Here is a 144,179-nt window from a genome sequence, read left to right on the forward strand (position 1 = left end):
AATCTTGCACAAATTCCCACACTCAACATAATATCCGGTCTAGATGCACAAAGGTAAAGCAAAGAGCCAATCATAGAGCGATATACCTTTTGATCAATAGCTTTACCATTGCGATCTATGTCAAGTTGTCATTGGAGTGGCATGGTAGTGTTTGCCTTGGCCGGTTTGAGTTCATCCATCTTGAACCTCTTGAGCATGTCTTAAGTGTATTTTGCTTGGTTGATGAAGGTTCCTTGACTTCGTTTCTCGACTTTGAATCCAAGGAAGAAATTCAAGTCTCCCATCATAGACATCTCAAATTATTTGGTCATTAGCGCGACAAAATTTTCATTAAAAGATTTTTAGGAGAACCAAAGATAATATCGTCAACATATAATTGGCATATGAACAAGTTCCCTTTGACCTTCTTCGTGAAAAGAGTGGGAACAATTTTCCCAATTTCAAATCCACGATCTTGAAATATCTCGGTAGGGTGCTCACACAACACACGTGGGGCTTGTTTAAGGCCATAGAGTGTTTTATCGAGATCATGTGCATGATTAGGGAACTTGGGATCCTTGAACCCCGGGGGTTGCTTGACATATACCAACTCCTTAAGAGGACCATTAAGAAATGCACTCTTCACATCCATTTGATAAAGTTTGTAACTATGATGAGATGCATATGCAAGAAACATGTGAATAGATTCAAGGCAAGCAACGGGAGCAAAGGTTTCACCATAGCCGATACTCTCGACTTGGGAGTATCCTTGTGATACCAATCTTGCCTTGTTGTGGATGATGACTCCATTTGCATCTTGCTTTTTCTTAAAGATTCATTTGGTCCCAATGACATTATGGTTCTCCTTTGGTCTTGGAAGCAAACACCACACTTTGTTGCACTCGAAGTTGTTGAGTTCATCATGCATGGCTTCAAGCCAATCCATGTCCTCGAGCGCTTCTTGTACCTTTAGGGGTTCAATGCAAGAAACAAACGCATGATGTGCACAAAAGTTTGTTAACTGATGAAGAATGGTTACCCCTATCTTCAAGCTACCGTAGACATTCTCCAACACATGTTGTTTCTTTTGAAGCTTGGTAGTGCTACTTCTCAAACAACAACGCTAGAAATTGACACGTTGACGGAGACTTGCTTGCGTTGGTTTTTCCCTTGAAGAGGAAAGGGTGATGCAGCACAGGAGCAGTAAGTATTTTCCTCAGTTTGAGAACCAAGGTATCAATCCAGTAGGAGAATCTCGTCAAGTCTAGAGTACCTGCGCAAACAGAAAAGAGCTTGCACCCAACGCTATAAAGGGGTTGTCAATCCCTTCAAGATTGATTGCAAAGTGAGATCTGAAGGCGGAAAGTGCAACGAAGTAAAAGAGTAAGGCTGAAAATATGGTGTGAAGTAGACCCCGGGGCCATAGTGTTCACTAGAGGCTTCTCTCAAAATAGCAAATATTACGGTGGGTGAACAAATTACTGTCGAGCAATTGATAGAACCACACAAAGTCATGACGATATCTAAGGCAATGATCATACATATAGGCATCACGTCCGAGACAAGTAGACCGATACTTTCTGCATCTACTACTATTACTCCACACATCGACCCCTATCCAGCATGCATCTAGTGTATTGAGTTCATGACGAACAGAGTAACGCCTTAAGCAAGATGACATGATATAGAGGGATAAACTCAAACCAATGATGAAACCCCCATCTTTTTACCCTTGATGCCAACAACATGATGCGTGCCTCGCTACCCCTTCTGTCACTGGATGAGGTCATCGCACGGTATGAACCCAAAACCAAGGACTTCTCCCATTGCAAGAATCATAGATCAAGTTGGTCAAACAAAACCCACAACTCGAAGAGAATTACAAGGATATGAAATCATGTTGTCGTCCCGCTGCCACGCGCCGCGTGCCGTCGTCCCGCTGCCCCGCGCCACGTGTCGTCGTTCCGCTGCCCCGCACCGCACCCCTCCTGCTCTACGGTTGTCCTCTCTGCGTCGTCCTCATCGCCCAGCCGCCCCCCTCCCATGAGTCCCTATTTTTTTTTCCTTTTTCATATAATTTGTTAATTAGGTTAGTTAGGTTAGTTGTTAATTACCTATTGTTAATTAGGTTAGTTAGGTTAGTTGTTAGTGGTAATGCCCATTCCAATTTTGGATCTTGTTCGTGTTAGTTGTTAGTTTGTAGGTTAGTTAATTAGTAGATTTAGTGGTAGTTTAGTTAGTTGGTATATTCTGTTTAGTTAGTTGGTAGTTTAGTTAGTTGTTATATTTATTAGTTAATTAGTAGATTTTTTGTACCCAAGGCCACACAGCAGACAAGTTTCACTACGAAGCTCCCCTACACTTACCCTAGCTAGCTTATGCGCGGCCATATTACCCGAATGACAAATCCAACTAACCTTGAACTCATCGGAAGAATTAAGCATTGTCTTGATATCTTGTACCCAAGGCCCGATAGCAGACAAGTTCCTATCTGGATGATTAATCTTCACCACCAGTGCCTTGCTATCCAGTTCCAAATGTCCTTGTTGGATGTTAGGACCAACAGCCACCTATAGTGCCCTTCTGCACGCCAATGCTTCTACCGCTTCGGGATCAACAATGCTTGGGAAGAAATGGCTAACTACGGACAAGAACATCGCATTATGATCCCGGAATACTGCCCTACCACCACCGTTTGTTCCTTGCTTCGAGACCGCACCATCGGAGTTTATTTTTACCCATCCATTGACAGGGGGCTCCCATTTCTAGATGGTTTTTGGCTCCGGCTATAACACCCTTGTCTCGTTCGCTTGCTTTCCAATCTGACAGTTGCACCTTCAGATAATCTATTATTTCATGTGGCTGCTGCAGCTTCCGCCCCTCCCTTGTGTTGTTTCTCGTGAGCCATAGCCCGTAAGTAGCCTGTAGCATGAGCTCCTTCTCATGGTCAGCAGCGGCAGCGACCATTCAAGCAACCAAGATGAGTGAGCCTTCTGGGAGGTCAAATTAACCGGTGGACTAGCCACCATCACGCCCAACTCCTCTTTCATCAGTTGCCAGAATTTGACCGAGTGTTGACTAGTGGTAGATTCTGTTAATTAGTAGATTTAGTAGGTAGTTTAGTGGTAGATTATGTTTTGTTAATTAGTGGTAGCTAGATTCTTTTTTAGTTACTTAGTGGTAGATTCTGTAGGTTAGTTAATTAGTGGGAGGTCAAATTAACCGGTGCACTATGTTGTGGTGTGTGTGTGCTTCCACCGGACAAAACAATGAAATTTTGAAACATCTCTATCAACCATAATATTCTCAACAACCCCCGACGCCACTCACCCTCGACCCCCGACCCCCTACCCTGACCCCCGACGCCACTGACCCCCAACTCCCGAGCCCCGACACCTCTTCGGCCTCTTGTTGACTGAAAAGACCCCAACCCCCGACGCCAGTGACCCTCGACCCCCGATGACACTGACCCACATTGTTATGAGTTAGGTCACATAGTTATGTTAATTATAAAAACATCGTATTTGTGTTGATCGTGTGAATTTCAATGTGCAGTTGTTTGACGACCTCCACCTGCGTTGGACGAGCTCTGCCCTTGCGTTTGTTGGTGAGCACAAATGACTTATCCTCCTACCCGCTTAAGTTGCTCTGTCCCGGTCTTCATGCCGATGAAACTTGCTAGCTATAGATTTCTTCAATCATGAGTATGCGTGACCAGTATGCGTCTCCCGTTCGAAAGGGTGACATCTATAAATATGCATTTCTTTGCATATTTATAACCGCCATGCTTTCGAATTGTCCAAGATTATCCATGGACAGACCAAGTATGTGTAGATTGGGTTCATTTTCCCGTATGCTGTGCTCTGGATCCGATGCAGAATTTCGTCAGTGCCTCCCTGTTGTTCTCCGGGTACACATCCTCTCTGCTTATTGCCGAGACGTGTATCAGGAGAACATCGGGGAGGTGCTGCCGAAATTCTGCGTCGCATCTGCAGCAGAGCATGGGAAAACGAACCCAATCTACACATACTCGGGTGGGATTAGGACCTATCTTTACCTATTAGCGTGTAGGTTGCATGGACATAATAAAACTGACAAACTTGATTAGAGTATGAATATAGATGATGAATTATATATTTATTTCTTGTGCCCCCATAGGTAGCTAGGCAACATGATTGATCGTGCTTGGATGTACACTGGTCACCCTAGTCAGAAAGACATGACCCATGAATGGTTAACAAAAACTAGGGGGTTTGTGAGAGCCGCATTTGCAAATGGCCAGCAAAAAACATGGTGCCCCTGTCCCAACTGCGACAACTGGAAAAAGCAGACAGAGTTTGAAATGGGTAAACACCTGCAGAAGTGGGGTTTTACGCCTAATTATACGGTGTGGACTTTTCATGGTGAGTCTGACCAACGTGCCAGAGCTGAGGTGATTTGTCGTCGCACCGACGAGCATGGTACCGGGATTGAAGACATGGTGGAAGACTTTGATGATGCTCGGGATTCGGACGATGAGATGGAGGAATCTGCAAAGGCCTTCTATGAAATGTTGGAGTCTTCAAAATGTCCTCTCCACGAGCAGACTGAGCTTTGTCAATTGGATGCCATCGCGCAAGTAATGGCTCTGAAGGCTCAATTCAACCTAGGCAGAGAATGCTACGATGCGATGATGACGATATTTGGACGCTTTCTACCCAAAGGCCATGTACTTCCTGCAAACCTGTACCAGTCAGAGAAAATCCTCCGTGTACTTAAGATGCCCTATGAGAAGATACATGCCTGTGAGAATGGATGTGCCTTATTTAGGCTTGAGTATGCGGCCTTGAACTATTGCCCCATTTGCAATTCTTCTAGGTATATTGTGGTAGACAACGGTATGGGTGAGAAGAATCAGACCAAAATCCCCATTAGTGTTCTTTGGTAGCTGCCAATCGAACCAAGACTTCAACGTCTTTTCATGGTCGAAGAGACGGCCAGACAGATGACATGGCACAAATTGGGAAAAAGAACCGAACTAGATGCGGATGGGAACAAGATGCTGGTACACACTTCAGATGGTTTTCCGTGGAGGCACTTTGATGCATTACATAAGGATAAATCGGAAGATCCAAGGCAACCTAGAGTTGCCATCAGCACGGATGGGTTCCATGTGTATGGTATGATGGCAGCACAATACAGTTGTTGGCCTATATTTGTCATTCCACTAAATTTGCCACCCGGAGAGATTTTGAAAAGAAAGAACATTTTCCTGATGTTGATAATTCTAGGGCCCAACTATCCGGGGAAGAATATGAATGTGTACATGCAGCCGCTTAAGGATGAGTTGCAAGAAGCCTGGGATAATGGGATCAAGAGCTACAACGCGACTACCAAAACAAATTTCAAAATGCATGTGTGGTACATGTACTCGACGCATGATTATCCGGCGTTTGCGCTATTCACTGGCTGGTGTGTGCATGGAAGGTTCCCGTGCACCACATGCAAGGCAGCTCTTCAGTTCCGTTGGCTACAGGCTGGTCGCAAGTATTCTTGCTTCGACATGCATAGACAATTCCTGGATCCTGACCATAAGTTCAGAAAAGACAAGAAGAATTTCATCAAAGGTAGAGTTGTCAAAAACACTGCACCAGCTGCGTTGACAGGCCAAAAGACCCTTGATCAGTTAAACGCTCTCGAGCCTGATCCTTTGCGTCCATGATACTTCAAAGGGTATAATACGGAACACGCCTGGACTCACAAGTCATGCTTATGGGATCTGCCTTACTTCAAAGACCTCCTTTGCTCACACAACATCGACGTGATACACACTGAAAAGAATATTGCGGAGGCCATTTTTGGTACATTGTTCGGCATAGAGGGGAAGTCAAAAGATAATCCTAAGGCTAGAATTGACCTGGAGGCTCTATGTGATAGACCGTTGCAAAACTTGCGACAACGGAAAGGAAAGCAAAGCATAGCGAAGCCAAAGGCATGGTTCAATCTTGAAAGGCCAGCTATGAGGGAAATGCTATTGTTGGTGAAAATGCGGTTGATGTTCCCTGATGGGTATGCTGCGAATCTAAAGAGGGGAGCGAGTCTTGAGAAATTGAAAATATTTGGTCTCAAGAGTCATGATTGGCACATATGGATTGAGCGGGTAATGTCAGTGATGTTGCGTGGCTTTATCCCTGAGGATGAATGGCTAGTACTGGCAGAGCTGAGCTATTTCTTCTGTTCTCTTTGTGCGAAATAACTATCGCCTGGCATGCTAGATGAAATGGAAGAGTTGGCGCCGGAGTTGATCTGCAAATTAGAAAAGATCTTTGCACCGGGCTTCTTTAATCCAATGCAACATTTGATTTTGCATCTCCCGACCGAGGCAAGAATGGGGGGGGCGTTCAAAATCGATGGTGCTACTCAACTGAGAGGATGCAGAAGACGCTTCGAGCTAAGTGTAAAAATAAACGTAGAATTGAAGCATCGATGGCCGAGGCATTCATTACTCAGGAGGCGGCAAACTTCGTGACAGCACACTATGAAGCAAAAAATCATCATTTGCATAACCCGAAGCCTCGGTACAATGATGGCGATCCAAAAAAAGTTCGATCCAACCTCAGCCTATTCAAAGGTAAGCTCGCACCATCCGGTGCTTCGAAAGGGAAATCGTTGGATGTCGAAGAATGGCGGACCTTTTCATTGTATATCTTCACCAACCTAACAGAAGTGCGGCCGTACATCGAGTAAGTTCTCGGTAAATTATTGTTCCACAACTTCTAATTGCTTTGAACTACTCTTATTCCCGGATATTTGATATAGTCGATACGTCGCCGAATTCTCGGATGGAGCGGTCATCGAAAAGGATTCCGTCGAAGAATATGAGCTTCTCGCAAAGCATGGAGGCGACTATCCCGGTTTCATCTCTTGGTTCAAACAAAGGGTAATTAATTACCATTAAAGGCCCATTTGATTTCTTGGTCTAATTTGCGGCTAATGCATCCATTCTTTCGTATTAAACTTGTAGGCTGATGCAGAGTCTATGGACGCCGAGTTGAGATAAGTCGCTAATGGTTTTGACAATAAGGTCCGTTCATTTGACAAATACAACATCAACGGGTATCACTTTCGTACCTTTGGCAAAGAGCTATCTATGCCCGACCTAAAGACTACAAATTGTTCTGTCTCTGCTATCGGCGAAGGAGGCACCGAGTATTATGGAAGAGTTGAAGCAATTTATGAACTTCTATTCTATGGTGAAAACCCACCGACCGTCGTAGTCTTCAAATGTTATTGGTTTGAGCCGAGGGAGACTAGAAGGACTCATGAACATACAGGACTAGTCGAAATCAACCAAAGCACCCACTTAGATGTTCCCGATCTCTATATTACGGCTCAACAGGCGACACAAGTTTTCTATCTACCGTGGGCCTGCCAAACTGATCCAAATCTCAAAGGTTGGGATGTCGTTTATGAAGTGCCACCACATTTTGGACCACCTACCCTCAATGAAGAGGATTACGAACCTCACATTAACCCACATATGAAGGAGAATTCTTCCAAGAAACACGTATGTCCAAGAAACGTTTCAAGAACGTCTATACTTCACCCCAGAACATTGAAGTAGACAACGACAGTGAATCCGTCTTAACCCCTGAGCCGGAACAGGAAGAGTTGGAAGAAGAAGAGGTTACTGTTGCGGATGACCTGTCACTTCTTGACCGATTACATAATGGTGGCCTTCCACATGTTCTTCGTAATAGTGATGATGATGATGCATTTATTGATGATAGTGATGATCATGATGCATTTATTGACCCCGAAGCATATATAGACGAGCACGATTGTTATTAGTTCATGTCAGGTATTCAACTATTATACTATATATAAATTTTGAGTTCATGTTAGGTATTCAATTTTTATTAGTCATGTTGGTATTTATGACGATGATACACTTAAATTATATACATTTTATTACTCATGTTGGTATTTATGGTGTACTAATTTCATTTACTCTTTGTCATGACAGGTGTTGAAAGATGATGGGAAAGGGTCAAAAGCACTCCGCAGCTCCTTCTTCGTCGGCGGGTGATGGGATGGGTACTTCCATTCCTGCCTCGCCTCTTCGGAGAGTGTTGCTCTCTACTATGCAAGGAGCGCCCCCGTGAGAGGAGGTCGACCCCCCGTGAAGCCGAGAGGTACTAAAGGTACACATTGTATTCATGTTGGTATTTATGTTGTACTCATGTTGTACACATATTGGTATTTATATACATTTTACTACTCATGTTGGTATTTATGTTGTACTAAAGGTACAGGTGGCTGCGGGAGAGGTAGGGCGGTGGCTGCCATGCCTTCTGAGGTGGAGGCTACACGGTCTCCGCCACCACCCCAAGCTGATTCACCTGAGCACATGACTTCTAGGGTGGATTCGTCTGAGGTGGAGGCTACATGGTCTCCGGTTCACGAGCCTCGGGTCGACGAGCCTCAGGTCGACGGGCCTTCGACCCACGAGACTCGTGTCCCAGAGACTTCGTTCCAGTCGACTCCGGAGCAAAGCGGGGATGAGGGTACGTCCCTAGAGACCCAGTGGGATACCTGGGCTGAGCCAAGTGGCCATGCTGGTAGCGACGAGGAGCTCGGTGAGGGGGCTACCGTCTACCAGCGTGGTAGTTCGGGGCTCCCGCTCGTGCCGGCGACCCCCGAGGAGAGGTGGTCGATTAGGCCAAATGGGGACAAGTAAGTTAATTTACTCTTATTTAACCTTTTGCCTTCATGTTTTCTCAAATATCTAATGTTTTGGCTTTAATTTGTCATACCGTAGGGGTTGGATTGTTGCCAAGGGTGTCCGCAAGCCCAACAGCGTCCTTGGTGTGCTTTGCCGTAAAAACTTCCTAGGGTTTGTTTACGTTACCCGGTCGGGAGCGAGAGGTAGGAATGACCTGGGAGCACTACTTGGGTGCCCCGGCCCCGCTGGAGGTGGAGATCGACGGTGTTTTGTGCCACACGAGGGCCGACATGGTGATCCGATAGTTCTGGGTAATTTCTCCTTCACACAATTATAAATCAACCATAGCTAGTTATTGTACTAATCGGTGTTGTCTCGTTTGCAGACCTACTACAGGTGTGAGGAGGGATACGAGGAGGACGCGACAAAGGTTATCAAAACCGAATGTCGCCGCCTACTTCAAAACTTTTGGCACGAGGCTCGGGTGCAGGTTGTTCGAGACTACTATGCCGCGCGGCGTATTAGGAAGGACAAGGCGAAGTGCCGTGATTCTAAGATGGAGAAGGAGCATTACATGAAGGTAATTACATATTATTAAGGCTTTGTAGTTAGTTTCCTTGATTTGGTTCTAACGCGCTCAAATTTCTCTTTATTAACTTAGGTGCCCCCGAGATGGTGTGTGGATAAGATGGATTGTTGGGAGCCCTTGGTGGATCAGTGGTGCTCCGAAACATGGGAGGCCAGCCACAACAACGCCAAGGAGAGGCGTGGCAAAATGGTTGGTGTGCCACACCATCAAGGGAGCGTCAACTTAATCCAATTTGGCGAGAACTGGGTATGTGGTTTGCTTCATGTCTCATGCAATTCATTCTTAATGCTATCTTGAGCCCTTCACCAATACAATTTTCCTCTCTCTCTTTTAGGCGCGTCACAATAAGACGGAGGTGCCACAGATGTACGACCTGTATGCGATGGCCCATACTGCCTCGTCCAAGAAGGTCAAGGCATTCTCTGAGTCTGACCTCGAGCATCTAGAAAACTTCACCAACATCTCCTCCCACCACAAGCTCGTGAAGTACAGAGATCACGGGAAGGCGAGGAAAGGGGAGGACTTTAACCCGAGCGAGGGGCCTATTGATCCAGAGCTGGTGATGATAGCTGGCGACGGGAGGCCCCATGGCTCGATCGCCATTGGAGACGGCCTTATACGTTGTCCTAGCACTCTCTGGCAGATAAAGACACGCCAAACGAGCTCCTGTCCAGAGATAACACCTCGTCCACGGCCAGCCGAGCTCGCCATCGAGGTTAGTTTAATGGACTAAACTATCTTTCCGCATTATGTTGTGCGTTGGAACCAATATGATTACAATGCTAACAATGAGTTGTGTTGCAGGCTGCTATTTAGAAAGAGAGAGAGGCAATGCAGGCGGCTATGGCGGAGAAGGATAAGGAGATGAGGGAGCTGGAGGAGAGGATGACTGCATTGGTGGAGGCGGAGAGGGCACGGAATGATGCGTCTAGCAGGGCCATATACGAGATCTTCGTGGTAAGTTTCTTCTTCATGTTATTTCAAATCTTGCATTTTAATGTCCGTTTCATTAATAAATAAAAAGTTTGCCTTGTCGAAACCAAATGTACAGTCTATGTGCGAGAAGAGCGGCCAAGTCCCTCCGCCGATGCTAGTCATTAACACGGCGGGGACGGTGAGTTTCATTTCAGTGCAGTGATCTTAAGAGTGTCCTCATGCTAATGACACATTGCAAACGATGTTTGGTGCAGAATATCTCCTAAAACGCATCGCACGACCCTTCTACAGTGGAGCCTTCTCCAGGGCAGCCTTCTCCAGGTGAAACAAGCTAGAGCCACCGTGCTTCACCGCCGTGATGACGATAATGGTATGTTATTTCTAGTGTTTTAATAAAAAATGCATATACTTAGCTAAGTTCTCTCCTAAATGACATAATAAGGCTTAGGTAGCTCGAAGATGACCTATTCCCCCTAACTTAGGTATTAAATGGCCTATAATTAGCTTAGCTAGATCCAAAATGGCTAAATAAGCATAGTTTGCTCCGGAATGACCTATTTTACCCAAGTTAGCTTCGAAATGACCTGTAGTTAGCTAGGCTTCCACCTAAATGACATATTTTGCTCCAAAAAGGCATTCTTAGCTAATTTAGCCCGAAGAAGGGGACAAGAGGAGAAGAAAGAGGAAAAATGAAAGGAAGGAAGGAACAAGAAGAAGAGAAGAAGAAGAAGAGAAGAAGAAGGATAAGAAGAAGAAGAAGAAGAAGAAGAAGGAGGAGAAGAAGGAGAAGGAGCTCCTCCTTCTCCTTCTTCCTCCTTCTGCTCCTTCTCCTTCTTCTTCTTCCTCCTTCTTCCTCCTTCTCCTCTCCTTCTTCTTTTCTTCTTCTTCTCCTCTTCCTTTTCCTTCTCCTCCTCCTCCTCCTTCTTCTTCTTTTACTTCTTCTTCTCTTCTTGCTTCTTCTCTTTCTCTTCTTCTACGTAGCTTAGACTCATCCAAGAAAGACTAAATTTGCTAATTATCCTACAAAATGATGTAATTAGCTTAGTTAGGTGAAAACATCATAAGAACCTTGCTTAGCTCATTAAAATGACCAATTGAGGTAAAAATGCAACAATAAGCTCAAAATGGCATAAGAACCTTGGTTAGCTCATGAATACTATATACTTAGCTTGGCTTCCACCTAAATGATATAATTAACCAATTTAGCTCCAATATGGCTTAATAAGCATAGTTAGCTCCAAAATGACATATTTAACCCAAGTGAGCTCCGAAACGACCTATAGTTAGCTAGGCTTCCACCTAAATGACATAATTAGCTTAGTTAGCTCCAAAATGACCTATTTAATAAAAAATGACCTATAGTTAGCTAAGTTCTCTCCTAAATGACATAATAAGGCTTACGTAGATGCAAGATGACCTATTCCCCCTAACTTAGGTAATAAATGGCCTATAATTAGCCTAGCTAGATCCAAAATGGCTTAATAAGCATAGTTTGCTCCGGAGTGACACATTTTACCCAAGTTAGATCCGAAACGACCTATAGTTAGCTAGGCTTCCACCTAAATGACATAATTAGCTTAGTTAGCTCCAAAATGGTCTATTTAATAAAACATGACCTATACTTAGCTAATTATCCTCGAAATGACATAATTAGCTCCAAAAAGGCATTCTTAGCTAATTTAGCCCGAAGAAGGGTACAAGAGTAGAAGAAAGAGGAAAAATGAAAGGAAGGAAGAAGAAGAAGAGAAGAAGAAGAAGAGAAGAAGGATAAGAAGAAGGAGAAGAAGGAGGAGGAGAAGGAGAAGGAGCTCCTCCTTCTCCTTCTTCTTCCTCCTTCTCCTTCTCCTTCTTCTTTTCTTCTTCTTCTCCTCTTCCTTCTCCTTCTCCTCCTCCTCCTCCTTCTTCTTCTTTTACTTCTTCTTCTCTTCTTGCTTCTTCTCTTTCTCTTCTTCTACGTTGCTTAGGCTCATCCAAGAAAGACTAAATTGGCTAATTATCCTACAAAATGACATAATTAGCTTAGTTAGGTGAAAACATCATAAGAACCTTGGTTAGCTCATTAAAATGACCAATTTAGCTAAAAATGAAATAATAAGCTCAAAATGGCATAAGAACCTTGGTTAGCTAATGAATATTATATACTTAGCTTGGCTTCTACCTAAATGATATAATTAGCCAATTTAGCTCCAATACGGCTTAATAAGCATAGTTAGCTCCAAAATGACATATTTAACCCAAGCAAGCTTCGAAACGACCTATAGTTAGCTAGGCTTCCACCTAAATGACATAATTAGCTTAGTTAGCTCCAAAATGACCTATTTAATAAAAATGACCTATAGTTAGCTAAGTTCTCTCCTAAATGACATAATAAGGCTTACGTAGCTGCAACATGACCTATCCCCCCTAACTTAGGTATTAAATGGCCTATAATTAGGCTAGCTAGATCTAAAATGGCTTAATAAGGATAGTTTGCTCCGGAATGACACATTTTACCTAAGTTAGCTCCGAAATGACCTATAGTTAGCTAGGCTTCCACCTAAATGACATAATTAGCTTAGTTAGCTCCAAAATGGTCTATTTAATAAAACATGATCTATACTTAGCTAATTATCCCCGAAATGACATAATTAGCTCCAAAAAGGCATTCTTAGCTAATTTAGCCCGAAGAAGGGTACAAGAGGAGAAGAAAGAGGAAAAATGAAAGGAATGAAGAAGAAGAAGAAGAGACGAAGAAGGAGATGGAGGAAGAAGAAGGAGAAGGAGAAGGAGGAGAGAAGCTCCTTCTCCTCCTTCTTCTCCTTCTTCTTGTCCTTCTTCTTTTCTTCTTCTTCTGCTCTTCCTTCTCCTTCTCCTGCTCCTCCTCCTCCTTCTTCTTCTTCTTTTTCTTCTCCTTTTTCTTCTCTTCTTGCTTCTTATCTTCTTGCTTCTTCTCTTTCTTCTTCTACGGAGGTTATTTTCACCAACAAAGACATACTTGGCTAATTATCCTCCAAAATGACATAATTAGCATAGTTAGGTAAAAACATCATAAGAACCTTGGTTAGCTCATTAAACTGACTAATTTAGCTCCAAAATGACATAATAAGGTCAAAATGGATTAATAATCATAGTTGGCTACAAAATGACATATTTTATCCAAGTTAGCTCTAGAATGACCTATACTTAGCTAAGTTCTCTCCTAAATGACATAATAAGGCTATGTAGCTCCAAGATGACCTATTCCACCTAACTTAGCTATTAAATGGCCTATACTTAGCTAATTTCTCTCCGAAATAACCTATATAGTTCTTCATCTAGTATTATTCTTCTAACTTTCTTATTTGTCATTTTGCAGATTACATTCACTTCACGGGAAGTTTGGATTATATTGATGGAATGCTTGAAGATGATTTCTTGTACCATGGCTTCACAGAAGCTTGTATTGAAACTATTGTAGTATATGGATATATATGAAACCTTGTATGCATGTGGATGAAACTGGTGTAATATATGGTTTGGTACGGATGGAACTTGCATAATATGTATGTACTATGGATGAAAGTTATTTTAATATGGTTATGAGTACGGAAACAAATTTATTTTTGTCAAATATATATATATATATATATATATCCTGATTATTGTGAAAAATGCTGGATATAATAAGAAATAAAATAAAAAGGGGCCGGTTCCCCCCTTTGTCGTCTGCCCCCGCATGGCAAAGGGGGGATGGCAGATGGCAAAGAGGGGAGGGAGAGGGGCTTGGTTCCCCCCTTTGCCGTTTGCCCCCACATGGCAAAGGGGGGATGGAAGACGGAAAAGAGGGGAGGGAGAGGGGCTTGGTTCCCCCCTTTGCCGTCTTCCCCCACATGGCAAAGGGGGGATGGCAAACGGCAAAGAGGGGAGAGAGAGGGGCTTTGTTCCCCCCTTTGTCGTCTGCCCCCACATGGAAAAGGGGGGATGGCAGACGACAAAGAGGGGAGGGAGAGGGGCTTGGTTCCCTCCTTTGCCGTCTGCACCCACATGGCAAAGGGGGGATAGCAGACGGCAAAGAGAGGAGGCCTGCCGTTAACACTTAACGGGACCGTTGGTGTATTTGCCGTCCCATTTAATTTGCCGTCTACCCCCTCATTGCAAATATTCTTTGCCGTCCCCTTTAAAAAAGCAGACGGCAAAGAACCTCTTCACCGGATTTTTTTTGTCGTCTGCTGACCGACGGCAAAGCCTTTGCCGTCCGTGGTTCCCCCCTTTGCCGTCACCGAATTTCTGAATGGTTCCCCCCTTTGCCGTCTGCCATGACCGTCTGCATGGTGTTGATGAAGAAGCCCTCCGTATCCGAATCCCCCTCCGGCAGGGCACCAGAACGTGCCCAGATGGGATCTTGCGGAGACAGAAGCTTGCGGCGGCGGAAAAGTACTTTCGATGATCTCCTGATTTTTTCTGGAATTTTTGGGAATATATAGGTGAAAGACCTAGGGCAGAGGAGGCCCAGGGAGCCCACAATCCTAGGAGGCGCGGCCCCCCTGGCCGCGGCTAGGGGGCTTGTGGGGTCCCTGGTGGCCCCCTGCCTTGGTTCTCAAGTTCCCCGATCGTCTTCTGTTTCAGAAAAATCTTTTCGGAAGTTTTGTTCCGTTTGGACTCCGTTTAAAATCCTCCTCTGAAAAGGGTCAAAAACACAGAAAAAACAGGAACTGGCACTTGGCACTGAGTTAATAAGTTAGTCCCAAAAAAGATATAAAAGGCATACAAAACATCCAAAGTTTGACAAGAGAATAGCATGAAACCATCAAAAATTATAGATACGTTGGAGACGTATCAAGCATCCCCAAGCTTAACTCCTGCTCGTCCTCGAGTAGGGAAGTGATAAAGACTGAATTTTTGATGTGGAATGCTACCTAGCATAGTTGTCCTTTGTAACTTCTTTCATGTGACATGAATGTTCAGATCCGTAAGATTCAAAGCAATAGTTTGCTATTGACATGAAAACAATAATACTTCAAGCAAACTAGCAAGGTAATCATGAACTTTCAAAATAACAAGGCCAAGGAAGTTATCCCTACAAAATCATATAGTCTGGCTATGCTCCGTCATCCTCATACAACTAATTTAAATCATGCACAACCCCGGTATTGGCCAAGTAATTGTTTTCGCACTCTTACTTTCTCAAACTTTTTATAACTATCACGCAATACATGTGTGTGAGCCATGGATATTGCACCGTAGGTGGAATAGAGTGTGGTGGTGGTTGTGAGACAAAAAAGGAGGAGATGGTCACATTGACTCGACGTATCAAAGGGCTATGGAGATGCCCATTAATAGATATCAATGTGAATGAGTAGGGATTGCCATATAAAGGATGCACTAGAGCTATAAGTATGTGAAAGCTCAAAAGGAAAACTAATGGGTGTGCATCCAACTTGTTGCTCACGAAGACCTAGGGCAATTTGAGGAAGCCCATCATTGGAATATACAAGCTAAGTTATATAATAAAGATTCCCACTAGCATATGGTGGTGACGAAACGAGAGGCTCTCAATTATGAAGAACATGGTGCTATTATGAAGCACAAGTGTGGAAAAAGATAGTAGCATTGTCCCTTCTCTCTTTTTCTCTTTTTTTTAATTTGGGCTCTTGGGCCTCTCTTTATTCTCTTTTTTTTATTTGGGCTCTTTGGCCTCTTTTTTTTAATTTCCTCACATGGGACAATGCTCTAATAATGATGATCATCACACTTTTATAAGAGAGTGCAATGGCGTATGACGTTGAAACATCTCGCTAGCTATCTTACGATCATGCAATGACAATATTTGAGTGACGGCAGAAGTCATGAGACGGAACGGTGGGAGTTGTATGGCAATATATCTCGGAATGGCTATGAAAAAGCCATAGTAGGTAGGTATGGTGGCTGTTTTGAGGAAGGCATATGGTGGGTTTGTGTACCGGCAAAAGTTGTGCGGTACTCAATAGGCTAGCAATGGTGGAAGGTGAAAGTGCATCTATACCATGGACTCACATTAGTCATGAAGAACTCACATACTTGTTGCGAAAGTTTTTATTAGTAATCGAAACAAAGTGCTAAACGCATACTCCTAGGGGAAGGGTTGGTAGGTGTTAACCATCGCGCGATCCCGACCTCAACACAAAGGATGACAATCAATAGATCAATTATGCTCTGAGTTCCTAACATAGCGGTTCACCATACGTGCATGCTACTGGAATCACTAACTTCAACACAAGTATTTCTAGGTTCACAACACCCTACTAACATAACTCTTAATATTACCAAATCCACGTCTCAAAACTAATTGAGAGGAATCAAAACTTCTCTTTCTACTCAATGCACATGAAGATGGAGGTTTTTGTATACTCTTTGGGTACCTATCACCTTTGGGACTACTTTCATAGCACAAGCCAACTACCAAATCATGCACCACCATGCTCTGAAAGATCTAAGTGAAGCACATAGAGAAAAATTATCTAGCTCAAAATATATAAGTGAAGCACGATGAGCATTCTAGCAAAATCACGATCAGTGCATGTCTCTCTCAAAAGGTGTGCAGCAAGGATGATTGTGACACAACAAAAAGAAAAGACTCCTACGATACATGACGCTCTAAGCAAAACACATATCATGTGGTGAATAAAAATATAGCTCCAAGTAATGTTACCGATGGATTGAAGACGAAAGAGGGGATGCCTTCCCGGGGCATCCCCAAGCTTAGGCTTTTTTGTGTCCTTGAATTTGGCTTGGGATGCCTTGGGCATCCCCAAGCTTGAGCTCTTTCCACTCCTTATTTCTTTGTCCATGAGAACATCACCCAAAACTTGAAAACTTCACAACACAAAACGTAAACAGAAACTTGTGATAACATTAGCACAAGAAAACAAACTACCACCTCTTTAGGTACTGTAGTAATCTTGATTTCTATTTATATTGGTGTTAGATTACTGTATTCTCACTTTTCCATGGCTAGTACCCCCGATAATATCCATAGTTTCATCAAAACAAGCAACCAGCTCAACAAAAACAGAATCTATCAAAAACAGACCAGTCTGTAGCAATCTGTATACTTCGTATACTTCTGGTACCTCAAAAATTCTGAACAATTACGAATGCATGGAAAAAAGGCATATCAACCAGCAGTAAAAAGAATCAACTCAAAATCTCTTTCTGAATAAAAATGAAAAATAATCTCGTGAGCGAAAAGTTTCTGTCTTTTTCCAACAGGATCAAACAACCATCACCAAGACTAGCCATAAAGGTTTTACTTGGCTCAAACACAAAAAGAAACACAAAAGACACTACCATAACAGAATTATGATGGTGTGGACGCAACAAAAGAGAAAGAAAAATATAAATTCATTGGGTTGCCTCCCAACAAGCGCTATTGTTTAACGCCCTTAGCTAGGCATAAAGCGATAGAATCACGTATCGTCGTCTTTGGTGCTCAAACCATAAGTAGCCCTCATCATGGATTCATAAGGCAATCTTATTTTATTTATAGGAAAATGTTCCATGCCCTTATTTAAAGGAAATTGAAATCTAGTATTCCCTTCCTTCATATCGATGATAGCACCGATAGTCCTTAGGAAAGGTCTACCAAGAATAATAGGACATGTAGGATTGCAATCAATGTCAAGCACAATGAAATCCACGGGTAAGTAGTTCCTATTTGCAATAATAAGAACATCATTGATCCTTCCCATGGGTTTCTTGACAGTAGAATCCGCAAGATGCAAATTAAGAGAACACTCCTCAATCTCATTAAAACCCAGAACATCACATAAAGACTTTGGAATCGCGGAAACACTAGCACCCAATTCATAGTTTTTGATTTTCATTTTGATAGTAGGTTCCCACTCATCATGAAGCTTTCTAGGGATAGAGATTTTCGATTCAAGTTTCTCTTCAAGAGATTTTATCATAGCTTTGACGATATGATCGGTAAAGGCCTTGTTTTGGCTATAAGCGTGTGGAGAGTTTAGCATGGATTGCATCAAGGAAATGCATTCAATCAAGGAGCAACTATCATAATTGAATTCCTTGAAATCCAAAGTAGTAATTTCATTACTACTCAAAGTTTTAGTATCTTATACTCCACTTTCAATGCTTTTAGCATCAAGATAGATGGACTCCGAATCATTGGGGCGTTTTTCAACCAAAGTGGATTCATATCCAGCCCCATCATCATTTGGTTTGACACAAGAAAACAAAGATTCAATGGGAGTCACACCAAGCACTTTAAGATCTTCGTGATTCTTATCACGAGAACACACCTTTTTAAGCCATTCATGTCTAGCACGAATTTGGGCGGTTCTTTCTTTGCTCTCACTCATGGAAACACGCATAGCTTTAAAAGTTTCATCCATATTGATCTTGGGACGAGCACATCTAATTTTCAAAGCATCAATATCACTAGACATTCTATCAACGCTCCTAGCCAAATCGTCAATTTTGAGTAGTTTTTCCTCTATGGACGCATTGAAAATCTTTGCGAGTTGAGAAACTCTTTGATATTATTCTATAGATCAGAGGGTAATCTATTGTAATTTCCATGAGTATTGTTGTAGGAGTTGCCAAAGTTATTAGAGGAGTTACTAGGAAAAGGCCTAGTAATATAGTTTCCTCTAAAAGCATTGTTGTTGCCAAAATTATTCCTACCAACAAAATTAACGTCCAGGCTAGCGTTGCTACTCTCAATCAAGGAAGACAAGGGCATATCATTAGGATCTAAAGGAGCATTTCTACTAGCAACCAAATTCATTAACTCATCCATCTTAGCACTTAACGAGTTAATTTCTTCTATAGTGTGTACCTTCTTACTAGTAGGTGACCTTTTAGTGTGCCACTGAGAGTAGTCGTCATGATATTGTCTAGGAGTTTTGTGGCTTCTCCTAACGTGATTTCCATGAACGTTCCACCTGAGGCGAAGTCTAAGATATTTCTAGAAGTGAAATTGAAGCCAGCGTAGAAGATTAGTATAATCATCCAAAGACTCAAGCCGTGAGCGGGACAATTTCTAATGATCAATTTCATTCTCTCCCAAGATTGTGCAACATGTTCATGATCAAGTTGCTTAAAATTCATGACATCATTACGGAGAGAGATAACCTTAGTGGGCCAAAAATACTTGGATATGTAAGCATCTTTGCACTTATTCCAAGAATCAATACTATTTTTGGACAAAGATGAAAACCAAGTTTTTGCTCGATCTCGCAACAAGAAAGGAAAAAGCTTCAATTTAATCACATAATTATCCACATCTTTCTTGTTTTGCATATCGCAAAGCTCAATGAAGTTATTAAGATGGGATGCAGCATCTTCACTAGGAAGGCCGGAGAATTGCTCTTTCATAACAAGATTCAGCAAAGCAACATTGATTTCGTATGATTTTGCACTAGTGGTGGGAGCAATCAGAGTACTAATAAAATCATTATTATTAGTATTCGAGAAGTCACAAAGTTTGGTGTTTTCAGTCATGGTGACTTCAGCAAGCAAGCAAGCACACAAGCGAACAAAGAGCAAGCGAGAGAAAAGGGCGAACGAAAAAGGCAAATGAAGAAAAGGGAAAATATTTTTGTAAATTTTTGTTTTTCAGAAGTGGGGGAGAGGAAGAGGCAAAAAAGGTACATGCAAGAGATGAGTTTGCGACACTTACTTGGATGAGTTCTTGGCTTGATCCTCCCCGGCAACGGCACCAGAAATCCTTCTGCTACTTCTCAAACAACAGCACCAGAAATTGACACGTTGACGGAGACTTGCTTGCGTTGGTTTTTCCCTTGAAGAGGAAAGGGTGATGCAGCACAGGAGAAGTAAGTATTTCCCTCAGTTTGAGAACCAAGGTATCAATCCAGTAGGAGTATCTCGTCAAGTCCAGAGTACCTGCGCAAACACAAAAGAGCTTGCACCCAACGCTATAAAGGGGTTGTCAATCCCTTCAATATTGATTGCAAAGTGAGATCTGAAGGCGGAAGATGCAACGAAGTAAAAGAGTAAGGCTGAAAATATGGTGTGAAGTAGACCCGGGGGCCATAGTATTCACTAGAGGCTTCTCTCAAAATAGAAAATATTACGGTGGGTGAACAAATTACTGTCGAGCAATTGATAGAACCGTGCAAAGTCATGACGATATCTATGGCAATGATCATACATATAGGCATCACGTCCGAGACAAGTAGACCGATACTTTATGCATCTACTTCTATTACTCCACACATCGACCGCTATCCAGTATGCATCTAGTGCATTGATTCATGACGAACAGAGTAACGCCTTAAGCAAGATGACATGATGTAGAGGGATAAACTCAAACCAATGATGAAAACCCCATATTTTTACCGTTGATGGCAACAACATGATGCGTGCCTCGCTACCCCTTCTATCACTGGGTGAGCTCACCGCGCGGTATGAACCCAAAACCAAGCACTTCTCCCATTGCAAGAATCATAGATCAAGTTGGCCAAACAAAACCCACAACTCGAAGAGAATTACAAGGATATGAAATCATGCATATAAGAGTTCAGAAGAAACCCAAATAATATTCATAGATAATATGATCACAAATCCACAATTCATCGGATCTCGACAAACACACCGCAAAAGAAGATTACATCGGATAGATCTCCATGAAGATCATGGAGAACTTTGTATTGACAATCCAAGAGAGAGAAGAAGCCATCTAGCTACTAGCTATGGACCCGTAGGTCTATGGTGAACTACTCACGCATCATCGGAGAGGTCATGGCGTTGATGAAGAAGCCCTCCGTATCCGAATCCCCCCTCCGGCACGGCACCAGAACGTGCCCCAGATGGGATCTTGCGGAGACAGAAGCTTCCGGCGGCGGAAAAGTACTTTCGATGATCTCCTGATATTTTCTAGAATTTTTGGGAATATATAGGCGAAAGACCTAGGGTAGAGGAGGCCCAGGGAGCCCACAAGCCTGGGAGGCGCCGCCCCCCTGGCCGCGGCTAGGGGGCTTGTGGGGTCCCTGGTGACCCCGTGCCTTGGTTCTCAAGTTCCCCGATCGTCTTCTGTTTCGAAAAAAACTTTTTGGTAAGTTTCGTTCCGTTTGGACTCCGTTTAAAATCCTCCTCTGAAAAGGGTCAAAAAACAGAAAAAACAGGAACTGGCACTTGGCACTGAGTTAATAAGTTAGTCCCAAAAAAGATATAAAAGGCATACAAAACATCCAAAGTTTGACAAGATAATAGCATGAAACCATCAAAACTTATAGATATGTTGGAGACGTATCAGGTAGCAATCTTGGTGGCTCGTCCTTCTAGAATCTCCTCCATGGAAAGTTGAGTAGGAGCATTTTTTGACCATGTACGCCATCGTGATCTTTCTCTCGATCTTGAGGTTGGTCTTGATGTTGAGCTTCATCTTGATCTTGAGCTTGTTCGAAGGTGAGTTTGATCTAGGACATCACTTGGTGAACCACCATCATGAGGTTGATCTTGTCCTTGATCTTGATCACAAGGTTGAGGGCCTTCACTTTTTTCTTCGGATGCGTGTGGGTCTTGCATCGGTGATTTTTCCTCTTGCGTGGAACATTGTCCTTCTCCTTCGACCACAAGGGGTTCCTCAACGGGTAGGAAGTGTCCCACACCCATTCTTCTTATGGCATGGGGAGGAATTTCATCACCTACATCACAAAGACCACTTTTCTCCACTTGGGAGCCATTATTTTCATCAAACTACACGTTACACGTCTCCTCAATGAGTCCATTGAACTTGTTGAGGACACAACAAGCATGAGAGGTTGCAGCATAACCAACAAATATGCCCTCTTGAGCTCTAGGTTCAAATTTAGACAAACGATCACCTTTATTGAGAATGAAACACTTACAAGCGAACATCTGGAAGTACTTGAGGTTTGGCTTGTTACCGGTAATAATTTCATAAGGAGTCTTGTTCAAGCCTTTGCGGAGGTAGAGCCTATTAGATGTGTGACATGCGGTATTGATGGCTTCAGCCCAAAAGGTGTACGGAGATTTGAATTCCACCATCATTGTCCTTTCCACGTCCATCAACGTCCCGTTATTCCTCTCCGCAACACCATTTTGTTGAGGGTTATATGGTGTAGAGTATTGGTGCTTGATCCCCTCATCACTAAGAAACTCATCCAAGGTTTAGTTCTTGAGCTCGGTGCCATTGTCACTTTTAACCATCAATATCTTTGCCTCATGTTGATGAGGGTTTTGCCATTTCGATTGGTATCCCTCCTCTTGACAAGGTTCTTATTTCCTATCTTCACCATGGGTTGTGACAAGCGTTGGTTCTTATTTTGTTTATTATTAAGCTTGTGAACCCATTTTCTAGTATGTGTGTGTGGGAATGATATGTCTTGCACTTTGTTTCTCATTTCATCAAGACTATGTTGATGAGTAATGCTTATCCTTATCTTAGTCTTCTTAGGTGCTTTGCCATGACTCACAGACATTATTTTGGTTGAGCCTATTCTTAAGTTGCTTCTTTTACATGTTGCCCAACCATTTGTTTTGTCCAAAGTGATATGCTTATTGTCTCATCTATCTTCTTGCACTCATTGTGTGTTTTTACTAATTTTGGGAGAGAAACGACCCTATTTTGTGCACTTGTATCAAATACAAAAATCTCTTATTAGTGCACAAATCATGAGGAGCTTCTCTAGTTTTGATAAAACACTCTGTTGCCTTTATCATAATATATTTTATTCATGTGGTTCGAAGGACCATATGGTTGTTTGTTCCATCTGGTATCTTTTGATTGCTTGCCTCTATTTTTGTATGTCTTTGTGACATACGATCCTTTTATTTGCAATCTTTAGGTCCTCGATATAGTTTGTTTTCCTCCAACTTCTTGTCATTGTATATGTGTATTTTTGTGCACTCATTTGTTGAGAAGTACACACATTTTGGAGGACCACCTACTATAGTGGCTTTCGAAACTTTTTGTCCATTTTGGCAATCGATGCCAATGGAGGAGAAGTTTAGAGAGTTTAGTTTGGTTATGCTTTTATTGCATAAGCATTTACATCTTGTACGCATGCATTACTGCTTTGCATGTGTGTGCTTGGTTATGCTTATTTCCTTATATGAACTCTCTTTAAGTGGTTGTCATCAATTACCAAAACGAGGGAGATTTTAGAGCATATTTCTCCATATGTGGTTTTGGTAATTGATGAAAATTACTATGGACTAATGGTTGCCTTAAGTTATATTTATAGGATTTTTCCATAGGCACTTCTTGAAGTCCATCTGTTGGGTTCAAAGAGTTTATATGATGACCAAGGAGGTATTCAAGATATTATCCAAAGAATGGTCATAGAGACACAAGGTTGATCAAGATCTCGGACAAAGAGTAAATCAAGATGATCAACACACAAAGCGTACAAGATGTACCGAGAGGGATCAAGTGATCCCATGGTATGGTAAGCATTGTCCATTACATGTTTGTGTACTAACCCATGGTCTTCGTGAGAGTTCTATGTGGGGTTAGGTGTGTCTCGATGGGCTTGCGTCTAGAGGAAGATCTCATACAACCCATGAAGGATGACGTCAAGTGGTGATCGTCATCAAGATTGCGGTGTGCAGGTTCAAGTGGATCAACACGAAGATATCATGCTTGAAGCTTGCTGTCCATTGTGGTGGCAATGGACTTGTGCAGATATATTGAAGAGCGGCTCACCCATGTTGTGTATGGGGGAGCAATCAACTAGTCTTCATCAAGCCAACGCAATCAAGAAGGTGTTCCATCTTGAGGAAGCCAAGATCATCGTCATCTAGCTTAATAGGACGAGGTGCAAGGTATAGGTTTGCCCTTGATAGGTTTTCTCTTTTAGGGTAGATTGTCATTCTGTCAAGGGGGGCTCTCAAGTGAGTAGCTCGATCGTATCGTTCGTTGAGAGCTCAAACCATTTCCATCCTTGCATCATACTTCTTGATTCTTATTTGGTGTTTCTCTTTGTGAGTTTTAGAGCTTATGGTCATCTTCATGACAAGCTCGAGTTCATCGAAAAGGAGTCCATATGCATCTACTATGATGTTTTCGATGTTGGAGTTTTTGCCGGTTCTTCATTCATACAGGTCTCACATCTCTATATCATTGGCATTTTCATATCTCCATGGTCTTAAGATTTCCAACAAGCTTGGGTTTGCTCGATTCGGAGCTCGTATGTGAAAGTTATGGTTGTTTTAGTGGCGAGCGGTAGTACCGCCACGGGCCTAGCGGTAGTACCGCCAGGGGCAGCGGTAGTACCGCTCCGGGTGGGCGGTAGTACCTCTTCGGGACGGTAGTACCTCTCTCTGAGCGATTGTTCTCTGTCGGACTTTTTGCAAAGACTTTGTCTAGCGGTAGTACCGCCAGGGCTAGCAGTAGTACCGCCAGGTCTAGCGGTAGTACCGCCAGGGCTAACGGTAGTACCTCTCCTCCCTGAGCGGTAGTACCACTGTGCGCGGGCTGTAAGTCGGGGTAACGGTCTGATTCCTTCCCCCACTATATAAAGGGGGTCTTCTTCCCCCTTGGCCTTATCTATCCGTTGAGCTTGTGTTCTTCCCCCATTGTTGACCTTCTTAGAGCTTGCTAACTCTCAATCCCTCCAATGATTCTTGCTAGTTCTTGAGGGAAAAGAGAGAGGAGATCTAGATCCACATCTCCACCAATCACTTTCTCCACTATGTGAGGGGAACCCCTTGGATCTAGATCTTGGAGTTCTTTTTGAGCTCCTTGTTCTTCCTCTCATATCTCTCCATAGCTTTTGTTGTTGTGGAGGGATTTGAGTGTGAGGGACTTGACCACTTCGTGTGTTCTTGCCATTGCATTAGTTGCATCAGTTTGAGTTCTCCACGGTGATACGTGGAAGTGAGAAGTTGAGAAGCTTATTACCCTTTGGTACTTAGTACCCTAGAGATTGTTCTTCGTGGATGCTTTGGCGTCCTAGAAGCTTGGTGGTGTCTCGGAGCTCAATCATTGTGGTGTAAAGCTCCGGGCAAGCGTCGGGGTCTCCAATTAGGTTGTGGAGATTACCCCGAGCAATTTGTACGGGTACCGTTGACCGCCCCCAAGGGTTGCCATTTGTACGGGTTTGGGACCGCCCTCAAGGGTCCCTTAGTGGAATCACGACATCTTGCATTGTGCGAAGGCGTGAGGAGATTACGGTGGCCTTAGTGGCATCTTGGGGAGCATTGTGCCTCCACACCGCTCCAACGGAGGTTAGCATCCACAAGGGTGTGAACTTCGGGATACATCATCGTCTTCGCGTGCCTCGGTTATCTCTTACCCGAATCCTTTACTTATGCAATTTACTTTGTGATAGCCATATTGTTTATTGTCATATATCTTGCTATCACTTAGTTGTTTATCTTGCTTAGCATAAGTTGTTGGTGCACATAGGTGAGCCTAGTTGTTTTAGGTTTTGTGCTTGACAAATTAAACGCTAGTTTTATTCCGCATTTGTTTAGCCTAAACCTAATTATTTTAAAGCGCCTATTCACCCCCCTCTAGGCAACATCCACGTCCTTTCACGCTACAAGCATGATCTTTGGCAAAACTTACATTTGTTAGTCCAAGAACATGATCCCCTTTGAGGAGACTTTGCAAAGATCTCATATTGACATGGGCTAGCCGGCGATGCCAAATCCATCCCACATCAACTTTGCCATTAGGAAAGTCGCGGTTTTAGTGGGTCACTCCTAGAAGTTAACCACATAAAGACCATTCTCGACATGCCCAACTGAAGCTACTTTAATTGTCTTGCTTCACAAAAGGGCCACGGTGTCAACAACGAAGAAAGTACAAAAGCCCATGAGTGCAAGTTGATGAACGGAAAGTAAATCGTATGCAAGGGTCTCAACAAGCAGGACATTCTCAATGGAAAGTTCTGGTGAGATTACCACCTTGCCAAGACCCAGTACCTTTGAAATTGCGTCATCACCAAAGGAGACTTGAGTGGCCACAGATGGGTCGGGTCGAACGTCCACCACCAAGTCCTCGCTTTCGTTCATATGATTTGTTGCTCCACTATCAAGCAACCATGACACTCCTCCGGAAGCAAACTCCTACATGAGATCAATGCTTAGATTTAGGTAACATTCTTTAATGGGTCCTTTCAAGTTAGTAACAAAGATATTAGGTACCAAATAGACCATCCAATGTACTCATAATATGAACCAACAAATTTAACAAAGACATTTCCATCACTAGCACGACATAAAACATAAGAGAGGTTAAAGTCGTCAACATTGTTGGATGAGATGGTTTTGCCCTTCTTGGCATTACCACCCTTAACCTTGTCCTTCTTCTTCTCATGAGTACCCTCCGTGGCTTTAACAAAGGTTTCCTTGAGTGGGGGAGGTTTCTTGGTCTTGACCTTCTTGTTCTTCTTGTACTTGGGTGCAAACCCAACTCCTTCCTTTGCAACCACTTACTTTTGATTGCTCAAAAGGTCATTAAGGTTCTTTGCACCTTGGATGCATGTCACAAGGCCTTTCTCAAGTTTCTATTTTAACTTTGCATTCTCCTCCACAAGATGCACATGCTCACAACAAGGGTTAGTAGCATGGGCATTATCAATTAATAAAAAAGGAGGACATGTGGCTATTTCCTTAGTAAGTTTTAGTTGGAGTTGAACATGAGACTCTTTTAGAGAAGCATGAACACTCTTAAAAGCCTTGTGAGCCTTGTAAAGTGTGGGAAACTCTTTCTTGAGTCTATCATGGTCAACCCCAAGTGTAACCTTTTTGGATTGGAACATACAAGTAAGAACAAGAGCAGGATCGTGATCTTTTTGTAATTTTGCAAGGTCATCGTTGTGTGACTCCTCAAGAGTCAAACAAAGACCTCACTCTTCCTCATGAGCAATGGAAAGATCCGCAATCTCATCGGCATAGTCACGACTATGTCCCTCTAATCGAGAGATGGTTTCCTCATGAGTCTCAATACGATCACTAGCCTCACTTAGTTGTTCCAAGAGAGAAACAAAATGCTTCTTGGTCTCACCCAAGATTTTTCTCATGAATTTATCAAAGGGATTTTCCTCAACTTTTACCTCCTCATTTTCATCTCCACTATCCATAGAAGAAGGGGTAGTGGAAATGGTAGTTTTGATGTTGGAGGTTACCTTGTTGGATGCCTAGGTCATAAGGCACTTGGCAATGCAGTTCTCGTTGGGGGAGCCGAAGAGGGACACCTTTCTTGGATAAGAGGACGCAATGGCCACCATGCCATTGCCATTACTTCACCACTTGCATCATCATCCTCATCCTCACCAGAGAGGTACTCTTCTTGAGCCACCAACACTTTTTGGTGCATCTTCTTGGAGAAGTTGTTCTTGTTGTGGAAGGACTTGTCCTTGTATTTTCGAATGAGCTTGACACAGTTATCTTCCTTTTTCTCATACGAACAATCTGCCACAAAGTGACTAACATCACCACAAGTGTGGCAAGTCCGCATGTGTTGCTTGACCTTGGACCCACTTGATTTGTTCTTGGAAAATTTGGGTCTTGAGTTTCTCTTATTGCCCCAAAATTGCCTTAACGCAAGAGCCATGTGCTCGTGGTAAGCATATTTGGTGTCGTCGGACAACCTTCCTCTTCTTCTTGTTCTTCCTCCGAAACAGCCTTGGCCTTTAATGCTAGGTTGGGAGAGCCTTTTCTTGACCGTTGGACGCGAGCTAGAGCGTTGTCGGAGGTCTTGTTCAATATGTTCATGTCAATGAACTCATCCAACACATCGCTCGGGGACAAAGAGTGAAAGTCCGGTCTTTGATGGATGACAGGGGATATGGCCTTGTTGAATGACATGATGGCCATGAGAAACTTCTGCTTGATCCAATTGTCATCCACATCCTTGCTTCCATGATCTTGAAGAGCAACGGCAAGAGTTGTCACTCTCTGGTAAAGCTCATGAGGGTCCTCATCATCATGCATTGCAAACTAATCGGCCTCATCAAGAAGCACTTCAAAGTTGGACCGTTGAATACTCGAGCTACCCTTGTACATGGAAATAATATGTTTCCAACAATCCTTAGAACGGTTGAAAGGACGCAAGTGAGCAAGATCTTCAATGGGGATAGCCGTTTGAAGGATGAACAAGGCGGAATGATTGAGTTGATTGTCGACCTCTTCTCTTGGGGTGAGGTTGCTTGGATCATGTGGGTAGTACCCTTGCTCAATGATTTTCCAAAGTTGTGTTGAGTTGTGATTCAAATGAGCCTTGATACTAAAAACCCAATTAGCAAAATCATTATTAACAAGTTTAGGAGGATGATGAAGGTAAATAATATGCGGAGGGTGAACTGGTCCTCCATAGACCACATGAGGAGGAACCGAGGCATAGGTATCCGTCCCGCTCATTCCTTGAGGCAACTTGTTCTTATCATGACTAGCCCTCTCCTTATCAGAGTTGACATCCGATTCTGAAGTAGTGGGGTTAACCACTCGAAATGGATCGGTAGGGAGTTTGAGCCATTCAAGGAAAGTTTAAGCATGGATCTGACCTCGGTCGCCATAGAGGATTTTAGCAGGAAATTTCCTCATTTAAATCCTCTTGGGAGACCGTGCTCACCCTCCGCCTCGGGTAAGTCCACAACCAGTTCCCCATTGTTAACCGTACTCTTCGAATGGTGAAACCCTTAACAAAAAGACGTAGCTCTGATACCAATTGAAAGGATCGATATGGTTGACTAGAGGGGGGTGAATAGGTGTTTGAGCATATTTCTCCATATGTGGTTTTGGTAATTGATGACCATCCCTATGGACTAATGGTTCCCTTGAGTTATATTCGAAGGATTTGTCCATATGCACTTCTTGAAGTCCATGTGTTGATTTCAAGGAGTTTATATGATGACCAAGGTGGTACTCAGGGTCTTATCCAAAGATTGGTCCTAAATACACAAGTTCGATCAAGACTAAGTCAAAGAGTGAATCAAGTTGATCAACACACAAAGCGTACAAGATGTACCGAGAGGAATCAAGTGATCCTATGGCATGGTAAGCATTGTCCATTATGCTTTGTGTACTAATCCATGGTCTTCGTAAGAGTTCTATGTGGGGTTAGGTGTGTTTCCATGGGCTTGCGTCAAGAGGAAGATCTCATTCAACCCATGGAATATTGCGATGTGCAAGTTCACATGAGGCATCATGAAGAGATCATGCTTGAAGCTTGCCATCCATTGTGGTGTGCAAGTTCATGTGAGGCATCATTGTTGGGGAACGTCGCATGGGAAACAAAAATTTTCCTACACGCACGAAGACCTATCATGGTGATGTCCATCTACGAGAGGGGATGAGTGATCTACGTATCCTTGTAGATCGTACAGCAGAAGCGTTAGAGAACGCGGTTGATGTAGTGGAACGTCCTCACGACCTCGATCCGCCCCGCGAACAATCCCGCGATCAGTCCCACGATCTAGTACCGAACGGACGGCACCTCCGCGTTCAGCACACGTACAGCTCGACGATGATCTCGGCCTTCTTGATCCAGCAAGAGAGACGGAGAGGTAGAAGAGTTCTCCGGCAGCGTGACGGCGCTCCGGAGGTTGGTGATGACCTTGTTTCAGCAGGGCTCCGCCCGAGCTCCGCAGAAACGCGATCTAGAGGAAAAACTATGGAGGTATGTGGTCGGGCAGCCGTGAGAAAGTCGTCTCAAATCTGCCCTAAAAGCTCCATATATATAGGAGGAGGGAGGGGGACCTTGCCTTGGGGTCCAAGGGACCCTCAAGGGGTCGGCCGAGCCAAGGGGGGGAGGACTCCCCCCCCAAACCGAGTTGGACTTGGTTTGGTGGGAGGAGTCCCCCTCCCTTCCCACTTCCTCCCTCTTTTTTTTTCTTTTCCTTTGATTTCTTTTTCTTGGCGCATAGGCCCCCTTGGGGCTGTCCCACCAGACCACTAAGGGCTGGTGTGTCTCCCCAAAGCCTATGGGCTTCCCCGGGGTGGGTTCCCCCCCCCCCCCCCCCCGGTGAACTCCCGGAACCCATTCGTCATTCCCGGTACATTCCCGGTAACTCCGAAAACCTTCTGGTAATCAAATGAGGTCATCCTATATATCAATCTTCGTTTCCGGACCATTCCGGAAACCCTCGTGACGTCCGTGATCTCATCCGGGACTCCGAACAACATTCGGTAACCAACCATATAACTCAAATACGCATAAAACAACGTCGAACCTTAAGTGTGCAGACCCTGCGGGTTCGAGAACTATGTAGACATGACCCGAGAGACTCCTTGGTCAATATCCAATAGCAGGACCTGGATGCCCATATTGGATCCTACATATTCTACGAAGATCTTATCGTTTGAACCTCAGTGCCAAGGATTCGTATAATCCCGTATGTCATTCCCTTTGTCCTTCGGTATGTTACTTGCCCGAGATTCGATCGTCGGTATCCGTATACCTATTTCAATCTCGTTTACCGGCAAGTCTCTTTACTCGTTCCGTAATACAAGATCCCGCAACTTACACCAAGTTACATTGCTTGCAAGGCTTATGTGTGATGTTGTATTACCGAGTGGGCCCCGAGATACCTCTCCGTCACACGGAGTGACAAATCCCAGTCTTGATCCATACTAACTCAACTAACACCTTCGGAGATACCTGTAGAGCATCTTTATAGTCACCCAGTTACGTTGCGACGATTGATACACATAAAGCATTCCTCCGGTGTTAGTGAGTTATATGATCTCATGGTCATAGGAATAAATACTTGACACGCAGAAAACAGTAGCAACAAAATGACATGATCAACATGCTACGTCTATTAGTTTGGGTCTAGTCCATCACGTGATTCTCCCAATGACGTGATCCAGTTATCAAGTAACAACACCTTGTTCATAATCAGAAGACACTAACTATCATCGATCAACTGGCTAGCCAACTAGAGGCATGCTAGGGACGGTGTTTTGTCTATGTATCCACACATGTAAATGAGTCTTCATTCAATACAATTATAGCATGGATAATAAACTATTATCTTGATACAGGAATTATAATAATAACTATACATTTATTATTGCCTCTAGGGCATAATTCCAACAGTCTCCCACTTGCACTAGAGTCAATAATCTAGCCCTCACATCACCATGTGAATTACATTGTAATAAATCTAACACCCATACAGTTCTGGTGTCGATCATGTTTTGGCCGTGGAAGAGGTTTAGTGAGCGGGTCTGCTACATTCAGATCCGTGTGCACCTTGCATATATTTACGTCCTTTTCCTCGACGTAGTCGCGGATGAGGTTGAAGCGTCGTTTGATGTGTCTGGTCTTCTTGTGAAATCGTGGTTCCTTTGCTAAGGCAATGGCACCAGTGTTGTCACAGAACAAGGTTATTGGATCCAGTGCACTTGGCACCACTCCAAGATCCGTCATGAACTGCTTCATCCAGACACCCTCCTTAGCCGCCTCCGAGGTAGCCATGTACTCTGCTTCACATGTAGAATCTGCCACGACGCTTTTCTTGGAACTGCACCCCCATTAAGAATAAATACGTATCCGGTTTGCGACTTAGAGTCGTCCGGATCTGTGTCAAAGCTTGCATCGACGTAACCTTTTACGGCGAGCTCTTCGTCACCTCCATACACGAGAAACATCTCCTTAGTCCTTTTCAGGTACTTCAGGATATTCTTGACCGCTGTCCAGTGATCCACTCCTGGATTACTCTGGAACCTACCTGCCATACTTATGGCCAGGCTAACATCCGGTCTAGTGCGCAGCATTGCATACATGATAGAACCTATGGCTGAAGCATAGGGGACGGAGCGCATATGCTCTCTATCTTCATCAGTTGCTGGGCACTGAGTCTTACTCAATCTCGTACCTTGTAACACTGGCAAGAACACTTTCTTGGACTGTTCCATTTTGAACCTCTTCAAAACTTTATCAAGGTATGTGCTTTGTGAAAGTCCTATCAGGCGTTTTGATCTATCCCTATAGATCTTAATGCCTAGAATGTAAGCAGCTTCTCCTAGGTCCTTCATAGAGAAACTTTTATTCAAGTAACCTTTTATGCTCTCCAAAAGCTCTACGTTGTTTCCAATCAGTAATATGTCATCCACATATAATATTAGAAACGCCACGGAGCTCCCACTCACTTTCTTGTAAATACAAGATTCTCCAACCACTTGTATAAACCCAAATGCTTTGATCACCTCATCAAAGCGTTTGTTCCAACTCCGAGATGCTTGCACCAGTCCATAAATGGATCGCTGGAGCTTGCACACCTTGTCAGCATTTTTAGGATCGACAAAACCTTCGGGTTGCATCATATACAACTCTTCCTTAAGAAAATCGTTAAGGAACGCCGTTTTGACATCCATCTGCCAGATTTCATAATCGAAAAATGCAGCTATTGCCAACATGATTCTGACGGACTTAAGCATCGCTACGGGTGAGAAGGTCTCATCGTAGTCAACTCCTGGAACTTGTGAAAAACCCTTTGCCACAAGTCGAGCTTTATAAACGGTCACATTACCGTCAGCGTCCGTCTTCTTCTTAAAGATCCATTTGTTCTGAATAGCCTTGCGGCCCTCAGGCAGTATCTCCAAAGTCCACACTTTGTTCTCATACATGGATCCTATCTCGGATTTCATGGCTTCTAGCCATTTGTTGGAATCTGGGCCCACCATTGCTTCTTCATAATTTGCAGGTTCATTGTTGTCTAACAACATGATTGATAAGACGGGATTACCGTACCACTCTGGAGCAGCGCGTGATCTCGTCGACCTGCGTGGTTCAACAGAAACTTGAACTGGAGTTTCATGATCATCATCATTAACTTCCTCCTCAACCGGCGTCGCAATGACAGAGGTTTCCCCTTGCCCTGCGCCACCATCCAGAGGGATGAGAGGTTCGACAACCTCGTCAAGTTCTATCTTCCTCCCACTCAATTCTCTCGAGAGAAACTCCTTCTCGAGAAAAGTTCCGTTCTTAGCAACAAACACTTTGCCCTCGGATTTGAGATAGAAGGTGTACCCAACTGTCTCTTTTGGGTAACCTATGAAAACACACTTTTCCGCTTTGGGTTCCAGCTTTTCAGGCTGAAGCTTTTTGACATAAGCATCACATCCCCAAACTTTAAGAAATGACAACTTTGGCCTCTTGCCATACCACAGTTCGTATGGTGTCGTCTCAACGGATTTTGATGGTGCCCTATTTAAAGTGAATGCAGTTGTTTCTAATGCATAACCCCAAAATGATAACGGCAAATCAGTAAGAGACATCATAGATCGCACCATCTCTAACAAAGTACGATTACGACGTTCGGACACACCATTACGCTGTGGTGTTCCAGGCGGTGTTAACTGCGAAACAATTCCACATTGTCTTAAGTGAGCACCAAACTCGAAACTCAGATATTCACCCCCACGATCAGACCGTAGGAACTTGATCTTCTTGTTACGATGATTTTCCACTTCACTCTGAATTTCCTTGAACTTTTCAAATGTTTCAGACTTGTGCTTCATCAAGTAGACATAACCATATCTACTTAAATCGTCAGTGAAGGTGAGAAAATAACGATATCCGCCGCGTGCCTCTACGCTCATTGGACCACACACATCGGTATGTATGATTTCCAACAAGTCACTTGCACGCTCCATTATTCCGGAGAACGGAGTCTTAGTCATCTTGCCCATGAGGCATGGTTCGCACGTGTCAAGTGAATCAAAGTCAAGTGACTCCAAAAGTCCATCAACATGGAGTTTCTTCATGCGCTTTACACCAATATGACCCAAGCGGCAGTGCCACAAAAATATGGCGCTATCATTGTTCACTCTAACTCTTTTGGTCTCAATGTTATGTATATGCGTATCGCTATCAAGATTTAATATGTACAATCCTCTCACATTCGGTGCATGACCATAAAAGATGTTACTCATAGAAATAGAACAACCATTATTCTCAGACTTAAAAGAGTAACCGTCTCGCAATAAAAAAGATCCAGATATAATGTTCATGCTCAACGCAGGCACTAAATAACAATGATTTAAGTTCATCACTAATCCCGATGGTAGCTGAAGTGACACTGTGCCGACGGCGATTGCATCAACCTTGGAACCGTTTCCTACGCGCATCGTCACTTCGTCTTTCGCCAGCCTTCGTCTATTCCGCAGTTCCTGCTTCGAGTTGCAAATGTGAGCAACAGAACCGGTATCGAATACCCAGGCACTACTACGAGAGCCGGTTAAGTACACATCAATAACATGTATATCAAATATACCTGATTTTTCTTTGCCCGCCTTCTTATCTGCCAGATACTTGGGGCAATTGCGCTTCCAGTGACCCATACCCTTGCAATAGAAGCACTCTGTTTCAGGCTTAGGTCCAGCCTTGGGTTTCTTCGACGGATTGGCAACAGGCTTGCCGCTCTTCTTCGAATTGCCCTTCTTGCCTTTGCCGTTTCTCTTGAAACCAGTGGTCTTGCTCACCATCAACACTTGATGCTCTTTACGGAGTTCAGACTCTGCGACTTTCAGCATCGCAAACAACTCGCCGTGAGACTTGTTCATCCCTTGCATGTTGTAGTTCAACACAAAGCCTTTATAGCTTGGCGGCAGTGATTGAAGGATTCTGTCAGTGATAGCTTCTTGCGGGAGTTCAATCCCCAGTTCAGCTAGACGGTTTGAGTACCCAGACATTTTGAGCACATGTTCACTGACAGACGAGTTTTCCTCCATCTTGCAAGCATAGAATTTATCGGAGGTCTCATACCTCTCGATCCGGGCGTTCTTCTGAAAGATAAACTTCAACTCCTGGAACATCTCAAATGCTCCATGACGCTCAAAGGGACATTGAAGTCCCAGTTCTAAGCCATACAAGACTGCACATTGAACTATTGAGTAGTCCTCCTTACGCGCTAACCAAGCGTTCTTAACATCCTGATCAGCCGTAGCGGGTGGTTCATCTCCTAGCGCAGCATTAAGGACATAATCCTTCTTCCCAGCTTGTAAGATTAGCTTAAGATTACGAGCCCAGTCTACAAAGTTGCTTCCATCATCTTTCAACTTAGCTTTCTCTAGGAACGTATTAAAATTCAGGATGACACTTGCGTGAGCCATGATCTACAACACAAATATGTTCAAAGTGGACTTAGACTATGTTCAAGATAATTAGAGTTTAACTTAATCAAAGTATATGCTAAACTCCCACTCAAAAAGTACATCTCTCTAGTCATTTGAGTGGTTCATGATCCACTTACACTATCCCAAGTCCGATCATCACGTGAGTTGAGTATAGTTTCAGTGGTAAGCATCCCTATGCTAATCATATCAACTATATGATTCATGATCGACCTTTCGGTCTCATGTGTTCCGAGGCCATGTCTGCACATGCTAGGCTCGTCAAGCTAAACCCGAGTGTTCTGCGTGCGCAACTGTTTTGCACCCGTTGTATGTGAACGTTGAGTCTATCACACCCGATCATCACGTGGTGTCTCGAAACGACGAACTGTAGCAACGGTGCACAGTCGGGGAGAACACAATTTCGTCTTGAAATTGTAGTGAGAGATCACCTCATAATGCTACCGCCGTTCTAAGCAAAATAAGGTGCATAAAAGGATTAACATCACATGCAATTCATAAGTGACATGATATGGCCATCATCACGTGCTTCTTGATCTCCATCACCAAAGCACCGGCACGATCTTCTTGTCACCGGCGCCACACCATGATCATCCATCAACGTGTTGCCATCGGGGTTGTCGTGCTACTTATGCTATTACTACTAAAGCTACATCCTAGCAAAATAGTAAACGCATCTGCAAGCACATATGTTAGTATAAAGACAACCCTATGGCTCCTGCCGGTTGCCGTACCATCGACGTGCAAGTCGATATTTCTATTACAACATGATCATCTCATACATCCAATATATCACATCACATCGTTGGCCATATCACATCACAATCATACCCTGCAAAAACAAGTTAGACGTCCTCTAATTTTGTTGTTGCATGTTTTACGTGGTGACCAAGGGTATCTAGTAGGATCGCATCTTACTTACGCAAACACCACAACGGAGATATATGAGTTGCTATTTAACCTCATCCAAGGACCTCCTCGGTCAAATCCGATTCAACTAAAGTTGGAGAAACCGTCACTTGCCAGTCATCTTTGAGCATAGGGGGTTACTCGTAACGATGAAACCAGTCTCTCGTAAGCGTACGAGTAATGTCGGTCCAAGCCGCTTCAATCCAACAATACCGCGGAATCAAGAAAAGACTAAGGAGGGTAGAAAAACGCACATCACCGCCCACAAAAACTTTTGTGTTCTACTCGAGAAGACATCTACGCATGAACCTAGCTCATGATGCCACTGTTGGGGAACGTCGCATGGGAAACAAAAAATTTCCTACGCGCACGAAGACCTATCATGGTGATGTCCATCTACGAGAGGGGATGAGTGATCTACGTACCCTTGTAGATCGTACAGCAGAAGCGTTAGAGAACGCGGTTGATGTAGTGGAACGTCCTCACGTCCCTCGATCCGCCCCGCGAACAATCCCGCGATCAGTCCCACGATCTAGTACCGAACGGACGGCACCTCCGCGTTCAGCACACGTACAGCTCAACGATGATCTCGGCCTTCTTGATCCAGCAAGAGAGACAGAGAGGTAGAAGAGTTCTCCGGCAGCATGACGGCGCTCCGGAGGTTGGTGATGACCTTGTCTCAGCAGGGCTCCGCCCGAGCTCCGCAGAAACGCGATCTAGAGGAAAAACTATGGAGGTATGTGGTCGGGCAGCCGTGAGAAAGTCGTCTCAAATCTGCCCTAAAAGCTCCATATATATAGGAGGAGGGAGGGGGACCTTGCCTTGGGGTCCAAGGGACCCTCAAGGGGTCGTCCGAGCCAAGGGGGGGAGGACTCCCCCCCCAAACCGAGTTGGACTTGGTTTGGTGGGAGGAGTCCCCCTCCCTTCCCACTTCCTCCCTCTTTTTTTTTATTTTCCTTTGATTTCTTTTTCTTGGCGCATAGGCCCCCTTGGGGCTGTCCCACCAGCCCACTAAGGGCTGGTGTGTCTCCCCAAAGCCTATGGGCTTCCTCGGGGTGGGTTCCCCCCCCCCCCCCGGTGAACTCCCGGAACCCATTCGTCATTCCCGGTACATTCCCGGTAACTCCGAAAACCTTCTGGTAATCAAATGAGGTCATCCTATATATCAATCTTCGTTTCCGGACCATTCCGGAAACCCTCGTGACGTCCGTGATGTCATCCGGGACTCCGAACAACATTCGGTAACCAACCATATAACTCAAATACGCATAAAACAACGTCGAACCTTAAGTGTGCAGACCCTGCGGGTTCGAGAACTATGTAGACATGACCCGAGAGACTCCTCAGTCAATATCCAATAGCGGGACCTGGATGCCCATATTGGATCCTACATATTCTACGAAGATCTTATCATTTGAACCTTAGTGCCAAGGATTCGTATAATCCCGTATGTCATTCCCTTTGTCCTTCGGTATGTTACTTGCCCGAGATTCGATCGTCGGTATCCGTATACCTATTTCAATCTCGTTTACCGGCAAGTCTCTTTACTCGTTCCGTAATACAAGATCCCGCAACTTACACCAAGTTACATTGCTTGCAAGGCTTATGTGTGATGTTGTATTACCGAGTGGGCCCCGAGATACCTCTCCGTCACACGGAGTGACAAATCCCAGTCTTGATCCATACTAACTCAACTAACACCTTCGGAGATACCTGTAGAGCATCTTTATAGTCACCCAGTTACGTTGCGACGTTTGATACACACAAAGCATTCCTCCGGTGTCAGTGAGTTATATGATCTCATGGTCATAGGAATAAATACTTGACACGCAGAAAACAGTAGCAACAAAATGACACGATCAACATGCTACGTCTATTAGTTTGGGTCTAGTCCATCACGTGATTCTCCCAATGACGTGATCCAGTTATCAAGTAACAACACCTTGTTCATAATCAGAAGACACTGACTATCATCGATCAACTGGCTAGCCAACTAGAGGCATGCTAGGGACGGTGTTTTGTCTATGTATCCACACATGTAAATGAGTCTTCATTCAATACAATTATAGCATGGATAATAAACTATTATCTTGATACAGGAATTATAATAATAACTATACATTTATTATTGCCTCTAGGGCATAATTCCAACAATCATGAGGAGGACAACATCATCATCATTTAGCTCAAGTGGACTACACGCAAGGCAAAGGTTTGTCCTTGATAGGTTTTCTATTTTACCGGTCTTAGTGTGTTAGTTGGGAGACCGAGTTATAGGATAGATTGTCGTATTATCAAGGGGGGCTCTCAAGTGAGTAGTTTGAAAGTATCGTCCATTTAGAGATCAAACCATTGCATTCTTGGCATAATCATCTTCCTTTTTTCTTGGTTGGCTTTTATATATGTGGGTTCTTGAACTTATGGTCATCTTCATGACAAGCTCGAGTTCATCGAAAACGGAGTTCATGTGCATCTTCTATGATGTTTTCGATGTTGCAGTTTTTTCAGTTCTTCATTCATAAAGGTTTCACATCTCTATATCATTGGCATTTTCATAACAGTTCGGATAGTACTTGTCGCATGCTATCCAACAATCTTGAGTTTGCTCAATTCGGAGCTTGTATGCGAAAGTTATGGCGGTTTTAGTACGAGGGCACGTTTTCTCTCTCAAGCGAAAGTACCGCTGGGGGCACAACAGTAGTACTGCCCAAGCGGTACTGTCGCCCTCCCCTGCCAGCCCCTTTTCCGGTTATTTCTCATCTCTGGCTTCTGAGGTGTCGTTTCTCTTTTTAAGCGGAAGTACTGTTGTGGTCCCAGCGGTAGTATCGCCCCAACAGAAGTACCACTTGAGCGGAAGTACCGCTCACCCAATCGGTAGTGCCGCTTGTACACGACATGTGCACATAATGGTTGGATTTGGGAAGACCTGTTTAAGGAGGTCTTCTTCCCCCATGATTTTTATCTCTTGAGGTCGTGTTCTTCCCCCATTGTTGACCTTCTTCGAGCTTGCTAACTCTCAATCCCTCTAATGATTCTTGCTAGTTCCTGAGGGAAAATAGAGAGGAGATGTAGATTCACATTTCCACCAATCACTTTCTCCTCTATGTGAGGGTAACCCCTTGGATCTTGATCTTGGAATTATTTGTGAGCTCCTTCTTGTGCCTCTCATACTCCTCCATAAATTTTGTTTTTGTGGAGGGATTTGAGTATGAGGGACTTGACCACTCCGTGTTTTCTTGCCATTGCATTACTTGCATCGGTTTGAGTTCTCCACGGTGATACGTGGAAGTGAAAAGTTGAGAAGCTTATTGCTCTTGAGTTCTTGGTACCCTAGAGCTTGTTTTTCTTCGGTTCTTTGGCGTCCTACAAGCTTGGTGGTGCCTTAGAGCTCAATCATTGTGGTGTAAAGCTCCGAGCAAGCATCGGGGTTTCCTATTAGGTTGTGGAGACTGCCCCGCGCATTTATAGTTACCTTGGATCTAGAATCCATTGTGGTGAAGCTTCTTGGTGTTGTTGGGAGCCTCCAATTAAGTTGTGGAGATTGCCCCAACCTTGTTTGTACGGATTCCGTGACCACCCTCAAGGGTCCCTTAGTGAAATCACGACATCTTCCATTGTGCCAGGACGTGAGGAGATTACGGTGGCCCTAGTGGCTTCTTGGGGAGCATTGTGCCTCCACACCGCTCCAAACGGATATTAGAATCCGCAAGGGTGTGAACATCTGGATACATCGCCATCTCTGCGTGCCTCGTGTAAGTGCATCTAGTGCCCCTTAGTGATTTTGGTGGTTTGAAGACTTATAGGTTAAGTATCTAATGTGTTTATAAGTGTACACAGGATCTATAAGTCATTGAGGAGTTTGAGATATTTGAAGAATATCGACCCCTAAAAATATATGTCTTCAGTTGAAGAAATTGGTCTGAAGCTGAAGAAATGAATAACGAGGAATCTGCAATGAGATTGATATTCCTCATGAAGATATTGATATTGAGAAGATCGGTGGTTCCTGAAGAAAATCGTTTTGAAGGAATTGAAACGTGAAGATTTACGTTTTCTGTTTTACTTTCTTCGCATTTGATGAATAGGAACACCGTACTGTTAAAGGGGGTCGAAGTAACACTATGGAATGGATTTCCTCATGATGCTCAACCCAAGCCAAAACCTACCAAAAGCCTCGAGTGAGGAATATGAGTGACATGAGGACTCTCACAGTTGAGGGTCCCGACCGTTTCGATAGCCATGCCAAGTCACTGGTCTTATCCACTCCAACGGTCATATTATTTAAGGGCATTAATGTCAAATCATGTCGGGATGCTCCCAGGCTATAAATAGCCGCCCCCACAACCACTAGCTGGTTGGCTGCTCCGTTAGAAACTGACACTTGTCATAAGAGCAACCCAAATTCCTCAGAGCTTTCGAGAGTAAATCATCAGTGAGGAAATACACCACCCACCAAAACCACAAACCAAAACTAGTGATTGAGCATCACTGAAGAAGTTGTTCCTGTGTGGTACTGAAGCCTTTTACCTTTGAGGACTGTGCATCCTCCAGACGGTTAGGCGTCATGGTCTAGAGCAATCCAGCAGTCAATTGTGGATCGCCGGGTGATCGAGTTTGTGAGGGTTTGGAAGTCTGCCCTGAAGACTTACCACGAGTGTTGGGCGAGGACTGTGTGTCCTTAGCTCAAGGAGAATACGGTAGGGACTGTGTGTCCCGGGACTGGGTGTCCTTTGGTTTCAATACCAAGCCGCTCCAAACCAGATGTACAACTGTCACAACAGTTGGAACTGGGTCATCAACAACAGTCTTCACCAAGAATCGGGTTCTAATTCCTCAACTCTTTACTTTCTCTGTATTATGTGTTGATGACTTTCATTGTGACTGTTTGAAGAATTTGCTGAAGACTTTCTCTAAATTTCCTCAACCCCAAATTCTTCACTTGAGTTAATCATCATCTGTATTCTGCGTGCCTGCTTACTGTGCAATCTGTTTTCACATTCTTCACTCTGTAATATTGCTATTGTGAAATTCTGCACGTCTGATCCGTAACCGTTTCCGCTGTAAGTTAGTCATCAGTGAGGAATTTCCTCAAAAGGAATTTCCTCAGTGATGAAATTCTAAAAATCTCCTATTCACCCCCCTCTAGTCGATATAACGCACTTTCAATTGGTATCAGAGCAAGGTACTCCCTTGTTCTGTGTGATTTTGGTTTAACCACCTGGAGTTTTAGTTATGTCGACCGCAGGCATGTTTAAGGTGACTGCAGCATGTCCTACCTACGAAGGAAAGAATTTTCCCTTCTGGAAGAACAAAATGCAAATGGATCTACAAGCTATAGACAATGATCTCTGGTATATTGTGGAAAATGGTGTCCCCATCATTTCTGCTAGTGTCACTGCAGCTGATGTGAAGAAATTCAAGCAACTCGATTCTCAAGCGAAGAACATCATCTGTGGTCATCTGAGCCCTGGCCAGTTTGGAAGAGTAAGTGCCTTAGGCTCTGCAACACTGATCTGGGAGAGACTGTGCAAGGTAAATGAAGGAGTATCAACCCAACGCGACTCTCGTGTTGATATTCTTCGCAATCTCTTCAATCGCTTCAAGAGACATGACAATGAAAGCTGCCAAGACATCTTTGATCGCCTCACTGACATATCAAATGAACTGCAAGCACTGGGAGCTCGAGACATCACTGATCACGAAGTTGTGAAGAAACTGCTGAGATCTTTGGATTCTTCATTTGACACTTTAGTTCTGATGATCCAAGAAAGACCAGACTACAAGATGCTAGATCCTGCTGATATCCTTGAAAGGCTAAATACTCATGAATTCCAGCTAGAAGAAAAGAGAGATCTATATGGACAAAGCTATTCCAGACCACGTGCACTGAAGGCAAGAGCAATTTCCTCATCTGAAGAAGAAGACACAGATGACAGCAGTTGTGACCCTGAAGAATTTGGTCAGGAACTTGCAATGCTTGTGAGGAAATTCCAGAGATTTACACGACGAGGCCAGTTCGGTAAATCATCAAGAAGAGACATGAGGAAATCAGAATCTGCATCTGAGGACTACAAGAAACGGACCTATCACAAGTGCAAGAAATCAGGTCATTACATTGCAGATTGTCCTCGCTGGGGAAAGGAATCAAAGAAGAAGAAATACAAGGATGACAGTTCCGATGACTCAAAGAAGAAGAAGAAATCTTCAAAATCCTCATCTTCAAAGTCCTCCTCACACAAGAAGACTAGTTTCAGAAAGGCTCGGGCACTTATTGGCAAGGAAATGGATTCCGAGGCAGAATCAGAAGAATGTGATGATGAAGAAGGCTCTGGAGAAGATTCAGAATCCGGACAGGCTAGTCTTGCACTAGCAACCAATTTCGTCAGCAAGTCAATCTTCAATCTTGAAGAAAATGAGTGCACCATCCATACTGATGACTATGCTGATGACTTCGCTCCAACCTATTGCTTCATGGCTAAAGGTTCAAAGGTATCACATAATGCCTCCTCATCTGATTCAAGTGACTATGAACATGATGATTACAAAAAACCCAGTTACAATAAACTTGCCATCATTGCCACTAAACAACAAACTGCTCTGGAAAAGCTTCAAAAACTGCTAGACAAAAGTGATGATCTGTTGAATGATGAAATGAATCTTAATCAAATCCTCGCTGATGACATGAAAAATCTTCAGTCTAGATTTGATATTCTTCAGGATCGTTATGATACACTCCTCACTGATCATGAGAAGCTTTCCTACGAGTTTCTTCAAAGGAAGCTTGATCTTGAGAAGCTGAGGATGTCTTATGATGATCTTCGTATGGAAAATGATTCATTACTAGCTCAACAGATCAGCGCTAGTCAAGTTGAATTTATTCCTCCATGTCTTAAATGCATTGATCGTGAAATTTCTAATTCTTCACCAGAATCTTCAAATGCTACCACTGCTACAAATACTTCAACTGCACGTGTTGTGTCTATTTCCTCACTTGAGGAAAACACAAATGTCACTGATGAAAATGCAGGGTTGAAGGAATTGTACGTGACAGGCATGTACAAAAGCCTCAAAGGACATCAAATCCTTTGTGATGTGCTTAAAAAGCAGATCTTGAACAGGAACCCGAGGAAAGAAGGAATTGCCTTTGAGAGGAAATTGAATGCTGATGGATCTTATTGGAAACCTGAGCAGTATCCCAAAACCTCATGGGTTGCTGCTACTGGGCCTCCTTTTGATCCATCTAATCTAACTGGCTTCTCATGTGAATTATCCTATTCCTCGGATGAGTCATTTGATTCCAACTATAAACTGTTCAAAGATCAATCTGGTGAAGTATTTGCTCGATATGTTGGAACTAACTGCAGGAATGGCCCTCCTCTGAGGAAAATCTGGGTTCCCAAAAGTTGTCTTGAAAATCTTCAAGTAAATGTCCTCATGACATCACCTCTGAAGAATCTGAACCCCAGATCAAATTCCTCAGGAGGACCAAAGTCTTCAAGAGGATCAAAATCCTCAACTGGTCAAAACTATACTCATACCCGTGCTTATGCGTCTAACATGCAGGGAAACTACAAGGAATATGATTATGAGCTCTATTCTTCAAGTCATTATGTTCATAAATCCTCAAACCAGTTCTCTGCATACTCAGATGAGTACTTTAACCCCCTACTGTTAAGAGAAGTGCATTAGCTTCAATGCCACCTTTCTCATATGGTGCTCGCAGGATGATGAACGCTTTGCCACCCCTTCAGATGTGGGTGGTGAAGAAATCAAACTAATCACTTCTGCAGGTCAGGTCTCCAGATGAATATCATCATCTGAAGAATTTGCTGGAGACCTGAGGAAATGCTTGATAGGACGCAAGCTAATGATTGATGAAATAGAAATATTTCACACGTCCTTACATTTCTGTTATGATGAAATTAGTATCATATTCTTCAAATTTGAAGCATATGAGATGGTAAGCTGTACTAATTCATCTGCAGGATGACAAACCCAAAAATACTGAGTGGGTTCTCGATAGTGGCTGCACACATCACATGACTGGTGATAAAAGCCTACTGATGAATATGCCACTAACTCCATCACCTCTGAAGAAAATCACATATGCTGATAAAGGTAAAAGCAAGGTATTGGGACTTGGCAAAGTAGCTATTTCGAAGGATAGGCATATGGACAAAGTGATGCTTGTTGAATCCCTTGGTTTTAACCTCATGTCAGTCTCGATGCTTTATGATCTTGATATGATTGTTATCTTTGGTAGATATAGATGTGTAGTCATCATGGAATCTGACAGATCCAAAGTCTTCGAAGGTGTAAGAAGAGGGGATTTGTACATTGTTGACTTCTCTACAGGTCCTCAACCAGCCACTTGCTTACTAGCAAAAACCTCAGAAGGATGGCTGTGGCACAGAAGACTAGGTCATGCAGGCATGAGGAATTTGCACACACTTGCAAATAAGAAGCATGTCATTGGCATCGAATCAGTCAAATTCCTCAAGGATCATCTATGTGGTGCTTGTGAGTATGGGAAAATGACCAGATCCAAGCACCCCTCAAAAACCATCATGACCACTACCCGTCCTTTTGAATTGCTTCATATGGATTTGTTTGGACCTACTCACTATGCAACACTAACCAATGCAGCATCTCTATATGGCTTTGTCATAGTTGATGATTATTCCAGATACACTTGGGTGCATATCATAGTGTATAAAACTGAAGTGCAGGAAATCTTCAAACGATTTTCTTCAAGGGCCTCGACAAACTTCGGCATCAAGATCAAACATATTAGGAGTGATAATGGAACCGAGTTCAAAAACACTGGTCTTGATGATTATCTTGATGAACTTGGTATTACTCACGAATTGTCTGCTCCTTATACTCCTCGGCAGAATGGTGTCGTCGAAAGAAAGAACAGGACTCTGGTTGAAATGGCAAGAACTATGCTTGAAGAATATCAGACTCCTCGTCGCTTCTGGCCTGAAGCAATCAATACTGCATGCCATATCATCAACAGGGTATATCTTCACAAAATTCCTCAAGAAAACCTCATATGAACTCCTCACTGACAAGAAACCCAATGTAAGTTATTTCAAAGTCTTCGGTGCAAAATGCTGAATTAGAGATCCTCATCATAGCTCAAAATTTGCACCTAAGGCACATGAAGGTTTTATGCTCGGTTATGGAAAGGACTCGCACACCTACATAGTCTTCAACAACTATCACAACAAAGTTGTTGTGACTGTAGATGTGCGGTTCGATGAAACTAATGGCTCGCAAAGAGAGCAATTGCCTTCTGATCCAGATAAGCTGTCTCCTGAGGAAGCAATAAAGCTTAAGCCTACTGAAGACATTGTTCCCACTGAGGAAATTGGTGAAGAAACAATCCCTATCGCTGATGAAAGTCAAGAAGATGCTCCTGAGGAAATTGCAACAGCACCACTTCCTCAGCCCAGACAAAATCCTCAACCAGCTCATCCAAGGATTGCAAATGAAGTAGAACTTGACAAAATCCTCAACGACATCAACACGCCAGGTCCTCTCACTCGCTCAAAAGCTTCACACTTAGTTAACTTTTGTGGGCATTTTTCTTTTGTATCTATCACAGAACCCTCAAAAGTAGCTGAGGCTTTTCTGGAACCGGAGTGGATCCAAGCCATGCAAGACAAACTTCTTCAATTCAAGCTGAATGACGTATGGGAGCTCGTCAAATGACCAGATCCTCGCAAGCATAACATAATCGGCACCAAGCGGATTTTCCGAAACAAGCAAGATGAGGACGGTCAAGTGGTGAGGAACAAGGCACGACTTGTAGCCCAAGGCTACACCCAGGTTGAAGGAATAGATTTCGATGAAACTTTCGCACCTGTTGCTAGACTTGAAGCTATTCGAATCCTACTTGCTTATGCTAATCATCATAACATCATCTTATATCAAATGGATGTGAAAAGTGCATTCCTCAATGGTAAGCTTGAGGAAGAAGTATATGTTGCTCAGCCTCCAGGTTTTGAGGATCCAAAGAATCCAGACAAAATCTTCAGACTCAAAAAGGCTGTGTATGGCCTCAAGCAAGCCCCTCGGGCATGGTATGATACATTGAAGGAATTCCTCATGAAGAAAGGCTTCAAACCTGGTTCACTCGATCCAACTCTTTTCACAAAATCTTATGATAATGAACTGTTTGTATGTCAAATATATGTTGATGATATCATATTTGGCTGTACTGACAAAAGATACAGTGATGAATTTGCCTATATGATGAGTGAAGAATATCAGATGTCTATGATGGGGGAGCTGAAATTCTTCTTAGGTCTTCAAATTCGTCAACAAAGCAATGGAATCTTCATATCACAGGAGAAATACCTCAAGGATGTTCTGAGGAAATTCGACATGCATGAATGCAAAGGTGCCAAGACTCCAATGCCTACCAACGGTCACCTCGGCACTGATGAAAATGGTAAAGATTTCGATCAGCAGGTATACCGTTCTATGATTGGCTCTTTATTGTATCTATGTGCATCTAGGCCAGACATAATGCTTAGCGTTTGCATGTGTGCACGTTTTCAAGCAAAACCGAAGGAATCACACCATAAGGTGTGAAACATATTCTTCGATACCTAGCTCACACACCAACACTAGGATTATGGTATCCCAAGGGCTCCAATCTTCATCTGGTAGGGTATTCTGATTCAGACTATGCTGGTGACCGTGTGGATCGCAAGTCAACTTCTGGAACATGCCATTTCCTCGGAAGATCACTGGTTTGCTGGTCCTCAAAGAAGCAGAACTGCGTATCACTCTCCACTGCCGAAGCTGAGTACATTGCTGCTGGTTCTTGCTGTGCTCAATTACTATGGATGAAGCAAACCCTCAAGGACTACGGCATCAACATGAAGAATGTGCCTCTCTACTGTGACAATGAGAGTGCTATCAAGATCGCCTATAACCCAGTATAGCACTCGAAGACCAAGCACATCCAGATTCGTCATCATTTTCTTCGGGACCATGTCCTCAAGGGAAATATCCTCATCGACCATGTGAAGACTGATGATCAACTGGCTGATATCTTCATTAAGCCCTTGGATGAGAAAAGGTTTTGCAAGTTGCGGTGTGAGCTAAATATCTTAGAGTCTTCAAATGTTTTGTAAAAACATGCACACATCCTAACACTTATGCAAAGTTGATGACTTAGATGTGCAACACATGATGAAACGATTTTCTTCAACCAATGAAGAAAATCACTCTGAATGTGAAGAAATTAACGAAGAAATCGATTCTGAGGGCCCTATGACAATTGTACGCGGCGTCTGTAATCAACATTCTTATATGGTGGGCAACGCCACCGCCCAATGTGAAATTCCTCAAGTTGATTTTCTTCAAATGATCAATTTCCTCACAATGCATTTTTCTTCAAAACAACTATTCTTCATTGTGATGATCTATTGCAAAATCTTCAAAAACACTTGATGACTTTCATTTGCCTAGGTAGACTGTGATTTCTAGTCCTCAACAGCATTCACTTATTGCTATTTCTTCAAGTCGATGTTTCTGCTAAGTGAATGTGATCGGACCCTATTTTCCCTCTATGCTATACTTATCCAGTCTATTCAATTCCTCATATGCGTTCTACTTGAAACTTTGTTCAAAATCCTCACTGCATCCTTGTCAGCTGATGATTTTGTAACGAAAATCCTCAAATCTTCGAAAAATTGTTTTCTTCAAAGGAACAGTAACTGAACCCCCACTTCCCATGATTGGATAGCCACGATCTCCACTATCTCCACCGCATCGTACGGGAGCTACACGTGTCCCGCGGAGACGTAGAGGCAAGGGCTATTCGGTCCGAAACTTTCGCGCCAAACAGTAACTTTCGGGCTATAAATATGTCCTTAACCCCCTCGGTATCATCTTCTTCGCCTCATCGCTCTCCTGCCACAGCACACCGAACCCTAGCGCCACCGCTGGTAGTCTTGTCGCCGGCAAGGAAGAGCTTCACTGCCTCAACCTTCTCGCCGCCAGGATCACGCCGGAGTCGGAACATCTACGTCCGCCGCCGCCGTAGACGTCCTCTGCTGCCAAGTTAGGGTGCATTGGACACTTGACCGAAGAGCATCTCCAACACCACCTTTTTGTGTTCTTCGTTCGCACCTTCCAGGGTAATTATATCCCATTTTTACAACAGATTAGATCTGAAATTTTACCTCTCCCATGTGAAATCTGTTTTTCCTCAAGATACGATGCGCACATGATTCCTCAAACACTATCCATCACCACAATCATTGATGAACTAGCTAAGCATCTAAGATTTTCACGAGATTCCTCAATTGTGCGAATTTTCGGATCTGTACAACTCTGGAACCCAAGAACAGAATGCTTAAGCAAATTCCTCAACCACTGGTTATATTCCTCAAACTGTCAAACTTTTCCATTTTCTTCAAATCTGAGAACGCATATGACCTCTCCAAATTCCTCGGAACTATACTCTGTTCACAGGTACACACATGTCAGCTGATGAATCTCTCGGTTCTCATCACATTAACTCATTTGCAGCGTTTCTGGAAGAAACTCTTCAAGGCTCATCAGAATCCTCAAGAGTTCAAAATCCTCAGAAAGTTCCTCGTCTAAGGAAAATGGAGGAAGAAAGGAAACAGAAGGGAGGAAAGAAACTGGAGCAGAACACAGCTGTTGATATTCCTAATGACGTATACCTGGACTATTGCACGCCTGATGATGAACCTGAGACTATGCCTAAAAGAAAGATTAGGCTGCAGAAAATTGAACGCAGATGGGCAAAGGAGTGTAAGGAGTACAGGTTTGTGACTCCAAAATATGCGAAGAAATTCGCTTTGAAGCTTCCTGGCAGAAGGGCACCACTTGAGGATCATCAAGTAGCTCATCCCTCAAGTCTTATGACACTTGATGACTACCAAGATGAAAAAGAAAGGCATCTGGCCAAGCTCAAGAAGCAAGCAGAAACAGTAGTGAAGAAATTTCATGAATCCTCAGCTGCTGCCTCCGGTGCTGCTCATTCCTCAGCAGCAGAAACCTCAGGCTCCGAGATTCCTCAACCAAACCCTCAGCTCCAAAACCCTCGGTTCCAAAAGCGTCAACACCAAAACCATCAGCGCCAAAACCCTCAGCACCAATCGCATCTACACCAAAGTCCTCAGCTCCACCTCCAAAGCCAGTACAGAAGAAAGTCGTGAAGACTACGACTGCCAGCTCTAGCTCCTCACTCCCAGCTGCAACTAGCTCGGAGACAAAGTCTTCAACACCCCTTTTGAAGACTTTGACAACAACTGAACCTCCACCTCTGCCCAGCCCCAGCAAAATCATCGCAGTCCCGTGTGCATCAGATGGAAGTGATGAATATGATGATGAAACTCTGGAAGCCATCATCAGGAACAAGCAAGAAAGGGTAGCACAAGCATCAAGCAGTGTTATTCCTCTGGCGATGGACCCCAAGGTCCTCCTCGACTTCATCAATGTGTGGTATGAAGACCCAAACACACCCATTGATGATTTGAAACTTCCTCCTGGTGTCAGCCACATGGTGGCTACCTTCATAAACGAAGCCAAGTGGAAGGAACAGAAGGCCAAGCAGGCAAAGATTGCAAAGGCCAGAAAGGAGAAATTCCTCAGGCAAAATGTTCTCAAGTTGACGCCTAAAGCATTGGTGTCCACCCAGGCAGAGCTGCAAGTCTTGACTGACAAGTGTGAGAAACTGTCAGACCGCACAAGCATCAAACGCAATTTCATCAAGCTAGCCACTAGTGCTGTTGATGACTACAACAAACGTCACCCCCCACCAGCACCGACTCCTCAGCCCCTGGTTGAACAGCCAGAAGATGCATCTCCTGATGAGGAGGAAATTCCTCAAGCTGAGGAACAACACCAAGAGCGCCGTGCTGATGAGCCGGCTATTGAAGAAATCATCACCGAGACCGCTCCTGATGAAACTACAAATCCTGATGAAACTGCTCCTGATCCAGCTGCTTCACCAAAGCAGGCTGATGACTCTGTTCCAGCTGGTTCCTCACTGCCAGCTGAAGAATCTGTTGAGAAAACACCTTCACCAAAAACTTCAAAGGTGAAGAAGTTAATCCCGTCTGCATCAGACGCGAAAAAGACAAGGGCTGCTGAGAAGGAAGCGAAGAAAAGAAAAGCTTCCTCAGCAGAAGAAAAGATTGAGGCACAACGCCTCAAGGAAACTGAAGAATCTGCCCCTCTGGACCCGGTGCCTCTTAATGTTGCACCCTCATATGAAATGGTCGTCATTGGTGACCACACTACAAGGGCAGATGAGGAAATGAAGGATGCTGCCTCTGAGGAGCATACTGATGAGGAAATACAAATTGATGAAAGTCCTCAACCTCATATTCCTCAGAAAGAGACTACTGAAGCTTCAGCTGCAGCAGCTGATGAATCTGCTTCTGTCACAAAGTCAGCTGATGAAAATCAAGCTGAAGAAAATGTCCAGTCTGAGTAGGCTCCTCCCACTGACCAAACTCCTCAAGCTGAGAAGAAAGAAGAAATTCCCCAGCCTGATGCTCAGCCAGAGCAAGAAATTCCTCAACCTGAGGAAACTGCTGAAGAAAATGTTCCCGCCCCTGACAATGAATTCATTGTGCTCAACCCAGAGACTGCCATGGTTGTTTCCCCTCCCATTCCTCAGCACAATCTCAATCCAGTTCAGCGCCTGCTATTCTCAAAGCGGCCAAAGTTTCAGAAAGAGAATTTCTTTGAGGAACGCATGTATTTCATCGGAGAGAATCCTTATGACAAGCCTCAAATGAGGCATCTGAAGTTTTGGACAAGGACTCAGATGAACTACTATGCTTCTGTGCTCTGTGGCCGCAACAAGATATTCCAGCACAGGCACATTCCTCATGATGAACTTGAAGAGATTCCCTGCATGGAACCAGTCCTCAGTGTACTACATGACGCAGGTTTGCTCCCTATGTGCTCCGACATATCAGATTGGAATAGTGAGCTAATTCTTCAGTTCTATTCAACTCTGCACATCTCGGGCAATGCTGATGACATCAACACTTGGGTGTTCGACTGGATGACCCAAAATACTCACTACAAGGCTCCAGCGTCTGAACTTCTCAGAGAACTGCCCGTACCAATTCCTTCATAAGGGGCAGTGAAGCTTTATGGTGAGCGTGAGATGCCAAATGGAATGATGGAAGTCCTCATGAAGCCTTTGGCTGCAGGAAAACCCTCAAGAACCACATTCCTCGTCCATGAGCTCAAGTACACACCCCGGTCTGTCTACCGCATTCTCTGCAGTGTGCTAGCGCCAATCAAAGGCCATGATGATGACGAAGATGTCGTCGGCCTCATGAAGAATATACTCTTCAACATCATTCACGGTATCCCCATGAATATCCATGATTTCTTCTTGAGGACTTTGGCTGACAATGCAATGTGCCCATATGATCACAAAATTTATGCACCATGGATCATGAGATTCCTCAGGACAAGGACAGGCATCAACTTTCACGCAGATTTCCAGAACCATGTTGGTTATATGCCTCCTATCCGGGTCAACAAGAAGACTTTCGAGCCCATTGAGGGAAAAGGAAAGTCTGTGATTGATGAAGGCAGCAGGCCTCTTGATGGTCAATTTAAAGAGCCAAATGCATATTCCTCATGGGACGATACTGAGACTCGTCCACCAAGCCCAGTTCCTCCTCGCGTGCTGAACACCAGAGAGCTTCTTCTCAGTCTTCATCAGAAGGTGGATCACAACCACAAATGGGTCAAACGCCAATTTCGTGCCATTGTGAAAACCCTCACTGAGACACAGAACAGTGTGAAGCTTAATCATCACTATCTGCATGAGGTTTTTGATCGCACCTGGGCTACTCTTGCACATCTGAAGACCCAGACTGAGCTTGAAGAATTGAACTTTGAGCAGGACTTTGACTGGTCGTGGCCTCCCAAGAAGAAGTTCAGGCCCATTCCTGTGCCAGATCTTGAAGACAGCTCCTTCTCGTCCTTCCGCACCGCCGAATCTGATGAGGAACAGCTCGACACCGCAACAGGCCCAAGGAAGAAGACTACACCCAAGAAGCGCCAAGGATCTTCATCAACCGCCAAGAAATGAAGTCTTCACGGGTGTTAGTCCTCAGTTTGTCCCTTTTTGTTACTTGATGACAAAGGGGGAGAAACTTGAGAGTTAGTCTTCAGACGGGAGTTATTTTTGGGGCTTATGAACTATATTTAAGTTACAAACTCTTGGCTCTTCTGAAGTTTTTATGTAATGAGTTGTAACTTAAGCCCGATGGTACTCTGACGCTTTTTGAACATTTTTCTTCGCATGCTTATTCCTCAAGTTTTAATGCACGCATGCTGGAATTCGTCAGATACCATTTGCCATCATGCATCTTCATTTTCTTCATATGATATGTTATATGTATGCATGATTTACAAGATTCAGGGGGAGATCTTCATGATATAAATCATCAATGTGCATATGCTATAAAAGCAAAATCCTCAAGGTATGCACATCTTCAGGGGGAGTCTCTGTGAATCTTGTCTTCAAATTCCTCAATTAAGTATTTACACTTCACATTTTTATTCCCTGTTGAAGACTTAACCTAATTGTCATCAACCACCAAAAAGGGGGAGATTGTAAGTGCATCTAGTGCCCCTTAGTGATTTTGGTGGTTTGAAGACTTATAGGTTAAGTATCTAATGTGTTTATAAGTGTACACAGGATCTATAAGTCATTGAGGAGTTTGAGATATTTGAAGAATGTCGACCCCTAAAAATATATGTCTTCAGTTGAAGAAATTGGTCTGAAGCTGAAGAAATGAATAATGAGGAATCTGCAATGAGATTGATATTCCTCATGAAGATATTGATATTGAGAAGATCGGTGGTTCCTGAAGAAAATCGTTTTGAAGGAATTGAAACGTGAAGATTTACGTTTTCTGTTTTACTTTCTTCGCATTTGATGAATAGGAACACCGTACTGTTAAAGGGGGTCAAAGTAACACTATGGAATGGATTTCCTCATGATGCTCAACCCAAGCCAAAACCTACCAAAAGCCTCGAGTGAGGAATATGAGTGACATGAGGACTGTCACAGTTGAGGGTCCCGACCGTTTCGATAGCCACACCAAGTCACTGGTCTTATCCACTCCAACGGTCATATTATTTAAGGGCATTAATGTCAAATCATGTCGGGATGCTCCCAGGCTATAAATAGCCGCCCCCCACAACCACTAGCTGGTTGGCTGCTCCGTTAGAAACTGACACTTGTCATAAGAGCAACCCAAATTCCTCAGAGCTTTCGAGAGTAAATCATCAGTGAGGAAATACACCACCCACCGAAACCACAAACCAAAACTAGTGATTGAGCATCACTGAAGAAGTTGTTCCTGTGTGGGACTGAAGCCTTTTACCTTTGAGGACTGTGCATCCTCCAAACGGTTAGGCGTCATGGTCTAGAGCAATCCAGCAGTCAATTGTGGATCGCCGGGTGACCGAGTTTGTGAGGGTTTGGAAGTCTGCCCTGAAGACTTACCACGAGTGTTGGGCGAGGACTGTGTGTCCTTAGCTCAAGGAGAATACGGTAGGGATTGTGTGTCCCGGGACTGGGTGTCCTTTGGTTTCAATACCAAGCCGCTCCAAACCAGATGTACAACTGTCACAGCAGTTGGAACTGGGTCATCAACAACAGTCTTCACCAAGAATCGGGTTCTAATTCCTCAACTCTTTACTTTCTCTGTATTATGTGTTGATGACTTTCACTGTGACTGTTTGAAGAATTTGCTGAAGACTTTCTCTGAATTTCCTCAACCCCAAATTCTTCACTTGAGTTAATCATCATCTGTATTCTGCGTGCCTGCTTACTGTGCAATCTGTTTTCACATTCTTCACTCTGTAATACTGCTATTGTGAAAGTCTGCACGTTTGATCCGTAACCGTTTCCGCTGTAAGTTAGTCATCAGTGAGGAATTTCCTCAAAAGGAATTTCCTCAGTGATGAAATTCTAAAAATCTCCTATTCACCCCCCCTCTAGTCGATATAACGCACTTTCACCTCGGTTCTCTCTTACCCGAGCCCTTTACTTATGCACTTTACTTTGTGATAGCCATATTGTTTCATGTTATATATCTTGCTATCACTTAGTTGTTTATATTGCTTAGCGTAAGTTGTTGGTGCACATAAGTGAGCCTGGTTGTTGTAGCTTTTGTGCTTGACAAATTGAATGTTAGTTTTATTCCGTAGTTGTTCAAGCCTAAACCATAATTATTTTAAAGCGCCTATTCACCCCCCTCTAGGCGGCATCCATGTCCTTTCAATAGGCAACTACCAATTTTTAACTTTTCTTTAACAAATTAAGTTTAGCAACAAATAGTTTGTGTGGATATATGCAACTAGGTGAGCAACCTATATGATGCTAACAACAACAAATACAAGCAAGAATAAATACAAGGTAAAGGTGAAGTAACCAAAACTGGAACCGATGAAGACGAGGATGTGTTACTGAAGTTCCTACCCTTTGAGGGGAAGTGCGTCTCCATTGGAGCGGTGTGGAGGCACAATGCTCCCAGGATGCCACTAAGAACACTGTATTCTCCTCACGCCCTCACACAATGCGAGATGTCGTGATTCCACTAGTGGTGCACTTGAAGGCGTCAACCAGACCTTTACAAACAAGGTTGGGGCAATCTCCACAACTTAATTGGAGGCACCCAACGAAACCACAAAGCTTCACCACAATAGAATATGGCTTCGAGGTGACCTCTTCCATCTAGGGTGCTCAAACACCCAAGAGTAACAAGATCCGCAAGGGATTAGTGGGGGACAAATTTCTCTTGGTGGGAGTGTAGATCAAGGCCTTCTCCTCGAAACCCTAGAGCATCAACAAGAATCGATGGCTAGGGAGAGAGATCGGGCAAGCATAATCTTAAGAGCAACAATGGAGCTTTTGGGGAAGAAAGGTGATGTCTCTTGGAGAAGAAGACCCACTTATATAGCAGAGGGGAATCTGACCATTTTTTGCTCACATGTCGCATATAAGCGGTAGTACCGCTCGGGTGAGCGGTAGTTCCGCTTGAGCTAAGTTCCGTGGTCCATGTAGTTGGACTCAGCTAGAGGAGGGCAGTAGTGTCGCTAGAGCGGTACTACCGCTTCCTTGTCAGCGGCACTTCCTCTTAACACTCCACAGTTGGGGGACTTAGCCATAACACGGGGGCAGTACCACAGTACCGAGCATAGTGGTACTTCCGCTGACTAATGTCGCTCTGAAAATGTCTCGAGCGAGGCACTTACCCATGGAGCGAAAAATAAGCGGTAGTGCCACGAAAGTGGAGGGCGGCAGGACCGCCCGAGCGTTAGTACCGCTCCGTTACGAGCGGTACTTCCTCTAGAAATGGACAAGAGCACCCGAGGACACTAGAGAGGAAATATGAGCGGTAGTGGACCTAGTACTGCAGGACGGCAGTACCGCTGGGGTGGTACTGCTGCTCTCTAGCACGGTACTACCGCTTATATAACCGTGAGGGCCTTTTGGGCAGAACATGGGCTCCAAAGTGCCGGGAAACGGAAGGGTGCTAAAGTGTACTTGATAGTTCTTCCCAACTTTCGAAATGCGAATCCCGTCTTGGTAGTATGTATTTTCCTATGACCCAAGTCCACCAACACTGAATCGATAAAAAAACATCATCTTCTATTTTAACCACTTAGGGGATGAAAACTGTCTCATGCCACGTGATAATATCTTAAAGTTTAACGCACACGATTAGTCCGCAAGAGGCATTGTCATCAACCACCAAAACTACTTAGGGAAAATTATGCTCTTACAACTATTACACCACTAAGTTGGTAAAACATGTCACCCATACTAGGAGTAAGGAATATGTACCTTATGGTGATCTTATAGTTGGCTCTGTTGTCCACATGTATGTGCCAAAACCCATCTTTCTTTGGTGTGGGCAGGGTTGGCACAATACATGGGCTAATGTTCTCTCCAATGTGCCCTTTTTGCGAAAAAATAATCTTTGTGTTTCTACTTCAATATAACGTGCTCTTTTGGATTCATTTATTAGTGTGAAAGATTAGAAAAGACTTCCTTCCAAAATTAAGTTAATAATATATTGAGTTCCTCTCAATAGGTTTTGTGACTCTCCAAGTATGTTATGAAATTATGCTAATAAGTCACGTACCTTTGTTGAAATTTTGACATCCATGCGTTCTTCTATTTTTAGAAATATGTGTGGGACACAATTTTGCCTCCTTCAAGTCTTCCATAACAAATAAGTGCAGTGCACAAATCACACAACACATTTGAATGATAATGCTTGTCCAAAGAAAGTGGCAAGTTGTCAAAATAACTGCGAGGAGGTCCACAGAGACCACAAAAACTTACCAAATGGCCCTTGAATATTTTGAAATTTTTCTTAGATGCCCTTATTTTCCTCAAAGAAAATCATTGGGAAATTATAAATAGTAGAAAATGCCAAAAACTTTCAATAAACTAGGGGAAGATCCAAAAAATAGAAGGAAATTCGTGAGGTTGAGAAAAATATAGGCATCCCCATCTGACCTCTTTTCACCCTACTGGGCAAAGATTCGTTTATCTCTCTCTTCGAAAGATCATCACAAGCTTCGAAAAATTGAGAAAAACCCTTGAATGTGTCTTCAGTCTCGATGATGGCGGCACATTGTGTAGTCAGCCTATTGAGGGCGTCGTTGTGGCTGCGTTTCTTTGACATTGGCGAGCTAGCTCGGATCCTATCTCAAAGCTCCCTCGGCTCTACTTCGAAACGGTTCTAACGAGTCCCTATCTTTTACACGCGATGTCGAGGGCATCACTCTCTGTCCTCAATGTGTGCAGGCAAGATCGGTGCTCCACGTCCCAGAGCGAGGTCCCTCTCTAGCGACAATTGTGTGACTGTGTGCGTGCGGCGTTTCTCATGAAGGTGCGGTCTCTCTTCTAGTCAGTAGGCCCAGGTGTGCCTTGATGGAGTGTGGGCACTATTGTAATCTGGTATTATCTTTGATCTGCTTTCTAAGAGATTTTCCTTATCATTTTGTATCGATTCGACCGTGTTGTTTTACATATAAAGCGGGTCGATGTTTTTCTCCGTTAAAATTCAAAGAAAATGGGGAAACTTGTTGGAGAAAATACACCAAGAGCTGCCATACGGACTACTCCAATTGGGGCCATTTTACAACAATTTGTACGACGGGAAGGGCCAACGGGCAACGGCTGAAATTATGCCCCTAGTTTGGCGAAGAGGCCGCCGAAGGAGAAGAAGCTGGTCTTGGCCATGCTGCCACCAGTCTTCTCCGGTGCCTTGCCATCGGGCACCTTCTTGACGTTGAGCATGACGGTCTGGCCGACCTGTCCCCGGAGGCCCTCGATGGTCTTCATGTCCACCGGCTGCCCCGACGCGTCGCGCACGTAGAATACGTTCATGGCCTGCTCCCCCACCGTCGTCACGTCGGCCCTCGTCACCGTCAGGCCGTGCTCCCGGAGAACCCTCGTCACGTCCGACAGCAGCCCCACCCTGTCCCTCCCGCAGAGCTCGAGCGTGAACCCCTGCAATGTAGCCCGTGCCGGCGTCAGTCAGAAACAGCGCGCCGTCGACCGGAAAATTGAACCGAATTCTGTTGCTGTACCACCACCTACCTCGGACACTCTTCTGGAGATGGCCGCTTCGAGGCACTTGGTCACCTTCTCTGCTTCGTCCTTCAGCAGCGTGCGCCCGTCCTTGCGACGAATGTACAGCTCCTGGACGCCGTAGATGCCCTCGGAGGTGACGGCGGCGTGGAAGACGACGTACTGCATGTCCGTCAGCGTGCAGACGATGTCGAACAGCAGCTTGGGCCGGTCCCTGCACCTCACGTTCACCACCGAGTAGTCCTTCTCCTCGCAGTGCTCCACGGTCACCGCCGCGCCGTCGTCGTCGGCAGGATGGCCCTGCGGCGCACCGTCGCCGCCCAAGTCCATGTCGGCGTGCATCAGCTGGTGCAGCCGGCGGTCCACGTGGGTGGAGCCGGCGGAGAAGTTGGTGTGCGCTCCGCGGCCGCCGCCGTCGCCGTCGTCGTCGTTTCCGCGGCCGTGCCCGCGGAGCACGTGCCTCAGTCGCTCCTCGATCCCGGCCAAACGGCACGCGTCTTCGATCGCCTGGCCCGAGGACACGTCGTTGACGTACACCACGCAGGCCACCCTCGTCCTGTGCGTCCAGACCTCGGCTGCCATGACGTTGCACTGGAGCTCCGCCAGGACGGCAAAGATCTCCGAGAGAAGGCCCGTCCTGTCGGCCCCCTTGAGCTCGATGGCGGTGTGGTCGCCGATCGAGTGCATCCCGACTGATCTCCCAGGCGAATTGCTGCCCTTGGTCGCGCCGGGTATGTTGCTGCCCGGTCCTAAGGCCTGTCAACAAGCAACAATTCAGCTCCCATTCAGTTTCAGAGTAATAATCTCAGCTTCTTTATGGAAAACTAATTATACTAACAGAGATTTCACCAAAGTAATCTAATGTCTCAAATTAAGAGTTAAAACGGATGGTTATTGGAAGTTGCAAACCTTCTCGATGTACTGAATGGTCTTCTCATCGGTCACCTTGTGCCCTTGCTTATCCAGCACATGGAACACTGCATCGTTTAGTCGCAATATACAGCTCAAATTGCAAGGCCGTGTAACAACTTAAGTTGGAGTGGTGATGCATAGCACAGGGCGCCTTACCGTCCATGAACCATCCGCCATCCGAGGTGATGTACGCTTTCAAGATGGTGAGGTCAAGATCGCTCAGGACCTGCACCACCTCCAGCAGAATGCCATTCTTGTTCATGCTGTCCACCTGAAACAGACAAATTAACTGATCATGAGGCAGATAGAGCTGCGTACGCAAATTTGGATTTTGAAATGAAATGATCCCCGGGAGTGAAATGTTCTCTGTCTGTCTCTTGCCTCTGAACAGGATGGCTTCAGATGATCCTTACCTTCACTAGGGTGCAGTCGCGGCATGTGTTGTTGTCGATGCAGACCCTGCAGAAGTTTCATCGTGTCAAGACTCAAGAGCAGAAATTAGCAGGATTTCTAGCATAGCAAGTGAAGGCATATGAACCGGACAATGAACAAAACCGATCAAATTCTGCAGCTTAATTAGAGACCGACCGAGGAGGGTTGATGCGCTGATTGAAGTTCTCATACTCCGGATCAAAGTAAGGCCGCATCTTTCCCCGTCAGTGAGTGGATCCTTCACCCTGCCACTGAGAATGAATTGGGAGCCAGCGTTATCAGTGTGATCCATGTATTGCGATCTCCAATCATGAGAGCAAAGACTTCGATCCAAATTAACAAAGGGGAAGAGCATAAAGCTGATGTAATCACTTTGGAGAAATGGAAACAGACTAACCTTTCAGTCGATTCTTCCGCCAGGGTAGCTTCAAAGTTGCTCCTTTCCCCAAATTTTCTTTTATATCTTGGATCGAAAGCGAAGCTGGTACCGGGCACCGCGGTATCCTGAAAAGTCATCGGATGTTTCGAATCAGTTACAGAAACAAGGATACCCACCTCATGAAACTAAAGGTACTTACTTAGATATCTCGAGTTTCTTATGAACTCAGAGACCGAGGCGAGGACGTAAAGAATTAGGAAAAAATAATCTTGGAATCTCAGAGCTGGTTCTTTCCTTTTCCAGGGAACAATAGTGTATGAAATCAACAACCACGACGGCTGGGCAATATTTCCTTGAGACCGTCATAGGGGCGTAGACTAAAGCAAACAAGCAAGATACTATTTCGCCTCATGGTGCCCCGAACAATTCAGCAGAACGGCGAGTGGCTGTGGAAATGGGTACTTTATGTGCTCGTCATGGCTTGAATGCTATGCAGAATCAGCAACCGCAGGCGAGCCACAGCCAAATTATTGCTGGAATCTGACTAGCTAGAGCTACACCGCTCCTCGCATTAGAATAAGCTGTGAGGAATCAAGAACACGTCAGGTTGACTAGATAGGGACCACGTCTTTCTTTCCCCACTCGCCAGGCAATTGGACAAAGCCTTCTTCTGTCTGCTGCTGTCGTGGCCACTCGCGGTTAATTATGGTGTTCTCACCCTTTTGCGAAAATTCAGTCCAATCAAACCCTGGTTTGATAAAATTTTAGAATATGATATTTTTTCTATTGCCGGGCCTGATGATGTGGCGTATAACAGCTTACTCGGTAGGGTCGACGGCAGAGGCAACAAGCGTTTAGTTACGCTGACGTGGATTTACTGTCAGGGTTTTCAACGATAATTGTTATACCCTACCGCCATCGACCTCAAGGGTATTGTTCGAACAATTATAATCCATGGATGGCGGTAGAGTATAAAAACCTACCGCTGTCGTGTCTGGCATTAGGCTCTTCATCCACGTGAGCAATTTCCTACGGCCGTTTATCTCTCTTGTCACCCTACCGCCATGGACCTTTGCGGTAGGTCGTTATACCCTACCGTCATATACCTCGGCGGTAGAAAAAGTGTTAGATCCTCATTTTTTTTAAACCGGGGTCAGATCTGGCTTAACTTTCGTAAACGAGTTAAAACACCAAAATTTACCGCAAGTAGCGAGAAATCTCGGTGCCTCCGCTCCGGCTAGTAGACATGTTAGGGTTTTAGCCCTCAAATCTCGATGCTTAGACGGATGACGACGCTTCTTATTCGAGCTGGTCTTTCGTGCTTCGATCCTTCTCAAGTTTGTTCAAGGACAGATTACAAGAAGCTACTGCGTTAGTTCATCTCTTCATGAGGATGACAATGTTAGCGTTTCGAGCTTTAGTGTGAGATTGATACAAGGACTCAACAATAATGACTACAATTCCATGGTGTTGCTCTCACGAGCGTGTGCATGAAGACTTTTCGACTGTCATCGGCAAGGTCAGACAGCTCCGGTATGGGAGCGGCGACATAGGGGTGCTCGCGGCTCGTTCTGACGGCGACATTAGTCGTTCTGCGGTTTAGGGACCTTGATATAATTTTTATTATGTTTGGCTTGTTTTGTACTTCTGTTGAACTATTATGATATATGTAACTCCTTTCCAATTTTTTGATTAAATAGGAAAAGCAAATTAACACCCTAGGAATAATACCCTAGCTATCAGTTGCCTATTAGTTCTTTGTGATCATGTGTATCTCATAAGTCATATTGGATTAATCAAATGATTAATTTGAATATTTTGTTTTTGTCATTTTGTTAAATGGTGAAAAACAAAACCCATCTTCCTTTCAATGTTCTAGTGTCAGACTCACACCAAATCTTTGACACATTCTTTTTCTGACATTTGAGACTTGTTCAGATTGTTTCCCATTTTTAGCATGGCACTAGCTACCGTCCGCAATGCAACCACCATTTATCCGATAAATGCAGATATTTTATAAATAAATGTCAAACTACCTTCGAGTAAGTTGAAATAATTTATGTGGTGTGGAGGTTATATATACGGGGTAGGCGTAAGTATGTAGATGACCCACCAAAGGCCCACGACCCAACCAAGATATGACCGAGAAGACCATGGGCCATGGGGAATCGTCATTAAACCATCAAGGATAAGAAGGGTGGTTCAGGACCGCACTAAGTCCATACGATCGGACACTGAGCCGCCCGATGGCCAAGGACTAGCAGTCAGCAAGGGAGACAAAGGGAGCAGCCGGCTAAACCATGAGTCAACGGCTACCGAGGATACTTCTCACCCATGATGTCTTAATGATGACAATTACCCAACGATGGTATAATATTGTTAAATACGCCAGTTACAACTAGTAAAGTAACAAATTAATACCGTGAAGCAGTCATCCAGGCCTGAGACCATTAACAACATTAATACTAGCACATTATGTACCCCTCCTAGCGTACTCTATATAAGCCGAGGGGAGCTTCGGGCTAAGGGTTGAGCATCCACACATTGTACCTTACGTCAAGAGCAAGAGCACCACATGAGTAGGGTATTACCTCCACCACAAAGGGCCCAAACTTGTATAATTTCTTGAACATACTCCCACTCACACCGTTCAATAGATACGATTGCCTCTACATTACTAACCCTAGTATTATCAGGGTTATGTCCACGACACTTGGAGCCCATCGTGGGGCAGGCATCTATCGACAATATAGTGTAGTTGGCTTCATCCTTGGTTCTGGCTGCAACAAGATAATATAAACCACAAATAAACTCCAACATTTCACATACCGTTACAAAAATATACAATCTTCCAACAATTCACATACCACATTATAAAAATATACGATCTTCCAACCATTCACAACCACCTGGACTTTAACAAAAGTAAAACATTAGATGATCAAGATGACAAGGGCTACTAAATGGGAGTCAAAGCCTTCTAGAGGGATGCATGTTGTGCCCTGATCTTGTCATCCTCCCCAATCTTCGATGCATCCCGTGCATGAGACACAAGGTGCTCAAAGAGTCCATCCTTGGGCTTTGGCTTAGTGGTACAATAAGGGCACCAAAACTTCTTTTCTCTTGTAGCAGGCAATCATTCACAAGTTCTTCTGTACTTCATTCGATACGAAGAAGTCGATGTTCCCGTCGTCCACATCATCTCCAGAGTTATATTGCACATAAAAATGGGTTGCATTCATATAGTAAAATAAATATACACAAAAGTCACATTCATCATGCAGTAAAAAAACAAAATTTCAAGTAGGCTTTACCTCGGACGTTGTCGGCAACATAGTCAGGATCATAGCGGTCCTTGAACTCAGGCATGCCCAACTTCCTCTTGTTGCCCACATGGTCCTCCTCCCGCAGTATAAAAGTACATCCATTATTATTAATTACAGAAAACGAACAAAAAATTCAAATATACACGAAATTCATATTGAACATATTATCCATAATATTAACCCATTTTCATTTTGCATAGGCATGTGCACAGATTTCATAACAAAGCTAATAAAACTATATATGGTGGAGAACTTTATAATTAGAGGAAACTTACAGAGAATAAAAATTTAAATCTACCTAAACATTTTGATTTTGGATAATGAAGCAAAGCTCCAAATATGCTGAAGAAGTGTAGTGGAAATAAATTGATAGGTATGTATAAATTAGGGAACCTATAAATTAATGCATTCCTTTTCTATAACAACCAAATCTACACAAGATCAATGCTCGAATTTTTGATAAAGTAAAGCATGATATAGAAATATGTGCCAAACATGAGTGTAAATGGATATGGAGTGCCAAATCTAGCCATGTGAACTAATGAAATCAATTGTAACAATCCAATTCCAAATATTTCTAACTGATTGATTATATAGTTGCTGAGGGGATATCAATTGGCGTAGCAAGCACAAATCTAATATGAAAAACCCTCAAACCAACTAATCTAACCAACCATACTAACGCAGGAATCATAAACTAACTAACTAACCCTATATTCTTAAATTTAACACTAATTACGAAAGAGAAATGAGAAGAACTACCTCATCGACCACTTGCTTGTCATCGGCCTGCGCACCTGCACGCACTCCACCGCTCGACACCTTCACCTTCACTCCTGCATGGTCGAGTCGGAGCCTGTCACCTCCTTCTCCACCACAACTGCCGCAGACACAACAGATCTAGCGACTGCGGTTGTAGCATCTCCCGCATTGCCGTGGACGTGGGCATCTGGCGCGGTCCTCACGACCTCATTCAACACATCTCCGGCCGAAGTGGCCGCAGCGCCACGACCGTCCTCCATTGAAGCCGGAAATAAGCGGTCGAACGGAGGGAATTGCGGTGGGGGTGAGGGTTTTGCTGCGGCGAGGGAGGCGATTTGGTGGGGAGGGGATGATGGGGGCGATGCGTCCGATGGTGGTTCCCCTCCCCTTATACGATGGGACATTTCTGGACGTTTTCTATCAACACGTGCATGCCCATGATCCCGGTATGGTGCATGCGAAAGCGAAACGTCCACGTACAAATACCAGTACACGGTCAACCCACGTCTAGGGCTCTACACACGAGTAAATTGACTAGCCCACATCCCACTTGTCATAAGTTGTAACGGTTAGGCCCACATGTTATACGCAACCCACATGTCTCTCCGGCCCCATGCGGAGGAGGTAACAGTCAACTGCATTGACCCGATTGTAATACTCTGTTTGACCTTTTATGAGAGTGAGGCGAGTTGGGGAGGAAAAAAATAAGAAAATTTAGACTTATTGGACAAAACTAAGCACAACTAAGCATGTGAGGGCACATAAATAGAAAACCCTAGAAAAAATGTTAATGTGATGTTAAAGAATATTTGCGCCATTTTTATAAGATGGTGATATCATTCAAAATATGTCTTACAATTAGACAAATGTTTCTACGTTTCAAAAAAGTACATGATTTTCATAGAATTATATAAATGTAAACAGATGTTTGCAGAATGTGAAATAGACATTTTAGAAAGAAAAAAATGACAATACATAAGTTACATTTTTAGGAAATGTTTATGCGATGTAGAAAAAAATTGTGTCGTATTTTGTATACCATTAAAGATAATATATGTGACGTAAAAACAAATATTATGGCATTTTAGAAAATGTTCGTCATATTTTGAAAAATGTTTATACAACTTAAAATATTCACGTTGTTTAAGAAAAAAATACTTTCATGCCAATTTAAAAATATTTGATGTGTATTTATAAAATGTTTAATGTGTATTAAAAAGTGTTTGAAACATATATTTGGAAAAATGTAAATCATGTATTTTAAAGAAACTAACGTGTATCAAAAGATCTTCCTGTGCATAGGACAAAATGTATGAGAAATGATTCCCTTCAACTGACTAATTTGGTGCGAGTGCTCGTTGCCTTCATGCCTGTCGAATGGGCTCTTAATCAGATGGTTAGGAGCCAATCCCTCCTTGTTCACCTTCCATAACTGGTTTATTGCTTTAGAAAGAGGTTATGTAACTAATTTTTTGTTGCAAACCGATCAGAGTCTAGATCTGTCACGCCCAAGATGTGATCCTATCCTCAATTTGGCACGAAGGCCTCGTCAGGGATAGAAGCGCATCTCGTCGTGTCGTAAGAATGGATATCGTTACAAGTACATGTACCGAAAAGATGAGATATATATAGAATTGGCTTACACTCGCCACAAGCTACATCAGAGTCACAGCAGTACAATACATAATCATCATGAAGAAGAGCAAGGTCCGACTACGGACGAAAACAAACAAGAAAAGAAGAACGACGTCCATCCTTGCTATCCCAGGCTGCCGGCCTGGAACCCATCCTAGATCGATGAAGAAGAAGAAGAAGAAGCAACTCCAAATGAACAATCAATGCGCTCGCGTCAAGTAACCTTTACCTGTACCTGCAACTGATGTTGTAGTAATCTATGAGCCACAGGGGACTCAGCAATCTCATTTCCAAAGGTATCAAGACTAGCAAAGCTTAATGGGTGAGGTATGGTTAAGTGGTGAGGTTGCAACAGCGGCTAAGCATTTATTTGGTGGCTACACTTACGAGTACAAGAAATAAGAGGGGGAAGATCTACCCATAGCGGACGTGAACTACTGATGATCAAATGAATGATCCTGAAGACCTACCTGCATGAGACATAACCCCACCGTGTCCTCGATCGGAGAAGGAACTCACGAAAGAGACAGTCACGGTTACGCACACATTTGGCATATTTTAATTAATTAACTTCAAGTTATCTAGAACCAGTGTTAAACAAAGTTTCCACGTTGCCACATAACCGCGGGCACGGCTTTCCGAAAGAGTTAACCCTGCAGGGGTGCTCCAACTAGTCCATCACAAATTACCACAAGCCGCATAGAAATCCTCGATCACGACACTCGCGATCTCGTCGGATTCCTTAGTGGAAAACCTCAACTCTGAGATTACTCAAAGCATCACCGGAATCCCGATGCACAAGATATCTCGTCAAAGGTAAAACTAATCCAGCAAGGCCGCCCGACGTGTCGACGTACCCGATAGGAGCCGCGTATCTCGTTCTCAGGACACGACGGATGGAACTAGCTACGAGTGCCAAACCTCGAGTTTCCTCGCGGTGGCCCCGCAGGCAGATCGTTTGGGACCAACACCATCAGCACTGGCCCCCCTGTTTATGTAGAATTACTCCTCGGGTAGCGCTAACTCCCTATGCATTTCAGTATTATCAAAATTATTATGTTGGGCAAATGTAGAACCAATGTTGGGCCTTGCCAGACCAGCTTGAAAGTGCGTTATATCGACTAGAGGGGGGTGAATAGGAGAGTTTTAGAATTTCATCACTGAGGAAATTCCTTTTGAGGAAATTCCTCACTGATGACTAACTTACAACGGAAACAGTAAAGGATCAGACGTGCAAACGTTCACAACAACAGTATTTCAGAGTGAAGAATGTGAAAACAGATTGCACTTTAAGCAGGCACGCAGAATACAGATGATGATTAACTATCGTGAAGAATTTGGGGTTGAGGAAATTCAGAGAAAGTCTTCAGCAAATTCTTCAAACAGTCACAGTGAAAGTCATCAACACACAATACAAGGAAAGTACAGAGTTGTGGAATTAGAACCCGTTTCTCAGTGAAGACAGTCGTTGATGACCCAGTTCCAACTGTTGTGACAGTCGTACATCTGGTTTGGAGCGACTTGGTATTGAAACCAAAGGACACCCAGTCCCGAGACACACAATCCCTACCGTATTCTCCTTGAGCTAAGGACACACAGTCCTCGCCCAACACTCGTGGTAAGTCTTGAGGGCAGACTTCCAAACCCTCACAAACTTGGTCACCCGGCGATCCACAATTGACTACTGGAAAGCTCTAGACCATGACGCCTAACCATCTGGAGGATGCACAGTCCTCAAAGGTAAAAGGCTTCAGTCCCACACAGGAACAACTTCTTCAGTGATGCTCAATCACTAGGTTTGGTTTGTGGTTTCGGTGGGTGGTGTATTTCCTCACTGATGAATTACTCTCGAAGGCTTTGAGGAATTTGGGTTGCTCTTATGACAAGTGTCAGTTTCTAACGGAGCAGACAACCAACTAGTGGTTGTGGGGGGTGGCTATTTATAGCCTGGGAGCATCCCGACATGATTTGACACTAATGCCCTTAAATAATATGACCGTTGGAGTGGATAACACCATTGACTTGGCATGGTTATCGAAACGGTCAGAACCCTCAACTGTGAGAGTCCTCATGTCACTCATATTCCTCACTAGAGGCTTTTGGTAGGATTTGGCTTGGGTTGAGCATCATGAGGAAATTCATTCCACAGTGTAACTTCGACCCCCTTTAACAGTACGGTGTTCGTATTACTCAAATGCGAAGAAAGTAAAACAGAAAGTGTAAATCTTTATGCTTCAAATTCTTCAGAATGATTTTCTTCAGGAACCACCGGACATCTCAATATCAGTATCTTCATGAGGAATATCAATTTCATCGCAGATTCCTCGCGATTCATTTCTTCAGCTTCAGACCAATTTCTTCAACTGAAGACATATATTTTTAGGGGTCGATATTCTTCAAATATCTCAAACTCCTCAATGACTTATAGATCCTGTGTATACTCACAAACACATTAGATACTTAACCTATAAGCCTTCAAACCACCAAAATCACTAAGGGGCACTAGATGCACTTCCAATATCCCCCTTTTTTGTGGTTGATGACAATTAGGTTAAGTCTTCAACAGGGATCAAAAGTATGAAGTGTAAATACTCATTTGAGGAATTTGAAAACAAGATTCAGAGAGACCCCCCCTGAAGATGTGCATACCTTGAGGATTTTGCTTTTATAGCAAATGCACATTGATGATTTATATCATGGAGATCTCCCCCTGAGTCTTGTAAATCATGCATATATGTAACATATCTTATGAAGAAAATGAAGATGCATGATGACAAATGGTATCTGACGAATTTCAGCATGCGTGCATTAAAACTTGAAGAATAAGCATGCGAAGAAAAACGTTCAAAAGCGTCAGAGTACCATCGGGCTTAAGTTACAACTCATTACATAAAAACTTCAGAAGAGCCAAGAGTTTGTAACTTAAATATAGTTTATAAGCCCCAAAAATATCCCGCTTGAAGACTAACTCTCGAGTTTCTCCCCCTTTGTCATCAAGTGACAAAAAGGAACAAACAGAGGACTAACGCCCGTGAAGACTTCATTTCTTGGCGGTCGAGGAAGAGGCATGATGCTTCTTGGGAGTAGTCTTCTTCCTTGGGCCGGTTGCAGTGTCGAGCTGTTCTTCATCAGATTCAGCAGTGCGGAATAAAGAAAAGGAGATGTCTTCAAGGTCTGGCACTGGAATGGGCCTGAACTTCTTCTTGGGAGGCCACGACCAGTCAAAGTCTCGCTCAAAGTTCATTTCTTCAAGCTCAGTCTGAGTCTTCAGATGTGCAAGTGTAGCCCAGGTGCGATCGAAAACCTCATGCAGATAGTGATGGTTAATCTTCACAGAGTTCTGTGTTTCAGTGAGGGTTTTCACAATGGCACCAAACTGGCGTTTGACCCATTTGTGGTTGCGATCCACCTTCTGGTGAAGACTGAGGAGGAGCTCTCTGGTATTCAGCACGCGAGGAGGAACTGGGCTTGTTGGACGAGTCTCAGTATCGGCCCATGAAGAATAAGCTTCTGGCTCTCTAAACTGGCCGTCAAGGGGCCTACCGCCTTCTTCAATCACTGATTTTCCTTTTCCTTCAATGGGCTCGAAAGTCTTCTTGTTGACCCGGATAGGAGGCATATAACCAACATGGTTTTGACAATCAGCGTGAAAGTTGATGCCTGTCCTTGTCCTGATGAATCTCATGATCCACGGGGCATATATCTTGTGATCAAAGGGGCACATGGCATTGTCGGCCAAAGTCCTCAAGAAGAAATCAAGGATATTGATAGGAATACCGTGAATGATGTTGAAGAGGATATTCTTCATGAGGCCTACAACATCTTCTTCATCGTCATGGCCTTTGATCGGTGTGAGCACGTTGCAGAGGATTCTGTAGACAGACCGGGGTGTGTACTTTAGCTCGTGGATGAGGAAGGTTGTTCTTGAAGATTTGCCTGCAGCCAAAGGCTTCATGAGGACTTCCATCATTCCATTTGGCAGCTCACGCTCACCATAAAGCTTCACTGCCCCATCTGAGAGAATTGGTACGGGCAGTTCTCTGAGGAGTTCAGAAGCATGAGCCTTGTAGTGAGTGTTTTGTGACATCCAGTCAAACACCCAAGTGTTGATGTCTTCAGGGTTGCCAGATATGTGAAGAGTGGCATAGAACTGAAGAATAAGCTCGTTGTTCCAGTCTGATATGTCTGAGCACATTGGGAGCAAACCTGCATCGTGGAGTACACTGAGGACTAGCTCCATGCAAGGTATTGCTTCAAGCTCAACATGAGGAATATGCCTGTGCTCGAATATCTTGTTTCGTCCACAGAGCACAGAGGCATAATAGTTCATCTGAGCCCTTGTCCAAAACTTCAGATGCCTCATTTGAGGCTTGTCATAAGGGTTCTCTCCGATGAAGTACATGCGTTCTTCAAAGAAATTCTCTTTCTGAAACTTTGGACGCTTGGAGAATGGATGACGCTGAACTGGCTGAAGATTTTGCTGAGGAATAGGGGGGAGACAACCATAGCAGTCTCTGGGTTAAGCACAATAAATGCATTGTCTTGGGCGGGTGCATTTTCTTCAGCATTTTCCTCAGGGTGAGGAATTTCATCAGCTGGTACTTCATGGTGAGGAGATGATGCTTGCTCTGGCTGAGCTTCAGGCTGAGGAATTTCTGCTTCTTTCTCAGTTGGAGGAGTTGGGTCAGCCTGTTCCTCATCTTGAGGAGTCTTCTCAGAATGTTGAATTTCGTCAGCATGAGGATTTTCAGCTTGTTTTTCCTTAGCTGGCTTTGTGGCAGAAGCAGTTTCATCAGCTGGTGCAGCTGATGCTTGAGCAGTTTCTGTCTGAGGAATAAGAGGTTGAGGACTGTCGTCAATCTGAATTTCCTCATCAGTGTGTTCCTCAGGGGCGACATCCTTCATTTCCTCATCTGCCTTCGTAGTTGGGTCATCAATGACGACCATCTCATAGGAAGGGGCGACATTGAGGGGCACCGGGTCCAGAGGAGCAGTTTCTTCAATTTCTTTGAGGCGTTTTGCCTCTGTTTCTTCTACTGCTGAGGAGGCTTTTCTCTTCTTGGCTTCCTTTTCAGCAGCCCTTGTTTTCTTTACGTCTGATGCAGACGGAATTATCTTCTGCACCTTTGAAGATTTTGGTGAAGGTGTTCTCTCTTCAGTTTCTTCAGCTGGTATTGAGGAACCAGCTAGAACAGAGTCATCAGCCTGCTTTGATGAAGCAGCTAGATCAGGAGCAGTCTCATCAGCGGCAGCAATTTCATCAGTTGGAGTTTCCGTGATGATTTCTTCAATGGCCGGTTCATCAACACGGCGCTCTTGGTGTTCTTCCTCAGCTTGAGGAGTTTCCTCCTCATGAGGAGATGCATCTGCTGGCTCCTCAACCAAGGGCTGATGAGTTGGTGCTGGGGGTGCGGTTCTCTTGTTGTAGTCATCAACAGCAGTAGTGGCCAGCTTGATGAAATTGCTCTTGATGCTTTTGCGATCTGACAGCTTGGCGTACTTGTCAATCAATTTCTGCAGCTCTTCCTGTGTTGTCACCAGTGCATCAGGAGTTAGTTTGAGGAGATTTTGCCTGAGGAATTTCTCCTTTTCGATCTTTGCAACCTTTGCCTGCCTGGCCTGCTGTTCTTTCCACTTGGCTTCATTTATGAAAGTGGCCACCATGTGGCTAATGCCAGGGGGAAGTTTCAAATCATCAATAGGAGTGTTTGGGTCCTCGTACCAGATATTGATGTAGTCAAGGAGGACCTTGGGGTCCATGGCCAGAGGAATAGCATTGCCTGATGCTTGAGCTACTATTTCTTGCTTGTTTCTGATGATGGCTTGCAGGGTTTCATCATCATATTCATCACTTCCCTCTGATGCAGACGGGACTGCGATGATTTTGCTGGGGCTGGACAGAGGTGCACGTTCAGGAGTTGCCAAAGTCTTCACATGAGGTGTTGAAGACTTTGTCTCCGAGCTAGTTGCAGCTGGAAGTGAGGAGCTGGAGCTGGCGGTCGTAGGCTTCATGACTTGCTTCTGTACTGGTTTCTCTTGAGGCTTTGGAGGTGGAGCTGAGGTTTTTGATGCTGAGGAGATTGGTACTAAGGGTTTTGGCGTTGATGGTTTTGGTGTTGAAGGTTTTGGTAATGAGGGTTTTGGTGTTGAGGGTTTTGTGACAGAAGCCTGAGCAGACTTCTCATGAGGCTTTGGAGCCCTTGGCTTTGACGGCACAGACTGCATTTGAGGAATTTTTGAGCCTGAGGTTTCTGCAGCTGAGGAATTAGCAGCACCGGAGGCAGCAGCTCAGGATTCATTAAATTTCCTCACTACAGCTTCTGCCTGCCTCTTGAGCTTGGCCAGATGCTTTTCCTTTTCATCTGGATAGTCATCAATGGTCTTGAGGCTTGAGGGATGTGCTACTTGATGGTCCTCAAGTGGGGCCCTTCTGCCAGGAGGCATCAAAGCGAATTTCTTCGCATATTTGGGAGTCACAAACCTGTACTCCTTCCATTCCTTCGCCCATCAGCGTTCAATCTTCTGCAGCCGTATCTTTCTCTTGGCCATTGTCTCATTTTCATCAGGCGTACAATAGTCCAAGTAAATGTCCTCAGGGATATCAGCAGTTGTGATTTGCTCAAGTTTCTTTCCTCCCTTCTGTTTTTTGTCTTCCTCCATTTTCCTCAGTTGAGGATTTTGCTGATGATTTTGAACTCTTGAGGATTCTGATGAGCCTTGAAGAGTTTCTTCCAGAAACGCTACAAATGAGTTAATGTGATGAGAACTGAGAGATTCATCAGCTGACATGTGTGTACCTGTGAACGGAGTATGGTTGCGAGGAATTTGGAGAGGTCATATGCGTTCTCAGATTTGAAGAAAATGGAAAAGTTTGACAGTTTGAGGAATATAACCAGTGATTGAGGAATTTGCCTAAGCATACTGTTCTTGGGTTCCAGAGTTGTACAGATCCGAAAATTCGCACAATTGAGGAATCTCGTGATAATCTTAGATGCTTAGTATAGTTCATCAATGATTGTGGTGATAGGTAGTGTTTGAGGAATCAAGTGCGCATCATATCTTGAGGAGAAACAGATTTCACATAGAGGATGTAAAATTTTAGATCTAACTTGCTGTAAAAATGGGATATATTTACCCTGGAAGGTGCACACGAAGAACACAGAAAGTTGTGTGTGGAAAGGCTCTTCGTTCGAGTGTCCAATGCACCCTAACTCGGCGACAGAGGACGTCTACGGCGGAGGCGGACGAAGATGGTCCGACTCCGGCGTGGTTCTGGCAACGAAGAAGTCGAGGCAGTGAAGCTCTTCCTCGCCGGCGATGAGACTACCAGCGGTGGCGCTAGGGTTCGGTGGAGTGTGCTGTGGCAAGAGAGCGATGAGGCGAAGAAGAGGATGCCGAGGGGGATAAGGACATATTTATAGGCAAAAGTTACTGTTGGCGCGAAAATGTCAGACCAAATAGCCCCTGCCTCTACGTCTCCGCAGGACACGTGTAGCTCTCGTACGATGCGGTGGAGATAGTGGAGATCGTGGTTATCCGATCGTGGGAAGTGGGGGTTCAGTTACTGTGCCTTTAAAGAAAACAATTTTTGAAGATTTGAGGATTTTCGTTACAAAATCATCAGCTGACAAGGATGCAGTGAGGATTTTGAACAAAGTTTCAAATAGAACGCATATGAAGAATTGAATAGACTGGATAAGTATAGCATAGAGGGAAAGTAGGGTCCGATCACATTCACTTAGCAGAAACATCAACTTGAAGAAATAGCAATAAGTGAATGCTGTTGAGGACTAGAAATCACAGTCTATCTAGTCAAATGAAAGTTATCAAGTGTCTTTGAAGATTTTTGTAATAAATCATCACAATGAAGAACAACTGTTTTGAAGAAACACGTATTGTGAGAAAATTTATCATTTGAAGAAAATCAACTTGAGGAATTTCACATTGGGTGGTGGCGTTACCCACCATATAAGAATGTTGATTACAGACGCCACATACAAGTGTCGTAGGGCCGTGAGAATCAATTTCTTCGTTAATTTCTTCACATTAAGAGTGACATTCTTCATTAGCTGAAGAAAATCGATTCATCATGTGTTGCACATCTAAGTCATCAACTTTGCATAAGTGTTAGGATGTGTGCATGTTTTTACAAAACATTTGAAGATTCTAAGATATTTAGCTCACACCGCAACTTGCAAAACCTTTTCTCATCCAAGGGCTTAGTGAAGATATCTGCCAGTTGATCATCAGTCTTCACATGGTCGATGAGGATATTGCCCTTGAGGACATGGTCCCGAAGAAAATGATGACGAATCTGGATGTGCTTGGTCTTCGAGTGTTGTACTGTGTTGTATGCAATCTTGATAGCACTCTCATTGTCACAGTAGAGAGGCACATTCTTCATGTTGATGCCGTAGTCTTTGAGGGTTTGCTTCATCCATAGCAATTGAGCAGAGCAAGAACCAGCAGCAATGTACTCAGCTTCGGCAGTGGAGAGTGATACGTAGTTCTGCTTCTTTGAGGACCAGCAAACTAGTGATCTTCCGAGGAAATGGCATGTGCCAGAAGTTGACTTGCGATCCACACGGTCACCAGCATAGTCAGAATCAGAATACCTTACCAGATGAAGATTGGAGCCCTTGGGATACCATAATCCTAGTGTTGGTGTGTGAGCTAAGTATCGAAGAATATGTTTCACAGCCTTATGGTGTGATTCCTTCGGTTTTGCTTGAAAACATGCACACATGCAAACACTAAGCATTATAGATACAATAAAAAGCCAATCATAGAACGGTATACCCGCTGATCGAAATCTTTACCATTTTCATCAGTGCCGAGGTGGCCGTTGGTAGGCATTGGAGTCTTGGCACCTTTGCATTCGTGCATGTCGAATTTCCTCAGAACATCCTTGAGGTATTTCTCCTGTGATATGAAGATTCCATTTCTTTGTTGACGAATTTGAAGACCTAAGAAGAATTTCAGCTCCCCCATCATGGACATCTGATATTCTTCACTCATCATGTAGGCAAATTCATAACTGTATCTTTTGTCAGTAGAGCCAAATATGATATCATCGACATATATTTGACATACAAACAGTTCATTATCATAGGATTTTGTGAAAAGAGTTGGATCGAGTGAACCAGGTTTGAAGCCTTTCTTCATGAGGAATTCCTTCAATGTATCATACCATGCCCGAGGGGCTTGCTTGAGGCCATAGATAGCCTTTTTGAGTCTGAAGACTTTGTCTGGATTCTTTGGATCCTCAAAACCTAGAGGCTGAGCAACATATACTTCTTCCTCAAGCTTACCATTGAGGAATGCACTTTTCACATCCATTTGATATAAGGTGATGTTATGATGATTAGCATAAGCAAGTAATATTCGAATAGCTTCAAGTCTAGCAACAGGTGCAAAAGTTTCATCGAAATCTATTCCTTCAACCTGGGTGTAGCCTTGGGCTACAAGTCGTGCCTTGTTCCTCACCACTTGACCGTCCTCATCTTGCTTGTTTCGAAAGATCCACTTAGTGCTGATGATGTTGTGCTTGCTAGGATCTGGTCATTTGACGAGCTCCCATACGTCATTCATCTTGAATTGAAGAAGTTCGTCTTGCATAGCTTGGATCCACTCCGGTTCCAGAAAAGCCTCAGCAACTTTTGAGGGTTCTGTGATGGATACAAAGGAAAAGTGCCCACAAAAGTTAACTAAGTGTGAAGCTTTTGAGCGAGTGAGAGGACCTGGCGCGTTGATGTCGTTGAGGATTTTATCAAGTTCTACTTTGTTTGCAATCCTTGGATGAGCTGGTTGAGGATTTTGTCTGGGCTGAGGAAGTGGTGCTGGTGCAATTTCCTCAGGAGCATCTTCTTGGTTTTTATCAGCGATGGGGATCATTTCTTCACCAATTTCCTCAGTGGGGACAATGTCTTCAGTAGGCTTAAGCTTTATTGCTTCCTCAGGAGATAGCTTATCTGGATCATAAGGCAATTGCTCTCTTTGCGAGCCATTAGTTTCATCGAACCGCACATCTACAGTCTCAACAACTTTGTTGTGATAGTTGTTGAAGACTTTGTAAGTGTGCGAGTCCTTTCCATAACCGAGCATAAAACCTTCATGTGCCTTAGGTGCAAATTTTGAGCTATGGTGAGGATCTCTAATCCAGCATTTTGCACCGAAGACTTTGAAATAACTTACATTGGGTTTCTTGTCAGTGAGGAGTTCATATGAGGTTTTCTTGAGAAATTTGTGAAGATATACCGTGTTGATGATATGACATGTACTGTTGATTGCTTCAGGCCAAAAGCGACGAGGAGTCTGATATTCTTCAAGCATAGTTCTAGCCATTTCAACTAGAGTCCTGTTCTTCCTTTCGACGACACCATTCTGCTAAGGAGTATAAGGAGCAGACAATTCGTGAGTATACCAAGTTCATCAAGATAATCATCAAGACCAGTGTTTTTGAACTCGGTTCCATTATCACTCCTAATATGTTTGATCTTGATGCCAAAGTTCGTCGAGGCCCTTGAAGAAAATCGTTTGAAGATTTCCTGCACTTCAGTTTTATACACTATAATATGCACCCAAGTATATCTGGAATAATCATCAACTATGACGAAGCCATATAAAGATGCTGCATTGGTTAGTGTGGCATAGTGAGTAGGTCCAAATAAATCCATATGAAGCAATTCCTCAATCCTCATGCCTGCATGACCTAGTCTTCGGTGCCACAGCCATCCTTCTGAGGTTTTTGCTAGTAAGCAAGTGGCTGGTTGAAGACCTGTAGAAAAATCAACAATGTACAAATCCCCTCTTCTTACACCTTTGAAGACTTTGGATCTATCACATTCCATGATGACTACACATCTATATCTACCAAAGATGACAATCATATCAAGATCACAAAGCATCGAGACTGACATGAGGTTAAAACCAATGGATTCAACAAGTAAGCTTTTATCACCAATCATGTGATGTGTGCAGCCACTATCAAGAACCCACTCAGTATTCTTGGGTTTGTCATCCTGCAGATGAATTAGTACAGCTTACCATCTCATATGCTTCATATTTGAAGAATATGATACTAATTTCATTAGATCAGTAATTTCATCATAACAGAAATGTAAGGACGTGTGAGATATTTCAATTTCATCAATCATTAGCTTGCGTCCTATCAAGCATTTCTTCAGGTCTCCAGCAAATTCTTCAGATGGTGATTTTCATCTAGAGACCTGGCCTGCAGAAGTGATTAGTTTGATTTCTTCGCCACCCACATCTGAAGGGGTGGCAAAGCGTTCATCATCCTGCGAGCACCATATGAGAAAGGTGGCATTGAAGCTAATGCACTTCTCTTAACAGTAGGGGGATTAAAGTACTCATATGAATATGCAGAGAACTGGTTTGAGGATTTATGAACATAATGATTTGAGGAGTAACGCTCATATTCATATTCCTTGTAGTTTCCTTGCATGTTAGACGCATAAGCACGGGTACGAGCATAGTTTTGACCAATTGAGGATTTTGATCCTCTTGAAGACTTTGGTCCTCCTGAGGAATTTGATATGGGGTTCAGATTCTTCAGTGGTGGTGTCATGAGGACATTCACCTCAAGATTTTCAAGACAGCTTTTGGGAACCCAGATTTTCCTCAGAGGAGGGCCATTCCTGTAGTTAGTTCCAACATATCGAGCAAATACTTCACCAGATTGATTTTTGAACAGTTTATAGTTGGAACCAAATGACTCATCCGAGGAATAGGATAATTCACATGAAAAGCCAGTTAGATTAGATGGATCAAAAGGAGGCCCAGTAGCAGCAACCCATGAGGTTTTGGGATACTGCTCGGGTTTCCAATAAGATCCATCAGCATGTAATTTCCTCTCAAAGGCAATTCCTTCTTTCCTCGGGTTCCTGTTCAAGATCTGCTTTTTGAGCACATCACAAAGGGTTTGATGTCCTTTGAGGCTTTTGTACATGCCTGTCACGTACAATTCCTTCAACCCTACATTTTCATCAGTAACATTTGTGTTTTCCTCAAGTGAGGAAATAGACACAACAGGTGCAGTTGAAGAATTTGTAGCAATGGTAGCATTTGATGATTCTGGTGAGGAATTAGCAGTTTCACGTTTAATGCATTTAAGACATGGAGGAATAAATTCAACTTGACTAGCGCTGATCTGTTGAGCTAGTAATGAATCATTTTCCATACGAAGATCATCATGAGACATCCTCAGCTTCTCAAGATCAAGCTTCCTTTGAAGAAATTCATAGGAAAGCTTCTCATGATCAGTGAGGAGTGTATCATAAAGATCCTGAAGATTATCAAATCTAGACTGAAGACTTTTCATTTCATCAGTGAGGATTTGGGTAAGGTTCATTTCGTCATTCAACAGATCATCACTTTTGTCTAGCAGTTTCTGAAGCTTTTCAAGAGCAGTTTGTTCTTTAGTGGCAATGATAGCAAGTTTACTGTAACTGGGTTTCTTATAATCATTAGATTCACAGTCACTTGAATCAGAGGAGGAGGCATTATTTGGTACCTTCGAACCCTTTGCCATGAAGCAATAGGTTGGAGAGAAGTCATCAGCATAGTCATCAGTATGGATGGTGCAATCATTTTCTTCAAGATTGAAGATTGACTTGCTTACGAAAGTGGTTGCTAGTGCAAGACTAGCCTGTCCAGATTCTGAGTCTTCTTCAGAACCTTCTTCTTCATCACCTTCCTCTGATTCTGCCTCGGAGTCCATTTCCTTGCCAATAAGTGCTTGAGCCTTTCTGAAACTAGTCTTCTTGTGTGATGAGGGCTTTGAAGATGAGGATTTTGAAGATTTCTTCTTCTTCTTCGAGTCATCAGAACTGTCATCCTTGTATTTCTTCTTCTTTGATTCCTTTCCCCAACGGGGACAATCATTAATGTAATGACCTGATTTCTTGCACTTGTGACAAGTTCGTTTCTTGTAGTCCTCAGATGAAGATTTTGATTTCCTCATGTCTCTTCTTGAAGATTTACCGAACTGGCCACGTCGTGTAAATCTCTGGAATTTCCTCACGAGCATTGCAAGCTCCTGTCCAAATTCTTCAGGGTCACAAATGCTGTCATCTGTGTCTTCTTCTTTAGATGAGGAAATCTCTCTAGCCTTTAGTGCACGTGGTCTCGAATAACTTGGTCCATACAGATCTCTCTTTTCTTCTAGCTGGAATTCATGAGTATTTAGCCTTTCTAGTATATCAGCTGGATCAAGCATCTTGTAATCTGGTCTTTCTTGAATCATCAGAACTAAAGTATCAAATGAAGAATCCAAATCTCAGCAGTTTCTTCACAACTTCGTGATCAGTGATGCTCGAGCTCCCAGTGCTTGCAGTTCATTTGATATGTCAGTGAGGCGATCAAAGGTGTCTTGGCAGCTTTCATTGTCATGTCTCTTGAAGCGATTGAAGAGATTGCGAAGAATATCAACACGAGAGTCATGCTGGGTTGATACTCCTTCATTTACCTTGCACAGTCTCTCCCAGATCAGTGTTGCAGAGCCCAAAGCACTTACTCTTCCAAACTGGCCTGGGCTCAGATGGCCACAGATGATGTTCTTCGCTTGAGAATCGAGTTGCTTGAATTTCTTCACATCAGCAGCAGTGACACTGGCAGAGATAATGGGGACACCATTTTCCACAATATACCAGAGATCATTATCAATAGCTTGTAAATGTATTTGCATTTTGTACTTCCAGAAGGGAAAGTTCTTTCCTTCGTAGGTAGGACATGCTGCAGTCACCTTAAACATGCATGCAGTCGACATAACTAAAAATCCAGGTGGTTAAACCAAAATCACACAAAACAAGGGAGTACCTTGCTCTGATACCAATTGAAAGTGCGTTATATCGACTAGAGGAAATTCCTTTTGAGGAAATTCCTCACTGATGACTAACTTACATCAGAAACAGTAAAGGATCAGACGTGCAAACGTTCACAATAGCAGTATTTCAGAGTGAAGAATGTGAAAACAGATTGCACAGTAAGCGGGCACGCAGAATACAGATGATGATTAACTATCGTGAAGAATTTGGGGTTGAGGAAATTCAGAGAAAGGCTTCAGCAAATTCTTCAAACAGTCACAGTGAAAGTCATCAACACACAATACAAGGAAAGTAAAGAGTTGAGGAATTAGAACCCGTTTCTCAGTGAAGACAGTCGTTGATGACCCAGTTCCAACTGCTGTGACAGTCGTACATCTGGTTTGGAGAGGCTTGGTATTGAAACCAAAGGACACCCAGTCCCGGGACACACAGTCCCTACCGTATTCTCCTTGAGCTAAGGACACACAGTCCTCGCCCAACACTCGTGGTAAGTCTTTAGGGCAGACTTCCAAACCCTCAGAAACTTGGTCACCCGGCGATCCACAATTGACTGCTGGAAAGTTCTAGACCATGACGCCTAACCGTCTAGAGGATGCACAATCCTCAAAGGTAAAAGGCTTCAGTCCCACACATGAACAAATTCTTCAGTGATGTTCAATCACTAGGTTTGGTTTCTGGTTTCGGTGGGTGGTGTATTTCCTCACTAATGAATTACTCTCGAAGGATCTGAGGAATTTGGGTTGCTCTTATGACAAGTGTCAGTTTCTAACGGAGCAGCTAACCAGCTAGTGGTTGTGGGGGGTGGCTATTTATAGCCTGGGAGCATCCCAACATGATTTGACACTAATGCCCTTAAATAATATGACCGTTGGAGTGGATAAGACTAGTGAGTTGGCGTGGTTATCGAAACGGTCAGAACCCTCAACTGTGAGAGTACTCATGTCACTCATATTCCTCACTTGAGGCTTTTGGTAGGATTTGGCTTGGGTTGAGCATCATGAGGAAATTCATTCCATAGTGTAACTTCGACCCCCTTTAACAGTACAGTGTTCCTATTACTCAAATGCGAAGAAAGTAAAACAGAAAGTGTAAATCTTTATGCTTCAAATTCTTCAGAATGATTTTCTTCAGGAACCACCGGACATCTCAATATCAGTATCTTCATGAGGAATATCAATTTCATCACAGATTCCTCGCGATTCATTTCTTCAGCTTCAGACCAATTTCTTCAACTGAAGACATATATTTTTAGGGGTCGATATTCTTCAAATATCTCAAACTCCTCAATGACTTATAGATCCTCTGTATACTCACAAACACATTAGATACTTAACCTATAAGTCTTCAAACCACCAAAATCACTAAGGGGCACTAGATGCACTTACACAACTTTAATCTAAAACGAATTATCACGGGGATCCCCATAACAACCCCGATCGTGTTAGGAGCGCTCAAATATGGAACATAACACCGGTAGCCGAAACTAAGGGGGAAACATGGAAGAAAACACCAGGCTAGAAAGGACGAGCCTTCCACCTTTACCAAGTATATAGGTGCATTAAATTAAATAACATTAATAGGGTGATATAACAAGGAACCCTTGTTATCACATGGAAGCAACTGCACCTGCAACTAGCAACGCTATCAATAGGGTTAAGCAAGCAGTAACATAGCCAATCAGTGGTTTGCTAGGTTGAACAGTTGAAGGTTTTCATGGCATTGTTGAGAGGCTGATATTTAACATGTGGTAGGCAACGAGACATAGACGGTAGCAACGGTAAAACTAGCATGGCAATGATAGTAGTGGTATCTGGGGAAATGGTCATCTTGCCTGAGATCCCGCTTGGAAGAAGAATGACTCCGTGAAGCAGACGAACCGACGTAGTCGAACGGTTCCTCACAATCCGACACGCTACGGATCTCTATCGAGATGAAGCAAACCGGAAACAAAAATCAACACACGGAATTCACCACACGATGCACAACACATATGATGCATGAGCAGCTGAATACATGCAAGTCACGGCATGACAATTCACACAAACAAACACTACACATTAAGTGAAGTTCAATATGCAACGAGTTGCATATTGACGAAACTCCACGTTTAATTATTTAGTTCTATCCCGATTAGATACACGACAATATTAAATGTGGTTAAACATGGCAAGAGGTGAAGCGTAATTAAACTACCTATCTAGGCATTTTAAATGAGGTCGGAAATGACATATAGCACCTCCGAGACGACCTCACATGTTAATTTACAATTCTGTCCAGATCTGAACTAACACATTTAATTAGTTGTTAAACATAAAAACAAATAGATTCACGTGATTCTACGCGTCGTTACAAGCAATTTACACATAGAGAACATCTCCAACGGTGCTACGGTTCAAAAGATACAAGCACCGCAAGATATGATGGCATGAATGCAATATGTGTGCAACAACGGTCACAAGCACTTCAAAACATGCAACCAACAAGAGAAAATGAAACTACACGAGATTCTAAGCAAGTTTCATGTAGGACACGATCAAATCAGAACTACGGTTCAACAACTACGAGCAAAACAAGAAATCACTACAATCTGCCAAAATCAGCCACATAGCATTTTCTACACCCCACAACTACGAGCTACACAACTCCGATATATTCAACCAAGGCATGACACAAAAAAGGGCAATAAGCACTACTACAAACAACTAACAAAAACTAGCATGGCATCATAGATCACGAGGGAAAGAAGTCACAAAATGGCATCTCACACACTATTTCAAATTTAGTGAAAATAACACTTCATGAAAGTGCAGTTTTCGATCTGAAGCCATATTGACAGCAGCAAAACCTATAGCTACAGGTCTCCAAATGGCATGAAAATTCACAGCATGCTAGAGAATCACAAGGTCTACAACTAACTCCATTGTACCAACCTGAAAAGAGCTACAGATCACAAGAGAGAAGCAAGACAAGACACCAACAAAATATAACAGATTCCAGACTTATAAATGTTTCAGCACCTCCAATCAGCACTATTTCTAGCAACTTGAGAGCAAGCAAACCACACCTAAACATGCATTTCTATTGCAACCAAAAATACCAGGGGCTAGACCAAACATCAAAGAACAACTCCCTAGTTGACAATTTAATCAAACGAAGCACGGAATAAATCCTACGAAATAAACAAGAGGGCAACATGGCCAAATATTGCGTGAACTAATTTGCTCAAAAGCTAAAACTAATTGCACAGAAAAATCCCACCGAAAAAATATAAAATATGTGGGGTTGCAACACAAAAATAATACCACACGTAAATGCGAGACATAATCCTAAACACGAAAAATAAACTAGCTATACGCAAAAATACCAACGTCTACTCTAAAATACATGGAAAAGTGGTTCCTAAAACATGGACATTTATACTACGACATCCGAGCAATTCGAACTCGCACGGAAAATAAATTACGGAGCGGATCCTATTGGAACAACACGTTAATCTAGGCATACGACATGTCAAACAACGTCAAACAAATATGCATGTTGCAAAAATGGATTCTACGCGAAATTCTACACGGAAACCATATGCTACAGGTTGCGATCTGACTTACGTATTTAAAGTTACGGGGGGTTTACTAAACGTCCAATTCCTGGAATTTAATTAAATTCCGAGAAAAGAAAAAAAAACCTAATCTACCTTTCGGGCCGAACAGGGGCCCTTACCATGGGGCCTATGGGCCGGTTGGAGGGGCGCTAGAGGCAGGCAGCTGCTGGGCCGAGGGGCTCTGTGGGAGGAGGCCGGCCCACAAGGGACTTGGGTCGCGCCTAGCTGCTGCTGGGCTTCTGGCGACTGACGCACTAGAGCTGGGCCAGCTCGGGGCCCAGCTAAGCATGGCTGGAGGCGAGCGCTCGCAAGGCGTCGTTCTCCTCGCGCAGGAGGACTGGCGGCGGCCGGGAGACGGCGGGACCGGCGACCTCCGACGAGGCGCAGCAGGGGAGGACCGGGACGGGGCGAGGGCGGCTGGATCCGGGGCTGGCCGGCTAGATCTGACGCGGGAGGCTCCGGGGCGGCCGGCGATGCGGACATGGCGGCTGCGGCTCGCTGCAGCTCGGGGCTATGGCTAGCAGGGAGGTCGGGCCGAGGCGGTAGCGGCGCGGAGGATGGTCTGCACGGGGCGGGCAGAGCGCACGGGACCGCCGGCGAGGTGGTGCGGCGCTCCGGCGGCGACGACGAGGAGGCGGAGGCGACGGGAGGAGTTGCGGGCTCGGGAGGCTGGCTCAGGCAGCCGACTGCAGTGGATGGGCCTGCCCGGGCCCGATCTGGGCTCGGCGGGCCCACGGCGGCTGGCAGAGAAGAGAGAGAGTGGGGGGCTAGGGTTTGGTGCGGATTTCGAGGAGAGATGGAGAGAGGGTGTCTAAATTAAGAGGGGGTCTATATATAGACAAATGGGGGGCTAGGTAAGCCGGAATTTCGTTCCGGATCCAACCGAGCGGTCGGATTCGGATAATTCCGAACGCGGGAACAGGTAAGTGGCCGTGTAGGGTGGTTTACCAGAGACGAGGGGGAAAACGGGCGACGCGGCAACGATTTTTAAAACACCGACAAATGTCCGACGGTAGACCGAATACGGTGCCGCTACGGTCGACCGTTCGGGTACCAGACAGACTCCGATCGCGACGAAATTCGACAGGCGGCCTAGCTATAACTAATCACGACCGCATGCCAAGTTTCACCTCGATCAGAGAAATTTTTCAACACACTTATAAAACAGGGTTTTGACGATGCCGCGGGAGCGTGCATGTGCGGTCGGGCTCAGAACGGACAACGACGCGAACATGCAACTAATAACGGATGCAACTCTTGAAAACTGGCGGCACGGAGATGTCGATGCAATGCAGATGATGCACATGATGCGATGCTGATGCGACAAAAGAAAATATACGCACGACGAAAACGGAATAGAAGGGGAATCTTCTGGAACGTCGGTCTCGGGCTGTCACAAGATCCTTCGTAGCGGCCCATGTTAAAAAAAACAATTTTTGCAACACGATCCATGTTATAAAAAAATCACAACATAACTTATGTTGCAAACAAGCCTGCAACATAAACTTTGTAATAAGTATTTTTGCTATAAAATCTCTATTGCAGAATAGAAGAAGACGTTTGGCTGATTGATTGTGTCAGATCTAACGGCTCATGAGATGACGTATTTTTTTTAAAGATCCGTGGGCCGACGCATAATATCCCGAAGTGTATAATGTGTTTTTTAAAAGTAGACATGTTGAAAAAAGAAAAGGAAAAATAAAAAGAAAAGGGGAAAAGAGAAAGTGAAAAAGAGAGAAAGGAAAACCGGTGAAGAAACACACACACACACACACACACAAAAGGAAAACCGAAGATACCGTCGATAAAGCACAAAAAACAGAAAAACACAGGAACGAGTGAAGATACGCGGAAAACCAATCAAAAACAAAAGAATGGAAGAAATAAACAAAAAATTCAAAGGTAAAAAAATGTGGTGTTGGTGAATACGGGAGCCATTAGTTAGCGAGCATAGTCTAAAACAAAAATACTTTAGCTACTATCTGGTTTTGACCTAGTCGCCTTCGACGACTAGGGTTTCCCTACTCCGCCGGATCGAACCGACGTTGAGTTTTGCAATGGCCGCGTCAGGATTGGGCTCGTAGAGGTCTGATGGCGGGAAGGAGAAGGTTGATGCAGGCCTGGAGGTAGCCATGAAGCACATGCGACTGCAAGAGGGGGAACTTGATGAAGTCTACGTCGGGGAAGAGGAGATCGAGAAACTTGCAAAGGAGTCTCGTTGGCTTGTTGTCGCAAGGGTGAACACCTGGAAAACTTGTAGTACCTTTGCATTGAAGGAAACCCTAAAGACTATATGGAACCTAGCGCATGAGCCTGAGTTTAGGGAGGTAGATGACAATCTGTTTGTTATCAAAGTTTTCTGTCTGGGAGACTCAAAGAGGGTGATGTTAGAAGGCCCATGGATCTTCCCTAGACTTATGGTGCTCATTGAGGAATTTGATGGGAAAATAGAACCAGAGTCAGTCAAGCTCGAGAGGATGTCAGTTTGGACGCAGATCCACAAGATCCTGGATTTGTACCAAAAGGAACCCATTGTTGACCAGTTGGCAAGGAGAATTGGGAGCATTCGGAGTGTGGATTTAAACCCAACACGTTACTATGATGGCACCTATATACGTGTACGGGGAAGCATAGTGGTCTCCAAGCCACTGATTCGATTTATACCATTGAACCTAGCAGGTGAGAGAATTTTCCTAGAGGTCAAATATGAAAAGATTGGATATTTTTGCCAAGTCTATGGTCTCCTTGGCCACAACAAGGAGGAATGCGGTGATGGTGTTCACCCTCGAGTGAAAATACAGTGGGAAAGGGATTACTGGCAAAAAGATGGACGACTCGGGTCTATCAGGAAAGCGACCATAGGTCTGCCTTCTCCCGTGGCTTTTGCGGAAGAGGCAGGGGCGGTCGAGGCTAACCTCATAAGAGGAGCTCCGACGATGCTGGACTACATGATGATGAGGGAGAACGGGTCATAGCTCAGAGTCCATTAAAGGAGACACAAAGAGAGCATAATGCAACTAGTCCACATAGCACAGAGGAGAGAAATCATGGGGATAAGAAGACCGAGACTACAAGGAAACTGGACATGAATGTTGGCTCTGAAAGTATAAAAGAGAAACTCGATGCAGTTGAGAAGAACCAAGCCCCGGGGGCTGCCATGAGTGTACTTGTTCCACCTGCTCCCCCTTATATTTCTTTTAATGAACGAAAGAAGGCACGAATGGGAAACACACCAAGTAAATCTACTACATATGATGGGCAATTTGTCGGAAATATGCCCTAGAGGCAATGATAAAATAGTTATTATTATATTTCCTATTTGAAGATAATCGTTTATTATCCATGCTATCATTGTATTGAATGAAAACTTAGATACATGTGTGGATACATAGACAAAACAATGTCCCTAGCAAGCCTCTAGTTGGCTAGCCAGTTGATTAAGGATAGTCAAGGTTTTCTCACTATATGCAAGTGTTGTGACTTGATAACTGGATCACATCATTAGGAGAATCATGTCATGGACTAGACCCAAACTATGAACATAGCATGTGATCGTATCATTTTTTTGTTATTGTTTTTTGTGTGTCAAGTATTTATTCCTATGACCATGAGATCATATAACTCACTGGCACCAGAGGAATACCTTGTGCGTATCAAACGTCACAACGTAACTGGGTGACTATAAAGGTGCTCTACAGGTATCTCCTAAGGTGTCCGTTGAGTTAGTATGGATCAAGGCTGGGATTTGTCCCTCCGTGTGATGGAGAGGTATCTCGGGGCCCACTCGGTAATACAACATCACAAACAAGCCTTGCGAGCAATGTGACTAAGTGTAAGTCACGAGATCTTGTATTACAGAACGAGTAAAGAGACTTGCCGGTAACGAGATTGAAATAGGTATGCGGATACCGACGATCGAATCTCGGACAAGTAACATACCGAAGTTGGAATAAGCGCTTTGATGAGGTGATCAAAGCATTTGGGTTTATACAAGTGGTTGGAGAATCTTGTATTTACAAGAAAGTGAGTGGGAGCTCTGTGGCGTTTCTAATATTATATGTGGATGACATATTGCTGATTGGAAACAACGTGGAGTTTTTGGAGAGCGTAAAGGATTACCTGAATACAAATTTCTCTATGAAGGACCTAGGAGAAGCTGCTTACATTCTAGGCATTAAGATCTATAGGGATAGATCGAGATGCCTGATAGGACTTTCACAAAGCACATACATTGATAAGGTTTTGAAGAAGTTCAAAATGGAACAGTCCAAGAAGGGGTTCTTGCCAGTGTTACAAGGTATAAAATTGAGTAAGACTCAGTGCCCAGCAACTACGGAAGATAGAGAACAAATGAGTTCCGTCCCCTATGCTTCAGCCATAGGTTCTATCATGTATGCAATGTTTTGCACTAGACTAGACGTCAGCTTGGCCATAAGTATGGAAGGCAGGTTTCAAAGTTATCCAGGAGTGGATCACTGGACGGCGGTCAAGAATATTCTGAAGTACCTGAAAAGGACTAAGGAAATGTTTCTCGTTTATGGAGGTGACAAAGAGCTCGTCGTAAAGGGTTACGTTGACACAAGCTTTGACAGTGATCCGGATGACTCTAAGTCTCAAACCGTATACATGTTTATTCTTAATGGGGTGCAGTAAGCTGGTGCAGTTCCAAGCAAAGCGTCGTAACAGATTCTACATGTGATGCGGAGTACATGGTTGCCTCGGAGGCGGCTAAGGAGGGTGTCTAGATGAAGCAGTTCATGACGGATCTTGGAGTTGTGCCGAGCGCATTAAATCCAATAACTCTGTTCTGTGACAACACTGGTGCCATTGCTTTAGCAAAGGAACCAAGGTTTCACAAGAAGACCAGGCATATCAAACGACGCTTCAACCTCATCCGCGACTATGTCGAAGGAGAGGACCTAAATATTTGCAAAGTACCTTAGAGGAAATAATAAAATAGTTATTATTATATTTCGTGTTTCAAGATAATCATTTATTATCCATGCTATAATTGTATTGAATGAAAACACAGATACATGTGTGGATACATAGATAAAACAATGTCCCTAGCAAGCCTCTAGTTGGCTAGCCAGTTGATCAAGGATAGTCAAGGTTTTTTGACTATATGCAAGTGTTGTCACTGGATAAATGGATCACATTATTAGGAGAATCATGTGATGGACTAGACCCAAACTATGAACATAGCATGTGGTCGTGTCATTTTGTTGCTATTGTTTTTGCGTGTCAAGTATTTATTCCTATGACCATGAGATCATATAACTCACTGGCACCGAAGGAATACCTTGTGTGTATCAAACGTCGCAACGTAACTGGGTGACTATAAAGGTGCTCTACAGGTATCTTTGAAGGTGTCCGTTGAGTTAGTATGGATCAAGACTGGGATTTTTCACTCCGTGTGATGGAGAGGTATCTCGGGGCCCACTCGGTAATACAACATCACAAACAAGTCTTGCAAGAAATGTGACTAAGTGTAAGTCACGGGATCTAGTATTACTGAACGAGTAAAGAGATTTGCCAGTAACGAGATTGAAATAGGTATGCGGATACTAACGATCAAATCTCGGGCAAGTAACATACCGAAGGACAAAGGGAATGACATACGGGATTATATGAATCCTTGACACCGAGGTTCAACCGATAAGATCTTCGGAGAATATGTACGATCCAATATGGGCATCCAGGTCCCGCTATTGGATATTGACCGAGGAGTGTCTCGGGTCATGTCTACATAGTTCTCGAACCCGCAGGGTCTGCACACTTAAGGTTCAATGATGTTTTAGTATAGTTGAGTTATATGTGTGGTTATTGAATGGTGTTCGGAGTCCCGGATGATATCACGGACGTCACGAGGGTTTCCGAAATGGTTCGGAAACGAAGATTGATATATAGGATGGTTTCATTTGGTCACCGGAAAGCTTTGGGCATTTCCGGCAGTGTATCGGGAGTGACGAATGGGTTCCGGGTGTTTACCGGGAGGGGGCCACCCACCCGGGAGTGAGCCCTTGGCCTTAGGGTGGCGCACCATGCCCTTAGTGCGCTGGTGGAGTCAGCCAAAGAGGGCTATGGCGCCACAAGCAAAAATACCAAAGGAAAGGAACAAAAAGGAAAGAGGGAGGTGCGAAGGAAGATGAGGACTCCTCCTTCCCAAACCGAATTGGAGGAGTCCTCCTCCCCCTTCGGCCGGTGCACCCTTGCGGCCCTTGTGCCCTGCTACTGCGACAACAGACCTTCCCTGGTAACGGCGCCAGGAATCCTGCTGCTACGGCTACGCCTTTAGGGACTTCCTTGGCAAATATGCAAAGGATTTCCCCGCGGCCTTGGAGCCTTGCGTTGGTGTTCCCTGGAAGAGGAAAGGGTGATGTAGCACATCAGCCGTAAGTATTTCCCTGACTTTGAAAACCAAGGTATCGATCCAGTGGGACGTTCGCGCCAAATCACAAGTACCTGCACAAACACAAAGAGCTTGCACCCAACGCTATGAAGGAGTTGTCAATCCCTTATTGATTGTTTGCAAAGTGAGAACTGAAAGCAAAAAACGAAAACAAAGCAAAGTAAAAGTGAAAGTGGAGACGATAGTTGTGAATAGACCCGGGGGCCGTAGTGTTCACTAGTGGCTTCTCTCATGAAGGCAAGTAGACGGTGGGTGAACGAATTACTGTCGAGCAATTGATAGAACCGCGCAAAGTCGTGACATTATCTATGGCAATAATTATATATATAGGCATCACGTCCAAAACAAGTAGACCGATACTTTCTGCATCTACTACTATTACTCCACACGTCGACCGCTATCCAGCATGCATCTAGTGTATTAAGTCCAAAAGAACAGAGTAATGCCTTAAGCAAGATGACATGATGTAGATGAACAATCTCAAATCTATGATGAAAGCCCATCTTGTTACCCTTGATGGCAACAACACGATGAGTGCCTTGCTGCCCCTTCTGTCACTGGGAAAGGTCACCGCATGGTATGAACCCAAAACCAAGCACTTCTCTCATTGCAAGAATCATAGATCTAGTTGGACAAACAAAACCCAAGACTCGGAGAGACTTACAAGGATATAAAATCATGCAAATAAGAAATCAGCAAAGACTCAAATATAATTCATATCTAATCTGATCATAAATCCACAATTCATCGGATCTCGACAAACAGACCGCCAAAGAGGAGCTCCAGGGGGGCACAAGCCTGGTAGCCGCCGGCCCCCCTGGTGGCGGCTACAGGGCTTGTGGGCTCCCTCTGGCTCTCCTGCCTTGGACCTCAAGTCCCCCGATCTTCGTCTGTTCTGGAAAAAATTATTTTGGGGATTTTATTCCGTTTGGACTCCGTTCCAAAATCTGATCAGAAAAGAGTCAAAAACACAGAAAAACAGGAACTGGCACTTGGCACTGAATTAATAAGTCAGTCCCAAAAAAGAAATAAAAGGTATATAAAACATCCAAAGTTGACAAGATAACAGCATGAAACCATAAAAAATTATAGATACGTTTGAGACCTATCAAGCATCCCCAAGCTTAACTCCTGCTCGTCCTCGAGTAGGGAAGTGATAAAGAATGATTTTTTATGGTTTCATGCTACCTAGCATAGATGTTCTTTGTAACTCCTCTTATGTGACATGAATGTTCAGATCCATTAGATTCAAAACAGTAGTTTGCTATTGATGTGGAGACAATAATACATCAAGCAAACTAGCAAGGTAATCATGAATTTTCAAAATAACAAGGCCAAAAGAAAGTTATCCCTACAAAATCATATAGTCTGGCTATGCTCTATCATCCTTGCACAACGAATTTAAATCATGCACAACCTCGGTATTGGCCAAGTAATTGTTTTCACACTTTTACTTTCTCAAACTTTTTCAACTCTCACGCAATACATGAGAGTGGGCCATGGTTTTAGCACTATAAGTGGAATGGAGTGTGGTGGAGGTTGCAAGACAAACAAGGAGACGATGGTCACATTGACTAGGCATATCAACGAGCTATGGAGATGCTCATCAATAGATATCAACGTGAATGAGTAGGGATTGCCATACAAATGATGCACTAGAGCTAAGAGTATGTGAAAGCTCTTAAAGAAAACTAGTGGGTGTACATCCAACTTGCTTGCTCACGAAGACCTAAGGCAATTTTGAGGAAGCATATCATTGGAATATACAAGCCAAGTTAAATAATGAAAATTTCCCACTAGCTATATGGTGGTGACAAAACGAGAGACTCACGATCATGAAGATCATGGTGCTTAATAAGCACAAGTGTGGAAGGATAGTAGCATTGTCCCTTCTCTCTTTTTCTCTCATTATTTTTTTGTGTGTGGGCTCTTTGGCCTCTTTTTTTGGTGGGCATCTTTGGCCTCTTTTTGTAAATTGGCTTCACTGGCCTCTTTTATTTCCTCACATGGGACAATGCTCCATCAATGATGATCATCACGCTTTCAACTCGAAACTTAGAGCAATGATGACTCTATATGGAATGCCTTCGGTAGTGTACCGTGACAATGATCTAGCATGGCATAGACAACAATGAAAACATCATGCTAGCTATCTTACGATCATGCAATGGCAATGTAGAAGTGGTGGCACATGTCATGGTGGTAGTTGCATGGCAATATATCTCGGAATAGCTTTGAAAAAGCCATAGTAGGTAGGTATGGTGGCTGTTTTGAGGGAGGCTAATGGTGGGTTTTGTGCACGAGCGAAAGTTGCACGACACTAAAGAAGATAGTGATGGTGGAAGGTGAAAGTGCATCTAAACCATGGACTCAACATTAGTCATGAAGAAATCATATACTTGTTGCAAAAGTTTTAGTAGTAATCGAAACAAAGCATTCAACGCATACTCCTAGGGGAAGGGTTGGTAGGTATAAACCATCGCGCGATCCCGACCGCCACACAAAGGATGACAATCAATAGACTAATGATGCTCAGACTTCATCACATAGCGGTTCACCATACGTGCATGCTACGGGAATCACTAACTTCAACACAAGTATTTCTAGATCCACAACACCTTACTAGCATAACTTCAATATTACCACAACCACAACTCAAAACTAATTGAGATGAATCAAACTTCTCTAACTACTCAATGCACATGAAGGTGGAAGTTTTCATATCCCTTTGGATAACTACCCCTTTTGAGACTACTTTCATAGTATAAGCCAACTACCAAGCCACGCACCGTTGTGCTCTAATAGATATAAGTGAAGCAAATAGAGAAAAATCAACTAGCTCAAAAGATATAAGTGAAGCACATGTGAGCTGAATTGTCTAACTAAAGGATATAAGTGAAGCTCGACAAAATCACGGTGAGTGCATGTCTCTCTCTCTAGGTGTGCAGCAAGGAAGATTGTGACACAACAAAAATAAAAGACTCCTACGATACAATACGCTCCAAGCAAAACACATAACATGTGGTGCATAAAAATATAGCCCCAAGTAACGTTACCGATGGATTGAAGACAAAAGAGGGGATGCCTTCCCGGGGCATCCCCAAGCTTAGGCTTTTACGACATCCTTGAATCAACTTGGGGTGCCTTGGTAATACCCAAGCTTGAGCTCTTGCCACTCTTTATCTCTTTGTCCATAAGAACTTCACCCAAAACTTGAAAACTTCACAACACGAAACTTAAACAGAAACTCGTGATAGCATTAGTATAAGAAAGCAAACCACCACTTCCTTAGGTACTATAGCAAACTTAAATTCTACTTATGTTGATGTTGGGTTACTGTATTTTCAATCTTCCATGGCTAATACCCCCCGATACTATCCATAGTTTCATCAAAATAAGCAACCAACTCAACAAAAACATAATCTGTTAACAGCAGACCAGTCTGTAGCAATCTGTATACTTCGTATACTTCTGGTACTTCAAAAATTCTGAGAAAATACGACAGTATGAAGAATTTGCGTAGCAATCAGCAGCAAAATGAATCAACTCAAAATCTCTTACAGAAAAAAATGAAAATTCTTTTCGTGAGCAGAAAGTTTCTGTCTTTTCCAGCATGACCAAACGATCATCCCCAAGACTAATCATAACGGTTTTGCTTGGCACAAACGCAAAAGAAAACACAAAAAGCACAATCATAACAGAATTATGAAAGTGTGGAAAACACAAGAAATAAAAAGGATAGATACATTGGGTTGCCTCCCAACAAGCACTATTGTTTAACGCCCTTAGCTAGGCATTCAATGATGCTCTCACAAAAGACAAGAATTGAAGCACAACGAGAGCATCATAAAGCATGTGAAAATCACATCTAATTCTAACATACTTCCTATGCATAGGCATTTTATAGGAAAACAAATTGGCAAGACAACCAATAGTTACCAAATGCAAGGAAGAAGAAAGAGACAATAGCAATCTCAACATAACAAGAGGTAATTTGGTAACATGAAAGTTTCTACCACAATATTTTCCTCTCTCATAGCAATTACATGTGGGATCATATTCAAATTCAACAATATAGCTATCCCAAAGGATATTCTTTTCATGATCCACATGCATGCAAAGTTGACGCTTTTCAAAAATAGTGGGATTATCATCAACTAAAGTCATGACTTCTCCAAACCCACTTTCAATAATATAGCAAATATCATATTCATCATGAGGCTTAAACAAATTTTCAAGATCATAAGAAAAATCATCACCCCACTCATAATCATTGCAACAAGTAGTGGACATAGCAAAACTAGCATCCCCAAGCTTAGGGTTTTGCATATTTTTAGCATGATAGTCACTAATAGAATTTATAGTGAAACCATGCAATCATGCTTTTCATCCAAGGAGCCCTCGTGAATCACTTCATAAATTTCTTCCTCACAATTTTCAGATTCACGCATCTCAAGCAAAACTCCATAAAGATAGTCAAGTGCACTCAACTCACTAGCAATTGGATCAACATAATTGGATCTCTTAAAGAGATTAGCAAGTGGATGAGGATCCATATCACTAGATTTTCAGCAAGCAAAGATGCAAGCATATTGAAGGCACATGGCACACAAGCGAACAAAAAGCAAGCGAGAGAAAAGGGTGAACGAAAAAGGCAAGCGAAAAAGGCAAACGAAAAAGGCAAATGAAAAAGGCAAATGAAAACAGCAAATGTGAAGTGGGGGAGAGGAAAACGAGAGGCAACTGGCAAAAAAGGTAAATGCAAGATATGAGTTTGTGACACCTACTTGGCTAGATCTTAACTTGATCTCTCCTCCCCGCGCCAGAAATCGGCACATTGACGAGAGACTATTCTTGACTCGATCGTCCTCGGCAAGCGATCCTCCTCCCCGGCAACGGCGCCAGAAATCCTTCTGCTACTACGACAACAGACCTTCCCTGGTAACGGCACCAGGAATCCTGCAGCTACGGCTACGCCTTTAGGGACTTCCTTGGCAAATATGCAAAGGATTTCCCCGCGGCCTTGGAGCCTTGCGTTGGAGTTCCCTTGAAGAGGAAAGGGTGATGTAGCACAGCGGCGGTAAGTATTTCCCTGAGTTTGAGAACCAAGGTATCGATCCAGTGGGAGGTTCGCGCCAAATCACAAGTACCTGCACAAACACAAAGAGCTTGCACCCAACGCTGTGAAGGGGTTGTCAATCCCTTATAGATTGTTTGCAAAGTGAGAACTGAAAGCAAAAAGGAAAACAAAGCAAAGTAAAAGTGAAAGTGGAGACGATAGTTTTGAATAGACCCGGGGGCCGTAGTGTTCACTAGTGGCTTCTCTCATGAAGGCAAGTAGACGGTGGGTAAACGAATTACTGTCGAGCAATTGATAGAACCGCGCAAAGTCGTGACGTTATCTATGCCAATGATTATATCTATAGGCATCACGTCCAAAACAAGTAGACCGATACTTTCCGCATCTACTACTATTACTCCACACGTCGACCGCTATCCAGCATGCATCTAGTGTATTAAGTCCAAAAGAATAGAGTAAAGCCTTAAGCAAGATGACATGATGTAGATGAACAATCTCAAATCTATGATGAAAGCCCATCTTGTTACACTTGATGGCAACAACACAATGCGTGCCTTGCTGCCCCTTCTGCACTGGGAAAGGTCACCGCACGGTATGAACCCAAAACCAAGCACTTCTCACATTGCAAGAATCATAGATCTAGTTGGCCAAACAAAACCCAAGACTCGGAGAGACTTACAAGGATATCAAATCATGCACATAAGAAATCAGAATAGACTCAAATATAATTCATAGATAATCTGATCACAAATCCACAATTCATCGGATCTCGACAAACACACCGCCAAAGAGGATTACATCAGATAGATCTCCATGAAGATCATGGAGAACTTTGTATTGAAGATCCAAGAGAGAGAAGAAGCCATCTAGCTACTAACTACGGACCCGTAGGTCTGAAGTGGACTAGTCACGAGTCATTGGAGAGGCGATGATGTTGATGTAGAAGCCCTCCAACTCCAAAGTCCCCTCCGGTAGGGCACCGGTAAGGTTCTCCAGATGAGATCTCGCGGAAACGGAAGCTTGCGGCGGCGGAAAAGTGTTTTCGTGGATGCCCTGATTTTTTCTGGAGTTTTAGGAAATATATAGGCAAAAGAGCTAGGGCAGGGGAGCTCCAGGGGGCCACAAGCCTGGTAGCCGCCGGGCCCCCTGGTGGCGGCTACAGGGCTTGTGGGCTCCGTGTGTCTCTCCTGCCTTGGCCCTCAAGTCCCCCGATCTTCTTCTTTTCTGGAAAAATTTATTTCGGGGATTTTATTCCGTTTGGACTCCGTTCCAAAATCAGATCTGAAAAGAGTCAAAACACAGAAAAAACAGGAACTGGCACACTAAATTAATAAGTTAGTCGCAAAAAATATATAAAAGGTATATAAAACATCCAAAGTTGACAAGATAACAGCATGAAACCATCAAAAATTATAGATATGTCTGAGATGTATCATGCCCCAAGGCTAGCCCCTCCCCTCCTCCTATATATATTGGTGGTTTAGGGCTTTTTAGGACACAACTTTGCCACGTGCAACTCTAGCTTATTCCACATAGTTTTACCTCTAGATCGGATTTCTGCGGAGCTCAGGCGGAGCCCTGCAGGAGTAGATCATCACCACTACCCGGAGTCTCGTCACGCTGTCGGAGAACTCATCTACTTCTCCGTCTCTCTTGCTGGATCAAGATGGCCGAGATCGTCATCGAGCTGTACGTGTGCTGAACGTGGAGGTGTCGTCCGTTCGGCGCTAGATCGGAACGGATCGTGGGACGGATCGTGGGATCACGGTGATTTGAATCACGAAGATGTAACACTACATAAACCACGTTTCTTAATGCTTCCTGCTTAGCGATCTACAAGGGTACGTAGATCTAATATCCTCTCGTAGATGGACATCACCATGATAGGTCTTCGTGTGCGTAGGAAATTTTCCGTTTCCCATGCAACGTTCCCCAACACAATTGGTAGCCTCCCTTGAGGAGGACCGCTTGGCCCGATGAGTCTCATGGCGTGGAACTTTCGTGGGGTGGGCAATGCCGCGACAGTCCAATAAGCTCACCATATTGCGATAAAGTTTGCCCCGACTGTGCTGGGAATTGTTGAAACTCAAATTAGTAGTTCACATGTCGAAGCTTTGGCATCTACCTTTGGGTATGAGTGCAGTTTTGTTGTTAATAGTTCTGGTATGAGTGGTGGTCTTGGAATTTTTTGGAATAAAGAAATGAAGTTAGAAATTTTGAGCTATTCAAAGTATCGCATTGACGCTTCTGTTGATAGCTTAGTAGTTCACATGGCGTTTGACACTTGTGTATGGAGAAGCCCAATTAGAGGAGCGATAACTTACTTGGGATACCTCAACAACAAGCAATCTTCCATGGCTCAGTTTGGGGGATTGTAATGAGGTGCTTCACCTTTGAGAGCATGATGGGATCGGGTCACGGATCCAAGCTCAAATTGATACGTTTAGAGATGTTGTGGATATTTGTTCGTTTCAAGACTTGGACTTCACTAGAACGTCTTGGACTTTTGAGAAGAAGGTAGCTCAGGTACGCATACACGAGTGAGGCTGGACCGAGCCTTGGCAACCCCAACCTGGACAACAATCTTCACCAACGCTACTATTTCACATGGGGTAGCGGCATGCTCAGATCATTCGATCATTAGATTATGTTTAAACGATGATGCTCTCACTGAATGGTACAAAGCACCCCGAGTGTTTCGTTATGAAGCGATGTGGGAAACACATCCAGGTTTAATTGATGTTATCTCAGGAGGATGGGGCACACAAGTTCAAGGCACCCTCTGGAGGTGGTTCGTGAAAAGTTACACACCCTCTCGGTCGATTTGAGGAGGTGGGAGGCTGATACTTTTGGGTTGGTGAGAAGAAAAATAAGAGAGAAAAAGGTCGAGCTAGATAGGCTCCGCAACAGGAACAAAAGGATTGGGCGTGACCTCTTGAGCTCAAGATTAATTAAAACCTGGTGGAACTTTATCACTGTGAGGAAATCACGTGGAGGCAGAGGGCTCGGATCGAATGGCTATCTTTGGGTGACAAAAACACATTCTTCTTCCATCAGAGAGCAAATAAAAGATGAAGAATAAACTTGATTAAAAGTCTAGCAGCTGCCAATGGGCTAACAATTGATGACCCGACACAGTTGGATGCTATGGTCACAGATTTCTATGCTTCACATTTTCAGTCCGAAGGGGTGACCTACATGCACAAAATCATCAATTCAGTTCCAGTAAAGGTTATTGAGGCCATGAATGCGATCCTTACAACGACATATAAGAGGGACGAGGTTAAAAATGATCTCTTCCAGATGTTCCCCTAGAAAGCTCTAGGGCTTGATGGTTTTCCAGCCCGACTTTTTCAACATAACTGGGATGTTCGTGGTCATGATGTAACAGATGCAGTTCTTCGGATCATCGAGGGAGTGGAGAGCCCTTCCTCCATTAATGATACAACTCTAGTTCTGATCCCAAAGGTATCCAACCCCTCTACCCTTTCAAAATTTCGTCCAATAAGCCTTTGCAATGTTCTTTACAAGATTGCTTCCAAGGTATTTGCAAACCGCTTAAAGCAGATTTTGCTAGAGATAATTTCAGAGGAGCAATCGGCCTTTGTTCCTGGCCGTTTGATCACTTATAAATATCATATCTTCTTATGATTGTATTGTTGGAAATATGCCCTAGAGGCAATAATAAATTAGTTATTATTATATTCCTTTGTTCGTGATAATCGTTTATTGCTATAATTGTATTGATTGGAAACTCAAATACATGTGTGGATACATAGACAAAACACTGTCCCTAGTAAGCCTCTAGTTGACTAGCTCATTGATCAAAGATGGTCAAGGTTTCCTAACCATAGACAAGTGTTTTCACTTGATAACGGGATCACATCATTAGGAGAATCATGTGATGGACAAGACCCAAACTATAAACGTAGCATATTGATCGTGTCATTTTATTGCTATTGTTTTATGCGTGTCAAGTATTAATTCCTATGACCATGAGATCATATAACTCACTCGCACCGGAGGAATACCTTGTGTATGTGCATCAAACGTCACAACGTAACTGGGTGACCATAAAGGTGTTCTACAGGTATCTTCGAAGGTGTCCGTTGAGTTAGTATGGATCAAGACTGGGATTTGTAACTCCGTGTGACGGAAAGGTATCTCGGGGCCCACTCGATAATACAACATCACACAGAAGCCTTGCAAACAATGTGACTAAGTGTAAGTCACGGGATCTTGTATTGCGGAACGAGTAAAGAGACTTGCCGGTAACGAGATTGAATGTAATGCCCCAAAGTGTAACTTGCCATATTTGGAACCTTCATGTATGTGGGTCCATGATGTCATTGCCTTGTGAGATATATGCTTGTGTTATTTCATGTGATCATACCTTGTCTCCCCTTTGAATTCATGCATCCATAGCATACATACCATGTTGGTTGTTGTGGTGTTGATCTTCTTGTGGATTGTGATGAATGTGTGGTGTGTGAAGTGGTGAGAAAAGAGTGATGTGCAACTTTGCCTATTTGTCAAAAGCTAGGTTTCAACTAAGCCTCTCCCTCCTTATTTTTTTCTTAGCTCAAGTTTTGCTTGCTCAACCCGTGTTTGAAAAATGTTTATCATTCAGAGTGTTTTCTGATGCATGTGGTGCTATGTCTAGGGATTTTTAAAACTGTGTTTAAGAGGGGTATTTATTCACAAAACAGATTATTTAATTCTGTTTTGTAAATATTTCTTTGCCCAAAAATGCCTCTTTTCATTTTATTTATTTGGGGCATGATTCCCTTATGCTCAGGGTCATGTTGTTTTTATTTTTAGGTCCATGGGTTTTTCCTAGGAGTATTTATTTGTTGTGGCTTGTTTTAAATGGAAAACCAGAAGGGTTTTCCTCCTCTCTATCTGGCGCCAACAGAAGCCCAACTCCCTCCTCGCTGGCCCATCTCCTTCCATCCTCTCGTTAGCCAGCCCAACAGCACGACCGTCCCCTACCTCCCGCTGGCGTCACGTCTGTACGACCAAACCTCCACCACCGACCCACCATGCCTCGATCCTGCGGCTCCAGCTCGTCCCCCGAGGCGATATAAGTCGCCCGCCATCCTCTCCAGCTCTAGGGTTCCTCATTTTTCCTTCTCTCTCTCTCTCTTGGCGCCGCCGGGGGCGATCCCGGGCAGCTTGACGCCATGGCTTCCTCCTGGTAAGTTCGACGCCGGCGATCCAGTGCCGCCCCTTCTTCCCCGAGCGATCCAGGCGCAAGCGGAGCACGGCGGGGTTCCATTCCCGTTGAAATCTCGTGGAGAGCTGCTTCCGACGCCGGCGCCTTCTCTGCTTTGTCTTCTTCCTCTACGGCAACATCCCGCGGCGCTCGTCGTCGACAACTCTCTCTCCCTCGACAAGGCCTTGTCCCTTCATAGCTAGGTGAGCAGCCGTGCGTCCTCCTTCCTCCTTCCTCCCCACATAGCATACGACCGAGCCCCTGCTCGAGGCCTGCCGGAGCTGCACCGGCAGGTTACACGTTGTTGTTGCTTGCTGTTGGTGTAGCGTAGCTGCTGTGCATGTGGGCGTAGACGCGCGAATAGGCTTCCGTGTTCAAGGTGTAGTAGCAGATCCCCTGCAGTAGCAGGTGTGTGTGTGAAGCGATCGGCTCCGGTGAGCTCATCGTCGGCGCCTCTCTGTGGAAGCAGAGCAAGGGCGGTCCTTTTGTTTGATTACCTGGCTAGATACCCCCCTTTTGGACAGAAGCGCGTGCCAACTCGACTAGAACGACCCCGGGTTGCAGTTCGACACGTCGTGGGTTCATAACCCAGTGGCGACCCCTTTTGTTTTTCTTGGCTTTGGGCACAGTAGCTCGACAGGGGAAATTTACTTGCTCTGTTCCCCCTTCTTTGTCGAGGAAGAGCTGCTAGCCCAGTGGTGCTAGCACTTGGGTTCAAATCCCCACAGTCCCCCTTCAATTTTTTTTTTGTTGCTTGTGGTGTTTTTAATTCAGCTGCTTCATACCTTGCTTGAGCAACAAGTTGAGGTGTACATACCTCACATCAAGTAGGTTTGCATCTTTGTTTTTTTTGCTACTGTGCAAGTGTAGGCAAGTCTTATAGGTGTGCATGGGTGTAGGTGTGCTTGTGTATATGTGCTTGAGTACATGGCACTAGTGTGTGCATGTGTGGATGTGTGTGGGTTCCCCCACATACTTGTGCAAGTGTGCACCTAAACATGAGCCATGTGTGTGTGCATAAGCACTTGTGATGCACCCATGTTTATATGTGTGTTTGTGCATATATAGTGTGAGACATGCTATCAAGTGTAGGGGTATGTGAGTGTATGAATACATGTGGGTGTATGTGAGTGTGTGTGGTGATGTGCTATGGCACACATACATGAGGTCTAACCCTCATGTTCACCATAGTTGTTGTGAAGTTGTCAAGTGCAAGTGTGGATGATGATATAGTGAGAAACACATGTTATATGACACTATTTGGCACTTTGTGATTCCATGTTGTTTTCCTTTCAACTTTGTGCCTACATGTTGTATGCAAGTACCTAGGTATTATATATGTTTTTGGGGTAGAATCTTCCCAGGAATCCATTGGTGCAATCAGATTTCACTTTGGAACACTTTCTGGAAAAGTCATTTTTTCTGTTTTGATGCTTTGTTTAGAGCTTGGTGCCATGTGTTGTCATGAGCCTAAGAGGATGATTCCCTGATGTGGCAGTAATGGGTGAACCCCTCTACAGCATGGTGGTTTTGTTTTATGCTTAGGAGTTTGTATGTGCAAGTTGTGCCTTGTCAAAGTAGGCATGTGGCTCAAATTGTCAGCTTAGTGAAAATCTGTGATTTTCACTAAGACTGAGAAACTGTTGTTATTTTATTCCCTTGTAGTTGTGGTTGCAAAATTTCATGTGTTGGGGATCAGCCCTTGCAATAAACTAGAGAGTTGGAGCTTTTGTGTTTGTCTAGCTCTCTCTTAAATTTCATGCACTTTCACTTCGTGTAGATATTGTTTTGGGGGCTATCAAAATGCTTCAGAGCATAAACAGCTGGTGAGAATCTGAGATTTTCACTAAGTCCCTTGTTAGAGCATATATCTCCATATGTGGTTTTGGTAATTGATGACAATTCCTATGGACTAATGGTTGCCTTAAGTTATATTTATAGGATTTGTCCATAGGCACTTCTTGAAGTCCATCTGTTGGGTTCAAGGAGTTTATATGATGACCAAGATGGTATTCAAGGTATTATCCAAAGAATGGTCATAGAGACACAAGGTTGATCAAGATCTCAGACAAATAGTAAATCAAGATGATCAACGCACAAAGCGTACAAGATGTACCGAGAGGGATCAAGTGATCCCATGGTATGGTAAGCATTGTCCATTACGTGTTTGTGTACTAACCCATGGTCCGTGAGAGTTCTATGTGTAGGTTAGGTGTGTTTCCATGGGATTGCGTCAAAATGAAGATCTCATACAACCCATGAAGGATGACGTCAAGTGGTGATCGTCATCAAGATTGCGGTGTGCAAGTTCAAGAGGATCAGCACGAATATATCGTTCTTGAAGCTTGCCGTCCATTGTGGTGGCAATGGACTTGTGAAGGTATGCTGAAGAGTGGCTCACCCATAGTGAGTATGGGGGAGCAATCAACTAGTCTTCATTAAGCCAACACAATCAAGAAAGGTGGTCCATTTTGAGGAAGCCAAGATCATCATCATCTAGCTCAAGAGATCGAGGTGCAAGGTATAGGTTTGCCCTTGATAGGTTTTCTGTTTAGGATAGAATGTTGTACTGTCAAGGGGGGGCTCTCAAGTGATTAGCTTGATCGTATCGTTCGTTGAGAGCTCAAACCATTTGCATCCTGGCATCATACTTATTGGTTCTTATTTGGTGTTTCTCTTTGTGAGTTTTAGAGCTTATGGTCATCTTCATGACAAGCTCGAGTTCATCGAAAACGGAGTCCATATGCAACTACTATGATGTTTTCTATGTTGGAGTTCTTGCCGGTTCTTCATTCATAGAGGTCTCACATCTGTTTGGATTGCTCTTGTCGTCCTGAATCCAACAAGCTTGGGTTTGCTCGATTCGGAGCTCGTATGCGGAAGTTATGGTTGTTTCAGTGGCGAGCGGTAGTACCGCTGGCCCTAGCCGTAGTACCGCTAGAGCTGGCGGTAGTACCGCTGTCCCTAGCGGTAGTACCATTAGAGTTGGCGGTAGTACCGCTGGCCCAGCGGTAGTACCGCTGGCCCAGCGGTAGTACCGCCTATGGTCAGCGGTAGTACCGCTCCAGGACTTGAGTACCGTCATCTTTGCGGTTGTACTGCGTCGTACTTTTTCCGAAGACTTTCTTGGCGGTGGTTGGCCCGGTAGTATGTTTGCGCTACCATGGGCTCAGCGGTAGTACCACTGGAGGGTCAGCGGTAGTACCGCTGGAGGGTCAGCGGTAGTACCGCTGGAGCCAGCGGTAGTACCCCTGGGCTCGGGCTGTAAGTGGGGGTAACAGTCTGATTCCTTCCCCCACTATATAAAGGGGGTCTTCTTCCCCCTTGGTCTTATCCATCCGTTGAGCTCTTGTTCTACCTCCATTGTTGACATTCTTAGAGCTTGCTAACTCTCAATCCCTCCAATGATTCTTGCTTGTTCTTGAGGGAAAAGAGAGAGGAGATCTAGATCCACATCTCCACCAATCACTTTCTCCTCTATGTGAGGGGAACCCCTTGGATCTAGATCTTGGAGTTCTTTGTGAGCTCCTAGTTCTTCCTCTCATATTTCTCCATAGCTTTCGTTGTTGTAGAGGAATTTGAGTGTGAGGGACTTGACCACTTCGTGTGTTATTGCCATTGCATTAGTTGCATCGGTTTGAGTTCTCCACGGTGATACGTGGAAGTGAGAAGTTGAGAAGCTTATTACCTTTTGTACTTAGTACCCTAGATATTGTTCTTCGTGGATGCTTTGGCGTCCTAGAAGCTTGGTGGTGTCTCGGAGCTCAATCATTGTGGTGTGAAGCTCCGGGCAAGCGTCGGGGTCTCCAATTAGGTTGTGGAGATTGCCCCGAGCAATTTGTACGGGTACCGGTAACCGCCCCCAAGGGTTGCCACGTGTACGGGTTCGGTGACCGCCCCCAAGGTTTGCCATTTGTACGGGTTCGGTGACCGCCCTCAAGGGTCCTTTAGTGGAATCACGGCATCTTGCATTGTGCGAGGGCGTGAGGAGATTACGGTGGCCTTAGTGGCATCTTGGGGAGCATTGTGCCTCCACACCGCTCCAACGGAGATTAGCATCCGCAAGGGTGTGAACTTCGGGATACATCCGCATCTCCCCGTGCCTCGGTTATCTCTTACCCGAACCCTTTACTTATGCACTTTACTTTGTGATAGCCATATTGTTTATTGTCATATATCCTGCTATCACTTAGTTGTTTATCTTTCTTAGCATAAGTTGTTGGTGCACATAGGTGAGCCTAGTTGTTGTAGGTTTTGTACTTGACAAATTAAACGTTAGTTTTATTCCGCATTTGTTCAAGCCTAAACCGTAATTATTTTAAAGCGCCTATTCACCCCCCCTCCCTCTAAGCGACATCCACGTCCTTTCATCCGTGAAATCTGTTATTTTTGTCCATGTTAGCACCTGTAGATCTTTCTATGTGTAACTCCTTTGTATTATCTTCTTGCTCATGCTTGTAGAGATTTTGAATAGCTTTTGCCACATATCTTGTTTGACACATTTGGGTGTCTGTAGGTGCTTTGCATGTTGCTCTCAAACTGCTATGATGCTGTTTAGGACAGAATGCATAGTTTTGTTGTTTTGATTCTTGTGAGTGCATAGTTGGTGGTGTGGTGAGTTTGTTTGCACCACCCCACCTATACTTGTTTGTTTAGTCATGTGGCAACCTGGAAATACCAGAAGTGTGCCATTGGAGTGTGATGTGGTGGATTTAGTACGTAGGACTCCGTATCTTGTTTCATAGTTTCCGGTTGATCCGTAGCTCCGTTCTCAACGTTCTTTATATGTTTTTGCATCGTTTTCTCGTGATGCACCTGTTCATGTCATCTTCATGCATGTCAAGATAGCTTAGAGATAAGTTTTTTCCAGAAGTTTATCTTCTCTTCTCATGCATATGCAAGTGACTAGATTAGAGATGCATGCTTCATTCTCATCTCATGCATCATGTGTTTGTGGCATCATGTTGTGTTGGTGTTCATTGGCTGTCATTTTTTATCTTGGGTAGCACCGGGATCGGAGAATGAGTACGTGGATTCGGGAGAGTACGTGCAGGACAAACAAGAGCAGTTCCAAGCTGAAGACATCACAGGCAAGATGACCGTGACCTTGATACCGTATCTAGCTTTGTTATGCTTGGATTCACGTTTCCTTCGTCATATGCTCGCTGCCTACCACCTGATATAATTGCCTCCTGATATTGCCATGAAACCCGAACACCTTCCCTTTCCTAGCTAATGTTGGTTGGCTAAGTAGGCATGCTCAGCTTCTAATGTTAGCGTTGCTAGTTGCAGGTGCCAGCTGTCTCATGTGATAACATGAGAATTGATATCATTATGATTTTAACTGTTATTTAATTAATGCACCTATATACTTGGTAAATGATGGAAGGCCTAGCCTTCTGCCGGGTGATTTGTTCCGTTATTGCCGCCTTAGTTTCCGGATACTGGTGTTTGATTCCATAACTCATCGATCCTAACACGTTCGGGGTTGTTCTGGGGAGCCCCTTGATAAATCGTGTAGTGTTAAGACTTGTCTGGCAGGACCCAACATTGGTTTTAATTTCCTAATCACTTAATAATAATTTGCATAGGGAATAGCTACCCCGAGGAATTAATCAACAACCCGGGCCAGTGCTCCTCATGAGTGTTGGTCCAAACTAGAGTCGTGTGCGGGGCCAACCTGGGGCAACTCGGGAGATGTCTATCAGGCCACTATACGTTGTGCTCATCCGTCGTGTCCTCAGACTGAGATACGCAGCTCTTTTCAGGGTTGTCGACACGTCGTGAGGTCCTGCTAGTCTTGTCTTACCTTAGCGATATATCTTGCATATAGGAATCCCGGTGAGGCTTTGGTTCTCCCCAGAGTTGAGGTTTTCCTCTAAGGAATCTGACGAGATCACGAGCTTCGTGATAGAGGATTACTTTGCGGCCCATGACCGTTTGTGATGGACTAGTTGGAGCACCCCTGCAGGGTTTAATCTTTCGGAAAGCCGTGCCCGCGGTTATGTGGCAACATGGATTATTTGTTAACATCCGGTTCTAGATAACTTGAACTAATACTAATAAAACTACCAACTGTGTGTGTAACCGTGACTGTCTCTTTCGAAGACCTCTCTTCGATTGGGAACACGGTGGGGTTATGTTTGACATAAGTAGGTGTTTAGGATCACTTAGTGATCACCTAGTCTTCGACCGCTCACGTAGACCACCACATCTATATCTTTGTTCTATGTAAGATAGCCACCATAAATGCTTAGGATGCTGCAACCTAAACACTGAACCTTCCTCACCTAATAACTTGACTAGTTTCGGTACCAAGGTCATAGATTGCTGAGTCCCCGTGGCTCACAAATTACTTCAACACCCCAACAGGTACAGGTACGCCCGACACAGGTGATCCCGATGGCACGTAACTGGCGTGGCAATACGATGAGGAGAACGACCGCCTGTACATGAGCTATCCAGAAGACTGAGGTCGTGGTCGTGATCGTGGGCAAGCATGCGGGATAGCATAGCCTTTTCTTATGTTATGTAGTCCGTAGCGGAACTACCTTGTCTGGATAAATGTGTTGATGTAAACTCTGATATTATCTATGTGAGATGGCAAACGATTCCCTATTTGTCATTCTTTAATATGTATGTGATATTCTTATCTTGCTTGCGAAACGCATAGATGCGCTTATTTGCATTTTTGGGCATCGCCCCCTAAATCGGAAAGGACCGCATCTTAGTCGTTACAAGTTGGTAATCAGAGCCTTACAACCATAGGAGCCTTTGTGTGATCGTACTTCGCCGAGTCGAGTCTAGTAAAATGTTTTGAGTCTTAGTTATATCGGAGAGTAGGTTTCTTTTTTCTCCTCTTACATGCTCTGGTGAGGTTCTCGACTTAGAAAATCTTAATTCTACTCCTCTTCTCGCTAAAAAAAAATTAGGATCACGCTGGTATTTTGAAATCTATATGATATCGATGTGACGGAGTTGTGTCTTGGTGCCTCCTGTCTGCCTTGATTTCTTCCGAGGAGTTGAGCTCCAGGGGATTCTTGTGCACATCGCCATCATTCAGATTTCTGAGTATCTCAGAACGAAGGATGTTCGTAATTGCTTCAATACTAGTAGTGTCGAGATAACCCCGATGTCCCCAGTACTGGTGCAGATTGTTCGGGAGTACTGCCATACATTGTATCGTTGTGATCACGAGGGTCTGTAGTAGATGAAGGTCCGAGATTCTGGTTATGTGTTGACGGATGTGATACATTGGACGGGTTAGTATAGGAGTTGTGTGAATATTACTTCTTGTATCCGTGTACCAGATTGCATGACCAGATATTTCGAGAATTCATAGGTGGGATATCAAGTAGTGACTTATAGGACAATCTTCCTATAGATGCATGATGTGAGGTTGGGATTCGACATTCAGTGGGTACATTTGTTCACGGTCGTCTTACAGCGGTTCTCGTTGTGTCTTAAAGAGTCCTTGTAGCTTGCTATGACTCGGGGATGCTTCGTAAGTCGTGTGCACTACCTTGCACAGGATGGCTACTATAAATTCGAGCCCGTGCGATCTTATCCACGAAGATATCGGATGAAATCTCGATCATACGTTTGTTCCGAGCAGTTCTAGCTCATACTTGGTTTGCAAGTGGTCTTAATCAGAATTTTGTCGACAATCACTTTGAGGAAGCATTCTTACTATTGTGTTCGAGTGCAATTGCTAATATTCTTGCTCGGATATTCCTGCCTTTTTTATTCAGCTTTACCTTCAATTTATTCTGTGGGCTAATGTGTTGTCCGTCTTCAGAATGGCTCCACCAACTCGTCAGAATCTAGGTCGTGAGGGTGCTGAGATGCCGCCACCACCCCCTCCACCACCTCCTCCGCCGCCGCCTCCTCCTGCAAAGGCTTGGCAAGTGGTGATGGCTGCTACAAATGCAAACACTCAGATGCTGATCCAGTTGTTGCAAGAGAGGACTAATCAGCAGCAAGGCAACTTCAACCATGGTGGCAATCAGTTTGCTAATCTGAGTCAGTTCCTGTCAAATCAGCCGAAGACCTTCACATCGTGTGATCAGCCGTTTGACGCTGAGGATTGGTTTGTGACATGAACAAGCACTTTGAGTGTAGAAATGTCGATCCAGAGGATTTCGTCAAGTTTGCAACATTCCAGCTGAAGGGGCAAGCATCGATCTGGTGGCAGCAGTTGAAGGATTCCAGGGGTGCCAGAGTGATCACTTGGGATAAGTTCTGCAGAGACTTCAGGTCCCACTACATCCTGTCTAGCTTTGTGGAGGAGATGCATGAGAAGTTCAGGCGGTTGAAGCAAGGTGGTAACTCCGTGTACAAGTACAACGTCGAGTTCCACGAGCTAGCACGATATGCCTTGTAGGACATTCCAGATCAGAAGAGCAAGATCTATCAGTTCAGAGGTGGTCTGAAAGAGGATTTGTAGCTAGCCCTCGCTTTGCACGATCCTGAGGAGTTCGATAAGTTCTACAACTTGGCTCTCAGGGTTGAGGCAGCTTTGCTCAGGGTGGAGAATTCAAAGAAGCGATTCAGAGATTCCAGCTCGTCTTCCTCAACTCAGGTGGTTCAGAAGCAACAGAAATATTGGGTGTCTCCTCCTCCTCCTCGGCACACGCAACAATTCAAGCAATCAGGTGGCCGTGGTTCTTCCCACCCACCCAACCCAGCTTTCGAGCAGAGGTTTCAGCAGCAGAAGCAAGGGCCTCCTCAGACACAGTACCGTCAGCCGGCAGATGTTACTTGTCACAAGTGTGGGCAGAAGGGTCACTATGCCAACAAGTGCACTTCTCAGCTGCGTCTTCCGCCTCCTCCTCTAGGCAAACCTCCAAGCAATGCTATCGTTAAGTTCAACCCGAGGTCTGCTAGAGTCAATATGGTGAATGCAGCTGAAGCAAAGAACTCGTCAGATGTGATTATGGGTAACCTCCTCATTAATGATATTCCTGCTAAAGTGTTATTTGATTCTGGTGCATCGCATTGCTTCATGTCCCGCCCATTCTTTGCAAAGCATGATTTTGTTTGTGAAGATTTGCTTAAGCCGGTCTCAGTAGTTTCTCCTGGGAGATTGATGAATTCCAATTGTTTGGTTCCGGATGTCACTATCAAGATGGGTAAATATGCTTTCCTGGCGTCTCCTATTGTCCTTGGCAATTCTAACATTGATTTGTTCCTTGGTATGGACTGGTTGGCTATGAACAAGTCATCGATTGATTGTGAAGCTAAAGAAGTGAAGCTAACTCACTCTTCGGAGGACGTGATTATCTTCGCGGCGCGCGATGACACAATCCGTCTGTTTTCCTTGAATGAAAAGGGTGAGATTCCTCCAATTTCGCAAGTCCCAGTGGTCTGCGAATATGAAGATGTGTTTCCAGAAGAACTGCCAGGAATGCCTCTACACCGAGAAGTTGAATTTGTTATTGAGCTTGAACCGGGTACTGAGCCTGTGCGCAAACGACCGTACAAATTGGGTCCAGAAGAGCTGAAGGAACTTAAGAGGCAACTCGATGAGCAGGAGCGTCTGGGTCTGATCAGACCAAGCTCTTCTCCTTGGGGCTGTGGAGTGCTGTTTGTCAAGAAGAAGGATGGCACTGACCGATTGTGTGTCGATTATCGTCCATTGAACAAGAAGACAATCAGAAACAAGTATCCACTTCCTAACATTAATGAGTTGTTCGAGAAGTTGAAAGGGGCTAAGGTCTTCTCCAAGCTTGATCTCAGGATGGGCTATCATCAAATTCGCATTTGCGAAGAGGATATTCCAAAGACTGCTTTCAGGACTAGTTTTGGCTCGTATGAGTATACGGTGATGTATTTTGGACTGGCAAATGCTCCACCGGCATTTTGTCGAATGATGAACTGTAACTTCTCACCGTTCAAGAATGAATTCATCTTGTTGTATCTCGATGATATTCTGGTCTTTTCGGAAACTGAGGAAGAGCATGAAGAACATCTTAGATTGGTGCTTGATAAGCTAAGAGAGCATAAGTTCTATGCCAAGTTTTCCAAATGTGAGTTCTGGTTGAAAGAAGTTGTCTACCTTGGGCACATCATCTCTGCCGAGGGCATCAAAGTTGATCTGTCGAAGGTGCAGGCCATTGTTGAGTGGGAGCCGCCGCAAAATGTTAAACAACTTCGAATCTTTGTCGGGCTTGCAAGCTATTGTAGAAATTCGTTGAGAACTTCTCCAAGATTGCTAAGCCTCTCTCAAGTCTTCTTCAGAAGGGTGTGAAGTATAACTGGTCTCCAGAGTGTCAATTGGCCTTCGACACACTCAAAGAGAATCTCACCTCTACTCCAGTCTTGGTTCCTCCTGATGACTCCAAACCCTACCAAGTGTTCTGCGACGCCTCTCCAAGGTCTTGGTGATGTGTTGATGCAAGACAAGAAAGTGGTAGCTTATACCTCGAGGCATTTGAAGCCAAGTGAGAAGAATTATCCTGTGCATGATCTTGAGTTGGCGGCAGTGGTACATGCTCTGATGACTTGGAGACACCTCTTGTTGGAACGAAAGGTTGAAGTGTTCACCGATCACAAGAATCTCAAGCACATCTTCACCCAGCCTAACATGATTCTTCGGCAAACTCGTTGGGTGGAAATGCTCCAAGATTTTAATCCGAGCGTTGAGTACACTCCAGGAAAAGCTAATGTCGTGGCAGATGCTTTGAGCAGGAAGGCTTACTGCAACTGTCTCATTCTGAAGCCTCTCCAGCCTGACCTTTGTGAATCTTTCAGAAAGCTCAACCTTCAGTTAGTACCTCAGGGATTTCTTGCAAATCTTCAGATCTCTCCTACCTTGGAAGATCAGGTCCGAGCAACACAACTTCTTGATGCTATGGTGAAGAAAGTTAAGATTGGCTTGACAAAGGGAGTTCCCAAATATAAGTGCTTTAGTGTTGATGCCAGAGACACATTATTCTTTGAGGATCGTCTTGTCCTTCCGAAAGGTGATCTCAGAAAGGTTATCATGGAAGAAGCTCAAAACTCTCGGCTCTCAATACATCCAGGAAGCTCCAAGATGTATCAGGACTTGAAACAGACCTTCTGGTGGACTCGCATGAAGCGTGAGATTGCTCAGTTCGTAAATGAATGTGATGTATGTCGAAGGGTGAAAGCAGAGCATCAACGTCCAACAGGTCTTTTGCATCCATTGCCCGTTCCCAAGTGGAAGTTCGACCATATTGAGATGGATTTCGTCACCTGGTTTCCGAAATCCAAGAAGGGTAACGATGCCTTCTTCGTCGTCATCAACAAGTTGATTAAAGTGGCTCATTTTCTTCCACTCAAGGAATCCATCTCGGCAGCGCATCTTGCAGAGTTGTACACTTCGAGGATAGTGTCTTTGCACGGCGTGCCTATGTTGATTGCTTCGGATCGCGGAAGTATCTTCACTTCCAAGTTCGGGGACTCTTTTCAGTCTGTGATGGGTATGAAGATACGATTCAACACAACTTTTCATCCTCAGACTAGTGGGCATGTGGAGAGAGTCAATCAGGTCCTTGAGGATACGTTGAGAGCCTGTGTCATTTATTTTGGCATGAAGTGGGAAGACTGCCTGCCTTTCGCTGAGTTCTCGTATAACAACAGTTATCAAGCTAGTTCAGGCAAAGCTCCGTTTGAGATTCTCTATGGCAGGAAGTGTCGTACCCCGCTCAACTGGTCCGAGACCGGCGAGCGTCAGATTCTTGGGAATGACTTGATCGAAGAAGCAAAAGAGATGTGTCAGGTCATTCGGGATAATCTCAGAGCAGCGCAGTCCCGTCAGAAGAGCTACTATGATAGCAAGCATCGTGACATGTCTTATGAGCTCGATGACTTCGTCTATCTCAAAGTGTCTCCTATGAAAGCCACGCATCGTTTTGGCATCAAAGGCAAGCTTAATCCTCGTTTCGTTTGTCCTTTCAGAGTTGTTGGCAAGAGAGGCGACCTCGCGTATCAGCTTGAGCTCCCTTCAAACTTCGCAAATGTGCATGACGTGTTCCATGTCTCTCAGCTCCGGAGATGCTTCAAGACTCCCGAGCGCACATTTCATCTTCAAGACTTCAACCTTCAACCCGACCTATCCTATCGTGCGCATCCAGTTGCGGTTCTCGAGGCGACTGAGCGCAAGACCCGCAACAAGTCAATCAAATTTCTCAACGTGCAGTGGTCACATCATTCCGATAAAGAGGCCACTTGGGGGCGTGAGGATCACCTCCGTTCCGAATTCCCAGAGTTCTTTCAGTCCTAGATCTCGGGGCGAGATCTTTTTGTAGTGTGGGAGAGTTTGTCATGCGCCAGACTGTAACTTGCCATATTTGGAACCTTCATGCATGTGGGTCCATGATGTCATTGCCTTGTGAGATATATGCTTGTGCTATTTCATGTGATCATACCTTGTCTCCCCTTTGAATTCATGCATCCATAGCATACATACCATGTTGGTTGTTGTGGTGTTGATCCTCTTGTGGTTTGTGATGAATGTGTGGTGTGTGAAGTGGTGAGAAAAGAGTGATGTGCAACTTTGCCTATTTGTCAAAAGCTAGGTTTCAACTAAGCCTCTCCCTCCTTATTTTTTTCTTAGCTCAAGTTTTGCTTGCTCAACCCGTGTTTGAAAAATGTTTATCATTCAGAGTGTTTTCTGATGCATGTGGTTCTATGTCTAGGGATTTTTAAAACTATGTTTAAGAGGGGTATTTATTCACAAAACAGATTATTTAATTCTGTTTTGTAAATATTTCTTTGCCCAATAATGCCTCTTTTCATTTTATTTATTTGGGGCATAATTCCCTTATGCCCAGGGTCGTTGTTTTTATTTTTAGGTCCATGGGTTTTTCCTAGGAGTATTTATTTCTTGTGGCTTGTTTTAAATGGAAAACCAGAAGGGTTTTCCTCCTCTCTATCTGGCGCCAACAGAAGCCCAACTCCCTCCTTGCTGGCCCATCTCCTTCCCTCCTCTCGTTAGCCAGCCCAACACCACGACCGTCCCCTACCTCCCGCTGGCGTCACCTCTGTACGACCAAACCTCCACCACCGATCCACCATGCCTCGATCCTGCGGCTCCAGCTCGTCCACCGAGGCGATATAAGCCCCCCGCCGTCCTCTACAGCTCTAGGGTTCCTCGTTTTTCCTCCCCTCTCTCTCTTGGCACCGCCGGGGGTGATCCCAAGCAGCTCGACACCATGGCTTCCTCCTGGTAAGTTCGACGCCGGCGATCCAGTGCCGCCCCTTCTTCCCCGAGCGGTCCAGGCGCAAGCGGATCACGGCGGGGTTCCATTCCTGTTGGAATCTCGCGGAGAGCTGCTTCCGACACCCTCCCTCGATGCCGGCGCCTTCTCTGCTTCGTCTTCTTCGTCTACAGCAACATCCCGCAGCGCTCGTCGTCGACAGCTCTCTCTCCCTCGACGAGGCCTTGTCCCTTCATAGCTAGGTGAGCAGCTGTGCGTCCTCCTTCCTCCCCAGATAGCATACGACCGAGCCCCTGCTCGAGGCCTGCCGGAGTTGCACCGGCAGGTTACACGTTGTTGTTGCTTGCTGTTGGTGTAGCATAGCTGCTGTGCATGTGGGCGTAGACGCGCGAACAGGCTTCCGTCTTCGAGGTGTAGTAGCAGATCCCCCACAGTAGCATGTGTGTGTGTGAAGCGATCAGCTCCGGTGAGCTCGTCGTCGGTGCCTCTCTGCGGAAGCAGAGGAAGGGCGGTCCTTTTTTTGATTACCTGGCTAGATACCTGTTGGGGAACGTCGCATGGGAAACAAAAATTTTCCTACGCGCACGAAGACCTATCATGGTGATGTCCATCTACGAGAGGGGATGAGTGATCTACGTACCCTTGTAGATCGTACAGCAGAAGCGTTAGAGAACGCGGTTGATGTAGTGGAACGTCCTCACGTCCCTCGATCCGCCCCGCGAACAATCCCGCGATCAGTCCCACGATCTAGTACCGAACGGACGGCACCTCCGCGTTCAGCACACGTACAACTCGACAATGATCTCGGCCTTCTTGATCCAGCAAGAGAGACGGAGAGGTAGAAGAGTTCTCCGGCAGCGTGACGGCGCTCCGGAGGTTGGTGATGATCTTGTCTCAGCAGGGCTCCGCCCGAGCTCCGCAGAAACGCGATCTAGAGAAAAAACCGTGGAGGTATGTGGTCGGGCTGCCGTGGAAAAGTCGTCTCAAATCAGCCCTAAAACCTCCGTATATATAGGTGGGAGGGGGAGGGAAGAGGCAGCCTCAAACCCTCAAGGGTTGGCCGAAATTGGAGGTGGAGGAGTCCTACTCCAATCCTACTTGGAGTAGGATTCCACCTTCCCACTTGGAAACTCTTTCCACCTTGTGTTTTTTCCTTCTCAAACCTTATGGACCTTAGTGGGAACTTATTCCAGCCCACTAGGGGCTGGTTTATCTCTTCCCATAGCCCATGAGACCCCTTGGGGCGTGACACCCCTCCCGATGGTCCCCGGCACCCCTCCCGGCACTCCCGGTACACTACCGATGAGCCCGAAACTTTTCCGGTAATGCACGGAAACCTTCCGGTAACCAAATGAGGTCATCCTATATATCAATCTTCGTTTCCGGACCATTCCGGAAACCCTCGTGACGTCCGTGATCTCATCCGGGACTCCGAACAACATTCGGTAACCAACCATATAACTCAAATACGCATAAAACAACGTCGAACCTTAAGTGTGCAGACCCTGCGGGTTCGAGAACTATGTAGACATGACCCGAGAGACTCCTCGGTCAATATCCAATAGCGGGACCTGGATGCCCATATTGGATCCTACATATTCTACGAAGATCTTATCGTTTGAACCTCAGTGCCAAGGATTCATATAATCCCGTATGTCATTCCCTTTGTCCTTCGGTATGTTACTTGCCCGAGATTCGATCGTTAGTATCCGCATACCTATTTCAATCTCGTTTACCGGCAAGTCTCTTTACTCGTTCCGTAATACAAGATCCCGCAACTTACATTAAGTTACATTGCTTGCAAGGCTTGTGTGTGATGTTGTATTACCGAGTGGGCCCCGAGATACCTCTCCGTCATACGAAGTGACAAATCCCAGTCTTGATCCATACTAACTCAACTAACACCTTCGGAGATACCTGTAGAGCATCTTTATAGTCACCCAGCTACGTTGCGACGTTTGATACACACAAAGCATTCCTCCGGTGTGAGTGAGTTATATGATCTCATGGTCATAGGAATAAATACTTGACACGCAGAAAACAGTAGCAACAAAATGACACGATCAACATGCTACGTCTATTAGTTTGGGTCTAGTCCATCACATGATTCTCCTAATGATGTGATCCCGTTATCAAGTGACAACACTTGCCTATGGCCAGGAAACCTTGACCATCTTTGATCAACGAGCTAGTCAACTAGAGGCTTACTAGGGACAGTGTTTTGTCTATGTATCCACACAAGTATTGTGTTTCCAACTAATACAATTATAGCATGGATAATAAACGATTATCATGAACTAAGAAATATAATAATAACTAATTTATTATTGCCTCTAGGGCATATTTCCAACAGTCTCCCACTTGCACTAGAGTCAATAATCTAGTTCACATCACCATGTGATTCCAACGAATCCAACACCCGTATAGTTATGGGGTCTGATCACGTCTTGCTTGTGAGAGAGGTTTTTAGTCAACGGCTTTGAAACTTTCAGATCCGTGCGTTCTTTACAAATCTTTATGTCATCTTATAGATGCTGCTACTACGTGCTATTCGGAAATGCTCCAAATATCTACTCTACTGTATGAATCCGTTTCACTACCCATAGTTATTCAGATTAGTGTCAAAGCTTGCATCAACGTAACCCTTTACGACGAACTCTTTAACCACCTCCATAATCGAGAAAAATTCCTCAGTCCATTTGTTACCAAGGATAAATTTTGACCGCTGCTAGTGATTCAATCATGGATCACTCTCTGTACCTCTCAACAGACTTTGAGTCAAGGCACACATCAGGTGCGGTACACAGCATGGCATACTTTAGATTCTACGGCTAAGGCATAGAAGACGACCTTCGTCTATTCTCTTTATTCTGCCGTGGTCGGGTTTTGAGTCTTACTCAAATTCACACCTTACAACGCAACCAAGAACTCCTTCTTTGTTGATCTATTTTGAACTCCTTCAAAACTTGTCAAGGCATGCATCTTGTTGAAACTTCCATTAAGCGCTTTCGATCTATCTCCATAGATCTTTGATGCTCAACGTTCAAGTAGCTCAATCCAGGTATTCCTTTGAAAACTCCTTTCAAACAACCTTGTATGCTTTACAGAAATTCTACATTACTTCTGATCCACAATATGTCAACCACATATACTTATCAGAAATTCTATAGTGCTCCCACTCACTTCTTTGGAAATACAAGTTTCTCACAAACTTTGTACAAACCCAAAATCTTTGATCATCTCATCAAAGTGTATATTCCAACTCCGAGATGCTTGCACCAGTCCACTGAAGGATCGCTGGAGCTTGCATACTTGCTAGTATCTTTAGGATCGACAAAACCTTCTGGTTGTATCACATACAATGTTTGCTCAAGGAAACCGTCGAGAAAACAATGTTTTGATATCCTACGTGCAATATTTCATAAATAATGCATCAACAACTAACATAATTCTAACAGACCTTTAGCATCGCTACGAGTGAGAAAGTCTCATCACAGTCAACTGTTTGATCTTGTCGAAAACATCTTTGCGACAAGTCGAGCTTTTCTTAATAGTGACTTATCACCATCATCGTCTGTCTTCCTTTAAAGATCCATTTTTACTCAATAGTCCTATGACCATCAAGTAGTTCTACCAAAGTCTACACTTTGTTTTCATACATGGATCCTCTCTCGGATTTCATGGCTTCCAGCCATTTGTCGGAATCTGGGCCCACCATCGCTTTCTCCATAACTCGTAGGTTCACTGTTGCTCAACAACATGACTTCCAAGACAGGGTTATCGTACCACTCTGTAGTAGTACGCGACCTTGTCAACCTACGAGGCTTGTAGTAACTTGATCTGATGCTCGATGATCACCATCATCAGCTTCCACTTCAATTGGTGTAGGCGCCACAGGAACAACTTCCTGCGCCCTGCTACACACTGGTTGAAGTGATGGTTCAATAACCTCATCAAGTTCTACCACTTTCCCACTCAATTCTTTCGAGAGAAACCTTTCCTCGAGAAAGGATCCGTTTCTAGAAACAAACACTTTGCTTTTGGATCTGAGATAGGAGATGTACCCAACTGTTTTGGATATCCTATGAAGATGCATTTATCCGCTTTGGGTTCGAGCTTATCAGACTGAAACTTTTTCACATAAGTTTCGAAGCCCCAAACTTTCAAGAAACAACAGTTTAGATTTCTCTAAACCTCAGTCTATACTGTGTCATCTCAACGGAAATACGCGGTGCCCTATTTAAAGTGAATGTGGTTGTCTCTAATGCATAACCCATAAACGATAGTGGTAATTCGATAAGAGACATCATAGCATGCACCATACTAAATAGTGTGTGGCTATGACGTTCAGACACATCATCACACCATGATGTTCCAGGTGGCATGAACTGTGAAACAATTTCCACATTGTCTTAACTGTGTACCAAAAACTCGTAACTCAGATATTCATTTCTATGATCATATCGTAGACAGTTTATCCTCTTGTTATGACGAACTTCACTCTGAAACAGAATTGAACTTTTCAATATTTCAGACTTGTGGTTCATTAAGCAAATACTCCTGTATCTACTCAAGTCGTCAGTGAAGTAAGAACATAATGATATCCACTGCGTGCCTCAGCACTCACTGGACTGCATACATCAAAATGTATCACTTCCAACAAGTTACTATCTTGTTTCATCTCAATGAAAACAAGGCCTTGCTCATGTGGTATGATTTGCATGTCACTAGTGATTCAAAATCAGGTGAGTAAAGATCCATCAGCATGGAGCCTCTTCATGCAATTTATATACTAACATGACTCAAGCGGCAGTGCCACAAGTAAGTGGTACTATCATCATTTAACTCATATCTTTTGGCACCAATGTGTAACACTACAATCGAGATTCAATAAACCATTGAATGGGATTATTCAAGCAAATAGAGTAACCATTATTCTCTTTGAATGAATGATCGTATTGCAATAAACACGATCCAATCATGTTCATGCTTAACGCAAGCACCAAATAACAATTATTTAGGTTCAACACCAATCTCGATGGTAGAGGGGGCATGTGACGTTTGATCATATCAACCTTGGAAACACTTCCAACACGTATCGTCACCTCGCCTTTAGCTAGTCTCCGCTTATGCCGTAGCTTTCATTTCGCGTTACTAATTACTTAGCAACCGAACCGGTATCCAATACCCTCATGCTACTAGGAGTACTAGTAAAGTACACATCAACATTATGTATATCAAATATACTTCTCTCGACTTTTGCCAGCCTTCTTATCTCCCAAGTATCTAGAGTTGCTCCGCCTCAGTGACTGTTCCCCTTATTACAGAAGCACTTAGTCTCGGGTTTGGGTTTAATCTTGGGTCTCTTCATTAGCGCAGCAACTGTTTTGCCGTTTCACGAAGTATCCCTTCTAGCCCTCGCCTTTCTTGAAACTTAGTGGTTTTTCAAACCATCAACTATTGATGCTCCTTCTTGATTTCTACTTTCGCAGTGTCAAACATCGCGAATCACTCAAGGATCATTGTATCTATCCTTGATATGTTATAGTTCATCATGAAGCTCTTATAGCTTGGTGGCAGTGACTTTGGAGAACCATCACTATCTCATCTGGAAGATTAACTCCCACTTGATTCAAGCGATTGTCGTACTCAGACAATCTGAGCACATGCTCAACGATTGAGCTTTTCTCCTTTACTTTGTGGACAAAGAATCTTGTTTGGAGGTCTCGTACCTCTTAACAAGGGCACAAGCATGAAATCACAATTTCATCTCTTCGGAACATCACTTATGTTCCGTGACGTTTTACAACGTTTTCGGCGCCTTGCTTCTAAGCCATCAAGTATCTTGCACTGAACTATCGTGTAGTCATCAGTAACGTGTATGTCGGATGTTCACAGCATCCTCAGACGACGCTCGAGGTGCAGCACACCGAGTGGTGCATTAAGGACATAAGCCTTCTGCATAGCAACGAGGACAATCCTCGGTTTTACAGACTCAGTCTGCAAAGTTTGCTACTATCAATTTTCAACTAAATTTTCTCTAGGAACATATAAAAACATAGAGCTATAGCGCAAGCTACATCGTAATTCGCAAAGACCATTAGACTATGTTCAGGACAATTAGTTCAATTAATCATATTACTTAAGAACTCCCACTCAAAAAGTACATCTCTCTAGTCATTTGAGTGGTACATGATCCAAATCCACTATCTCAAGTCCGATCATCACGTGAGTCGAGAATAGTTTCAGTGGTAAGCATCTCTATGCTAATCATATCAACTATACGATTCATGCTCGACCTTTCGGTCTCATGTGTTCCGAGGCCATGTCTGCACATGCTAGGCTCGTCAAGCTTAACCCGAGTGTTCTGCGTGTGCAACTGTTTTGCACCCGTTGTATGTGAACGTTGAGTCTATCACACCCGATCATCACGTGGTGTCTCGAAACGAAGAACTGTCGCAACGGTGCACAGTCGGGGAGAACACAATTTCGTCTTGAAATTTTAGTGAGAGATCACCTCATAATGCTACCGTCGTTCTAAGCAAAATAAGGTGCATAAAAGGATTAACATCACATGCAATTCATAAGTGACATGATATGGCCATCATCACATGCTTCTTGATCTCCATCACCAAAGCACCGGCACGATCTTCTTGTCACCGGCGCCACACCATGATCATCCATCAACGTGTTGCCATCGGGGTTGTCGTGCTACTTATGCTATTACTACTAAAGCTACATCCTAGCAAAATAGTAAACGCATCTGCAAGCACAAACGTTAGTATAAAGACAACCCTATGGCTCCTGCCGGTTGCCGTACCATCGACGTGCAAGTCGATATTTCAATTACAACATGATCATCTCATACATCCAATATATCACATCACATCATTGGCCATATCACATCACAATCATACCCTGCAAAAACAAGTTAGACGTCCTCTAATTTTGTTGTTGCAAGTTTTACGTGGTGACCAAGGGTATCTAGTAGGATCGCATCTTACTTACGCAAACACCACAACGGAGATGTATGAGTTGCTATTTAACCTCATCCAAGGACCTCCTCGGTCAAATCCGATTCAACTAAAGTTGGAGAAACCGTCACTTGCCAGTCATCTTTGAGCAAAGGGGGTTACTCGTAACGATGAAACCAGTCTCTCGTAAGCGTACGAGTAATGTCGGTCCAAGCCGCTTCAATCCAACAATGCCGCGGAATCAAGAAAAGACTAAGGAGGGAAGCAAAACGCACATCACCGCCCACAAAGCCTTTTGTGTTCTACTCGAGAAGACATCTACGCATGAACCTAGCTCATGATGCCACTGTTGGGGAACGTCGCATGGGAAACAAAAATTTTCCTACGCGCACGAAGACCTATCATGGTGATGTCCATCTACGAGAGGGGATGAGTGATCTACGTACCCTTGTAGATCGTACAGCAGAAGCGTTAGAGAACGCGGTTGATGTAGTGGAACGTCCTCACGTCCCTCGATCCGCCCCGCGAACAATCCCGCGATCAGTCCCACGATCTAGTACCGAACGGACGGCACCTCCGCGTTCAGCACACGTACAACTCGACGATGATCTCGGCCTTCTTGATCCAGCAAGAGAGACGGAGAGGTAGAAGAGTTCTCCGGCAGCGTGACGGCGCTCCGGAGGTTGGTGATGATCTTGTCTCAGCAGGGCTCCGCCCGAGCTCCGCAGAAACGCGATCTAGAGGAAAAACCGTGGAGGTATGTGGTCGGGCTGCCGTGGAAAAGTCGTCTCAAATCAGCCCTAAAACCTCCGTATATATAGGTGGGAGGGGGAGGGAAGAGGCAGCCTCAAACCCTCAAGGGTTGGCCGAAATTGGAGGTGGAGGAGTCCTACTCCAATCCTACTTGGAGTAGGATTCCACCTTCCCACTTGGAAACTCTTTCCACCTTGTGTTTTTTCTTCTCAAACCTTATGGGCCTTAGTGGGAACTTATTCCAGCCCACTAGGGGCTGGTTTATCTCTTCCCATAGCCCATGAGACCCCTTGGGGCGTGACACCCCTCCCGATGGTCCCCGGCACCCCTCCCGGCACTCCCGGTACACTACCGATGAGCCCGAAACTTTTCCGGTAATGCACGGAAACCTTCCGGTAACCAAATGAGGTCATCCTATATATCAATCTTCATTTCCGGACCATTCCGGAAACCCTCGTGACGTCCATGATCTCATCCGGGACTCCGAACAACATTCGGTAACCAACCATATAACTCAAATACGCATAAAACAACGTCGAACCTTAAGTGTGCAGACCCTGCGGGTTCGAGAACTATGTAGACATGACCCGAGAGACTCCTCGGTCAATATCCAATAGCGGGACCTGGATGCCCATATTGGATCCTACATATTCTACGAAGATCTTATCGTTTGAACCTCAGTGCCAAGGATTCATATAATCCCGTATGTCATTCCCTTTGTCCTTCGGTATGTTACTTGCCCGAGATTCGATCGTTAGTATCCGCATACCTATTTCAATCTCGTTTACCGGCAAGTCTCTTTACTCGTTCCGTAATACAAGATCCCGCAACTTACATTAAGTTACATTGCTTGCAAGGCTTGTGTGTGATGTTGTATTACCGAGTGGGCCCCGAGATACCTCTCCGTCATACGAAGTGACAAATCCCAGTCTTGATCCATACTAACTCAACTAACACCTTCGGAGATACCTGTAGAGCATCTTTATAGTCACCCAACTACGTTGCGACGTTTGATACACACAAAGCATTCCTCCGGTGTGAGTGAGTTATATGATCTCATGGTCATAGGAATAAATACTTGACACGCAGAAAACAGTAGCAACAAAATGACACGATCAACATGCTACGTCTATTAGTTTGGGTCTAGTCCATCACATGATTCTCCTAATGATGTGATCCCGTTATCAAGTGACAACACTTGCCTATGGCCAGGAAACCTTGACCATCTTTGATCAACGAGCTAGTCAACTAGAGGCTTACTAGGGACAGTGTTTTGTCTATGTATCCACACAAGTATTGTGTTTCCAACTAATACAATTATAGCATGGATAATAAACGATTATCATGAACTAAGAAATATAATAATAACTAATTTATTATTGCCTCTAGGGCATATTTCCAACAATACCCCCCCCCTTTGGACAGAAGCGCATGCCAGCTCGACTGGAACGACCCCGGGTTGCAGTTCGACACGTCGTGGGTTCAAAACCGAGTGGCGGCCCCTTTTGTTTTTCTTGACTTTGGGCACGGTAGCTCGACATGGGAGATTTACTTGCTCTGTTCCCTCTTCTCTATCGAGGAAGAGCTGCTAGCCCAGTGGTGCTAGCACTGGTGGTGTACCAGGGAGCACTTGGGTTCGAATCCCCACTGTCCCCCTTTGTGTTTTTTATTTTTTTGTGTTGCTTGTGCTGTTTTCAATTCAGTTGCTTCATACCTTGCTTGAGCAGAAAGTTGAGGTGTACATACCTCACATCAAGTAGGTTTGCATCTTTGTTTTTTTTGCTAGTGTGCAACTGTAGGCAAGTCTTGTAGGTGTGCATTGGTGTAGGTGCATGTGCTTGTGTATATGTGCTTGAGTACATGGCACTAGTGTGTGCATGTGTGGATGTGTGTGGGTTCCCCCACATACTTGTGCAAGTGTGCACCTACACATGAGGCATGTGTGTGTGCATAAGCACTTGTGATGCACCCATGTTTATATGTGTGCGTGTGCATATATAGTGTGAGACATGCTATCAAGTGTAGGGGTATGTGAGTGTATGAATACATGTGGGTGTATGTGAGTGTGTGTGGTGATGTGCTATGGCACACATACATGAGGTCTAACCCTCATGTTCACCATAGTTGTTGTGAAGTTGTCAAGTGCAAGTGTGGATGATGATATAGTGAGAAACACATGTGATATGGCACTATTTGGCACTTTGTGATTCCATGTTGTTTTCCTTTCAACTTTGTGCCTACATGTTATATGCAAGTACCTAGGTATTATATATGTTTTTGGGGTAGAATCTTCCTAGGAATCCATTGGTGGAATCAGATTTCACTTTGGAACACTTTCTGGAAAAGTAATTTTTTCTGTTTTGATGCTTTGTTTAGAGCTTGGTGTCATGTGTTGTCATGAGCCTAAGAGGATGATTCCTTGATGTGGCAGTAGTGGGTGAACCCCTCTAGAGCATGGTGGTTTTGTTTTATGATTAGGAGTTTGTATGTGCAAGTTGTGCCTTGTCAAAGTAGGCATATGGCTGAAATTGTCAGATTTTCACTAAGACTGAGAAATTGTTGTTATTTTCTTCCCTTATAGTTGTGGTTGCAAAAGTTCATGTGTTGGGGATCAGCCCTTGCAATCAACTAGAGAGTTGGAGCTTTTGTGTTTGTCTAGATCTCTGTTAAATTTCATGCACTTTCACTTCCTGTATATATTGTTTTGGGGGCTGTCAAAATGATTCAGAGCATACACAGCTGGTGAGAATCCGAGATTTTCACTAAGTTCCTGAAATCTGTTATTGTTGTCCAAGTTAGAACATGTACATCTTTCTGTGTGTAACTCCTTTGTATTATCTTCTTGCCCATGCTTGTAGAGCTTTTGAATAGCTTTTGCCACATATCTTGTTTGGCACATTTGGATGGTTGTAGGTGTTTTGCATGTTGCTCTCAAACTGCTATGATGCTGTTTAGGACAGAATGCATAGTTTTGTTGTTTTCAAGCTTGTGAGTGCATAGTTGGTGGTGTGGTGAGTTTCTTTGCACCTTCACACCTATACTTGTTTGTTTGGTCATGTGGCAACCTGGGAATACCAGAAGTGTGCCATTGGAGTGTGTTGTGGTGGATTTGGTACGTAGGACTCTGTATCTTGTTTCGTAGTTTCGGTTGATCCGTAGCTCCGTTCTCAACGTTCTTCATATGTTTTTGCATCGTTTTCTCGTGATGCACCTGTTCATGTCATCTTCATGCATGTCAAGATAGCTTAGAGAGAAGTTCTGTCCAGAAGTTTATCTTCTCTTCTCATGCATATGCAAGTGACTGGATTAGAGATGCATGCTTCATTCTCATCTCATGCATCATGTGTTTGTGGCATCATGTTGTGTTGGCGTTCATTGGCTGTCATTTTTTATCTTGGGTAGCACCGGGATCAGAGAACGAGTACGTGGATTCGGGAGAGTACGTGCAGGACGAACAAGAGCAGTTCCAAGCTGAAGACATCACAGGCAAGATGACCGTGACCTTGATACCGTATCTAGCTTTGTTATGCTTAGATTCACGTTTCCTTCGTCATATGTTGCTGCCTACCACCTGATATAATTGCCTCATGATATTTCCATGAAACCCAAACACCTTCCCTTTCCTAGCTAATGTTGTTTGGCTAAGTAGGTATGCTCAGCTTCTAATGTTAGCGTTGCTAGTTGCAGGTGCCAGATGTCTCATGTGATAACATGAGAATTGATATCATTATGATTTTAACTTCTATTTAATTAATGCACCTATATACTTGGTAAATGACGGAAGGCCTAGCCTTCTGCCGGGTGATTTGTTCCATTATTGTTGCCTTAGTTTCCGGCTATTGGTGTTTGATTCCATAACTGATCGCTCCTAACACATTCGGGGTTGTTATGGGGACCCCCTTGATAAATCGTGTAGTGTTAAGACTTGTCCGACGGGACTCAACATTGAATTTTAATTTGCTAATCACTTAATAATAATTTGCATAGGGAATAGCTACCCCGAGGAATTAATCAACAACCCGGGCAAGTGCTCCTCATGAGTGTTGGTCCAAACTAGAGTCGTGTGCGGGGCCAACCCGGGGCAACTCGGGAGATGTCTATCAGGCCACTGTACGCTGTGCTCATCCGTCGTGTCCTGAGACTGAGATACACGACTCTTATCGGGGTCGTCGACGCGTCGGGAGGTCCTGCTAGTCTTGTCTTACCTTAGCGATATATCTTGCGTATAGGAATCCCGGTGAAGCTTTGGCTCTCCCCAGAGTTGGGGTTTTCCTCTAAGGAATCCGACAAGATCACGAGCTTCGTGATAGATGATTACTTTGCGGCCTGTGACCATTTGTGATGGACTAGTTGGAGCACCCCTGCAGGGTTTAATCTTTCGGGAAGCCGTGCCCGCGGTTATGTGGCAACATGGATTATTTGTTAACATCCGGTTCTGGATAACTTGAACTAATACTAATAAAACTGCCAACTGTGTGCGTAATCGTGACTGTCTCTTTCGAAGACCTCTCTTCGATTGGGAACACGGTGGGGTTATGTTTAACGTAAGTAGGTGTTCAGGATCACTTAGTGATCACCTAGTCTTCGACCGCTAACGTAGACCACCACATCTATATCTTTGTTCTACGTAAGATAGCCACCATTAATGCTTAGGATGCTGCAACCTAAACACTGAACCTTCCTCACCTAATAACTTGACTAATTTTGATACCAAAGTCATAGATTGCTGAGTCCACGTGGCTCACAAATTACTTCAACACCCCAACAGGTACAGGTACGCCCGACACAGGTGATCCCGATGGCACGGAGCTGGCATGGCAATACGATGAGGAGAACGACCGCATGTACGTGAACTATCCAGAAGACTGAGGCCGTGGTCGTGATCGTGGGCAACATGCAGGATAGCATAACCTTTTCTTATGTTTTGTAGTTCGTAGAGGAACTACCTTGTCTGAATAAATGTTTGGATGTAAACTCCGATATTATCTATGTGAGATGGCAAACGATTCCCTATTTGTCATTCTCTAATATGTATGTGCTATGCTTATCTTTCTTGCGAAACGCATAGATGCGCTTCTTTCCATTTTTGGGCATCGCCCCCTAAATCGGAAAGGACCGCATCTTAGTCGTTACAAGTATAGGTATGCGGATACCAACGATCAAATCTCGGGCAAGTAACATACCGAAGGACAAAGGGAATGACATACGGGATTATATGAATCCTTGACACTGAGGTTCAACTGATAAGATCTTCGGAGAATATGTAGGATCCAATATGGGCATCCAGGTCCTGCTGTTGGATATGGACCGAGGAGTGCCTCGGGGCATGTCTACATAGTTCTTGAACCCGCAGGGTTTGCACACTTAAGGTTCGGTGATGTTTTGGTATAGTTGAGTTATATGTGTGGTTACTGAATGTTGTTCGGAGTCCCGGATGAGATCACGGACGTCACGAGGGTTTCTAGAATGGTCCGGAAACAAATATTGATATATAGGATGGTTTGATTTGGTTACCGGAAAGTTTCGGGCAATTCCGGCAATGTACCAGGAGTGACGAATGGGTTCCGGGAGTTCACCGGGAGGGGCCCACCCACCGGTAGTGAGCCCAAGGCTATATGGTGGCGCCATCAGCCCTTAGTGGGCTGGTGGGACAGCCAAATAAGTCCTTGGCGCCAAGAAGAGAAAAAACCAAACATAAAGAAAAAAGGGGGAGGTGGGAAGGAAGAGAAGGACTCCACTTTCCAATCCTAATTGGAGTAGGATTCCTCCCCTCCTTCCTGGCCGGTGCACCCTTGGGGACTTGGTCCTCAAGGCAAGCCTGCTCCCCCTCTCTACTATATATAGTGGTCATTTAGGGCTGATTTGAGACAACTTTTGCCACGTGCAACTCAATCCTAGACCACATAGTTCTACCTCTAGATCGGATTTCTGCGGAGCTCGGGCGGAGCCCTGCAAGAGTAGATCATCACCACCATCGGAGCGTCGTCACGCTGTCGGAGAACTCATCTACTTCTCCGTCTTGCTTGCTGGATCAAGAAGGCCAAGATCATCGTCGAGTTGTACGTGTGTTGAACGCGGAGGTGCCGTCCGTTTGGCACTAGATCGTGGGACGGATCGTGCGACGGTTCGCGGGACGGTTCGCGGAGCGGATCGAGGGACGTAAGGACGTTCCACTACATCAACCGCGTTTCTTAACGCTTCCTCGTGTGCGATCTACAAGGGTACGTAGATCCAAATCTCCTCTCGTATATGGACATCACCATGATAGGTCTTTGTGTGCGTAGGAAATTTTTTGTTTCCCATGCAACGTTCCCCAACATGTATGCACTTCATGAAGAGAAACAAGGCAAAAAAGAATAGGTTTTGTGCTCTAAAACCGGATATGATGAAGGCTTATAACCGTGTGGAGTGGGCCTATTTGGAAGCAATCATGACCAAGTTGGGTTTTAACCCTGACTCGATCTCTGTGGGCATGAATATGGTGAGCTCCATGTCTTTCTCAATTTTATTCAATGGAAGAAACTTAGAAAAGTTTAAACCTTCGAGAGGTATCCTACAGGGAGATCCTCTTGCACCCTATCTATTTGAAAGTGCGTTATATCGACTAGAGGGGGTGAATAGGAGATTTTTAGAATTTCATCACTGAGGAAATTCCTTTTGAGGAAATTCCTCACTGATGACTAACTTGCAGCGGAAACAGCAAAGGATCATAAGTGCAAAGTATCACTACAACAGTTTTTCAGGATGAAGAATATGAAAAACAGTTTGCACAGTATGTAGGCACACAGAAAATAGATGAGGATTAACTCGCGTGAAGAATTTGGGGTTGAGGAATTTCAGAGAAAATCTTCAGCAAATTCTTCAAACAGTTACAGTGAAAATAATCAACACACAATCTGAGGAATATAAAGAGTTGAGGAAATAGAACCCGTTTCACAGTGAAGACAGTGGCTCATGACCCAGTTCCAACTGTTGTGACAGTTGTTCATCTGGTTTGGAGCGGCTTAGTATTGAAACCAAAGGACACACAGTCCCTATCGTATTCTCCTTGGGATAAGAACACACAGTCCTCGCCCAACACTCGTGGTAAGTCTTCAGAGCAGACTTCCAAACCCTCATAAACTTGGTCACCTGGCGATCCACAATTGACTGCTGGATTGCTCTAGACCATGACGCCTAACCGTCTGGAGGATGCACAGTCCTCAAAGGTAAAAGGCTTCAGTCCCACACAGGAACAACTTCTTTAGTGATGCTCAATCACTTGGTTTTTGGTTTGTGGTTTGGTGTTTGGGGTATTTCCTCAATGATGAATTACTCTCGAAGACTCTGAGGAATTTGGGTTGCTCTTATGACAAGTATTAGTTTCTAACGGAGCAGCCAACCAGCTAATGGTTGTTGGGGGCGGCTATTTATAGCCTGGGAGCATCCCGACATGATTTGACATTAATGCCCTTAAATAATATGACCGTTGGTGTGGATAAGACCAATGATGTGGCGCGACTATCGGTAACGGTCGGGACCCTCAACTGTGAGAGTACTCATGTCTCTCATATTCCTCACTTGAGGCTTTTGGTAGGATTAGATTTGGGTTGAGCATCATGAGGAAATTCATTCCAAAGTGTTACCTCAACCCCCTTTAACAGTACGGTGTTCCTATGACTCAAAAGTGAAGAAAATAAAACAGACAGAATAAATCTTCATGCTTCAAAATCTTCAGCTTGTTTTTCTTCACGACACACCGAATTCCTCATCTTCCGTTTCTTCATGAGGAATATCAATTTCATCGCAACTTCTTCGCGATTCAATTCTTCAGCTTCAGACCAATTTCTTCAGCCGAAGATATACATTTTTAGGGGTCGATATTCATCGAATATTTCAAACTCCTCAGCGACTTATAGATCTTGTGTACACTCATGAACACATTAGATACTTAACCTATAAGTCTTCAAACCACCAAAATCACTAAGGGGCACTAGATGCACTTATAGTCTCCCCCTTTTTGGTGGTTGATGACAATTAGGTTAAGTCTTCAACGGGAATAAACATATGAAGTGTAAATACTCATTTGAGGAATTTGAAATCAAGATTCAGAGAGACTCCCCCTGAAGAGGTGCATATCTTGAGGATTTTGCTTTTCACAGCAAATGCACATTGATGATTTATATCATGGAGATCTCCCCCTGAGTCTTGTAAATCATGCATCCATACGACATATAGTATGAAGAAATTGAGGATGCATGATGACAAATGTACCATCGGGCTTAAGTTACAACTCGTTACATAAAACACTTCAGAAGAACCAAGAGTTTGTAACTTAAATAAAGTTTATAAGCCCCCAAAATATCTCGCGTGAAGACTAACTCTCAAGTTTCTCCCCCTTTGTCATCAAGTGACAAAAAGGGACAAACTGAGGGCTAACGCCCGTGAAGACTTTCACTTCTTGGCGGTTGAGGAAGACGCGCGAGGATTCTTGGGAGCAGACTTCCTCCTTGGACCAGTGGTAGTATCTTGTTGGTCTTCATCTGATTCAGCAGTGCGGAATGAAGAAAATGAAATGTCCTCAAGGTCTAGAACTGGAATTGGCCTGAATTTCTTCTTTGATGGCCACGACCAGTCGAAGTCCTGCACAAACTCCAATTCTGCAAGTTCTGCTCGAGTCTTCAGATGAGCCAGTGTGGCCCAGGTGCGATCAAAAACCTCATGAAGATAATGATGGTTAAGCTTCACAGCATTCTGTGTTTCATTGAGGGTTTTCACAATGGCGCCGAACTGGCGTTTGACCCACTTGTGATTCCGATCAACCTTTTGGTGAAGACTTAGAAGAAGCTCTCTGGTATTCATCACCCTTGGAGTAACATGACTTGGAGGATGGGTTTCAATGTCATCCCATGAGGAATATGCATCTGGCTCTCTGAACTGGCCATCAAGGGGCCGACTTCCTTCATCAATAACAGACTTGCCTTTTCCTTCAACAGGCTCGAAAGTCTTCTTGTTGACCCTTAGGGGAGGCATATAACCTTGATGATTGTTGAAATCAGCATGATAGTTCATGCCTGACCTGCGTCTGATGAATCTCATGATCCATGGAGAGTAAATCTTCAGGTCAAAAGGGGACATAGCATTTTCTGCTAGAGTCCTCATGAAGAAATCATGGACGTTGATGGGAATTCCATGGATGATGTTGAAGAGGATATTCTTCATGATGCCTACAACATCTTCTTCATCATCATGACCCTTGATTGGCGCAAGAACGCTGCAGAGGATTCTGTAAACCGTCCTGGGTTCGTACTTCAGCTCATGGACCAGGAAGGTTGTTCTTGGTGGTTGCCCCTTAGGCAAAGGCTTCATGAGGATATCCATCAGCTTGTTTGCCAGCTCACGTTCATCATACAGCTTTACTGTCTGCTCTGAGGGAATTGACACAGAAAGTTCACGCAGCAGCTCATTGGGAGGAGCCTTGAAGTGTGTGTTCTGCGTCATCCAATCCAGCACCCATGTGTTGATATCTGTTGGATCTCCAGAGATGTGCAAAGTTGCATAGAATTGAAGAATGATTTCACTATTCCAATCGCAGATATCTGAGCACATAGGGAGGAGTCCTACTTCATAAAGAACGTTGAGGACTGGGGCGAAGCAAGGAATTTCTTCAAGCTCAACATGAGGAATGTGTCTGTGCTGGAAAATCTCGTTTCTCCCACACAACACAGAGGCGTAGTAGTTGAGCTGTGTCCTGGTCCAAAACTTCAGATGCCTGATGTGAGGCTTGTCATAGGGATTTTCTCCGATGAAGAACATGCGTTCTTCAAAGAAGGATTCCTTTTGAAACTTTGGCCGCTTGGAGAACGGCTGACGCTGCATTGGCTGAAGATTTTGCGGCTTGCCTTGAGGAGAGACAATCATTGTAGTTTCTGGGTTGAGGACGACAAGAGCATTCTCTGGATCTGGTGCATTGTCCTCAGCATGTTCCTTAGGATGAGGAATTTCATCTGCTTGTGCTTAAGGCTGAGGAGCATGCTCTGGTTTAGGAATTGGTTCATCAACGGGAGCTTCTTGTTGAGGGTTTTGCTCTGGAGGAGGAATTGGTTCATCCCGAGCCTCAGGTCGAGGATTTTGCTCAGGAGGAGGAATTGGGTCAGCCTCAGCCTCGGGTTGAGGATTTTGCTCAGGATTTTGAATTTCATCAGGCTGAGGATTTTCACTTTGTTTTTCCTCAGCTTGAGGAGCTTGCTTGGTGGAGGAGCCAGATTCATCAGCTGGTGCAGCTGATCCTTGTGCAGTTTCTTCAGGAGGAATGAAGGTCTGAGGACTGTCATCAATGCGAATTTCCTCATCAGTGTGTTCCTCAGACTCAACATTCTTCATTTCCTCATCAGCCACGTGCTCCTTGTCTTCGCTTTTGAAGGGAGTCATCTCATATGATGGAGCAACGTTGAGAGGCACAGGATCCAGAGGTGCATTTTCTTTAAGAGCTTTGAGGCGTTTGGCCTTAGTTGATTCTTCTGCTGAGGAAGCTTTTCTCTTCTTGGCTTCCTTTTCAGCAGCTCTAGTCTTCTTCATTTCTGATGCAGACAGTCATTTTCTTCACCTTTGAAGCTTTTGGTGAAAGCGTTTTCTCAGCTGAAGCAGTTTCATCAGCTAGAGCAGAATCATCAGCTGGCTTAGAAGCAGCTGGAGCAGTTTCACCAGCTGTAGCAGAATCATCAGCTGGATTTTCCTTGGCAATTTCCTCAATAGCCGGTTCATCAGCACAACTTTCTTGAGGGATTTCCTCAGCATGAGCAGTTTCATCAGCTGGTTCCTCAATCAGAGGCTGAGGTGTTGGTGCTGGAGGGGAAACCTTCTTGTTGTACTTGTCAACTGCGTCAGTGGCAAATTTGATGAAATTGTTTTTGAGACTTTGACTGTCAGAGAGCTTAGAGTACTTGTCAGTCAGAGTCTTCAATTCAGCCTGTGTTGACACAAGTGCATCAGGCGTCAGGTTGAGGAGATTCTGTCTGAGGAATTTCTCCTTTTTGAGCTTTGCAACCTTAGCCCGTTTGGCTTGCTGCTCCTTCCACTTGGCCTCGTTGATGAATGTGGCCACCATGTGGCTAATGCCTGGGGGAAGCTTCAAATCATCGATTGGAGTGTTGGGGTCCTCATACCAGATGTTGATGCAATCCAGGAGGACTTTTGGGTCCATGGCCAGAGGAATGGAGCTGCCAGAAGCTTGATCTACCCTCTCTTGCTTATTTCTGATGATGGCTTGCAGAGTATCATCATCAAATTCATCACTACCTTCTGATGCAGAAGGAACTTTGATGATTTTGCTTGGGCTTGGTCTTGTTCCTCTCCCAGTAGTCACCTTAGTCTTCAGGGGAGTCGGTGAAGACTTTGTCTCGGAGCTTGTTGCAGACGGGACTGAGGAGCTGGAGACAGTGGGCAGTTGCTTCACTATCTGCTTCTGTTCAGGCTTTGAAACCTTTGGAGGTGCTGAGGGTTTTGGAGCTGATGCTGGTGCAGCTTCCTGAGGCATTTTCTCTTGAGGCTTTGAAGCCTTTGGTTTTGGTGGCACAGACTTCATTTGAGGAATGACCGTACCAGAAGTCTCAGCTGCAGAGGAAGTGGCGGCAGTTGCAGCAGCAGCAGATTCTTCATTGAATTTCCTCACAGCAGCTTCTGCTTGCTTCTGAAGCTTTGACAAGTGCTTTGACTTTTCATGAGGATAGTCATCAATTGTCTTGAGGCTTGAGGGGTGTGCATCCTGATAGTCCTCAAGAGGAGGCCGTTTGCCAGGAGGCTTCAGAGCGAATTTCTTTGCATATTTGGGAGTGACGAATCTGTATTATTTCCACTCCTTAGCCCATCGGCGTTCTATCTTTTGAAGCCTGATCTTCCTCTTGGGCATAGTTTCTTGCTCATCAGGAGTGCAGTAATCCAAGTATATATCCTCAGGGATATCTATGGCAGTATTCTGCTCGAGCTTCTTGCCACCTTTTTGCTTCCTTTCATCTTCCATTTTCTTCAGCTGAGGCTTTTGCTGAGGAAATTGAACTCTTGAGGATTCTGATGAAACTTGCATATTTTCTTCAAGAAACGCTGCAAATGAGTTAAGTTGATGAGAACCTAGAGATTCATTAGCTGACATGTTTGTACCTGTGAAGAGAGTATAGTTGCGAGGAATTTGGAGAGGTCATATGCGTTCTCAGATTTGCAGAAATGAAAAAAAATGAAAGTTGAGAAATTTGACCAGTGGTTGAGGAATTCGTCTAAGCACACTGTTCTTGGGTTCCAGAGTTGTACAGATTCGAAAATTTGCACAATTGAGGAATCTCATGAAAATCTTAGATGCTTAGTGAAGTTCATCAATAGTTGAGGAATAAGCAGTGTTTGAGGAAAAAGAAACTGATGGATACTTGAGGTAAAACAGATTTCACATCTCTAAGGTAAAATAGTAGATCAAAAGAGCTGTAAAAATAGGGTTTTATTTACCCTAGATAGCGCGCACGAAGAACAAAGAAGGAAGTAGCAGTAGATGCTCTCCTCTGCGAGTCCAATGCGCCCTAACTCGGCAACACAGGACAACTACGGCGGCGGCGGACGAAGATGGTCCGGTTCCGGCGTGGTTTCGGCGACGGAGAGGTCGAGGCAGTCAAGCTTTTCCTCGCCGGCGTCGAGACTTCTAGCGGTGGCACTAGGGCTTTTGAGCTTTGCTGTAGCGGGAGGGCGATGAGACGAAGAAGATTTCACCGAAGGGAGATGGGGACATATTTATAGCCAGGTGGTAAGTGTTGGCGCGAAAGTATCGGACCAAATAGCCCCTGTCTCTATGTCTTCGTAGGACACGTGTAGCCCACGACCGAAGCGGTGGAGATCGTGGAGATCCGAACGGGGAAAGTGGGGTTCAGTTACTGTGTAACAAAAAAAATATTTTTGAAGATTTTGTTACAAAATCATCAGCTGTCAAGGACGCAGTGAGGATTTTGAACAAAGTTTCAAGTAGAACACATATGAAGAATTGAATAGACTGGGTGAGAGTAGCATAGAGGGAAAGTAGGGTTCGATCACATTCACTTAGATGAAATATCAAATTGAAGAAATAGCTATAAGTGAATGTTGTTGAGGACTTTGAAAACACAGTGTATCTAGGTAAACGAAAATCATCAAGTGGTTTTTAAATTTTTTGATTAACTTGAGGATTTTGTGAGAAAGCGTCATGATGATGAATTTCAGTTTTGAAGAAAAACAAGTTTGAAGAACAACTGTTTTGAAGAAAATCAACTTTTGAAGAAATTCAGCTTTGAAGAAATTCAACTTGAGGAATTTCAAGTTGGGTGGTGGCGTGACCCACCATATAAGAATGTTGATTACAGACGCCGCGTACAATTGTCGTAGGGCCCCGAGAATCAATTTCTTCGTTGATTTCCTCCCACTAGGAGTGATATTCTTCATTGGTTGAAGAAAATCTATTCATCGTGTGTTGCACATCTAAGTCATCCATTTTGCATAGGTGTGAGGATGTGTGCATGTTTTTACAATAGATTTGAAGATTCTAAGATATTTAGCTCACACCGCAACTTGCAAAATCTTTTCTCATCCAAGGGCTTAGTGAAGATATCTGCCAATTGATCGTCAGTCTTCACATGGTCGATGAGGATATTGCCCTTGAGGACATGGTCCCGAAGAAAATGGTGACAAATCTGGATGTGCTTAGTCTTCGAGTGTTGTACTAGGTTGTATGCAATCTTGATTGCACTCTCATTGTCGCAGTAGAGAGGTACATTCTTCATGTTGATGTCGTAGTCCTTGAGGGTTTGCTTCATCCATAGCAATTGAGCACAGCATGAACCAGCAGCAATGTACTCAGCTTTGGCAGTGGAGAGTGAAACACAGTTCTGCTTCTTTGAGGACCAGCAGACTAGTGATCTTCCGAGGAAATGACATGTGCCAGAGGTTGACTTGCAATCCACATGATCACCAGCATAGTCAGAATCAGAATATCCCACAAGATGAAGATTTGAGCCCTTGGGGTACCATAATCCTAGTGTTGGTGTGTGAGCTAAGTATCAAAGAATATGCTTCACAGCCTTATGGTGTGATTCCTTCGATTTTTCTTGAAAACGTGCACACATGCAAACACTAAGCATAATATCTGGCCTAGATGCACATAAATACAGTAAAGAGCCAATCATAGAGCAATATACTTGTTGATCGAATTCTTTACCATTTTCGTCAGTGCAGAGGTGGCCGTTGGTAGGCATTGGAGTCTTGGCACCTTTGCATTCATGCATGTCGAGTTTCCTCAGAACATCCTTGAGGTATTTCTCCTGTGATATGAAGATTCCATTGCGTTGTTGACGAATTTGAAGACCTAAGAAGAATTTCAGCTCCCCCATCATAGACATCTGATATTCTTCACTCATCATGTAAGCAAATTCATCACTGTAACGTTTGTCAGTATAGCCAAATATGATGTCATCGACATATATCTGGCACACAAATAGTTCATTATCATAGGATTTAGTGAAAAGAGTTGGATCGAGTGAACCAGGTTTGAAGCCTTTCTTCATGAGGAATTCCTTCAATGCATCATACCATGCCCGAGAGGCTTGCTTAAGACCATAGAGCGCCTTTTTGAGTCTGAAGACTTTGTTTGGATTTTTTGGATCCTCAAAACCTGGGGGCTGAGCAACATATACTTTTTCCTCAAGCTTACCATTAAGGAATGCACTTTTCACATCCATTTGATATAAGATTATGTTATGATGATTAGCATAAGCAAGTAGTATTCGAATAGCTTCAAGTCTAGCAACAGGTGCAAAAGTTTCATCGAAATCTATTCCTTCAACCTGTGTGTAGCCTTCGGCTACAAGTCGTGCCTTATTCCTCACCACTTGACCATCCTCGTCTTGCTTGTTTCGAAAAATCCACTTGGTTCCGATGATATTGTGCTTGCGAGGATCTGGTCGTTTGACGAGCTCCCATACGTCATTCAGCTTGAACTGAAGAAGTTCGTCTTGCATGGCTTGGATCCACTCCGGTTCCATGAAAGCCTTAGCAACTTTTGAAGGTTCTGTGATAGACACAAAGGAGAAATGCCCACAAAAGTTAACTAAGTGTGAAGCTTTTGAGCGAGTGAGAGGACCTCGCGCGTTGATGTCATTGAGAATTTTGTCAAGTTCTATTTCATTTGCAATCCTTGGATGAGGTGGTTGAGGATTTCGTCTGGGCTGAGGAATTGGTTCTGGAGCAATTTCCTCATGAGCATCTTCTTGATTTTCATCACTGCTGGGAATGATTTCTTCATCAATTTCCTCAGTGGGAACAATGTCTTCAGTAGCTTTGAGCTTTATTGCTTCCTCAGGAGACAACTTATCTAGATCAGGAGGCAATTGCTCTCTTTGTGAGCCATTAGTTTCATCGAACCGCACATCTACAGTCTTAACAACCTTGTTGTGATAGTTGTTGAAGACTCTGTAGGTGTGCGAGTCCTTTCCATAACCGAGCATAAAACCCTCATGTGCCTTAGGTGCAAATTTTGAGCTATGGTGAGGATCTCTAATCCAACATTTTGCATCGAAGACTTTGAAATAACTTACATTGGGTTTCTTGTCAGTGAGGAGTTCATATGAGGTTTTCTTGAGGAATTTGTGAAGATATACGTTGTTGATGACATGGCAAGCACTGTTGATTGCTTCAGGCCAAAAGCGACGAGGAGTCTGATATTCTTCAAGCATGGTTCTTGCCATCTCAACCAGAGTCCTGTTCTTCCTTTCGACGACTCCATTATATTGAGGAGTATAAGGAGCAGACAATTCGTGAGTAATACCAAGTTCATCAAGATAATTATCAAGACCAGTGTTTTTGAACTCTGTTTCATTATCACTCCTGATGTGTTTGATCTTGATGCCGAAGTTCGTCGAGGCCCTTGAAGAAAATCGTTTGAAGACTTCCTGCACTTCAGTTTTATATAAGATGATATGCACCCATGTATATCTGGAATAATCATCAACTATGACAAAGCCATATAAAGATGTTGCATTCGTTAGTGTGGCATAATGAGTAGGTCCAAATAGATCCATGTGAAGCAATTCAAATGGACGAGTAGTGGTCATGATAGTCTTCGAGGGGTGCTTGGATCTGGTCATTTTCCCAGATTCACAAGCACCGCAGAGGTGGTCCTTGAGGAATTTGACTGATTCGATGTCGATGACATGCTTCTTCTTCGCGAGCGTGTGCAAATTCCTCATGCCTGCACGACCGAGTCTTCGATGCCGCAGCCACTCTTATGAGGTTTTTGCCAGTAAGCAAGTGGCTGGTTGAGGACCTGTAGAGAAATCAACAATGTACAAATCCCCTCTTCTAACACCTTCGAAGACTTTCGATCTGTCAGATTCCATGATAACAACACATCTATATCTTCCAAAGATAACAATCATATCAAGATCACAAAGCATTGAGACTGACATGAGGTTAAATCCAAGGGATTCAACAAGCATCACTTTGTCCATGTGCCTATCCTTGGAAATAGCCACTTTTCCAAGTCCCAATACCTTGCTTTTACCTTTGTTAGCATATGTGATTTGCTTCAGGGGTGATCGAATTAGTGGCATATTCATCAGCAGGCTTTTGTCGCCAGTCATGTGATGTGTGCAACCACTATCAAGAACCCACTCAGTACTCTTGGGTTTGTCATCCTGCAAATGAATTAGTACAGCTTACCATCTCATATGCTTCAGACTTGAAGAATATGATATCAATTTCATCAGATAGGAATTTCATCATAAACAGAATTATAAGGACGTGTGAAATATTTCTATTTCATCAATATTAGCTTGCGTCCTATCAAGCATTTTCCTCAGGTCTCCAACAAATTCTTCAGATGATGATTTTCATCTGGAGACCTGACCTGCAGAAGTGATTAGTTCAATTTCTTCACCACCCACATCTGAAGGGGTGGTAAAGCATTCATCATCCTGCGAGCACCATATGAGAAAGGGGCATTGAAGCTAATGCACTTCTCTTAACAGTAGGGGGGTTAAAGTACTCATATGAATATGCAGAGAACTTGGTTGAGGATTTATGAACATAATGATTTGAAGAATAATGCTCATATACATATTCCTTGTAATTTCCCTGCATGTTAGAAGCATTAGCACGGGTACGAGCATAGTTTTGACCAGTTGAGGATTTTGATCCTCTTGAAGACTTTGGTCCTCCCGAGGAATTTGATGTGGGGTCCAAATTCTTCATAGGTGGTGTCATGAGGACATTCACCTGAAGTTTTTCAAGGCAACCTTTTGGAACCCAGATTTTCCTCAGGGGAGGCCCATTCCTGCACTTAGTTCCAACATATCGAGCAAATACTTCACCAGATTGATTTTTGAACAGTTTATAGGTGGAGTCAAATGACTCATCTGAGGAATAGGATAATTCACATGAAAAGCCTGTTAGATTGGATGGATCAAATGGAGGCCCGGTAGCAGCAACCCATGAGGTTTTGGGATACTGCTCAGGTTTCCAATAAGATCCATCAGCATTCAATTTCCTCTCAAAGGCAATTCCTTCTTTCCTCGGGTTCCTGTTCAAGATCTGCTTTTTGAGCACATCACAAAGGGTTTGGTGTCCTTTGAGACTTTTGTATATGCCTGTCACATACAATTCCTTCAGCCCTGCATTTTCATCAGTGACATTTGTGTTTTCCTCAAGTGAGGAATTTGACACTACACGAGCAGTTGAAGAATTTGCAGCAACAGAAGCATTTGATGATTCTGGTGAAGACTAGTAGTTTCATGTTCGATGCATTTAAGACATGGAGGAATGAATTTAGCTTGAGCAGCACTGATCTGTTGAGCTAGTAATGAATCATTTTCCATACGAAGATCATCATGAGAAATCCTCAGCTTCTCAAGATCAAGCTTCCTTTGAAGAAATTCATAAGAAAGTTTCTCATGATCAGCGAGGAGTGTAACATGACGATCTTGAAGATTATCAAATCTAGACTGAAGACTTTTCATATCTTCATTGAGGATTTGAGTAAGATTCATTTCATCATTCAACAGATTATCACTCCTATCTAGCAGTTTCTGAAGCTTTTCCAGGGCAGTTTGTTGTTTAGTGGCAATGATAGCAAGTTTACTGTAACTGGGTTTTTTATAATCATCAGGTTCACAGTCAATTGAATCAGAGGAGGAAGCATCATTCGGTACCTTTGAACCTTTTGCCATGAAGCAATAGGTTGGAGCGAAGTCATCATCATAGTCATCCGTGTGGATGGTGTTATCATTTTCTTCAAGGTTGAAGATTGACTTGTTGACGAATGTGGTTGCAAGTGCAAGACTAGCCTGTCTGGATTCTGAGTCTTCATCAGAACCCTCCTCTTCATCACATTCCTCAGTTTCTGCCTCGGAATCCATTTCCTTGCCAATAAGTGCCCGAGCCTTTCTGAAACTAGTCTTCTTGTGCGATGAGGACTTTGAAGATGAGGATTTTGAAGATTTCTTCTTTTTCTTCGAGTCATCAGAACTTTCATCCTTGTATTTCTTCTTCTTTGATTCCTTTCCCCAATGAGGACAATCAGTAATGTAGTGACCTGATTTCTTGCATTTGTGGCAGGTTCTTTTCTTGTAGTCCTCAGATGAAGATTCTGATTTCCTCATATCTCTTCTTGAAGATTTACCAAACTGGCCACGTCGTGTAAACTTCTGGAATTTCCTCACGAGCATTGCAAGCTCCTGTCCAAATTTTTCAGGATCACCAATGCTACCATCCGAGTCTTCTTCTTTAGATGAGGAAATTGCTTTGGCCTTCAGTGCACGTGGTCTAGAATAGCTTGGTCCATATAGATCTCTCTTTTCTTCTTGTTGGAATTCATGAGTATTGAGTCTTTTGAGTATATCAGCTGGATCAAGCATCTTGTAGTCTGGTCTTTCTTGAATCATCAGAACTAAAGTATCAAATGAAGAATCCAAAGATCTTAGCAGTTTCTTCACAAATTTGTGATCAGTAATGTCTCGAGCTCCCAGTGTTTGCAGTTCATTTGATATGTCAGTGAGGCGGTCAAAGGTATCTTGGCAGAATTCATTGTCAAGCCTCTTGAAGCGATTGAAGAGATTGCGAAGAACATCAACATGAGAATCACGCTGGGTTGATACTCCTTCATTAACTTTGGACAACCTTTCCCAGGTAAGTTTTGCTGAGCCCAAAGCACTTACTCTGCCATACTGGCCCTTGCTGAGATGGCCACAGATGATATTCTTCGCTTGAGAATCAAGTTGCTTGAATTTCTTCACATCAGCGGCACAGATAGTAGCAGTGACGATAGGGACGCCATGTTCCACAATATACCAGAGATCGTTGTCAATAGCTTGTAGATGCATCTGCATCTTGGTCTTCCAGAAGGGAAAATCCTTTCCTTCGAGAGTAGGACATGCTGCAGTAACCTTAATCATGCCTGCAGTCGACATAACTAAAACTCCAGGTGGTTAAACCAAAATCACACAGAACAAGGGAGTACCTTGCTCTGATACCAATTGAAAGTGCGTTATATCGACTAGAGGGGGGTGAATAGGAGATTTTTTAGAATTTCATCAGTGAGGAAATTCCTTTTGAGGAAATTCCTTTTGAGGAAATTCCTCACTAATGACTAACTTGCAGCGGAAACAACAAAGGATGAGAAGTGCAAAGTATCACTACGGCAGTTTTTCAGGATGAAGAATATGAAAAACAGTTTGCACAGTATGCAGGCACACAGAAAACAGATGAGGATTAACTCGCGTGAAGAATTTGGGGTTGAGGAATTTCAGAGAAAGTCTTCAGCAAATTCTTCACAGTTACAGTGAAAATCATCAACACACAATCTGAGGAATATAAAGAGTTGAGGAAATATAACCCGTTTCACACTGAAGACAGTGGTTGATGACCCAGTTCCAACTGTTGTGACAGTTGTACATCTGGTTTGGAGCGGCTTGGTATTGAAACCAAAGGACACACGGTCTCGGGACACAGTCCCTACCGTATTCTCCTTGGGCTAAGAACACACAGTCCTCACCCAACACTCGTGGTAAGTCTTCAGGGCAGACTTCCAAACCCTCACAAACTTGGTCACCTGGCGATTCACAATTGACTGCTGGATTGCTCTAGACCATGACGCCTAACCGTCTGGAGGATGCACAGTTCTCAAAGGTAAAAGGCTTCAGTCCCACACAGGAACAACTTCTTCAGTGATGCTCAATCACTTCGTTTTTGGTTTGTGGTTTGGTGTTTGGGGTATTTCCTCACTGATGAATTACTCTCGAAGACTCTGAGGAATTTGGGTTGCTCTTATGACAAGTGTCAGTTTCTAACGGAGCAGCCAACCAGTAATGGTTGTGGGGGCGGCTATTTATAGCCTCGGAGCATCCCGACATGATTTGACATTAATGCCCTTAAATAATATGATTGTTGGTGTGGATAAGACCAATGATGTGGCGCGACTATCGGTAACGGTCGGGACCCTCAACTATGAGAGTCCTCATGTCTCTCATATTCCTCACTTGAGGCTTTTGGTAGGATTAGGCTTGGGTTGAGCATCATGAGGAAATTCATTCCGAAGTGTTACCTCGACCCCCTTTAACAGTACGGTGTTCCTATTACTCAAAAGTGAAGAAAATAAAACAGATAGAATAAATCTTCATGCTTCAAAATCTTCAACTTGTTTTTCTTCAGGACACACCAAATTCCTCATCTTCAATTTCTTCATGAGGAATATCAATTTCATCGCAATTTCTTCGCGATTCAATTCTTCAGCTTCAGATCAATTTCTTCAGCCGAAGATATACATTTTTAGGGGTCGATATTCATCGAATATTTCAAACTCCTCAGCGACTTATAGATCATGTGTACACTCATGAACACATTGTTGGGGAACGTCGCATGGGAAACAAAAATTTTCCTACGCGCACGAAGACCTATCATGGTGATGTCCATCCACGAGAGGGGATGAGTGATCTACGTACCCTTGTAGATCGTACAGCAGAAGCGATTAGAGATCGCGGTTGATGTAGTGGAACGTCCTCACGTCCCTCGATCCGCCCCGCGAACAATCCCGCGATCAGTCCCACGATCTAGTACCGAACGGACGGCACCTCCGCGTTCAGCACACGTACAGCTCGACGATGATCTCGGCCTTCTTGATCCAGCAAGAGAGACGGAGAGGTAGAAGAGTTCTCCGGCAGCGTGACGGCGCTCCGGAGGTTGGTGATGATCTTGTCTCAGCAGGGCTCCGCCCGAGCTCCGCAGAAACACGATCTAGAGGAAAAACTATGGAGGTATGTGGTCGGGCAGCCGTGAGAAAGTCGTCTCAAATCTGCCCTAAAAGCCCCATATATATAGGAGGAGGGAGGGGGACCTTGCCTTGGGGTCCAAGGGAACCCCAAGGGGTCGGCCGAGCCAGGGGGGAGGACTCTCCCCCCCCAAACCGAGTCCTACTTGGTTTGGTGGGAGGGAGTCCTTCCCCCTTCCCACTTCCCCTCCTTTTTTTTTCTTTCTTTGATTTTTCTTCCTTGGCGCATAGGATTTGGTGGGCTGTCCCACCAGCCCACTAAGGGCTGGTGTGACCCCCCCAAATACCTATGGGCTTCCCCGGAGTGGGTTGCCCCCCTCCGGTGAACCCCCGGAACCCATTCGTCATTCCCGGTACATTCCCGGTAACTCCGAAAACCTTCCGGTAATCAAATGAGGTCATCCTATATATCAATCTTCGTTTCCGGACCATTCCGGAAACCCTCGTGACGTCCGTGATCTCATCCGGAACTCCGAACAACATTCGGTAACCAACCATATAACTCAAATACGCATAAAACAACGTCGAACCTTAAGTGTGCAGACCCTGCGGGTTCGAGAACTATGTAGACATGACCCGAGAGACTCCTCGGTCAATATCCAATAGCGGGACCTGGATGCCCATATTGGATCCTACATATTCTACGAAGATCTTATCGTTTGAACCTCAGTGCCAAGGATTCGTATAATCCCGTATGTTATTCCCTTTGTCCTTCGGTATGTTACTTGCCCGAGATTCGATCGTCAGTATCCGCATACCTATTTCAATCTCGTTTACCGGCAAGTCTCTTTACTCGTTCCGTAATACAAGATCCCGCAACTTACACTAAGTTACATTGCTTGCAAGGCTTGTGTGTGATGTTGTATTACCGAGTGGGCCCCGAGATACCTCTCCGTCACACGGAGTGACAAATCCCAGTCTTGATCCATACTAACTCAACTAACACCTTCGGAGATACCTGTAGAGCATCTTTATAGTCACCCAGTTACGTTGTGACGTTTGATACACACAAAGCATTCCTCCGGTGTCAGTGAGTTATATGATCTCATGGTCATAGGAATAAATACTTGACACGCAGAAAACAGTAGCAACAAAACGACACGATCAACATGCTACGTCTATTAGTTTGGGTCTAGTCCATCACGTGATTCTCCCAATGACGTGATCCAGTTATCAAGCAACAACACCTTGTTCATAATCAGAAGACACTGACTATCATCGATCAACTGGCTAGCCAACTAGAGGCATGCTAGGGACGGTGTTTTGTCTATGTATCCACACATGTAAATGAGTCTTCATTCAATACAATTATAGCATGGATAATAAACTATTATCTTGATACAGGAATTATAATAATAACTATACATTTATTATTGCCTCTAGGGCATAATTCCAACAGTCTCCCACTTGCACTAGAGTCAATAATCTAGCCCTCACATCACCATGTGAATTACATTGTAATGAATCTAACACCCATACAGTTCTGGTGTCGATCATGTTTTGGCCGTGGAAGAGGTTTAGTCAGCGGGTCTGCTACATTCAGATCCGTGTGCACTTTGCATATATTTACGTCCTCCTCCTCGACGTAGTCGCGGATGAGGTTGAAGCGTCGTTTGATGTGTCTGGTCTTCTTGTGAAACCTTGGTTCCTTTGCCAGGGCAATGGCACCAGTGTTGTCACAGAACAAGGTTATTGGATCCAGTGCACTTGGCACCACTCCAAGATCCGTCATGAACTGCTTCATCCAGACACCCTCCTTAGCCGCCTCCGAGGCAGCCATGTACTCTGCTTCACATGTAGAATCTGCTACGACGCTTTGCTTGGAACTGCACCAGCTTACTGCACCCCCATTAAGAATAAATACGTATCCGGTTTGCGACTTAGAGTCGTCCGGATCTGTGTCAAAGCTTGCATCGACGTAACCTTTTACGGCGAGCTCTTCGTCACATCCATACACGAGAAACATCTCCTTAGTCCTTTTCAGGTACTTCAGGATATTCTTGACCGCCGTCCAGTGATCCACTCCTGGATTACTCTGGAACCTACCTGCCATACTTATGGCCAGGCTAACATCCGGTCTAGTGCACAGCATCGCATACATGATAGAGCCTATGGCTGAAGCATAGGGGACGGAGCGCATATGCTCTCTATCCTCATCAATTGTTGGGCACTGAGTCTTACTCAATCTCGTACCTTGTAACACTGGCAAGAACCCTTTCTTGGACTGTTCCATTTTGAACCTCTTCAAAACTTTATCAAGGTATGTGCTTTGTGAAAGTCCTATCAGGCGTTTTGATCTATCCCTATAGATCTTAATGCCTAGAATGTAAGCAGCTTCTCCTAGGTCCTTCATAGAGAAACTTTTATTCAAGTAACCTTTTATGCTCTCCAAAAGCTCTACGTTGTTTCCAATCAGTAATATGTCATCCACATATAATATTAGAAACGCCACAGAGCTCCCACTCACTTTCTTGTAAATACAAGATTCTCCAACCACTTGTATAAACCCAAATGCTTTGATCACCTCATCAAAGCGTTTGTTCCAACTCCGAGATGCTTGCACCAGTCCAT

At 44.1% G+C, this 144,179-nt stretch overlaps 1 protein-coding gene across 1 annotated transcript; it reads right to left on the minus strand.

Moving 5' to 3' along the window:
• Positions 1-57,177: 57,177 nt before the first annotated feature.
• LOC123403818 (ACT domain-containing protein ACR3) lies at positions 57,178-60,191 on the minus strand. Its single transcript, XM_045097735.1, has 8 exons — positions 59,721-60,191; positions 59,540-59,646; positions 59,299-59,393; positions 59,124-59,169; positions 58,867-58,981; positions 58,708-58,775; positions 57,808-58,554; positions 57,178-57,717 (listed from the first exon to the last, which is right to left on the minus strand). Exons 3-8 carry the CDS (start codon positions 59,355-59,357, stop codon positions 57,391-57,393), a joined length of 1,362 nt encoding a protein of 453 aa, XP_044953670.1. The 5' UTR covers positions 59,358-59,393; positions 59,540-59,646; positions 59,721-60,191; the 3' UTR covers positions 57,178-57,390.
• Positions 60,192-144,179: the final 83,988 nt, after the last annotated feature.

Source organism: Hordeum vulgare, chromosome 6H (genome assembly GCF_904849725.1).
Source record: "Hordeum vulgare subsp. vulgare chromosome 6H, MorexV3_pseudomolecules_assembly, whole genome shotgun sequence".
Taxonomy (NCBI): domain Eukaryota; kingdom Viridiplantae; phylum Streptophyta; class Magnoliopsida; order Poales; family Poaceae; genus Hordeum; species Hordeum vulgare.

Excerpts from the sequence above, each read along its gene's own strand:
- LOC123403818 (XM_045097735.1), bottom strand. The coding sequence starts at position 59,357 with ATGCGGCCTTACTTTGATCCGGAGTATGAGAACTTCAATCAGCGCATC. Across the intron at positions 59,170-59,298 it reads CAGCGCATCAACCCTCCTCG|GGTCTGCATCGACAACAACA; the intron begins GTCGGTCTCTAA and ends AAACTTCTGCAG. Across the intron at positions 57,718-57,807 it reads TCTCCAGAAGAGTGTCCGAG|GGGTTCACGCTCGAGCTCTG; the intron begins GTAGGTGGTGGT and ends GCTACATTGCAG.